The 136,433-nt window shown below is 63.1% G+C and overlaps 5 protein-coding genes across 10 annotated transcripts; 4 read left to right on the top strand and 1 right to left on the bottom strand.

The window, feature by feature from the left end:
* The first annotated feature begins 38,337 nt into the window (after nt 1-38,337).
* INF2 (inverted formin 2) lies at nt 38,338-65,161 on the top strand. 3 transcript variants are annotated; one of them, XM_088024426.1, is made up of 23 exons: nt 38,338-38,449; nt 49,878-50,277; nt 51,343-51,458; nt 51,525-51,684; nt 52,042-52,075; nt 52,624-52,765; nt 53,514-53,655; nt 53,867-54,589; nt 54,741-54,886; nt 54,989-55,050; nt 55,597-55,699; nt 55,911-55,996; nt 56,373-56,473; nt 57,210-57,280; nt 57,366-57,473; nt 57,562-57,632; nt 58,337-58,457; nt 58,791-58,955; nt 59,085-59,187; nt 59,838-59,999; nt 60,541-61,155; nt 61,616-61,675; nt 64,569-65,161. In XM_088024426.1, the coding sequence occupies exons 2-22, from the start codon at nt 49,887-49,889 to the stop codon at nt 61,672-61,674; spliced, it is 3,681 nt and encodes a 1,226-aa protein (XP_087880552.1). In that variant the 5' UTR covers nt 38,338-38,449; nt 49,878-49,886; the 3' UTR covers nt 61,675; nt 64,569-65,161. The 3 variants fall into 3 exon arrangements, with proteins under 3 accessions (XP_087880552.1, XP_087880551.1, XP_027956169.2); XM_088024425.1 differs by having other exon boundaries at nt 38,368-38,449; nt 61,619-61,675; XM_028100368.2 differs by lacking the exon at nt 61,616-61,675 and having other exon boundaries at nt 38,368-38,449.
* A 3,207-nt stretch (nt 65,162-68,368) lies between these two features.
* ADSS1 (adenylosuccinate synthase 1) lies at nt 68,369-85,203 on the top strand. Its single transcript, XM_028097899.2, has 13 exons — nt 68,369-68,560; nt 75,418-75,520; nt 77,702-77,764; nt 78,559-78,609; nt 78,946-79,012; nt 79,850-79,957; nt 80,049-80,130; nt 81,045-81,171; nt 81,759-81,913; nt 82,364-82,488; nt 83,309-83,406; nt 84,602-84,751; nt 84,836-85,203. Exons 1-13 carry the CDS (start codon nt 68,369-68,371, stop codon nt 84,886-84,888), a joined length of 1,374 nt encoding a protein of 457 aa, XP_027953700.1. The 3' UTR covers nt 84,889-85,203.
* A 4,255-nt stretch (nt 85,204-89,458) lies between these two features.
* Nucleotides 89,459-94,331, top strand: SIVA1 (SIVA1 apoptosis inducing factor). The gene is made up of 4 exons (XM_028102349.2): nt 89,459-89,620; nt 91,282-91,476; nt 92,260-92,416; nt 94,215-94,331. Exons 1-4 carry the CDS (start codon nt 89,503-89,505, stop codon nt 94,270-94,272), a joined length of 528 nt encoding a protein of 175 aa, XP_027958150.1. The 5' UTR covers nt 89,459-89,502; the 3' UTR covers nt 94,273-94,331.
* A 4,647-nt stretch (nt 94,332-98,978) lies between these two features.
* AKT1 (AKT serine/threonine kinase 1) lies at nt 98,979-120,241 on the bottom strand. 4 transcript variants are annotated; one of them, XM_088024423.1, is made up of 14 exons: nt 120,149-120,241; nt 117,368-117,506; nt 107,680-107,808; nt 105,098-105,239; nt 104,837-104,984; nt 104,556-104,687; nt 104,409-104,474; nt 103,154-103,222; nt 102,760-102,885; nt 102,555-102,683; nt 102,257-102,471; nt 101,733-101,820; nt 100,103-100,205; nt 98,979-99,865 (listed from the first exon to the last, which is right to left on the bottom strand). In XM_088024423.1, exons 2-14 carry the CDS (start codon nt 117,411-117,413, stop codon nt 99,786-99,788), a joined length of 1,473 nt encoding a protein of 490 aa, XP_087880549.1. In that variant the 5' UTR covers nt 117,414-117,506; nt 120,149-120,241; the 3' UTR covers nt 98,979-99,785. The 4 variants fall into 4 exon arrangements, with proteins under 4 accessions (XP_087880549.1, XP_087880550.1, XP_087880548.1 ...); XM_088024424.1 differs by lacking the exon at nt 120,149-120,241 and adding an exon at nt 119,837-119,855; XM_088024422.1 differs by lacking the exon at nt 120,149-120,241 and adding an exon at nt 118,717-118,922.
* A 5,267-nt stretch (nt 120,242-125,508) lies between these two features.
* Nucleotides 125,509-128,990, top strand: ZBTB42 (zinc finger and BTB domain containing 42). The gene has a single exon (XM_028097145.2). It carries the CDS (start codon nt 125,509-125,511, stop codon nt 126,775-126,777), a length of 1,269 nt encoding a protein of 422 aa, XP_027952946.1. The 3' UTR covers nt 126,778-128,990.
* Nucleotides 128,991-136,433: the final 7,443 nt, after the last annotated feature.

Genomic DNA, 136,433 nt, shown 5'->3' with positions numbered 1-136,433 from the left:
ACAAGGGCACAGACTCCACTAGGGGCCCCACCCTCCAGACCCATCTAACCCTGACCACCCCCACGGGCCCACCCCCAAAGCCATCGCATGGGGGGTAGGGCCTCCACATGTGAATCTGGGGGACACACACGTTCAGGCCACGACAGGCCTCGAACACCCTGCTGCTTCCCCACAGGAGCCAGGTCAAAACAGCAGAGACAGGTCCGAACCTCGCTTCAGAAAATCCCTCTCCAGAGAAGACAAGGGGGTGCAGCTCCGCGGCCACAGCCTAGTGCGGCTGACCCCACCCCGGGAGTCACCAGCCAGACCCCAAGGCCTGAGCTTTACTGCCCACGGAGCTCTGTCCTCCAGCCTTCGGGAAGCTCTTCTTCCCAGCCTATTTCTGAACTCAGGCAGAGGACCCGACGGGCATTCCTGATGGAAAGAGAAACCACCCCTCGGGCAGGGAGGTCTGCTGGGTGGAAGAGCTCCAACGGCCCAGACCGCCCAGACCAGTGTGAGCTCACCCCCCGACGCACGTCTGTGCAGATGCACCACAGAGCGACCCACAGAGCGACCCGCAGTTACCTCCTTTAATACCTCCGCCCAAGGAGGAACACAAGTCTCATTATGTAATGTGCAACCTAAGTCTAGGCGTGTTTCCCTAAAGCGCATGCGCGACTTTACGCCCACTTCCGCCTACGATGACAAGGGCCCCTTCCTGAGTATTCATCCTAACCCTAAATAAAAGGAATCCACCCACCCTTGCTCGGGAGTCACAGCTTTGGCAGTTAGTCCCCGTGATCACTGTACTTGCTGCAAATACAGTTTCTTTCGCGGGACCACTCACATGCTGGGGTCTCTGTCGGTGACTCACCAAGGAGCAAACTCACGTTGGTCCCCTTACACCTGCACCACCCACCCTGCCTCTGCTGGGGGCACAGGGTCTGGGGGCTCTCTGGGCGCCCCTCCGTGAGCCCCCAGGCCTGTGAGATGACCTGCCTGCAGGACAGTGCACACAAAGCCTGGGCTCCCCTTTCCCCGGGTGACTCCGGGTGCCCCCTCCCTCTGCCCCCTGACCCCTGACCCTCGCTGCTGCCCCAGTCCCACCCCCAGCGCCCGGCTCCCCGTGCAAATTGTCCACAGTCAAAGAATAGGAAAAGACACTGATTCTCCCTTTGGGCTTTGAACGGCACTGGTGTCCTGAATAAAGGGGGGGGGGTCACTGGAGCCCAACAGCATGCCTCCACCTCCCCCCACGTCCCAGCTACGCACGCGGCTCACGCTCTGACATCTCTGAAGCAGAAATCACAGAGTTCGTCTGCTGGTGGTCGGGTTCCTGGCAGAGCTTCTGAAGCCCCTGGGCTCCCAGGGGGCAAGGCTGTCTTTGCTATTCAGGAGGCCTCGGACCACACCTGAGCTCCTGGGAGGGGCTGACCACCAGAGAGACCACGTGGGGCAGGGGCGGCCCACAGAGGGGAGGGCTGGGGACAGTGATCCAATCCATCATGCCCACGTAATAGGACCCCGGGAAAAACTGGATGCCAGGGCTCGGGCTCGCTGCCCAAGTTGCCCAACAGGAACATTCTGGGCGAATGGTGTCCCAGAGTCAACAGGGATGGGCCACGAAGCTCAGGCCTCGAACACGTGTCTGCTCACTGGGCTGCTCCTGATCTGTGTCCTGTGAACACTTCCATCCCGAGTGCCCGGCCCTCCTGGGCTCTGTGAGTCTGTCTATTGAATTATTGCGCCAGGGGGATGGGGGGGGCCACAGAAACCCTGGGTTTGTAGCCAGCCAGAGTGCAGTGACTCAGCATCCCTAACACGTGTCTAAGGTTGGGGTAGTGCCGGTGGGGACCGTGCCCCTTCACCCGCAGGGTCAGGACAGAACTGAGCTCAGTACCCCAGGCAGGGTAGGACAGAACACAGGACGATCGGTGTCTCCCAGTGGACACAGCGCTTCCCATCCCAGGCCGTGGACAGCGGCGTTGGGGGGACCAGTTCACCTGCACACACAGCCCTGCTCGTTCCCTATGGCCAGGACAGCCTGGACGGTGAGCCAACAAGATGCCAAGAGGCCATTTGAGGAAGAAGTGTGTCCGGATGCCTCCCCCTGACGTGCTCTGGAACAAGGAGGAAAGCGCCAGCATCCACGCCCAGACGGGTGTCAGCAGCCGGGAAGGGAACCCGGAGCCACAGTGCCACGTCTCCAAAGCGCGCTCCCCACGCTCCTGATGGCACAGGGAACAAGTCTGCGCAGAAATCAAGGACAGGGATGAGTCACATCCAGGAGTGATGCAGGGGAGTCCTTCCTGACAGTGAGGGCACCTAGGGACCGCCTGACTCATCTATTTTGCTTTTATTTTGGGTTTTACGTATGCATTGAGGGCACTATGAAGAAACTCTATGATTAAAGAAGTCTAAAAAAAAGTCTCAAGAATCCCTGGATGAACGTGAAACAGAACTTCTGCACCATGAAGCTCTATGTCAGTTTTGTAGGCAGCATTTCGTCTCTTTTAGAGGTACATGAAATAATGGTGCACCTTAGGATTGACGGCATTCCACAAAACGTGGGTAAAAATGGGAATAACGCACAGTCCAGAGAAAGGCTCTCCCCGGATCTGTCCATTGCTGTGGCTCACGGGGTCCCCTGAAAGGACTAAAAGGGCAAAACACCCCCAGGAGAGTGTCTCCGCAGACACAGCAAGGCACTGGATGAAGTTCAACACCTACTTATAATTTCTGGAAACTCAGACAACATCCTTCACTTGATAAAGTCTATTTCAAAAACAAAAAACAAAAAAAACCTTGAAATACCAGACTTGAGAGAGAAATCCAAGACACGGTCTCTTCGAGAGCTGCAGGAAGTCAGGATGTCCCTGTCGCCCTGGTTAACATAATTCTGGAAGCGCCAGAAACGCACTGCGAAGTAAGGCGCGTGAGGATCGGAAGGCATCGCTTGTGGCTGATGTGACCGAATCAACCAACTACTGGAACTAATGAGACTTACATGATAAATTGATAGCATGACTGTGCAGGCAAAAATCACCCAGAAAATAAGATCGCGCTCACAGCAGCCCCTGGGGCCACGGAGCCACTGGAACTCAATCACCTGGAACTCAGGTGCCACCACCAGACGTGCGTGACGCAGCACGGACTGTTGTCCCCACCACGCAAATCGCGGTTCCAGCAGGCTTTTTAAAGAAACTTGGAAACCTGGTTGTAAAGTCACAGAGGAAGGATGGAGGCCCGGGAGCAGGCCGGGTTGCGGAACGAGCAAGAGACAAGGCTGGCTGCCCCAGTGTGAAGACAGACCGTGATGGCTTCACACGACATCAGCCATGGGCCGCGTGGTGCCGACCGCAGAGCAAGCTGGCCCTGAACAGGCCTGGGGAAAGCGGGGCCACGGGGCCGGCTCGTTGCACAGGAGGTGCATCTGCATTCCCACATTACACCCTATAAAAAGCCCGCTCCAGATGGACCGGAGGCAGAAATGTAAAGGAAAATGTGAGAGCAGCCGTGGGGGCTGGCCTGGCATGTGGGGAAGGGTTCCAGGAACCCACAGAACAAAGACCGGCGCGGGCAGCTCACCAGCCAGCCGCAGAAATGCCCTTGAACCGCACAGCTGCAGCTCCCGCCCCCCACCTGGCCCAACCGATGGGGTCCTCAAGGACACGGGCAGAGAGGACCGTGGCCCGTCACTGGAGGTCACCCGGCATCACCACGTGAGAGTGAGGACACGTGTGTCCCCTGGCCCAGGGGCCCCGGAAAGGCTCAGCCACCTAGAAGGGCAGAGCCAGGAGGGTCCTCACCCCCCAGACTTATAAATGGCAGGGCATCATGGGCCCCCACTACGGTTAGTGCCGTCCGGGGCCTGCCCGATGGAGCCCTACGCAGACGCGGCTGAAGGTGAACCCACGCAGAGTCCCTCCCCGCCTGTGGCCGGGGCCCAAGCTGGGGCTGGGGAGGACACAGAAAAGGACACGTTGCGTGGCCAGGCTGCTGGACCGTGGGCACTGAGGACCGCCAGTGACCACCCCACCGAAGCAACACCCAAAAGCCAGCAAGGACCGACAAGACAACCCAGATTGGAGGCCGGAGACCCCCGCCACCTGCCCATGGGAGGCCCCTGCAAATCCCTGAGGTCAGCCTACTTCACCTCTTCTGCCAGACCCTCCTCCATGGCCTCTGCCAAGTAAATCACGCTGGAGTGTACATGACTGCTAGATTCCTGGGGGGCAGCTCATGGTGTGGCGTTTGCCGCCCGGCACAAGAGCCCTGACGGTGGGGACTTTGCGACGTCCTGACCGGTCTGCAGGGACCACTCTGGGCGGCTGGGCCCCGCCGGCAAGGGCAGGCCAGGTGCTGGAGGGGGCCTCCGCTGCTTCCAGCCCCTAGGCCCTCCCTGGAAATCCCGCTCCCCACCCCACCACCCAGCCCCAGCTCCAAACAGGTTCCTGGAGGGGGAGGAGAAGCAACCTCCTTCATATAAATGTTTAATTGGGAATTAATATTTATGAGGCTCTTGAATGGCAGGGCCGAAGGCTTAATAAATATTAACAAAGGATGAGTCTCTCCCGCACCCCGCGTTAATACCTCTGTTTGTGCAGCATCCATTATTCACGAGACCCTCCTCCTGGGCTCCCGGGGGGCGGGACCACGGGAGGAAGCCACGGGAGGAGACCACAGACCCGCCAGCGCTCCGCCGGCAGGTTGAGCACAGACAGCGTGGCTGCCCATGGGCGCGCCCGTCGTCAGCACCGCGGAAGCCACGTCCCAGCCCCGCCCCCAGCTCCACGCGGGCTGCCGCGGAGATGCTGCCTCCCCCAGGAAGCCCTCCCGGCCTGCTCAGAGGAGCCTCGCCGGCCCTGCTCCCCAGGGCTGACTGTGCTCCTCCCCACAGGCCCTCATCCGTGGGCCGGGAGAGCCAGGCCCGCTCCCCCCGGCTGGGTGGCCCGTCCCAGCCGGTCGGGGCGCCCAGAGAGCCCCGGGTTTTCCAACTGGAAGCGGCCGGGGAAGGGCGGGGGCGGGGGGGGGCGGGGGGGTGGTCCCCAAGTCCGGGGCGGTGGGTGGAGCTCGGGCGCCCTCGCGTGGCCAGTTTGGGCACGACCTCGCGCGAGGAGGCGAGGGGAGACTAGGGCGTCGCGCCCCAGAGTTGAAGTAGACCCGCAGGGCCGCGGGGGCGCTGACCGCGTGGCCCGCCCAGGCTTCCCTCCCCGACCCTGCCCAGAGAGCCGCTCCTCCAGCTGCCCGCGGACGCCCCTGCCGGGACGGGATGGAGCCCAGAACCTTGCCTCCACGCCCACCCACGAAGCCCACCCCCGCAGCCCGGCAGCCCAGGCCCTACCTCCCTCCGTGCACATTTTTCTGTGGGTCACTGTGCCTGGGGGTTCATGTCCATCTTCCCTGGGGCGCCACGCCCTCTGGGGAGTCTCACCGAGGGCAGCATCCCCCAGGCCTGGTCCCTGGGCTTGTGGCCCCCTCACCCCAGAGCACGTGGGTCTGCGGACTCCCACGGGAGATGCAGGACAGAGCCCCACCCCTGGCCCCCGTGCCCACCCACCCCTCCATCCACCTCCGCTTCCCGTGGGCCACCAGGGCCTGAGAAGAGGAGGCAGGGAGACAAGCCCTCCAGAATGGGGGGCACACACAGACCTTGCAGTCTTCCTGGCTCAGGTGGGGGCTGGGGCCTGACAAAGGCGGCTCCCCCCAGGCAGACGAGCACCAGGCCTGCCCTCATCCCACTCATGTCGGGTGGCGTCCTGCGTCCTGCCTCCAGGGCCACCTCCCCGGTCCACCCCTGCATCCCCCTTGGTGCACACCTGCCCCCTCCTGCAACACAGACCGCCAGCGGGATCGTCCTGAACGCCAGCTTGACCCTGGCACCACCCTGCTTAAAACCCACCTCTGCCTTGCTGTTCTCTAGAGAGAGCTAAGCCCACCCTGCCCTGCCCCGCCTGTCCCCTACTGCCCCCTGCACCCCTCTGACAGCTCCTCAAAGCAAGCCCATCTCTGGCCTCAGAGCTTCCTGACGCGCTGTTCGCTGCCTGGAACCGGCTTCCCCCTCCCTTCGCCTGGGTTTCCCTTGCTTCAGTTTAGAGCTGAGTCACCTCCTCCCGCAGGGGAGGACCCAGGGGAGGCGGGGCCCTCTCTCCTCCCTGTCGTGGTCATTAGTGGAGTCCAGTGAGACGGGACGTTTGGGCCACGGGGCACAGGAGAAAGTGCTTTGGGCAGCCGGGCTCCCGGTGTAGGGCGGAGCCCAGGCAGGCAAGGTCACGCTTCCAGCCTAGGCCCTGTGCCGCACAGACGGTGACACACATGAGCGTCTGCCATCACCCAAGCCCTGTGTGCAGCCACGGGCCAGACCTTGATTCTGGGAGGGCAGGAAAGACCCCACGGGGCAGCCACGCTGGCGATGCATTGGCTGTGCTGTTAGCGATAAATCCTGACCAATCTAGTCCTTTACTTCCTAATATAAACATACAACTGAGAACCCGGCTCATCGGGGAAGGCAGCAGGACGGAAGCGAGGAAATGCACCAGGCAGGAAGCAGAAGGAAAGCTGGAAAGGCCGCTGCGGGCCATGCAGCAAACACGGCTGCCCTGGGAAAGGAACAACCTCGGAACCCGGGAGAGCTCCCAGGAACCAGAGACGCGGGCGGCGGTAAAGCTCCCCGGGAAGGACCTCGGGGCAGAACAGCCAGAGAAAGCTCTGTGAGCAGCCTGGACGACGCACTGACGTCCATCTCCGCCTGAGCCGTCAGGTCAGAGGCTGGCGCAGAGATGGGCGGCAGGCGCTGTGGCTTTCCCTCTGCCCGGCTCCCACTCCAGAGCCTAAGAACGTCAGCAGTTCATTCTCCCAGTCTCCCCAGAAGCAAGGGTTGCCCCATGAAGGCAGAACATCTGCTGAGGGGCTCCTGGGCAAGAACTTTGCTCTCCTGTGAAAGAGGAAAGGCTGGTGAGGAATTTCCTACACCTCACGGGCATCCCCTGCTTCCTGCCTTTAAACACAGTGTGCGTGAATCCGATGGCTGGAGCCCTGGCAGCCAACTTGTGGTCAAGAGACAACAAGTCCACACACTTAGGATGGCAGGGCAGGTGGAGGATTTGAAAGCCGTGGTCCCCATGATCAAGCCATTGAACCCACTCTGGGACCACCGTCCTTCGGCTTCTTGGTAAATAAGTGGCAAATATCCACAAAGTAATAAGGCAAATGTCCGTATGGTTTAGGCCACTTACGCTCCCGGCTTGTTACCTGTAGCTGAACAGACCGTTCCAGAAAGGGTCAGATATGATGTAGCAAGAGCAGGTCCAGCAGCGGTGCAACAGCTGCCCTAGGAGGACAAAATGGGGAAAGAAATGTTGTTAAAACCAGTTTTCCTTATCGGAAGATTCAATCTCAAGATCGCCCTACAGCTCGGTGACTACACTGAACAAGCCTGTACTGAGTACAGGGAATATTCCAGAAGAGGAGGTTTCAGGGGTCCTAGATGTAACTTCGTGAGGGGCCCGACCATAGTCATCACTTCCCGTGTAACACGCATCGCGTCATCATGTTGCACACCTTACCTGCATATAATTTTATTTTAAAATAAAATGCATTTTAACCTTCAAATAAAAACGTTTAACTAAAAAGAGAGAATATTTTTCTGATCTGAACAAAGACCTGAGGTCTTGTCGTAATGACCACCGACGGTCAGGCAGGAATGACAGTTGAAAGAAGCAAGAGGCCGCATACCCGACACGTGCGGTGACAATTCTGAGCTCCAGAGTTGAACGGGACGGATGTCAGGGCAGGTAGCTGTCTCCTTCACAGACAGTGGAGTGCCATCCGCCAAAGGAGAGTAGCTTTCAGAGGAGATCTTTGCAGCCTAGAGCTCTAGGCCCCAGCTGGCCGTCGTTCTGACATGAAGGGGAAACGGTGTTGTCCTCCGACCTCTCTGGGAAAGCGAAACCACTCAAGGGTGCACAGTAGCAAAAACAGAAGGTAAACTGAAGAAAGGGGGGAAAATGAAAATCAAGAAATGATGATGAACAAAGGAACCATAAAACATAAACTCTTCTTTTTTTTTTCCTACAGGTTATTTCTTTTCAAAGATTTTATTTATTGAGAGAGAGTGAGCACAAGCAGGGGGGGCGGCAGAGGGAGAAGCAGACTCCCCACTGAGCAGGGAGCCCGATGCGGGGCTTGATCCCAGGACCCTGGGATCGTGACCTGAGACAAAAGCAGATGCTTCACCAACTGAGCCACCCAGGCGCCCCCAACATAAACTATTCTTAATAATTACCAACCACACTATCATAAGGCCCTAATATGATTGCTGAGAAATGATTCCTCAAAAGGTAAAAAGCATTCACAGCAGCTAGAAACTAAAATTCCGGAAGAAGTCAACCAAACAGAAGAGATGAGAATGCAGAACACATGCTAAGTGCCCTCGCACTCAGGGTGAGGAAGGAGACACAGTTAATCTGCAATGCGGATCGGAAACAGGCTGTTTTTATTTTTAAAATATAGGGCTGACCATGAACAAAATACACATGGAACGTCAACCTTCCCAACAGGCCAGGTGCCCTCCCTGACTCTACCACTCACCCGCCCCGTGACCTTGGGGACTCACTTCATTTCTGCAAGCCTGGCAACGGGAATGTGCCCCAACAGGATGGGCACCGGAGGAGATGCACCCAGGGAGCACTCGCCAGAGTGTCGGGGGCAGATGGTGGGGCCCAGGGAGCCCCAGGCACAGATCAGATTAGCCACACTAAGACCAAGCACACAGCACAATAAACGTAAATGCAGTAAATTCCCCAGGAAAAGACAAAAGCTCTCGACTGTGGATTGTTTTGTGAGTTCAGCTGTGTTGTCCACAAGGGACACACCAAACACGAAATGACACAGGTTGAATATATTATGACGAACGGAGATATACCAGGTGAGTCTTTTTTTTCTCAAAGAAGATAGAACCAGTGGTAATATTATGATCAGACAAGGTAGATTTCAAAGCCAGAGCACTCAAAGAAACGAAGGGAGCCCTTTATTTGGATAAAGAAGGCCCTCTACCCCACTGGCAAGCCCTGGAGGAGGCCGGCCTCTAAGGAGACAGGAAGCCCTCTGTGACCCTTCGAACGGAGATCCCTGCACCCGCACACACACCATGGTGAACTCCTTCTCAGAAGGGAGGGGGTCTGCAAAGCCAGGCCAGGCATCTCAGATCGTAAAGACAAGCTGGGTGAGGCCACGGGCCTGACTGCAAGTAGCTCCTATACGTGGAGTGGAAGAGGTTCTCTGGAGAATCCTCCGATACGGGGGGCGGGGGGGGGGGGTGTGCGTGTGTGGAATGATTCATAACGGACTGGCCCATGCAGTTACAGAGGATGAGAGCCCCAAGATCGGCCGTCAGCCAGCTGGAGGTCCAGCAGAGCCGACAGTGAGGTTCCGGGCTGCGTCCAAGTACAAAAGCGGGAGAGGACCTATGTGCCAGATCAAAGACCGTCAGGCCGAGGGAGTAGTTCCTCTTACCCTTTCTGTTTTATTCGGTCCTTCAGCTGCTTGAGGGAGGCCCACAACGTGGGGAGGCCATCTGCGTTACTCAGTCTCCCGATCTCATCCAGAATCAGCTGCATACCCGCAATACCCCTGACCCCACAGCCCAGTCACACCAAACTAACCATCACATGTAGCCAGCCTGCCATCCATCCCAGAACACAGCTGGGGTCAGCTCGGCGGGTGCTGAGCTCCTGGCATCTCATCCTGGTGCCCATGATCCCTCTGAGTGACCAGGAGGCCAGGCTTCCCATCACAGCTGTGGCCGATGGGTCTCTCCTCACAAGGTCCGAGCCACCCGGAAGATACTGCCCGGTCCGAGAGGCTCCCGAGGCCCAGCCCACAGCAGCGCCTCCCAGGGACACCCCACAGCCACCTGTGCCGGCTCGGTGGAGACACATCCACCTGGTGTGGCCGCAGCGAGCTCTACAGTCATCAGATCAAGAGTCCCAGCTCCATGCAACTCGGGAGCCGAGCCCAAGAAGTCCCGGCTGATGACGTCCCAGGCCTGAGCCTTCCTTTCTCTGCCCGCCCAGCAGCTCCCAGGCAGGGCCAGGGGACAGCAGGTGTCGGAAGAAGGGGCCCCCACGTCGGCTCAGCCATCACTCTGTGCTTCACGCTTCCTGGTCTCCGAGTTTCCGTCGGCTGGTAGGAGTCTGGGGTGGTTGACTTTGTCTCCTAGGAGCCTTCGGGAGCCAGGCCCCACAGTCTTGCAGGAGATTAGATTTGGAAATTAGGTACCAGGGTTGGCAGAGAGCATAGCGGAGCCCCAGCAGAGCAGGACAGACGCGTCCACAGAACCTGCATCACAGTTATTACCCTTTTGCTCCCAAACATATGGAGAAAAGCTGCCAGCGACCCAGGGAGAATTCGCCTGCATGGCAGTCACGGCGGGTGATGAAGACCTTGCACGGCGACCACGGCGACTGCCAGATCGAAACAACGAGTGAAGGTAAAGAGAACATTAGCAGAACGATTACCCACTGTACATTAGTAGGTATACAGGCCTTGGCATTCGACAAAGAAAGGGAGTGCATTCCTCTGAAATACCAAACAAAAAAGGGCATGTTGGGAACGCCCAGACACCTGGGTGGGTTCCGCCGTCCCTGGCCTCGCACGGGAGAGCACAGGGCCAACAACAGATGGGGCTGTGGTAACGTTGTAACCTCCTGCCCGCTCGTGCGCCCGCGGCCCTGCCCCTGCTCCTGCCGCGGGGGTGGGGGCGGGGGGACCTTGCTGTCGCCTACACCTGTGACCCGGAGGTTAAAGGCCGTGAGGCATTCACAGACGGCACAGCTGCCGTGGCTCGTGCCACACGCGGCCCACGCGGTCTTCTGAGTTGAAGGGGAACCGTCCCATCCCAGGCCCTGGATGCATTTGGTGATGCGGGCACACGTGCCAGAGACCACGATGTAGCCAAAGCCACAACCGGTAGCCATAAGCAGTTCTGGCGGAGGTAAGAAAGCGAGAGTCTACGCTTTCCTTTACGAGGCTGGACGTAGACAGAACACAAGACCCACAACCAGGCCCCGGGCCCCCACCCCACATCCCCGCCCGCTGACATTCGAGTGGCATTCGAGCGACACCAGTTCCTGGGCTGTCTGGCTTTTCACAGGGAGCACGAGACTTCTAACCCGTGGAGGAGCAGAGACAGGCTTCCCGTGCTGCAGGAGACTGACACCCCAGTCTCCACAGCCTGCGGGTCGGGCCACCTCGCTGTCCCCCCGCACACGGGGCCGGGGCCCTGGGCAGCAGGTCCTCAAGGTCAGGGCCGTGCCCACAGCCCAGGGCTCCTTCCACAGGCCGCCCCCAGCACCGCCTCACACAGCACCATGCTCTGAGTGGACCACCCACGCGGGGCCCACACCGCTGCCCCTGTCCCTGTCAGCTCTCCGTCCCTCAGGAGCATCACTTCTGAACACATTTCAAAAGAAGCAGCTCACATCTGCCCACCCCTGAGAGCTCTCCAGCAGACAGACGGTTAACTACCTAGAGTTCCAGATTTGTTTACGCGTCTCCTTGTCCTTTTGAGGAAAGATGTGCAGATTACTCAGCCACAGAAGGGAAAGAAAGCAGCACTGATCCACGATCCACGATCCATGATCCACGTGGCAGGATGGCCCTTGAAAACAAGGTACTCAGTGACGGAAGCCGGTCACAAAGGATCACCTGCTATGTGACCCCGTTCATAGGAAATGTCCAGAATAGGGAAATCTGCAGAGACAGCAGCTCAAGAGTGTGGGGGGCTGGGGCATCAGGGGCCAGGGGTGATGCCTCCTCTACGGGGACCTCCTGCGTAAGCCACCCCAGCCACGATACAGAACAGCACCGTCCCCCCAGAACGTTTCTTCCCGCCACGCGGAGGAAACCCTCGCCCCCGCCCCCAGGGGCAACTGCTGATGCCATCTTTCGACACCTGCCCTAGAACTCGGCTTCAGAGCGCTCGCGCGGCATGTGAGTGCCTTTCCTCAGCGCATTTCTGAGATTCATGCCCATCGTCCCACGTACCAGAAGTTAACGTCCACATTTTTGAAAGTAAGTCTTGGATCAGTCTTCTAAATATACCTAACAAAATCCAAATATCCTGTTGGAATGCCCACCACCCCCAAATTAAGAAAGACAATTATTTAACGGGCATTAATTTTTTTTCTCCTTTACCTGTATTTTCAGCGCACTCCGCCCACGCGCGGACTGCTACCCCGTGTTGTGCCTAGGAACCTGCCGCGGGGTGCCGTCCCCCTTCCCCACAGCTGAAGCACGTGTGTGGCCTGCAACGGCGCGTCGTGCTTTGTCTTCTGTTCCTCAGAAGGCTCTTCATTATCTTCAGATTCAGTTATGGCTGCAATTACTAGCTCACAAAACCAGATTGAGAAACAACTTACACGTTTGGATAAAAAGTTTTTCGACAGCAAAAGTATATTTTAATTGGAAATGCATCTCTGGAGGGCATGGGTGGGGGTTTTTCCCTTGCAATCCCTGCGCCCACAAATGAATATTATTTATTGTGAAAAAAAGCAGTGTTCAGAGCCAAACTTCTCCCACTTTGGGGTTTCAAAGCTGCTAACTCTAAGCATCTTTGTTCACCTAAGTACATTGGGGACAAAAGGCGTTTTGTTTCCACGACTACAAATCGCACATTGATTTTGTTATCAGAGAGGATGGAGGCGGCCAGTTCATCTACAGGCCCACGGGCTGGCATTGGCGTCACCCTCCAGCACAGAGGCGGGCCCGGGAGAAGCTGCCCCTCCATCGCGGGCGCCTGGGCAAGTCGGGACGCTGGACCTCACTCTCCCAAAACTACGTGCCCCCGCTGGGTCCTCAGAGATCTTTGGGGACCTACCCCCATCCCCGCCAGCCCTGATTTGGGACCACCGGTCAGCGAAGACAAAGGAGGTAATGCCGCCTTTCGCCACCAGAGGGCGCACCTCACCCCCCCCCCAAAAGGGCCGGGGGCGGGGGCGTGCTGTGAGCGGCAGGTGGCTCCCTGCACCTGCCAGAGAGGGCTCCCTGCACCTGCAGGAGGCCCGGGATTCACTGGACCAGCAGGGATGGTGGGGGGGTCACTGGGAGCCCCCATCCTGGGCCCCAGCTCAGCCCCACCCCTCTGCCAGCTCCCCATCCCCTAGCTGAGGGGCTTGCCTGTAGGCACTGGCCAGCCCCTTCGCCTTTCACTGGCCCCCACCCTGGGGCAGAGGCGTTGGGTCAGGGAGGACCGGGGACATGATGGTGCCATGCAGTTCTGGCACAATGTGAAGGCTCCCCTAGCTGGGTGGGGGAGCTCCCCACAAGGGCAGGAGGGGGGTGCCTTCTGCAGCCCAGGCTTGGCCAAAAAGGTCCTGAGGGTGGCTGGGGGTCAGGGACGCCTGTTCTCTCTTCTGGTCCTCTGTAGAGCACCTGTGCCCAAGCTCCAGGGAAGGTGGTCCTGTGCCCCTTCAGGGAATGACCGGGCTGCCTGGAGCGGTGGAGGGAGGACCTGTGCCCGGGGGTCACCTAGAGCCAGGCCTGGCCCAGCCACCTGCAAGCCATGTGACCTGCCTGTGGTCACTGCCTGTGGGGGTGTGCTTGGCATGTCCTGAGTCCCCTTGGGCAGTGCCAGCCCTCCCACCTCAGGCTGACAGATGAAGCCTCAGCCTCGAAGCCCAGAAAAAACAGGGCAAGCGTGGGGGTCCTAGAGCCCCAGCCCGAGGCCCCAGCCACCCCGTGCAGCCCTGGGGCCATCAGGCGGTGTGGGCTGCTCAGGCCAGGGCAGGTGCCCCCTGTTCCCTACACGTGGCAGGCCTGGCCTCCCCGGCCCTCACCCCCTGGCCCTCTGCCTCAGGGCCCAGCTCGCGCCGGAGCTGCCTCAGCTCCTGGGCCTCAGCTCTCCCCTCTGCAGAGCAGGCGCATTGATGGCTCCTGGCTGGAAAAACGGTCTGTGTGCTCAAAGGGACCTCATGTGCCAGCACGGAGTAGGTGCTCAGGAGGGGATGTCTCCCCTGCCCTGCCCGCCCCTGCACAGGCCCAGGACACCGTCCGGCAGGGGCACCAGCACTGGCGCTGACGCTCAGAGACTGTTGGCGGTCTCCTGACCAGACTGGACCCCACACAGCATGGACTCCCCCATGGGGGCAAAGGCCTCACTTGGTGGTCTGCAGGGACCGCAGGACTCCCTCCGGCCCCTGAGTCTGTGCAAAACGGGCCCAGAGTCCCTTCCTTCCTGGCCGGGTGGGGGGACTGACAAAGCAGTGTCTCCAGCAGGACCGCGGGGACCCCTTAGGAAGGGCCTGGCCTGTAAATCAGACCTCTCTGGGAGCTGGGGGGGCTCTGGGTGGGAGGCGCCCAGGGACCGGCCGGGGACTGGGCGTGGTGACGGGGCAGAGCTCACCTGGGCGAGAGAGGGAGCGTCCGATGAGCCGCAGGGCCAGGAAGGAGCTCCCCGTCACGGGCATGTGAGCAGAGCTGGGCAGGCAGAGAAGCAGCAGAGGGACCCCGGTCCTGGATGGGGCCTACCCGAACCCCCAAATGCCCCTTCTGGCCCAGAGTAGAGGCTTCCTTGTCCCCGGGGGCCTCTCCCGTGACCTTGGCCGTCGGACGGGTACCAGCCCTGCCTCCAGTAGACACCAGCCTCGCCTCTCCCCGCCCTCCCGGGAGCACAGGTGCCTGTCATCAGTGCCCTGCCTGCTCCTCTGGGAGACCACTGTGTGGCATTATGCTGTGCTCTGTGGTACCGAGTGATGCCAAGTGGTGCTCACGGGGACCAGAGGCGGAATCCCTGCAGCTCCCCAGAGCTCCGCGGCGTCTCCTGGCCCATGGGCTCAGTGCCCTCCACCCACACACACCGTGGCTCCATCCACCTGGATGGCCGTTTTCCAGGATTTCCCGTAGATCTTTTAAGGCCTGAGAGTCCCAGGATCTAAGAATCTTACAAAACTACGTGTCAGTGCTAGCCATTCTGGGTCAGTTTCCCTGAGTGTGTGTTATGTCATTTCAATATATAGGTTTCAGATCTTTTTGTGCTGGATAAGTTGTCTTGGATTTTAGTTTTTAGTGTCTGCCCTATTCCAATGCTTTGGGGTTTTTCCCCAGGGAGTCCTATTATATGTATGTTGGCTCCTTTTCTTTCTTTTTTAGACACCTCGATTGAGATATAATTTACATATTATAAAATTCACCCATTTCAAATGAGCAATTCAATGGTTTTTAGTGTCTCTACAAAGTTGTGCAACAAAATCGTAACCATAATCTACTCTCAGGACACTTCATCTTCATTGCCCCAAAAAGAAACCTCACACCTATTAGCAGTCCCAGCCCTGGCACCACAAATCTATCATCCGTGTCTACAGATTTCCCTACTCTGGACATTTCGTATAAATGGAATGTACAATACGTGGCCTTGTTTGACAGGTTTCTCTTACCTAGCATAGTGGGATTTGTAACTTTTTTTTTTTTTAAGATTTTATTTATTTACTTGACAGAGAGAGACACAGCGAGAGAGGGAACACAAGCAGGGGGAGTGGCAGAGGGAGAAGCAGGCTTCCCGCGGAGCAGGGAGCCCGATGCGGGGCTCGATCCCAGGACCCTGGGACCATGACCTGAGCCGAAGGCAGACGCTTAACCGACTGAGCCACCCAGGCGCCCCTGTAACTCTTTTTTAAGATTTTATTTATTTAGTTAGTTGAGAGAGAAAGAGCACGTGGTGGGGGAGGAGCAGGGGCAGAAGGAGAGAGAATCTCAAGCAGACTCCCCACCGAGCCCAGAGTCCAACGTGGGGCTCAATCCCACGACCCTGAGAGCATGACTTGAGCTGAAATCAAAAGTTGGAGGCTTGGCCAAGGGCACGTTGTGTTTGTAGCCTCCACTCATGCTGGACCATACTTCATTCCTGTTTATAGTTGAACGATGTCCATTATACAAATATTCCATATTTTGTTATCAGGCGATACATATCTGGGTGGCTTCTCCTTTTTGGTTATTGTGAATAATGCTGCTATTAACGTGCCTGTACGAGCTTTTGTGTGGACATAGTTTTCAGTTCTCTCGGGTGTGTGCCAAAGGGTGCAAGTGCTGGGTGCTGGGAAGCTTCATGTTCCGTGGTTTGAGGGACCGCCAGACTGTTTTCCCGAGAGGCCGTGCCCTGTCCCGTCCCCAGCAGCAGGGCCCATGGATCCAGCCTCACGTCCTTGCCAACACTGCCGCTCACTCTCAGTGTCACCACCCTAGTGGGCTCCAAGTGACATCTCCCGGCAGTTCCCACCTGCCTTCCCAAGTGTTGAGCATGTGGATCTGTGCGAATTGGTCCCTCGCATAGCTTCTCTCGGAGAGACGTCCACCGGATATTCTTGACTTGTTCTGGATTTGCCATTTTCTCTTGAATACTTTTCATAGGTTTGTACACTTGCTTCTATCGCTCTCAAAATATTTACTTTTGTGTTTATCTGCCTTGTGTCCCCTCTGGTCTCATCTTAATTTCCAAAATAATTTCCAGTTAATCTCTAACTCTGATATGTCTCATTTCTTAGTGTCTTTAAGCTTTGTCATGAAGTGGTAGCCAACCTCCAGGGGGGCCTGTGTGTCCTTGGTGCCTGGTGTTCCTGCCCCTGTGTGTTCCCACCCACGTCACATCAGGCTCCCCGGGGCGCACAGCTGCATGTGGGGGATGTCGTGCCGTTGATTTCTGGGGCGAGGTCATAAACTGGATTACAGCCTCCCCCTAGATTTCTCGGACACTTGCACGGGGGGGGGGAGCCAGCCGCCATGTGGTGAGGATGCTCGAGGGGCACGCACACCACAGCTTGCTCTCTGTGTGAATGGTCGCCTTGGAGACAGACCTTGAGCCCCAGTCGCACCTTCAGATCACAGCAACCCCAGCAACATCTGAGCCCAGGTGGAAGCCGAGCCCAAGCTCGCAGGGAGCGTGTCAGATAGTAACTAGTTGTGGTTTTACACCACTAAGTGTTGGGGTGCTCTGTTGTGCAGAGCCTCCGGTAACCAATCGGCGTGGGTTTGCAGGCCTCCTTGCCCGAAGGGACACTATCTCTCTACTCCTGCTCTCTTTTTCTTCCAGCGACGTCTGCACAGGTTGCAGTGACGACTCATCTCTCCTCCTCGCTCCTGAGACATCCAGCTCCTGTGGGGTTTGCGCAGCTATTGCAGCCTGCGCCCGGGCCCCTGCCCCTCTGCTTGCCCCCTGCTGTGCCTGTGAAGAGTCACCCTGCACCTTCCAGGGGGGCTGTATTCCCCGACCCCCCCCAGAGCTCACAGCATCCTGACTGCCACCCTCACGATCTTCCCGCTGCGTGTGGTGCCCTCCCTCCCCGCCTCCCGCACAGCCAGGGCTCCCGGGCACTTCCCCTGGCCCCGGGGGGCTCCCCAGGGCATCTCCGCTTGGGCCCCCGTGTCCTTCTCAGCTTCCCTCTTCCATCTTCAGTCTCGTCTTGCTGTGGTTTCCTCTGCCCTTCCAGGGCTCCCGCTGCCCCTACCACTTGCCCCCGGCTCAGCCGTCCCCACCCCATTTGTCATCTACCATCATGCTTGCCAAACCTAATGCTTCCCCTAGGTTCCTTTTCTTGTGATTTTTTCTGGTTTGTTAATTTTTTGAAAGAGTTTTATTTATTTATTTGAGTGAGAGCTCGAGAGCGCACAAACGGGGAGGGGCAGAAGGAGGAAGCAGACTTCCTGCCGAGCAGGGAGCTCGACTTGGGCCCGATCCCAGGACCCTGGGATCACCACCTGAGCCGGAGGCAGACGCTCAACCGACTCAGCTCCCCAGGCGCCCCTTCTTGCTTCTTATTGATAACGTACTCCTTTATCTACTTAAATAGATCTCACCCATTTGCTGTATTTGATTTTATGTCCTCGTGCTTATTTACATTCTCGGTCCATCTGTTTCGGCGATGGGGCTTCACACACTGGGCCTTGGAAGTGGCTGTCTTTCGTCCTTGGGGCTGTGGTCCTGGAGCCTCGGCCTACCCTGAGAACGCGTGTCTGGCTCCGGCAAGCTGCCCAGCCTTGTCCTACATCCTCAGAGTCCGAGGAGGACGGGCGACGTGCCCCCACCTCCGTGATACAGCAACCCATAACAAGAAATACACGTTTGCTCCACATCCTGTTTCTGGCATACAGCTCCTCAAACCCTAGGGAGTTTCCAAGCGAGGAGGGTCATTAAGGGTGTCTTTCGCATGATAATGAGGTGGGGTTGAAAAGCCCCTAGGATGGGACTGGGTCGCCAGGGGCTGCGCCATGTGATCAGAGGGCTGGAACATTCAGTCCCACCCCCTGACCTCTGGGGAGGGGAGATGGGCTGGGGGTTCAATCAATCACCAATGGCCAATGACTTAATCAATCGTGGCTGTATAAGGAAGCTTCTGTAAAAAGCCAAACAGGATGGGGTTGGGATCAGAGAGCTTCCAGTTGTTGAACTCTTGGAGGCTGGGGAGAGTGCTGTGCTCAGGGGTGGGGGCATGACGAAGCTCTGCCCCTTAACTCGCGCTATGCACCTCTGCGGTCCACTGTCCCGGAGTTATAATAAACCGGTGATCTAGTAAGTAAAGTGTTTCCCTGAGTTCTGTGAGCAAGTTAATTGGACTCGCAGAGGGAGTCGCTGAAATCTCCGATCGGTGGGTCAGAAGCACAGGTGACCGCCCGCCACCAGCATCTTAAGTGGGGGGAGGGGCCGTCGGGTGGGACGTAGCGTTTACCTGCAGGGTCTTGATGTAATTTTGGAATGCGGGTGAGGTCGGGAGCCCACGGCCAAGAAAGAATTCCTGAGACATCTTTGGTGCAAAAAGGTGATTTTATTCAAGCACGGAGACAGGATCTGTGGGCAGAAAGAACTGCCACGCTGGCGCTATGAGGGGTGGCTGATATACTTGGGGTTTGGGGGAGGTAAGGACACAGGGAGGTGTCCAAAAGGACTTTGATCTGCTAAAGAGGACTCTTGGGTTACCGGAGGCCCGGCCATGGCCAAGCTAAGCTCGTTTTTCCCTCTAGTAAAACATCAACGTTGAGACGGTTGGGAGCTTCCTGGAGGGGAGCGGGCGGTTAGGGCCCCAGGAAATTGAGCTAGGCTATTGCCAAGCACGTTTTTTCCTTGTAAACCACTAAGACATTGGTAAACTGTGGGAGATTCCTGTCCTGCTGGACTGTGATCTCCACCCGTGAACCATTTGCAGCCGGGAGTGCCTGGGGCACGTCACCTAACCCACCTGTCCCTGGAGGGAGGGGCCCGGGGGTGGGAGGGTCCACTTGTGCTTTGTCCTCCACTCGCCGTCAGCTCCCTCGTCGGTCGGAGGCCGGCTCCAGGTGGAAGTGTCAGAACTGAGGGGAGTTGTAGGGCGCCCAGCGGGGGCACGGGACCTGGTGTCGGGAGCATGCTCCCCCTGTAAGTGCTCTTAGCGAGCCCCCTGGCCAGAGCTTCACTTTAAACCCCCACCCACCCACCAAGGGCTCCCGAACTACTAATCCCCTGGAGGCAGAGGGTGGAGGTGGGGGCCAGAGCTGCCGTCCTCCAGTTCTCAACAAGCCCTCACACCTGCAGGTGCACCCTCCCCTGCAGCCTAGCCCTGGGGGCCAGCCCCCCACCTCCGACTGTCCCCTCCCCACCTCCCTGCAGCCCCTCTCCTCCCACAACCCAGCCCCTTCAAGAACCTCAGTCCCCAGGGTTTCCCACCGGGGTCTTGTTTGGTTTTTCTGGTTCCCCAAACCCATCCTTGTCTGCTGTGGTGGCTTCCCCAGGCTGAGCGGGGAAGAGCCCGTATTCGCCATGAATCGGGACAGGACACAGAAGACAGGCCATGGAGGTGCCCTGGTGAGGAAGACGGCCCCCCAGAGCTCTGCTCCGCTCTCCTGCCGTCTGAAATGCATGGTGAGGTCCTAGCCCCCGCAGAGTGGGCCCCTGGGACACCTGCCCATACGTGGATGAGGTCATTCTCTCGTGTCTGGACAGGGCCTGGGGGGCGCGGGCTGGCGAGGCTGGGACCACCCCCCTCCCCGTGCGCTCATGCACGCGCACACGCGCGCACACACAATCCTCACCATCTTCTCACGTGTCGTTTTCTTTTTTTTTTTAAGATTTTTATTTTTGAGAGAGAGAGAGAACATGAGCATGAGAGTGGGGGAGGGGTAGAGGGCGAAGCAGACTCCCCGCTGAGCAGGGAGCCCGATGTGGGGGCTCGATCCCAGGACCCTGGGACCATGACCTGAGCCGAAGGCAGACGCTTCACCGACTGAGCCACCCAGGTGCCCCTCTCGTTGCATTTTCAAGCTGGGAAGGAAAAGGAATCCAGGGCAGGGAGGGAGACTCTCCCAGCTGAAGTTATTCACCAGCCTCAATCAATAAACAAGAGCCCACCGCAGTTATCCGAAAGTGTTTGAATTTCTCTTTGACCAGAGAAGTAATCGTCCTGCTGGACCCACATGTCCCACTTCCAAGTGGCATGGGCTGGCCCCACGGCCCTACGGCCCCAGGTCCAGGACTGGGCCCCTCCCCACAGAGGCCCCGCTGAGGCCCTGCCAGCACAGCTGTGGAAGAAAGAAGCCAGGGAATTCCTGGAGACTGAGCCAGAACCCGGGGAGGGGCGGACCTGGGGCCACTTGCCGGGGAGGTGACAGGGAGGGTGGCGATCCCCATAGGAGGCTGCCCCTCTTGGACCCAGAGCACCATGATCCTGTCTGCAGGCCCTGGTGTGGTGGCTGTCTGTTGGGGGCTGCATCAGGCCCCCCCAGACTCACCTGCTGAAGTCCTAATTCCAGTGCGGCTGGATTTGGGGACAGGCCAGGTAGTGATAAAGGTTAAGTGAGGTCATGAGGTCCTGATCCTCGGGGCTGGTGCCCTTATGAGAAGAGAAAGTCCAGAGCTCGATCACCATGGACACAGCAAGGAGGTGGCCTCCGCAAGCCAAGGAGGGCCTCCACCTCCCCAGAACCTGACTGTGCGGAACCTCGATCTTGAACCTCAGCCTCCAGAAATAGACATCTGCTGTCTAAGCCCCCCGCCTGTGGTGCTACGGGAGAGTAGCGAGCTGACCGAGGCCAACAGCCGGCCCAGGGCCCCAGGCACAGCCCTCAGCCCCATAGTGAGCTCCTCCTTCAGGGCCTGCAGCACTTAGCCCCACCCTCGCCTGCCCTGCCCATGACGCCGGTTAGACGCGTCACCCCACAGCCGCTGAGGCCCCAGCTGGGTCCTGAGAATGGCTGACACCGTGTGTCCCCACCCTGGAGTGCAGCCCCTTCTCCCTCCCACCCCATCGCAGGGCAGGTGACATCCCAGTACAAAGGCCTTCTGTGCCTTTGGCCGGGTGACCCTGAGGTGACCTCCCTGGCTCCCCACTGTGGCCTCTCTGGAGCACCTGGAGCAGGGCGAGGATTTGCCGCCCACCTGGCGCCTCGGCCCTGAGACTGAGCGATCTGGGCATGCCTCTCAGAACCTCACATCTGTCCTCTAGCTTGGAAACACGTTCCTCTGATGAATCTGTTATCCACAACACACTGGAGGCCAGAAAGAGGCACGGAGGAGCTTCGTGAGAGGCAGAAATTCTCCCCCTCTTGTTCCGGGTGTGGGTCGCACAGGTCTGTCTGTCAAACCTCATCAGGCTGCATGCTTTAGGCGTATGGACCTCACGTAAGTCGTACCTCAAAAACGCAGCCCAACAAAACAGTCATTCTCTTAGAAAGTCAGGAAATAGGGACGAGAACACTGTGAAGACCCAGAGCGTGATGTGTACGCAAACACCATCAACACCACCACTGTGGATTTTGCTAACTTCTGTCAACCACAGAATGTGATCCTGTTTCCACCAATTCTAACACAATATTCTTCATGACTGTGTGACTTAATACTGTATGCCTAAACGACGTGTTTTTTCAACAAATTCCTTACTGCTGGGAATTCACTGTTTCGAGGGTTTTCCTTTCAACGTTGTAAACTGCCGTCCACATCCTGGAGCTCGATCTTTGTGCACATTCTAAATCATCATCTTGAGATAAGTCCCAGGATTGGTATCACTGGGGCAAAAGGCACTCATGTTTTAAAAGTTTGGGTTTTGGGGTTTTTTTGTTTTTTTTTTAATGCCACGTGGAAAGCAGTGGTTTCAACAGACTTTTTGGTCCTGCCTTTCATTGGATCTTTATTCCCCGGGGAGGCTAGTGGTGCTGGGCCTGGAGGGCGGGAAGGGGCAGGTCCCCCCGTGGAAGGCGTCACTCCTGCTGGTGACCGAGAGGGGCCAAACACACTAGAGCCTCGCAGCTGAGTCTCAGAGAGCCCTGGGGCTGTGGAGACCTAGCCCCACTAGGGGAGAGCCCACCCAGCCAACGATCACAGCCATCCTGCTACCAGGAGCGTTTATAAGTTCCGGGCGCTGGACCAAGGACTGGGCTGGGCCCAGGTAGGGAGCCAGAATGACAGAAGGAGAACCCAGAGGAGCTTCCCACAGCCACAGGGGCACCCGTGACAAAACTGGAGGCTTTGGGGCCCTCGGACACACCGTTGGTCCCACCCACCCCAAAACACTTGTGAAATCTTGGTGCGGTATCCAGCAGGAGGCTGGGCCCCACCAGGCTCCTGGTTAAATCTCTGATGAGACCAGTCCCTGAACCAAGGCTAGCCAGAGCAAGACTGAGTCTCACCAAATGACTCTCCACCCTGCTCTGGTCCATCCTGATTGGGCTGTGGGACCCAGCCCTCCTCCATCCTAACTGCCCGAGGGTTGCTCCCAGCAATAGCCAAGTGGCTCCAATTGGACCAGCTCTGGTGCAGAAACATCCACAATCACTGGACATAAAGACAACTGTCCAACAGCATGGAGAACAGCCCTACCCAGACAGAGGCTGTAGGACATGGACACTCAGGACACAGGACTCGCTGGGTAAGTGTCCCAGGCTTGTGCCTCTACGTCTGAGAGCAGGCCAAACCCTGATGGAACCCACAGGCTTGCTGGCTTGAAGAATCAGAGGACGGAGCCGGGGGTGACCACAACAGCTGGAAAGCGAGGGACGACCCCAGAAAGGGAGCCCCAAATCCTCCCTGAGGAACTGTGCTCAGACTCCTGGCTGCTCTGTGAGCTACACTTGCATGGGACAGGTTCCCAGCAGCTCAGTTAACAGCACAGAGATTCTACACAGCGGGGACAGTGTTTACAGTTTGAGTCCAGTTCAGTTAACCCCTCAATAAAACAAACAAACAAAAAAGAAGACTCTGAAAGAGAACACAACAGAGCCCCAAGCCCCTACAACATACCGGTCATGATGTGCAGGACACAACCCGAAATCATTAGACACACAAAGCGGCAGGACTTGTGACCGACACCCAGGAGAAGCCAGAAGACAAAGGAATGGCTCCTCAGAGCACAGACAGTGGGGGAAAGGTCAGCCAAAAACACGGGCCCGAGGAGAAAGTGGAACAAACACAGAACCCATCTTCCCTGGCCCTGCGCTAAGAGGAATACCGGAGGAAAGGCTAAAGGAAAATGATTCCAGGTGTAGGTGTGAGACTGTAGGAAAACATGAAGACATGATGACATTTGTGGACAAATTCAAGCGAAGATACACAGTGCGCAACAGTGCTCGTAACCCTTTGTGGAGTTTGAAGCGTAAGTAAAACTGCGGACGTCACAGCCAGAGCAGAGGGCGGGTGGTGGGGCGCTTGCTATACAGTGCGCTGCACTGAGCAAGCAGACGCCGGGAGCTCGCACAGGAGCCTCCGCTTCCAGGAAGACCAAAGCCCGGGAGACAAATGGGGCCAACAGCCCTCCAGTATCCTTGGGCAGGGGTGCGGCGGGAGGAGAAATGAGGGGAGCAGAGGGGCAGGGCCTGGGGACGGTCACCTTCATCAGCACGTCGGTCACAGGGTGGTTCAGACGGTGGCGTCCGATGCACTTGTCTGTGAATATTCCGCCTCGGGGAACGTATCGGGGCAGAACCACCGGAGCTGCACATTCGGGAAGCAGAGCGAGGAGGACACGGGGGAGGGTGCCCTGCCCCGTGCCCACTCGGGCTCCGCGGGCCTCCACCACGGCGGCAGAGACGGGACCACCACCCCTGTGCCCTCCCACACCCCTGTCTTTCAGTCTAGGGAGATCCTTTCAGAACCAGTCTCCTTTGTAATGATAAAATATTTCCCTGAAATTCAGCAATTCCTTCTGTTTAAACCCAAATGAGATAAATTTGATGTTTGATGTTAGAGTAAAGCATGACAGGATTATCCCATCCTGCTTTTCAGTGATGTCCATCCTAAGTCATATTTGCTGAGCAGGATGTCTGGAATAAGGTTTAGCAGTTTAACAATGGTTATTTCCTAGTGGTCAAATTTAAAATGACTTCTACGGACTCTTTGTAAATATTTTACCTTATTTGATATTTTAATAATAAGCATTTAAAAAAAATTTTTCTCCTGTGCTTCTGGTTTAGCAATTACTAGCTGGGTAACGTTGAGAAACTCTCTTAACCTCTCTGAGCCTCCATATTTACAATTTTAAAATGGACATAATATCACCCAGTTCATAGATTTTGATAAGGATTAAGTTAGATCTTTCAGGAGGAACGTGGACGTGTCTATCACCCTATTGTTTCACCAGCTGAACAGGGCAGGGTTACAAATAACACAGAATGCCCAGTTAAATCTGAATTTCAGACAAACAACAAGTAACTTTCAGCCTAAGTATGTCCCATGCAATATCTGGGACTTACTTATACCAAATATTGCATAGGACATACTTATATACTTATACCAAAACAGTATTCATTGTTTATCTGAAATTCAAATTTTAACTGAATGTCCTGTATTTTTATTTACTAAATTGGACAACCCTACTTAAGGGCGTTGCTGTGCCTTTGCCTAACTGGTTTAACAAGTACCAACCTGCACCCAGCACAAGGCAGGCTTTCAATAAATAGCAGGTGGATGGATAGATGGGTAGATGGGTGAATGGTAGGCAGGTGGGTGTTTGGATGTGCAGCTGGGTGCATGGAAGGGTGGATGGTGGACGGGTAGGTGGATGGATGGATAGACGGATGAGTGGATGGATGGATGGGTGGATGGATGGATGGTGGGTAATGGGTAGGTGGATAGATGGGTAGATGGATGGATGGTGGGTGGGTAGATGGATGGATGGATGGTGGGTGGGTGGGTAGATGGATGGATGGGTGTGTAGGTGGATCGATGGATGAGTAGATGGATGGTAGGTGGGTGGGTAGGTGAATGAATGGATGGATGGATGGATGGATGGTTGGTGGGTGGGTAGGTGGATGGATGGATGGATGGATGGATGGGTGGATGGATGGATGGATGGATGGTGGGTGGGTGGGTAGGTGGATGGATGGGTGGATGGATGGTGGGTGGATGGATGGATGGGTGGATGGATGGATGGATGGATGGTGGGTGGGTGGGTAGGTGGATGGATGGGTGGATGGATGGTGGGTGGATGGATGGATGGGTGGATGGATGGATGGATGGATGGTGGGTGGGTGGGTAGGTGGATGGATGGATGGATGGATGGTGGGTGGATGGATGGATGGATGGATGGTGGGTGGGTGGGTAGGTGGATGGATGGGTGGATGGATAAGTGGATGGATTGGTAGATGGGTGGATGGTAGGTGGATGGATGGATGGATGGGTGGATGGGTGGATGGATGGATGGTGGGTGGGTGGGTAGGTGGATGGATGGATGGATGGATGGTGGGTGGGTGGGTAGGTGGATGGATGGATGGGTGGATGGATGGATGGTGGGTAATGGGTAGGTGGATAGATGGGTAGATGGATGGATGGTGGGTGGGTAGATGGATGGATGGATGGTGGGTGGGTGGGTAGATGGATGGATGGGTGTGTAGGTGGATCGATGGATGAGTAGATGGATGGTAGGTGGGTGGGTAGGTGAATGAATGGATGGATGGATGGATGGATGGTTGGTGGGTGGGTAGGTGGATGGATGGATGGATGGATGGATGGGTGGATGGATGGATGGATGGATGGTGGGTGGGTGGGTAGGTGGATGGATGGGTGGATGGATAAGTGGATGGATTGGTAGATGGGTGGATGGTAGGTGGATGGATGGATGGATGGGTGGATGGGTGGATGGATGGATGGTGGGTGGGTGGGTAGGTGGATGGATGGGTGGATGGATGGATGGATGGATGGTGGGTGGGTGGGTAGGTGGATGGATGGATGGATGGATGGTGGGTGGATGGATGGATGGGTGGATGGATGGATGGATGGATGGTGGGTGGGTGGGTAGGTGGATGGATGGATGGATGGATGGTGGGTGGATGGATGGATGGATGGATGGTGGGTGGGTGGGTAGGTGGGTGGATGGATGGGTGGATGGATGGATGGTGGGTGGGTGGGTAGGTGGGTGGATGGATGGGTGGATGGATGGATGGTGGGTGGGTGGGTAGGTGGGTGGATGGATGGGTGGATGGATGGATGGTGGGTGGGTGGGTAGGTGGGTGGGTGGATACTAGATACTATAATGGTTTTGACACCAAACAGCCTTAAGTATCCTATGACAGAGTCAGGGTGAAGCAAAGGAAGTGCCCGCTGATAGGAAGAACCCCAGCTCGAACACATCTTACCATGTCTGGGATTAATCTGCTCAGCTTCTGTACCTATCAAATGGAAATGCCCTGTTGTGCCCCACACAGGAGGAAGCCCAGTGTGCTGGGGCATGGGCCAGGTATCCTTGACATGGGAAGGAGGGAACCTGCCTGCAGGCTTCAAAGCCTTCCCAGCCCCTACCTGATTTCACATAAAAGGTGACATCTCAATTCCCCACCAAGGAGCTGCTCCCAGACAGGTGGCCACCCCCGTGGCCAAGGCCAAGCTTACCAGCTTCTCCCGGCTGCCGCTCAGAGGCTTCCTCAGTGCTGGTGTCCAGTCAGATACACCTCTCCCACCTGGAGGTCCTGAGCCCTGGGAGTCACATCTTTCGAGAGAGGCCCACCTCCATCTGTAGGGAAGGGGCTCCTACTGGTTGGTTGGGCCCACAGCACCTGTAGAGGTCTTGCTAACCAGCCCTCCTCTTTTGGAGAGCTGCCCTCTCGTGGAACCAAGGTCTTGTGGAAAGCAGCCCACATCCCTGGCCCCCAGTCACAGAGAATGCCTGAGGGTAGAGGGCATCTTCCCCGGGTGGGGCCGCATCATCACCCAACATGGCCCTACCTACAAGGGCCCTGGGCAAGGAGCAGTGAGGAGTAGGCAGACCAGGCGAGCAGGCGGGGGACACAAAGTGGACCAGGGACAGGGCTCCACTGAGATAGGAGCTATAGGAAGAGGCCCCCTCCCATCCCCATGGGACTTTTGTGGGATAATCCCTCTTTCTCTCCTTGCTTCCTTCAGGTTGGGTTTCTTGCAACGAAAAGGCTCCTGCCTCTTCCGAATCTCCGAACCAGACCGCACAGGGTCGCAGGGCTGGCCCTCACCAGGACTAGGCCTAGCCCTGTGGGCACCTCCACCAGCACTCAGGGGCCAGGGTGCCATGCCCCACCGTCTGGCGGCTTCCTGCTGGCTCTGACATGTCAGGGGCAGTGCACGATCACCCCGAACACCCCCTGCCCCGCCAGCCCCATCTTAGACAGGAAGCCCAAAACCCAGAGAGACAAAGAGCACACCTAGGAAGCCAGGGAGGGGTGGGGGGAGGGGGCCGGGGGAGGGGGTGGAGCCCTGTCTGGGCCCCTGCAGGATTCTTCCTGGGGGCGTGGCATCAGCTGCTCTCACCCACCCCAGCCCCTCCCACAGCTGCCCAGAGGGGCGATGCCAAGGTTCCCAGGGCCCCAGGGGACAGGGGAAATCTGCACCACTACAACACTTGGGGAGGGGGTTTGGTACTGCATCCCCCTGAGCTCTGCTAAGCTCAGGACAGTCCTGCAGATTCTGAGGTCCCTGAACTGGGGTAGGGGAGTCCCCAGGGGGAATCCCGGAGAAGCCCCCTGGCAGGAGCCCCCCCCCCCCCCCGCCGCCCGCCGCGTGGACTGGTTGGCTATGCAGAGCATGGGACACCCCTCCCCGTTGATCGGAGGGCCCTGTGGGGGCCGAGGTGAGAGCTGCTTTGCGAAAAAAAAAAACCCACGCCTACCCCAGCCGGGCCCAGGAAAGGCCCGAGGTGAGGCGGGCCTCCCCCCCCCCCCCAGCCCTCTACCCGCTCCTCCTCCTTCTCTTCCCAAGGAGACAGATGGTGATGAAAACGGCCTCCTTCATTTTCCGGAGCATGACTCAGACCGCAGCTGCTTCCTCAGCCCCACACAGCAGCCTGCAGCCTGCCCTCCCCCGTCCGGGAGCACCCCCCACCCACACCGCTCCCGGGACAATGCTGGGCGGAGGGGCTGCGGAGTCTCTGCCCTGACACCGCCCTCCTCAGGCCTGGGTGGGGCAGGGCTGCGGGTCCCACAGCCTGGCCCGACCCCAGGCCGTGCCAGCTGCACACCCCATCTGAGTAGACCCCTCGGAAGCCTCTCACTTCCCGCCCACCCGCTGACGTCAGCACCCCTGGGCAGCAGGAGGACCGTGTGTTCTGGGCTCCCCCAGTGTCCCAGGGTGGGAAGAGATGTGGGGAGTAGGGCAGGGGAGAGGCAGGGGCCGGGTGGCCCGGCGGAGCCCTGGTTCTCAGAGCCACTGGGTGAGGCCCAAGTGGAAGCGGGGGGAGGGCTAGGAGGGAGCCCCAAGGGAGAAGAACAAGAGAAGTTTCCAGAAGCAGGAGGTCCCGAGGTTAGTGTGGAATGCTGCAGGAACCAGACAGACCAGCCTCTTCCAAGGAGAATGTGAGCCAGAGCCCAGCAGGGCAGACCCACCGGGGGATTGCCCCTGGGGACACAAACCCGACCCCTCAACTCAGAACGGGGTCCTCACTCAGAGCTCAGGGACAGCTCTCCCCCCGGAATCCCCCCGGACCATTTGGCGGGACCCCTACCAGCCCCTTTCCCTCTCCCCTCCTGCCTGGCCGTGCCACAGACCCTCCCCACGGGACAAGGTCACACATGCATGCACACTGTCTAGCTCCGGGTATGGAAACCAGAAGGCCGAGTTAGAGTCCCTCTTCCCTGCCCTGTGGGAAAGAGCAGCAGTCACCCCACCCCCACCCCTCTCCTCCAGTGACTGCTGCAGAAACTGAGCTCGGGGAGGTTTGGTCCCTTTGCCCGGGGCCCTAGACCCCAGACCACAGTAGGCACTGCCCTCCGTGGGAACATCCACTCAGGTAGGGCCTGGGCGGGTGGCCTGGACTCGGACGGGGGGCCTCCACCTTCCAGCCGGGGGAGTCTGAGGAGGTCCCTGGGGCGCTGGGGCTCCCGCGGAGGGTCCCGGGACGGCTGAGCAGACTCCAGCACCCTCCTAGTGTTCCTCCCTGTGTTCCCCCCCAACTTTGAGCTTCAGGTTCCCTAAGTCAGGAATAACAAAAGCCCCCTCCCGTCCCGACCAGGTCAATGGGAGGAGGGTGGGGGGCCGTGGAGAGGAGGGGGCCCAGGTGCTGAACAGCTGGTTTTCTCCAGGATGGGACATGCCGACTGCAGGGTGGAGCCCTGTTCCAGCAGGGACACCCAGATGTGAGCTTCGAGCCAGGCCCTGGCACCTGTCCTCCATGTGGCCTTGAGCGAGCTCTTAGCCCCTTGGACCCTGGGTGCCCATCTGTTGACAGGTGGTGCCACCAGCTGGACAGAGCCGTGTGACGGTGGGCTGGGCTGAGCCCCCTCCGTGTGCACCTGCGGCTCTGACCGCCCCTCCAGGGCGGGGCCTGGGGCTCCTCCCCACACTCTGCCCCTCTGAGCTTCCCGCTGCACATTCTGGAGCCGTGGGCACTGACCCACATCCCCATGCTGAAGCAAACCACAAGGCCGGGCCCTGGCTGAGCCGCCCAGGCAGGGCCAGAGGCACAACCAAGCACCCGGGTCCCAGGCCTGGCAGGCCCTGCCAAGGGTTGTGGGGGAGCCAGCCGCCCCTGGAAAGACCCAACATGGGGTGTCTTGGGGTCATGGTTAAGCAGAACTGAGGCCTCAGAGGAAGCCAGCACGGTGGTCAAGAAGGGTTCCCGAGTGTCCCCAACCTTTGTAAATTGCCACGTGCCCCATAAGCCTAAACTTACCTCATCCCCAGCAAATGCCGGGGGGCCTGGCTGGCTTCACTGTTGGGCATCCCTATCTCCCATGGTCTTTCCGGACAGTCAGCCAGGTGGCGGCCCATTCTCCCTGCGGCAGAAACCAGAAGCTGACCTCCGACACACACTCAGGCACGTGCAGACTCACACACTCAGGTCTAACCCCTGCCAGCCCCCGCCAGGTTGGCCCTGCCTCCCTGCCTCCCTCCCCACACCCAGGGGATCTTTCCCCATAAGGCTGGTACCCCTCCCCATCCCTGCTCAAGCCCTTTCTGCCCCTTCCCCTGCCCTCCCTGCCCTGTTCCCTGGCTTGTCCAGAAGAGCCTTCCCTGACTCCCCCAGCCCCCACCCCTCAGCCCCCAGGCTGCAGTAGCCGGGGGTCCCCACCGGGCCACTGGAGGGCTGCTCATCTCCCACCTTGCCTCCACAGCACGCCTCTCCTTTTCACAGACAGTGGAGGCCACTGCTCAGAGGGTGTCACACCACTCACATCGTTCGACCCTCCAGCAGCCCTGGGTGGGACCCGCACCTCCACTGGTGCTCTAATGGGGCCCCCAGCTCCAAGCAGCCAGGGTGCTCATCCAGGACCTAGCAGCATATGAGCACAGAACCAGGATCTGGGCCCGGGGTCGACGGCTACAGTGCTCCCAGGCTGGACCACTGGGCCACACAGCCCACCGTCCTCAGGGCATAACCAGCCTCCAGGCAGGCCCTCGCCAGGCAGGTCAGGCCCACTTCTGGAATGCGGCTCATGGGCTTGCACTCCCTGTCTGCACAGGGCCACGTGGGTGGCGGTCAGACTGCACCGGTCCCCCTGCCCCCCCGGCCTCTGCACCCCCCACCTCCCACACACGCCCAGCCTGCCCATCCCCCTACTCGCCACCCCCCCCCCAAACCAGCAGCCACTCCAGGGAGGCGGGTGATGATTCAGGTCTGAGTCAGCAGCTTTGGGAGAGGGACTCGGCCACCTCTTTGCCAACACAAGGCGGGAGCAGGGAGAAGAGTCCAGGTTCTGTTAGCTGGGGTCAGCAGGGTCCCCTGGCCAGCACTGAATCAGCCACAGCCCTGCTGGGTACTGGAGCCCAGAAATGCTCTCCTGCAGAAGCTTACACACACAGGGCCCATCGGGCGGGAGGTGGGTCCGGAACACCAGGAGCCAGTGAGCTGAGGTCTCCTGGCTGGAGGATGGCCTTCTGGGCTCACTCGGACTGCACCCCCCCGAGCCCCCCCACCCAGTGGAAACGGAGCTACAGCCTGACTCACTCACTCAGCACACATCCCTTGGCGCCCTCGAGGCAGGTCCTGTGCTGGGAGAGCAAACATTGGGGGGGGGGCAGGGCGCCAAGCGCTGGGGCCATCCCCAGCCTGGAATGCGCAAAGAAATGGCTCTAGCTCTCAGCAAGGAGGGGTGTGAAGGGCTCCCACAAAGCTAAACAGGGAGGGAGCCCTTCACTGTCCCCCTTGCGCAGGCTTTGAATCTGGACCTCACGAAGTCGTCTGTGCTCCGTAAGTCAACAACAGGCATGATTTAAAATGGGAAAAAGACAAAGGACATCCTGGTGACGGCCATGGGCAGGTGCCACGTGTGTCCCTCGCCTCCGTGGACCCGATGCGGTGTTGGCTGCTCCTGGCTGGGCCGTCGTGGGCTGGGGACACGTCTGGAAGGACCAGCTATAGGAGGGCTCTGGCAGGAGCTCCCCCAACAGCCAGATGCCCCCGACTTGGCAAAGGGTGCAGTTGTGCACACGGTCGGGAGACCACTCGCCAGGGCTCTGCCCATCAAATTAGAACTAGATTTTCCAGTTATTTTAAAAAATATGGCCAAAGGAATAAGGAATCGGTGGATTGAAGGAAATGGGGGTGCCACCTGGGGAGGCCCCAAAGGGCTTCTCTGGAGAGGGACACACACTGGGTCGGGAGAGCCTGGGGGCGTCCTAGAGGGCACACATCACAGGGACGGCCCGGGGTTCATGCTGAGGCATCCCTGCAGAGCTAGGGCGGAGGAACTCACTCAGAACCCCCTACCCTGCACCTCCACCCCGCACCCCTTCGGCCACACCTGGTCTGGAAATCACAGGCTAATCATACACAAGCCTGTGCCAGAAAGAGAGGTCAAAGTTCAGCGGCAGAGAAGGGAGAACAGTGACTCTCCCAGGGACCTGACTAGTGGAGAGGCAGAGAGTCTCCCCGGAGGGAGACCCAGGAAGGGCCAGAGGGAGTCAGGGAGGGAGGGGGGCCAGGCAGTGCGGGGTGGGGGCCACCCCTGCAGAGCCAGCAGCCTAGGAACTGCTGTGGCCAGTGTCTGCAGAAGGACCACATTGGTGTTTGAGCTTTTTGGCTTTTTTTTTTTTAACTCTCAAACCTCCGGCTGCTGTACAGGATACATCCTGGGCCCTGCCGGGCGCTCAGGAAGGTACGGGGGAGCTGGGGAGAGCCGGGAGGGACTGGGGGCAGAGACCTGGGGGGCAGGGAGGCTTTGGGAGTGGAGCAGGCCAGCTGGGGCACAAGGAGCCCCTTCCCCACCTTGGACTGAATCTGTCAACTTTATCCATGGGACAGCTTAGGCAGGTGCAAGCAGGTTCTCTTCCACAAAGGTGAAGAAGCTCAGCGCCTAATTCAGGGGTGGCGGGGGCAACATGGAGGCCAGACCCGAACTCAGGTTATTCTGGGATGACAGGTGGCTGCAGTGTTGGGGGGGCCCGGCGCAGGGCTGAAGGCCAAGGGGTAGGTCAGAGTGAGGCAGGCACCAGCTGTGATTCCATTCATAAATACCTCTGTAACAGGCTCCCTCCCTAAAATAAAACCTTCAAGACCTACGAGGCCCAGGCTTGGCACCGTGTCTCTAAGAAACACAGTCCAGGAGCCAAAAACCACCAGCAAGGAATTCCAGACTTGGTCCCCATCTCTCTAAGAACACCAGGTTGAATCCAACCCAGCAGCCTAAATGCCCTTCTCTCCCTGCCCTCCGCGCCTCTCTGAGCCTCCTCCCCTTCTCCCCTGCCTCCAGCCCTGCCTCACTAGAGGCAAGAGAAGACCCACCCTTGAATCTGCAGCTTCAAGGCCAAGGGCAGGGTGAGGGGGAATAGTCCTGCTTGGTGCAGACCCTGGGCTTGGGGTGCAGAGGATCCCAGGGGCCTCTGCACCCTCAAAGCCCTAAGGATCCCCCCGGGGACTCCATCTGGTGTGCCCCCAATTACTCTCTCCCCTCAATTCCCAGGACCAGGGCTGCGCATCCCACTTGTCGGTCTAGACCTTCCGTGGGCAGCTGTGGCCACTGGGGGAGGCAGGGGAGGCCAGGGGCAGCGTGTCCCACTGGGGCTCTGCAGAAGCCCTAGGGCTGCTCCCTGCTTGGCAGGCTGCATCTCCAGCCATGACCCCGGGCACACCACCCCCTCAGGGCGTGCCACCAACTGCCTGGGGGACCGAGGGATCACTGGCCTAAGCCAGCTCAGAGAGGAGCCTGAGGGCAGCGGGCCACGGACGCAGGGACCACAGACCCAGAGACCGGCCAGCTCTGCCAGCACCCCAGGCTCCGTGCAGCTCAGCATCCTTGGCCTGCAGAGGAGCAGGTCCCCCGTGCCTGCCCTCAGCGGTAGGGCCCCAACAGTCTCGGCAGCCCTGGGGCTTGGCGGTGGTTGTCTATGGTCACCACTAACACCGGATTTGCTTCTAGGGGACCAGGGTCAGGGTCTGCCAGCCTCTGGCCAACATGTCACCGGCTAATCAACATGTGACCTGGTTCTGTGTGTGTTTCTGGTTAGAGACACCTAATTTAGTGTAGAATTGACCCCTGAAATCTGTGCTGACCGCCCCCCACACACAGTCGAAAATCCCCGTATAACTTTTAACTACCCCAAAACTTGACCGGTAACACAAACCCTCAGTTAACACACGTTGCGCTCTATGTATTACATGCTGTAGTATTATAACAGACAAAGTTGGAGGACAGAACACGTAGCCAAAAAAACCATAAGAATACATTTACAGCACTGGACCGCATTTATTGAGAAAGAATCCGTGTCTGAGTGGACCCACCAGTTCAAACCTGTGTTGCTCAAGGATCTGGACGCGGCGGGCTCGCTCCTTCCGAGCTCCGGCCAGCCGCTCTGTAACCGGCCCCTGAAGGAAGCCTCCTGACACAGGTGTTCTCAGGAGGCGTGCCCCAGCCATTTCAACGGCGAAATCTCCAACAAAAGGACAAAAATGCGGAAGACGCGTTGCTGGACAGGCGGAGAAGGGCCCTTGCTCACAGTGTGGAATGAGACCAGGAGGCAGGGCGTCGCCTCCTCCGGCCTCAGCTGGGGACCTGCTCGTTTGGGACTCAAAGTGTTTGCAGCCCTGGGCATGTTCCCAAACGGCTGTGGTTTTAGGGTTAGAAATACGTGTTAACCAGTAGGGAAGCTCACAAAACATGAGTGTCCTGTGAGTGTGTGTGGGTGCTCAAATGAAGGGGGGAGTGGCCACTCCCTGACCCAAGCTTCTACTGACCCGCCTGGCCACTGTCCCTCCTGAGAGCCGCTGTGTGGTCCCATCTCCTGGACCCCGATCCCCGACCAGGGGTAGGCCCAGACTGACCCCAGCCTCCTGCAAGCAGCCACCAACAGCCTGGCACTCAGGGGCTTCCTGCAGTTTGAACTGGGAACACAGAGGAACTTTGGGAAACTCTGAGAGGCTGCCGTGAGCAGGTACTGAGGCCAAGGGGTCACGGCGCTGAGGGAGAGACAGGGACCCTGGGAGGCCCTGCCTCCCACTACAGCTTCCCTGTCCAGAGGTGACCAGAGGTGTGGTGTCCTTATGGACAAGCACAGAGGGAGAATGGCTGCCCGAGGTGCCGCAGCTGCTCTGGGGCAAGGCTGGGTACCCAGATTCTTACTCACCAGGTAGAACTAGCCCTGAAGGAGATGAATGGATGGACCAGTGGGTGTGTGGGTGGGTGGGCAGGTGGGTGGGTGGGTAGATGGACAGATGGACAGGTGGGTGGACAGATGGATGGGTGAATGGGCGGGTGGGTGGACGGAAGGGTGGGTAGATGGACAGATGGACAGGTGGGTGGGTCAGTAGTTCGGCATGCTTTTGCTGACTCCATTCTGTAGCAGTGTCTGAAGGCCAGGCTGCTGCCCAGGGTCTCTGGGGGCCCCTGGGGGCCCCTCTGGGCTCATGGGTGACCCCCCCCACCACACTCAGGTTTGTCGTGGCTTTCACCTCCGCATCACACGTCAGGCAGGGAGACCGCTCTCTGAGAAATGCCCACGCCTGCCTTCCTGCTCCCAGCACAGCTCACACTGGCAGAACCAAAGCATGCTCATCCCAGTCTCCGAGTTCTGCTTCCTGACGAGAGGCGGTGGCCAGCTCTGTGCAGGTCCGGGGGGGGGGGGTGGGAGGGCACCCTTGCTTTGCCGGAGCGTGGAGGAGGGGTGCACGCTCCCCCAGTGCCACGCGGTCGCCAGCCAGTGTGTCAGAGGCGGTAGGCCACGTGTTGGAGCTCCAGTGTGTTCCTTGTCCTCAGGCATCTGGGTATCCAGAGCTGGAGGTAGCCACGGGTGCACCCCCAGCTCCGAAAAGAGACCCAGGACCCGGGAAGAGACCTGCCAGGGGGACATGGCTTCCAGAAAGAACGTCCATCATTAGACGGGCTGAGTGTGCTGTCCTGGCTGCAGGAAGTTTCCGAGGTGGGACAGGAAACCAGGTCAGAAGGAGGCCTGGATGGGGCGTGCCTGGGGGTGTAGAGTCACTAGAAGAAATGGGGGCCCAGGTTGGGGGGGTGTCTCAGTGGTTAAGGCAGGATGAGCCTTACAAAGCTGAGGCATGGTGGGTCAGAGCCCAAGGCCAGAGGGAAAGCCACTCTGAGAGCAGTGTCCGTACCCGCAACCTGCCAGGCCCCTGACCTCGGCCACCCACTGCACATGGACACAGCCCCACAGAGACACACACTCCCTGCTGTCTTTGTCCGGCTCCGGCGGTTACCCGTTGGCCTGCAGTGAACTGACTCTGCCCTCAGGGTGCAGCACAGATGTGCCTCTCCCTGGTGCCTGCCCATGAGGCCTTGGACTGGGGACTCCTGTCCCAGGGCCTGCCTGCAGCAGGCAGGTACGCAAGGGAGAAAGCCCTGGGCAGGAGCCCGCCCCGCTGGTGCCGGCCCCCTGCAGCCTCCCTCTCCTCCGCTGGGGCAGGGGGCCTCACCGCTGAGTGGGCCGCAGTAGGGCTGGCCAGTTGGCTGGGATGCAGACCCCGGCCAGGCCAGGCCTCCGCCCAGTGTCTGGGTGAGGCTCAGGATTCTGCCCACTCCCCGGGCCCCGGGGGTGAGAGTAGGGCTGCGGGGCACAGAGATCCTGCTCAACGCTGAGCTCCCGGCTCGGCCATCCTCCCAAGCCCAGGCCCAAGGCTGGAAGGTCACTCTTTCCTCCACCCTGCATTCTTCCCTCCACCAGGTCAACAAACACACCCACTGACCACAGCCAGTAGCAGCCAGGCGCCAGCTCAGGAGAGCAGTGAGTCAGCCGGCCCGTGTCTCCTGCCCCACCTCCAGGTCCTGCCAGCGCTGGGTGTCGGGCTCTGGGATCCAGGAGAGCATGGAGAGGCCTGAAACCCAGCTCCAGGGAGGGCAGGAAGGCTTCCAGGAGGAGGCCCTGAAGCTCCGAGGGTCAAGGAGAGGGGCAGGGAGTAAGATAGGGGAGGGCTGGCCAGCCTTCCAGGCAGAGGCACACTGGCCCGTGCAAGGACTCGGTGCATTCCAAGAATTGCTGAGTCCCCATCCAGGAGTGGCCATGACATCTCCGCCTCTCCAGGTTGGAGGGTGTCCAAGAGTCAGCAAGCACCTTTCTTGGCTGGCTCTCCTAGGCACTCAGGGGCCCTCATCCGGCACTGGCTTGTTGCCAGAAGCCACTCCTGCACTGGAGCTGACCCAAGAAGATGTCCTGGGCCGGGCAGAGGCAGGGAGTGGGCAGTTACAGGCCCTATTCCCACCTGACAGAGGCACACGGTGGGTCCTGGCGCAGAAGCTGGGGCAAGGCTGGGAAAGCGCCTGGCCCTAAGCATCTGCACCCTGCGCCCTGCCTCATGCCCTTCCGTTGTCAGTCAGTCCCACCCACCCGGCCGGCCTCCCCAGGGTCTGAATTCCACAGGTCTCTGGAAAGGTTCGTCAGACAAACCCAGGGACAGGGATGCTCTATCCGCATTTTCTCATCTTGCCCTAATCACAAGCTTTAGAAGTTCCCGTCATTCTCCTTGACAGGTGGGGAAGCTGAGGCTTGAAGTCGATGTCCAGGCCAGACCTACACACTGAGTGCTGGAGCCGGGCCCTCAGGGCAGGGGCTATGTCTCCGCCGTCAGACCAGGGTTGGACAGAGCCCCGCCTGCCTCCACCCGTCCCCTGATGCACCCATGGTCCCCTGGGCCCTCAGGCCTGGGGCAATCTGCTCCCTGTGAGCTCCAACTGAGGGTTAGATATCAAAAGGGACTTCCAGAGCTGGGGGCCGCCTTTCCCTAGCGGGTCAGCCAGGCTTCCTGAGCCTGCTATGGGCAGGCCCCCCCTGGGCAATGTGGGGATCATGGACCAGGTCCTGCAGTCCAGCAGGATTGATGAGGCAGGGCAAGAAGAGGCATGGCAGAGAACATGGCCACAGCACTCCTGGAGGCCGCGAGCAGGGCCAGCTTCCTCGGGCCTGTTGCCTGCAGGCCCAGCCAGTTCAGGCTGCCCCAGACCCCTCAGACCCCATCCTGGGGGGGCCCTGAGAGGGCTGCTGAGAGGCCCGCAGGGGAGGGACCCTCAGACGCAGGATCCGGCTGGCCAGAGCAGGGGTCCCAGGTAGGGGGCAGAGGCAGATGAACGACAGCCCGACTTTGACTTTGCCCGAGCCCTGTGGCTGAGCGGGTCAGACAGCTTGCTGCCAGTGGGGGCTGGACCCGGAGGAAGGGTCGGAGGCGAGAAGATGGGGCGCAGGGGAGACCAGGGAGGCGGCTCGCAGGGAGGTCTGAGGTGGGGGGACCGCTTCCAGTTGTTTCCCAGGCCCCCCGCTCCGTGTGCTCCGCCCCCACCGCCACCTCCGCCCGCCAGGAGCGAGGCCAGCAGGGTGGGGAAGGGGCGACCTCTGGGGGCGGCGGCCGCGGGGGTACCGCCCCGCGAGGGGAGAGCCCCCGGCTGGCGCACCCGCCGCCGCCGCCGACGCGCCGGGCAGGGCGGGGCCTCCCGGCGACCCCTCCCCGACTCCGCCCCGGGCCGCGCCCGCTCCCCACGTGGCCGCGGGCTGGCGGGGCGGGGCGGCACCTCCTCTTCCGTGCGCCCCGCACAGCGGGAGCCCAGCCCGAGCGGTGCAGAGCCCGCGGTGGGCCGGCAGCCGCGGCCCCTGGCCCAACCCGAGCGAGCACCGCCGCGCCCCAGCCCGGTAAGTCCGCGCCTCTGCGCACCCTCCCCCACGAGCCGCAGGGGAAACTGAGTCCGAGCGAGGGAGCTCTTGGGACCGGGGAGGGGGGTTGGGGCAGCGCGGGGTGCGCCCCAGGGCGGCGGGCTCCGGGCTCCCAGCTCCGGGGCGGCGCCCCAGGAGCCCCTCGCACCAGGGCGCAGCCCATCGCGGACTGCCGACCCCCGCGCGGAGACGTGGCCCGCACGCACTGACGGCGGTGGCGGGTCGAGGGTCAGCCCGGCCAACGCCCCGCCCGCTGCGGGCAGAATTTCCCCTCCCCGCGGCCGCCACATCCTGACCATGAATCAGCCACAGTTGGGAAAATAAACTTCAAGTTCGGGTCGGCAGCCCGGGTAGCCCCGCGAGGCGCGCGCCGGCCGGAGGTCCCGCCTGTGCTGTTGTGTCTGTAGCTACTTGGGCGCAGGTGGGCGCACAGGGGGCCCTGGCACCCCCACAGGCAGGCCTTGGGGGCATGAGTCCCCATCACTGCTCGGGGTTCCTCCTGGCTGGGGCTGGTAAGCCTGGGGGTGGGAGGCTGGTTCTGTGCTCCTCCAGCCCCACCCCTGAACCTCCTTCCTAAGGAGGGAACTGAGGAATGAGCATGACCTCAAGAAGGAACTGGGGTCACCACTTCCATCAGCCCCCAGCTGCTCCCGGGGAGCTCAGGCGGTGGATTCTGTGTGCCTGGCCTCCTGAGGTTCTGTAACCTAGGGCCCCAGGATGGTGGCCGGCCTCAGTTTGTGACCACAGCGTTAGTGCCCCATCCTGGCCGGCCACACCAGGAGTCCATGTAGGCGGAGATGGCCATGACCCTGGGAGAGCTGCAGTTGGGAACTTCCCTTCCCACCAGCCCCGCCTCCTGCCCCCTCAGGCAGTGGGACCTGGGCAGGACTTTTACCTGCTCTGGGCCTCAGTTTCCCCATCTGCACCCTGAAGGATGGGGACAGTGGTTCAGGCGTGGACCTTCTCCCTGTGGCTCTCAGTGGAGAGGAAGAGACCCAGAGCAAATGCCTCAGATGCCTCCACGGTGCTGTCCAGGGCAGAGAGCCTTTGGGGAGAGGGTGCTGCAGACCTAGGGTATCAAGTATCCGCATTCAGTGCCAGGTCTGGAGTCTGGGGCCTCGCAGTCAGTGCCACACTCCCTCACCAGGGCAGCACCAACTCCTGATTTAAAAAGCCAGGTTGGGCAGTAGCCCCCAGCTGACCCCTGCCCAGGCCCCACCTTCCGCCTCCCCCGAGGAGCTCGGGGCTGATGGACAGGTCATCCGAGGGGCCCTGCTGGGGAGGGGACCAGGGTGATCTGTCTGTCAAGGTTGCACTGCTTTCCAGCAGAGAGTTAACTCTCAGGTGAGGCCCCCCCCCCATTCTGTGGAGGTGCTGATGGCTGTCGGAGCTAATTGCACACACCCCACATGCCGGGACCTGGGAGCTCCTAACCTTACGTACACTCTGTTCGCCTTTCATCAAAGTGCAGTGATTTTCCAGGCTGGAAAAGTTAACAGGTGCCTGAGGGCTGGGGAGGGATGGAAGGCAGCCGGAAAATGTCGGGCACTGCCGGCAGGTGCAGGGCATGATGCGGTCGCCCTGGCTCTGAACCAGGGCAGGGAGTGTTCTCCAGGGCACCCAGAGGAGGAACCGGAGGCAAAGTTCCCCCACAGTCAGGGATGGGGTCTGACTGAGCTGCCTGGATCCTTCCTGCTCTGGTCTTGCACACAGCGGGTATCTAGTAGTTGCATGGTTCGAGGCCCAGTGGACACAGTGGATTGGGAACGGCATTTCCACCTCTATTTCAGGACAGTGGACAGAAGTGGGTCTAGAGGAGACAGCCCAGGATAGGTTGAGGCCGGGCAGGAGCCAGTCTCTTCGGGGCTGTCCCCAGACAGCACCACACCTGGGAGACCCTGGATGCCCAAGATGATGAGGCTGGTTTCAACCCATAAGGAAGGAGTGCATGTGAGGGGTTGAACTCCCCATCGCTGGAGGTGTGAGAGCAGGGTCTGACCCCGGCTGCCTACCAGCACCACCCTGGGAAGGAGGGTCTTGCCCGTTCCTCCTCTGAACACGGGGCAGACTGGTCCTGAGTGGGTGTGGGGTCTGTTCATACAGCTGCCCCATCTACGCAGCATGTAGAGAAAACTCCAAGATGAAGGGAAGCTCTTTGGCGGTGACCGCCAGCCTCCTCCCCAGCCAGGCAGGGAGAGAGGGGCAGGGTGGGCCTGCACCTTCCCCAGGTGTGACTAAGGAAGGGACGGACTGGGTGTGGGGCTTCTCCGGCCCCGCTCTGCCAGGTGCTCAGCAGAGCCTGGCCTGTGCACGGCAGCATTGCCCAGTGCCCTGAGCAGGGTCTGTGTGCAGAATGAGCGAATGAGCACAGGAACGAATGAGCCAGCCTGCCACGTTCCTGCCCCATGGCCTCCAACCCTCACACCGACCCAGTGAGGCGTGGGTACTGTGATTACCATCTGTTTCCCAGAAGAGGAAACTGAGGCACGAGGCTGTTGGGTTGTAGAATCAGCAGTGCCATTGTGGCAGGACACATTTATAAAGCCCCTACTGTGTGCATCAGCTTCTATGCTCACCTCACTGCTCCAGTGGGCTAGAGTGCGGGCGTACAGGAAGTGCTTCCCTGGGGTCAAGGTGAGAACTGGCTGGTCCCAGGGGGGCACCTGGAAGCCAAGGCTAGCCCCATGTCCCTCGTCACTGCCACAGAGACCTGTGGGGTCCCAGCACCACCACTCTGGGAATAAGAGAGCTTTGTCCTGGCCAAGCAGCACCCCTGGGACTCCCAACAGGGGAGGGGGCGGGCACCGGGGCACCTACCTGTGTGACTCCAGAGCAGCCCATGCAGACCTGGGGGATGGTCACAGATGCTGGCATGACTAGACCACACAGAGGCCCCTGCCCCGGGGCGACCTGAGGACAGAATGCCTTCTTCTGCCTGCCCCGCCCCCCCCCCCCGGCTCCCCTCCACCCAGACCCACCTCATCCCTGCAGTTTTCCCTGGTCAGGGCACCCTCCCGTGTGCTGCTGCCGCACCCTCCACCACCCCCCTCCCTGTGAGCTGGGTCCAGGCGGGGAAAGAGGGGCTGGAAGGAGGACAAGAGCCCCCTGCTCCCATGAGCTTGGCCTGGGCGACCCCACAGGGAAGGCAGAGCCCCACCGAGCCGGAGTGAGTGGCCAGGGCCACTGAGGGTCATCGGGTAGAGCCATCCATGGGTGGGAGACCAGTCAGGAAACACACCTGGGGGGGTGGGGGCAGACTGTGCTTCCCATTTAGTAGATGGTGCCTCTGAGGCCTAACCTCCAAGCCTGGCGTTGAGGCTAAGCCAGGGCACAGTGGGTCGGAGAGGAGGAGGCCAGTTCCGCACACACACGGAGCCCTGGGTGATGGCTTCCCTGCACTGTCCCCAGCGCCCATCATGCCCAGCCAGTGCCCGTCCCCACACACGCTCACACACACGTGCGTGCACCCACACACATGCACTCACACAAACACACACACGCACTCTCACACACACACACACATGCGTGCGCACTCACACACATGCACACTCTCACACACACACCCCGTGGGGCAGGGGGTTCTCTGTTCCTGAGCTCAACCTTGGCCTTGCCGAGTGCCGGTGGACATGAGTGTGGATGTCAGCATGGGCCCTGGCCAGCTGTGTCAGAGGGCCTCAGTCTCCCCGTCTGTGCCTGGTCCCAGGTCCTCCTGGGCCCCGGGTGTGGCCTCAGTGTGCAGCCTGCTACCCCCGCCGTCTGTGTCCCCATGCCCAGGTCCCCATTTCTGCTCAAGTATAGCTTGGCACACAAGAGCAGGGAGGCCAACGTCTGCTCTTCGGCCGGCCCTGGGGGGGAGGCGCTCCCTGTCCCCCTTCCCTGCCTGTCTCTACCTTCCCCGTGTGTAGACATGAGTGTCTGAGAACAGAAGCCCCACGTGCCCAGATGGGATCCTGCCCGTTTGGAGGCACCTACGACCCTGCCTGGTGCTTCCGGGCTGCATGGAGGCGGGGACAGAGGAGGTGGGGGGCCCAGCCCAGGAGGGACCGTGCAGGCCAGGCAGACCTAGTGGCCAGCAGGTGGAACTGGCTCAACCAACCCAGCATCCCTAGAGAACATCCCGGCCATTTTAGGATGAGAAAACCAAATCCTCAATGGGCCTGGCCCTAGGCAACTGGCAAGGAATGCCTCGGGGTGTCTCGTGCTGGACACTGAGTGTCTTGCTCACCCGCCGAGCCTGGGGGTCCAGGGACCGAGTGGGGGCTGCTCCCAGCTCGATGTTGGCCCCCGGCAGCCTGGCTGAGGAGGAGGAGGCAGCGGTGGACACAGTGGATGGGTGGGCACTTGGGAATTTCCAGGGCCCGGTTTACAGATGGCGTCCTGTGGATCTATCAGCAGGCTCAGGGGTGGGCATTGACATGCTCGTCCCCATTGAGGACTGCAGCCAGGGCCCTGGCAAGTCCTGTGCGTTGTCCAAGGGACACAGCCAGGCCATGGCAGAGCCTGACCTCACCCAGAAGCTGAGCCGTCCTCTGTCCCCAGGGCCCTAGCCGCAGCCCCTGGCAGTGCCAGGCGGCCCCTCCCCCCTCCATCCACTGCTTTGCTCTCCCTGCTCCCGGGCTGGAGGCTGGGACGTGGGCCAGGGCCAGGGGCTGGGACAGGCAGTGGGCGGTCCTCAGCTGCACCCCACCAGCCTGAGGCCTGAGACAGGCACCACATGCGGGCATCAAGGGTCCTCCCAGGCCGGGAGAGGCCTTTCCCGAGGGCAGCAGGGAGACAGGGAGGGACATGGGACCTCCTGGAGGAGGCATCTCTGAGCTGCATCTGATCTTGGGGGGCAGAACCCAGGAAGGAGGGATTTTGGTGCCAGCCTGAGGTCTTGGTGGGGCCCAGGGGAGGCTCTGAGGGTAGAAGGTGCGCCTGCAGTAGAACAGCCCCAGATTCAAACGCCGCCCTGCCCCCTGGGGGCCAGCCAGCTCCTCACGCTCCTCACACCCAGCCACAGGTCCGTACCGCTCACTCCCCTCAAGCAGTCACCGACGGAACTGGCCACCCCATGCCGGCCGCTCTCCTGTGCTGGGGCAAAGGCCGGCAGCCCCTTCCCGCCTCGGGCCGCCAGACTCTGGACCCGAACCCTGAGCATGTCATGTCGGAGGCGTCCAGGCCCTCCAGGGAGCACCCGCCCCCCAGCCTGGCCTTCCTCTTCCACGCAGCTGGGGAGATGGAGAACTGGGCGGCAGCGAGAGGGCAGACCCAGTCCTTGTGAGAGCCCTCAGTGCAGGTGGAAGCGAAAGTTCAGCTTCCTGGCGTAGGTGCCTCCGCCCTTCCTGCCCGCCCCTATGAGCAAGCCATCCACTGGGGGAGGCGGGATCCCAGACCAACCCCAGCCCTTTCCCAGAAATGCAGACACACAGTGTCGGGCCCAGGGCTGCACTGCAAGCACCCGCCTCCCAGTGAGCAAGGGGCTCCAGAGCTGCCCACCACCCTCTAGCAGGTGTTTCCTGTTTGACCAAGTCCATGCTCTACACCAGGGCAGCCCTCTCTGTGGCTTTTCTGTGGCTTCCACCCGCTTCTATCCTAACCCCTGGAGGAGGCAAACAGGCCACCCGCTTCTATCCTAACCCCTGGAGGAGGCAAACAGGCCACCCGCTTCTATCCTAACCCCTGGAGGAGGCAAACAGGCCACCCGCTTCTATCCTAACCCCTGGAGGAGGCAAACAGGCCACCCGCTTCTATCCTAACCCCTGGAGGAGGCAAACAGGCCACCCGCTTCTATCCTAACCCCTGGAGGAGGCAAACAGGCCACCCGCTTCTATCCTAACCCCTGGAGGAGGCAAACAGGCCACCCGCTTCTATCCTAACCCCTGGAGGAGGCAAACAGGCCACCCGCTTCTATCCTAACCCCTGGAGGAGGCAAACAGGCCACCCGCTTCTATCCTAACCCCTGGAGGAGGCAAACAGGCCAGGCTTGGGCACCGCATGTCTGGTATCAGTCCCACCTGCCCCCAAATCCCAGGCCTGGCTTCCCTGACCAGCGGTGTTGCCTGGCTCTCAGCACCAGCCTGCCCAGCCCAGCCCAGCCCCCTCGGTCCCCCTCCACCCTGCGTGCCACAAGGGAGACCAGCTGCCGGCTCTGCCCTGCGTCCCTGGCGACCTGCGCTGGGGGTGGGCCCCTCTGAGCCCAGTTCCCCTCAGAGACTGTGGGCCTTCTCTGTCACTGTGCTCTTTCTCTCTTTCTAATTATGAAAATGACCACATGCACCCCAGAAGCAACTTCTGTTAGCATTCAGGCATGTGTCTGGTGGGACACGCTGGATGGCTGAAATCCTACACAGTACGACTTGGTGTCCTACTTCCTGTCTCTGTTTTTAATTCAGCACCACTGTGGAGGTCTTGGTGCCCACCCGCCCCCAAGCAGCCCCTCCTGTCTTGTTGCTGGATGCACAGTGGCCCGGCAGGCCCCCTCACACACGGTGGGATTGGGGGTTGGCGTTCATGGGAGGGCTTGGGAGGCACAGGCCCCACACTCCATCCTGGGACTGCAGGCAGCAGGGGGCTGGAGCGCTCCTTGCACGGGAGACCGGCCAGGGGCCCATGAGGACACCACCCCTTGGTGAAGGCCGTCTGCACTCTGTGCCTGGGGATGGATGGGCAGTGGGTAGGCACCCAGTTGTTCCTCCTTCCCCAAGGCCCACTGTGCACGGCCTCCGGCCCGGGATGAGCCCCTGGTGGGTGACCCACGCTAGTCCTTTGAGGGCTTCTGGCCTGGTGGGGAAGGTGGTGCATGCACCGGAGGCTTGAAAGGAGCCCAGGTGATGGGAGGGAGGGACATGGGGCATCTGAGTAGGAATCAGCTCCAGGGGCATCCCCCAATCCTGCAGGGCCCCGACTGCCCCTGAGCTCCAGGGAATTGCTGCTGGAAACACGATACAAGGGTTGCCAGGCAGTGGAAAAATTTGGAGCTAAAAATACAGTGTGGCAGCCCCTGCCTCCCAGTTCCGGAACCCCGCTTCTGCCATTGTACCCGCCTTCCCCAAGGAAGACAAGCTCACTCTCTGCACCCCGCCCCCGCGCCCTCACTGGCTCCGGGCCCAGAAGCACCCCGGCCCCTGTGCTGACGCTGGCAGGGCCGCCCTGAGGCTGCCTCCCCACAGCAGCCAGCCCCTCCCCCGGGTGCCCCTGTTGCCAGCTGGTGCCTCCCCTCCCCCTCACTCCCACCCCGGGCCCCCCAGCGCCTCCCCCAGCTCTCGCAGTGATCTCGGAACAGAAGGCCAAACCCGCTCCTCCAGGGTGCTGAGCGCTGGCATTTCTCTGGGCTTCCCCACCCCCACCACACTGTTCAGACCCCAGGGGGCCCATGCGGGGGCGGTGGGGGGGACCTCCCAGCAGCCATGCCCATGACCCAGTTTGGTGCCCAGTGCCCACCTCAGGAGGCCCTCCCTCTCTGGGTCAGTTTCTCCATCTGCATGGCAGGGGCTGGACTCTGAGGTCGGGGGGGGGGCGGGGAGGGGGCAGCTTCGACCCTGCCCCCTGTCCCCCTCCAGGAACACACTCTGCTTGACAGACGCCTGCCAGGCAGGGGCGGTGCCTTCCCATGAGTCAGCACAGCTGCCTGCGCATGTAGGTGCCTGGATGGAGGTGCCAGTACTGCTGTGCGGGGCTGGCTGGGCGTGGGCAGAAAGGCAGATGGGCGACCACGTCTCCTCCTGGTCCTCATGGGCTGGGTGAGCTCGGGTGAGCAGCGCACCGGGTCAGTGGACTGACCCAGGTGAGGGGGAAGGCATGACCCTGCCCCAGCGGGAACCCCACTTTATTGGTACAACAAAATTGAGCGCTGAAGAAGCATTGGGGAACGTGCCACTCATGTCAGAGCCCCAGTATCTTCCTCTGCAAAAGGCCCCTGCCCACCAGAGTTCCCCCGGTGCAGGGGGAAGGACGGACTGCCTGCGGGGCACTTGGGGGTTGCTGAAGCGCCCCCACCTTTCAGCTGCCCGAGGGACTGGGTAGGGCCTGAACGGCCAGGTATTTGGACCCTGGAAGACAGTCGTGCTCTACAACGGGTGGTGCCTGCCGCAGAAAAAGGCTCTGCAGATGCAAATTCCTGCGCTGGCCCCGCCTCCGGCAGGCTCTGACCCCACCCCCATGTGGGGTGGGGGGGCCCAGAGATCACATTCCTGAGCGTGTGGCCCCGCCCCACCCTGACTAGGCGGAGTCTGGGAGGGTCCCTGCGACCCCGCCCTGTCTAGGCGCCAGGCTGGCTTGCCGCCAGACCCTCAGCCCACGGGTTGGGCAGGGCCGGGCAGGCCGGCGGGCGGGGCCGGGCAGCCCGTGGACGGTATGACAACAGCCAGGAGCGCTTGTGAGCGCTCACTCGGTGCCCGCCGGGTCCAGTTTATCCACTGGGAACCCCACAGCACCTGTCAATTGACAGACCGGGAGCAGAGGGGGGAGTCCCATCCCCAGGAGCACACAGCCAGTAAGCCCAGGGGTCTGGCTCCTGCCTTCCAGCGCGCCGCCACCCACGCAGGTCCCGGCTATCGCCGGGAAGGCTTGTTCCCCACCGTTCTCCTGACAGCAGCAAATGCCTCCTTCCCTCTGGGGCTCCCGGCAGAAACGTTCAACCACCATCCGCACAGGGACAGGCTGTGTCTTCGGAGCTGCTCCTGGCAGAGACTGGGTCACCACCCCCTGAATTTGGCTGAGACTCCAGGCCGGCAGGAGAGTGGGAGCGCCTTATAGTTTGATTATATGTATACGCGGTCATGGTTCCTATGGACGTATAGCGTTCTATCCGTGTATACAGTGTGTGCATGTGGAGCGCGTCTAGGCATCCTGTCTGTTGTCAGGTGTGCGATATCACATGCCTGTATGTGAGGCATTCGAATACATATGTACATGTGATATGCTGTGTGTGTACTGTTCTGTGCGCGTGTATGACGCATGCGTGGAGCGTGTAACTTCTGTGCGCGTGTATGACGCGTGCGTGGAGCATGTACTGTTCTGTGCGTGGGTATGACACGTGCGTGGAGCGTGAAACTGTTCTGTGCACATGTATGATGCGTGCGTGGAGCGTGTACTACTCTGTGCACACGTATAATGCACGCATGGAGGGGCATGACCAGCTTGTGAAACTCAGCTCCAGGGCACACAGCTTAGGATCCTTCGTGGGCAGGCAGGTAGACAGGGCTGATCACCTCCTGCAAGGGGGCCCCTGCAGGTGGGGTCTTTTGGGGTAGTGAGCTGGGGGTGCACAGGGAGGCCTAGGCATTGCTAGGTGGGGCGCTCTGGGCTATGCAGGCTGTCTGGGAGAGGTTGTTTTCTGCATCTAGGGACCCCTGTGGCTCTTGGCTAGAGAAGACCCTTAGGATGCTGGAGGCCTGGCCTGGGAGAGTTCATGCTCCAGCCACTCAGCCTGTGCCAAGGAAACAGGGACTTGGGCCAGTGGGGCGGGGGTGGGGCAGGGAAGGGAGGGTCAGTCCTGGCTGCGCCTTTAAGCGGCAGCACCCAAGGTGGGCGGCAGTGTGTGCAAAGACCGCTTGCTGTGCTTTTCATGGTGCCGGGAGCAGCCCCCTCCCCTGGCCCCAGGAGACTGCCCAGGAGGGACCAGAGCCACAGCTGGAGGCCGGGCAGCTCAGAGGGCAGCAGTGATGAGAAGCCAGGAGAGTGCGAGGGGCAGCCTGAGGCAGGGCCTGGAATGGGTGGGCAGAGGCAGCCAGAAGGTCTTGCGCATCTGGGTGAGTGGACGGTGGGGGAGGGGGGCGGGTGGTGAAACCGTGCCGTCACAGGGAGGGCTGACGGACACCCCGACCCCCCTGCAGGGACGCCCATACCCCCTGCCTCTCTGGATGCTCCCAGTGGGCAGATGCCGGAGGTTCGGGTGAGGACGGGGTGGCTCACACAGGACGAGTGGCCTGGTGGGCCCAGAGCCGGTTCGCACGCAGGCCGGAGCCTCTCTTCCCCTCAACCAGACCGCCTCCCTGGGGCACCCCCACGAGCCTGCCTGGCACTCAGCCAGGCAGGAGGATGAGGGGCTGGGTGGGGGGCTGGACTCCTGGCGTGGACCCACTGCAAACAGAGGAGGGGCTGCTGGAATGCCGGGCCATCCCATGCCTGGGGCTCTGGGGGAACTCGGGGAGCACAAAGGACACCCAAGACACTGACCAAGGCAGAGGGGGAGTGGGGCCTCCAGGAGTGCCAGCCATGAGCCAGGCCAGGGACAGGCACCCAGGCTCCTGTCCTCACTCCACCTCTATCTCCTGTAGGACCTCAGATGGCCCCTGGAGTCTCCCCTTAACGTACCGGGTCCAGCAGCCCTGAGAGGGAGGCTGGGCTGGATGGCCAGCCTCTCTCTGGCCACCCTCTGCCTGGGGTCTAGGCTCACTCGGTTCTGCCCTTTCCAATTCTGGGGACTGGGCATGTGACCTGGCTTCTCTAGGTACCACCCTCCTTTCCTCTCCTGTAACGTGGGGCGGCTGGGGACCTGGGGGGGGGGGGCAGTGGCGGGGCCAGGCCCTGGGCATGAGGCTCGGTGGTCCTGCCGTGCTCTGCTTCCCGGGCACCCTCTCAGCAGCTCCATGCTGTCCTTCTCACGCACTAAATACAAGACCCGAGCCATACATGGTCACAGGAGAGCCTGGGCTGCCCCTGACCTTTGAGGCCAGTCCCCAGCGGCTCTGGCTGAGGACAGCGTCACCGTCGAGGGCCCCGAGGAGGGGGGCTTAGTGGGTGTGGCAAAGACACAGTCACGGCCGGCCTGTCCTCTTGGGAGAAGGCAGGGTTGGGGGGCATTCTGGGTGGGGGGCTCACACCTGTCAAGCCTGCATCGAGTAGAGCTCCACATGCCAAGGGCCTCGGGGGACATCCGGTCCTCTGCCCACACAGATGGACGAACTGAGGGCCTCAGAGGCCAGGCTGCTTTCCCACGGGGCCCTGGCCTTGCTCGTGATGGGGTGGGGGGGCGCTGGGCATGACCCTCGAGTTGGCCCCTTCCCCAGCCTGATGGCGTGGGCAGCCCCTAAGTGCCCAGGGTCTGGAACGGCCCCTCCCGGTTGCCCCTATCTGACCCTGGCCCTGGGGCAGGGGAAGTGCTCCTAGGACAAGATAAGGGAGCCCCAGAGATGCCACTTCTGTTGCATCGTCACCACTGGGTCAGTGGTGTTCCTGCCAGTGTAGCCGCCTCGAGGTCCTCGGGTGGACAGGGAGGCGGTGCTGCTGCCCACTCGGCCGATGTGCAGCTCATCAGGGGTGTGCACGAGGAGAAGCCTGGGACGGGGGCGGCCCTGACGACGGGACGAGGGCACAGTGTCCCCCGGGCAGGCCCGTCTGGCAGGCGGTGGGAGACACCGAGGCAGAGGACACTGCCTCCCCCCGCAGGCTGGGGGCTCACACCCGTCTCCCCCTGGCCCCGCAGGTCGGCAAGATGTCGGTGAAGGAGGGTGCACAGCGCAAGTGGGCCACACTGAAGGAGAAGCTGGGGCCGCAGGACTCAGACCCCACGGAGGCCAACCTGGAGAGTGCGGAGCCCGAGCTGTGCATCCGGCTGCTGCAGATGCCCTCCGTGGTCAACTACTCGGGCCTGCGCAAGCGTCTGGAGAGCAGCGACGGCGGCTGGATGGTGCAGTTCCTGGAGCAGAGCGGCCTGGACCTGCTGCTCGAGGCCCTGGCGCGCCTGTCCGGCCGCGGGGTGGCCCGCATTGCCGACGCCCTGCTGCAGCTCACCTGCATCAGCTGCGTGCGCGCCGTCATGAACTCGCAGCAGGGCATTGAGTACATCCTGAGCAACCAGGCCTACGTGCACCAGCTCTCCCTGGGTGAGCCGCAGCCTGCTGCCGGGCACACACACACCCCTTCGCGACTCAGTACAGAGGCTCCCGGCCTCCAAGGGCAGTGGGAGGGGTGGGGTCGCAGGAGAGAACTCAGCAAGGCAGCAGGGAGGGCGTCCTGGAGGAAGAAACCAGGCTCCCGTTCGCCCCAAGTCCGAGCCCTCCAGGTCAGCTCAGAGCCATGGTCGTCCAGCTGCTGCGCCTAGTTGTCCCTCTGGTCCGTGACTCCGCCTGGCCTTTCCGTCCAGCCCTGTGCTTGTCCACACCCCGCCCCGTCCCCCCGGCTCCAGCCTACGGCGCCCCTCCCTCCCACCTGCCACCCTGGTTCGTGCCCTGGCAGCCAGACTCACCTGGGCCAAAAACGCAAGTCCACCCTAGTAGCCCTGTTTACCTTCCACCTGGCTCCAAGCCCCTGACCTCCGCGGGGCCACAGCCCTTCAGTTCTGGCCAGCACTTGAAGCTGGTGGCATCTTCTTCCACCTTTCCCCACACCCCTACCCCTGCCCATTCGGTGCCCTGCTCCCACCGCCTGCTCAGGCTACTCTGTGCCTTTGTGCACCTGCTGACTCCTTAAGTTCTCGCTCACGGTCACCTCCTCCAGGAAGTCTCCCCAGGCTGCACCCAGCATCAGTCTCCTACCTTTGGGAGTGACCTCAGGTGGCCCTTAGTGAACAGGGGTCACTGTGTGTCCCTCGCCTGTCAAGCTGTGCTGCTCTATGGCGGATGGTTGGAGCTCCGGGAGGGGGCAGGGACAGTGGGTCGGCCCGTGGGGGTGGGCGAGTGTCTGTGTGGGTGAGCAGGGACCGCTCTCAGAACTAAGGCCCAGCCCAAGCTGACCGTCCCTGCGGGGCCTGGCGCTCGGGTCCTGCAGGGGATCAGCGCCGGTGCAGAGCGCCCCCTGGTGTCCACCTGCAGGCCCTGCTTGTCCCGCTGGAGGGGGGGGTTCTGTCCGAGGGTCAGACGCGTGGGGAAGGGCCGCAGGGAGGAGGAGGAGGAGCCCAGGCCTGGGATCGATGGCGGGGGGACCCACTGAGCCTCCCCGGCCCTCGGCAGCTCTGGACACGTCCAACGTGATGGTCAAGAAGCAGGTGTTCGAGCTGCTGGCCGCCTTGTGCATCTACTCCCCCGAGGGCCACATGCTGACCCTGGATGCCCTGGACCACTACAAGGTGAGCCGCGGGGCGCCTGGGTCCACGCTGGGCCAGGGCGCGTGCTGACCCTCGCCCGCCCTGCAGACGGTGTGCAACCAGCAGTACCGCTTCAGTGTCATCATGACTGAGCTCTCCGATAGCGACAACGTGCCCTACGTCGTCACCCTGCTCAGTGTGATCAACGCCATCATCCTGGGCCCCGAGGACCTCCGCACCCGCACCCAGCTGCGTGGGGAGTTCACTGGTAAGTGCCCGCGGCCCGCCCCGGTGCCTCCTGCAGGAGATGCCCGCCCCCCCCACTCCCCTAGGGCCCCGGACATGAGTCCTGTATGGCTCTCAATGTGAGGCTGATCCCCCAGTTCGTCCTGCCAGGGGTGGCAGTGACCATTTAGCGGGGACGACCGTGTTGCCCTCCGGAGCGTTCTGGGTACCTGTAGCAATGGCAGGGTCCCCCTCCCGCCCATGGGCTGGGTGTTCTGGGTGGGTGGAATGAGCCCAAGGAGAGTGCAGAGGGGAAGGCATCGGAAGACGCAAGCAACCCGGGGTGGGGGGCTGACCAGAGCGGTCTCTGAGGCCCGCTGACCCCGCTGTCCCTCCCCAGGGTTGCAGCTGCTGGACACCCTGACACGGCTGCGGTGAGTGCCCACCGCTGTCTCCAAAGCCAGGCTCACCCTTCCCTCGGGTCCCACGCAGCACCACCTCCAGAGGGGCAGAGGCGGCTTCCAGGAGTGGCCCCAATGGGCCCACCCCGCTGGACCCAGGTCCCAGTGACAGTGCAGTCTGCCGTCGTTCACACTGCCTGACGGGCCACCCTGCAGAACCGCTCTGCCCAGGGGCTTGGGGGCTGCCAGATACGACACAGGACACCCCGTCAAGCAGGAGTGTAGACGGACACCAGAGCGTTCTAGCATAAGCATATCCCAGATTCGCATAGGACACACTCATGCTACATATCATTCGCTGTTTTCCTGAAATTCAAACTTATTTGGGTTCTGGGAACCCACGCAGCTGAGAATGCCCCTCCCAGGCCCCATCAGGACCACTCTCCTGGGTGGGGCCACCTGTCCCAGCTACAGGGCCACGTGCCCAGCACAGCCCCGTTCAGAGAGGTCTGTGCGTCTGTCCAGGCTCGGGGGAGATGGGGGGGCAGCAGCCTCAGCCCACCCAGCCCCTCTCGCCCCAGGGACCTGGAGGATGCCGACCTGCTGATCCAGCTGGAGGCCTTCGACGAGGCCAAGGCTGAGGATGAGGAGGAGCTCCTGCGCGTCTGCGGGGGCATCAACATGAACAGCCATCAAGAGGTCTTTGCTTCTGTGTTCCACAAGGTGAGCTGGGGCGGGGCAAGCTGGGCCTGTCTCCAGAGGTGGGGGTCCAGGGCTCAGACACGGCTGTCTTCCCTGACCTGGAGACCCCACCCCGACCAGAGCAGTGGGGCCAGATCTGGAGCCACATCAGGGAGCAGCGAGGGATCAGGGGGCTGGAGACAGGAGGAGCCCGGAGCTGGAGTGGGCAGCCTGGGGGCAGTCTTTGCTGTCACAGGCACCGAGCCAAGGCCACGGGACCCAGGAGGACAGCGTCCCAAAGACCTGGGCTGCCCAGAGGTAGCTGAGCTGTCCTGGGCCCCCACAGGCGGGCTGCCTCGAATGGCCTGAGGGGCTTCCGGACCAGCAGAAGGCCAGGAGGCCGTGTTCTGGTTCAGCTCAGGCCCTCCCTGGCCGGGACCTCCTGTCTTTCACTGAACCCACGGCTCTCAGCCAGGGGACGAGTGTCGCCAGGGGGCATCCAGAAACATCTGGACACATTTGGGGTGGTCTCAGTCGGGCAAGGGGTACTACCGGCTTCAGGCAGGTGGAGACCAGGGATGCTGTGAGACCTCCCACAATGCCCAGGGCAGCCCCCCGCGTGGAGAGGTGTCCAACCCCAAATATCACCAGTGCGGCAGTCAGGGAGCCCCGGCTCTGGTTCATCCAGAGCGGTGACGGGGTGGACGTTCCTGGCAGTCTGAAGCCTGCCGCTGTCAGCCTGCCCCAGGGAGGGCACGGCTGCCCATCCACCCTTTTCCTTGCCCCCCAGGTGAGCTGCTCCCCAGCCTCTGCCCAGCTGCTGTCCATGCTGCAGGGCCTCCTCTACCTGGAGCCCACCCTCCCCTCCAGCCAGCTGCTCTGGGAGGCTCTGGAGAACCTGGTGAACCGAGCCGTGCTCCTGGCCAGTGACGGTGAGCAGGTGGGGCAGATGGGGGCGTCCTGCCCACAGCGCCCTCCCTGACCCCAACCCAGCAGGCACAGTGGGGTCTTAGACCGTTGTGGGAGGGTCCCGTCCTTGGCCCCTCACCCACCCTCTGTCTGAGGGCAGTGGCCATGCCTTGCCTGCCGCCCACCACCCACCTCCTCTGGCGCCTGCCCTGACCCTGGACACCCCCTCCACAGTCCAGGAATGCACCCTAGAAGAGATGGTGGAGCGGCTCCTGTCCGTCAAGGGGCGGCCACGCCCAAGCTCCCTGAACAAGGCCCACAAGAGCGTCCAGGCCGACCTAGGCCAGAGTCAGAAGGGCAGCGTGCCCCAAAACAGTGGTGCCCTGAAGGCGGGTGTGGAGGGCCGCCAGCCTGAGGCCGACCTCACCAGCCTGCACACCGTCGACGTCCAGGGCTCGAGCAGCATGGTCGCCCCACAGCCGCGGGCGCCCACCCCAGCCCCACCTGCACCCCCACTCCCCGGCTCCCCTGCAGGGCCTCCTCCCCCGCCCCTACCTCCCCCACTGCCAAGCCTGGGGGCCCTGGCCCCCCCACCCCCTCCCCCACTGCCAGGCCTGGGGGCCCCCCCACCCCCTCCCCCACTGCCAGGCCTGGGGGCCCCCCCACCCCCTCCCCCACTGCCAGGCCTGGGGGCCCCCCCACCCCCTCCAGCACCCCTGCTGCCTGTCTCGGGTGGGGTCCTCCCTCCCCCACTCCCGGGCACGGGATGCCCCCCTCCACCCCCACCCCTGCCGGATCTGTCTGGCTCCTCTAGGGTGGGTGGTGAGGAGATCATTGTGGCCCACGTGAGCCACAGCCTGGACTCTGCCTGGGTCCCAAGCCACCGGCGAGTAAACCCTCCCACTCTGCGCATGAAGAAGCTCAACTGGCAGAAGCTGCCGTCCAAGGTGGCACAAGGTGAGGACCCCCCGGTCCGCGTGAGTGGCTGCCTTCCCGTGGCCGGGGGCTGGGCCCTGCTGGGCGAGTGGCCCGCCGTGCCTGCAGCATCCCTGCTCCTGTCTGGGCCTAGGCCCAGGCGTGAGCCTGACCGGAGACACCTCATGTGCAGAGCACAACTCCATGTGGGCCTCGCTGAACAGCCTGAGTGCCGAGGTCGTGGAGCCCGACTTCCCCAGCATCGAGCGGCTCTTCTGCTTCCCCCAGGCCAAGCCCAAGGAGCACGTGGCCGCCCCAGCCAGGAAGGAGCCCAAGGAGGTGGGGCCGGGCTGGGGCTTGGGCTGGGGCTTGGGCTGGGGCTTGGACGGGGGCCTCTGTGCTGCTCTCAGGGACCAACACCAGGGCCGGGGTGTTTTCCAGATCACTTTTCTGGACTCCAAGAAGAGCCTGAACCTCAACATCTTCCTGAAGCAGTTCAAATGGTGAGCAGCCCCTCCTGGCGAGTCCCCTCCCCTCCCCTCCCCGGCACCTCCCATCTTGGGCTGCGCAGTGCCCTCTGCAGGCCGCTCCTGGGAATTGCACACCCCCCTCCCCGGGGCCAGTCAGCTGCAGACCGCCCCAGCTGGGGGCCCGGGAGAGCACCCGTCCCCACTTCCTGAGGAAGCTGAGGCCCAGACAGCAGCGGGCAGTGCTCCCGGCCCCCAAGTCCTTGCCTGCAGCTGCTGGGCACTGGCTCCTGCCAGGGAGCTCCCTGGGCATGCATGAGCCGGCCTGCCTGGGTCCTGAGCAGCCCCCTGGAAGGAGGAGCAGAGGGTGCAGACCCGGAGGGCGGTATTCAGCCCCCAGCCTCGTTACTGTGTGACCCCAGCCAGGGGGTTTGCCTTCTCTGTGGCCCAGCAGCTCGGGCCCCCAGGCAGCAGAGAGATCGTGGGCTGAGGGCAGCCCCTGACTGGCAGGGTCCCCAGGAGCCCACAGGAGGCGGCCATGCTCCCTGGGCTCCCACCCCAAGCACGCCCTCTCTCCTGCAGCTCCAACGAGGACGTCACTGCTATGATCCGGGCTGGGGACACCACCAAATTCGACGTGGAGGTTCTCAAGCAGCTCCTCAAGCTCCTTCCTGAAAAGCACGAGGTGAGTGGGAAAGAGCCTGCGGGCCCTGCCCTGGGGGCCCCCAGCAAGGGACAGAGGAGAGGACACATGGACACACGGTCCGGAGCCGCACGGAACTGTGCTGGACATGAGTGGGCCCTGGCGGGGCAGGTACACGCAGGTGCCGGGCAGTGCAGGGGGCTTCCGGGGGGGGATGGGAGCTGGAATCCCATGTGTGGGCCCCTCCCTGCAGATCGAAAACCTGCGCTCCTTCACAGAGGATCGGGCCAAGCTGGCCAACGCCGACCAGTTCTACCTCCTGCTGCTGGGCATTCCCTGGTGAGTGGGCAGCCCTCGGACCCCAGGGCCCATTGGTGGGGAAGGGGCAGGGGGGAGCTGGGCCCAGACCTTGAGGAGGGAGTGGGGCTGTGCAGACTGTTCCCTCGGGACTCCGCGAGGGCTGCACATATCACTCACGCGCCCACCTGCTCTGATAGGGAGGGGCGCCCTGCAGGGAGGCACCTGCCCTCCTGGGCGCACCTGGTGCTTGTCTCACGTGCCCCTTCCCGGGCCCTACCCCAGGCCTGCTGAGTCCACCGCTGGGACCTCGCCCAGGAACGTGCACATTGAACAGGGCCAGGCCATCGGCCCCCGAGCTGGGGGCCCAGCACCAGTGAGGGGGGGCCCCGTGCCTGATCTCCTGCTCTGTCCCCAGCTACCAGCTGCGGGTAGAGTGCTTGCTACTGTGTGAGGGCACGGCCGTCGTGTTGGACATGGTGCAGCCCAAGGCCCGGCTGGTCCTCGCTGCCTGCAACAGTGAGTGGGGGGCAAAGCCTGGGGCTGCGGGGGACCTGGCACCTGGAGAGCAAGCGGTCCCAGGGGCGCTGACCTTCCCCACCTCACCACAGACACACAGACACACCCCTGCTCTGAGACCCACACCGTGCACGTGCACTCGTGTGCATCTGCCGACACGTGCACACGGACACAGGCAGGCACCCATACAGAGCTGCATGTGTGCACATAGTCACACGCGCACACACAGACGCAGGCCCCCGTGCACACAACGAGCGTGCACACACAGGTACATGCTCAGGGACACACATGTGCACACTCACCGCTTTCTCCAAATGAGGGACGAGCAAGACCATACCCAAGCCCCGGGGCAGGGACGCAGGCAGTGGACATCCACTCCCATCCTGGCCACAGAGCCAGGAAGGCCACCCTCCCCGAAGCCCCAAGGGATGACTGGGGGAGACCCCCCCGGGGAGGCCACAGCTACAACCTTCAGCCTTCTGGGAGCTTCCTCTCAGCAGCGTCACCCCCAGAAGGGGGCAGTGATGGTCTGCGCCCGGGGCGGGGAGGGTGCAGGGAGTGCTGACGGTAGCAGACCTGTACCCAGAGCCCCTGAGCCTGTTCACGGTGGGGGGGATTCCAGCCACCCTGCCCACCCCTGGACCGCGCCCGGGGGAGGCGAGTGAAGAACCCCACGCCACAGCCTCAGACCCCGTGCAGCAGTCTCCCCTCCCTCAGCCCTGGTGCCCTCCCACAGGCCTGCTCACCAGCCACCGGCTGCCCATCTTCTGCCAGCTGATCCTGAAAATTGGAAACTTCCTTAACTACGTAAGCGAGCCCCTCCTGCCCCCACCACCCCCGCCCCCCCCCGCCAGGCGGCAGGGGCCCTCACTCCTGACCCGGACCCTCGCAGGGCAGCCACACGGGGGATGCGGATGGCTTCAAGATCAGTACGCTGCTGAAGCTCACGGAAACCAAGTCCCAGCAGAGCCGCGTGACGCTGCTGCACCACGTGCTGGAGGTGGGGCCGTGGGCTGGCCCCCGAGGCTCGGGCATCCCCGGGGCCAGGGTGTTGCCACGGGGCTCTCACTGGACACGTCCTGTTGCAGGAGGTGGAGAAAAGCCACCCAGACCTCCTGCAGCTGCCCCGGGACCTGGAGCAGCCCTCCCAGGCAGCGGGGTAGGTGCCCCCTGCCCCCACACCGGCGCCCCCCCAGCCCCCTGACCTGCACTGGCACCCCCCCACCCACCCACCTCACCTGCGCTGGCGCCCTCCTCTGGTCCTGGCCAGTGAGGTGGCTGGGCCACGCTAGGCCCCCAGGAACCACTGCCCCATAGAAGGCTCACTTTCACCTCAGACTAGGACCTTGGGTCCATCATGGCCTGTCCCCACGTGATTTACAGGAGGAAACAGGCCTGGGGGAGGCAGGGAGTGACCTGGTCACGGTCACGCCAGGGGCCAGGCTGACGCCACCTCTTTACAAGGTTGAGCCTCACAACAGCCCGTGTGGAAGGCTGCGCCACTCCCATTGCACAGATAGGGAAACTGAGGCCCAGGCAAGTGGGGCTGCATTTATGGGGTCCCTCAGCCCAGAGGGGCAGCTCAGGGAGGGTGGCCTGGACCTTCCAACTTCAGGTACCTGCTACTACAGAGGGTTCTCAGGCCTGAGAGCCAAAGATGGGCTGAGCCACCGGGGTCACTGTCCCAGCATTTCACCCCCAGCACCGCTTGGCCCTTCCCAGAGCCCTGATGTGTTTCTAGCAAACTGCGGGTGTGTGGTCCAGCGTCCCCCGCTGTCCCTCTGCGGGCAAGGGGCTCCGCTGACCCCACAAGACTGGACATCAGCTGTCACCTGACCCTGCGGGGCTTGGGGTGTTTTTCAGGATCAACCTTGAGCTCATCCGTTCCGAGTCCAGCACCAACCTGAAGAAGCTTCTGGAGATAGAGCGGAAGGTGTCCTCCTCCATCCCTGAGGTGCAGGAGCAGTACACGCAGCGCATCCAGGCAAGCCAGGGCCGGGGTCTGGGCCAGGGGGGCGATGCTGGATCGTCTCCAGGGCGGGTGGGGGCCTTGCTGCGGGTGCGGCAGCCTAGGTCCGCGAACCAGGCAGGGGCCGGTGAGCATGGGGGAGGACAGAGCCAGGGCCAGGGGCCCTGCAGGAGGACAGCATGCTGTCCCTGGTCCCAAGGTGGCTCCTGCAAGTGAGGGGCTTCCCCGATCCCAGGGGCCGCAGTGCCCAGACCTCCTGGTCCCGCTGTCTGTGGGGGCCACTGCAGGTAGCCATCCGGCCCGGGCCCCACCCTGCCCCCAGGGCTGTGACGTGCCCCCTGCCCCCAGGCCAGCATCGAGGCCTGCCAGGCGCTGGATGAGGTGCTCCAGGCTGTCGAGCAGAAGAAGCTGGAGTTGGCTAGTTACCTGTGCGAGGAAGCTCAGCAGCTGTCCCTGGAGGACACGTTCAGCACCATGAAGACCTTCCGGGACCTCTTCATCCGCGCCCTGAAGGTGGGCCGGGCCGCACCCCCTCGCCGACCTCGGGCAGAGCAGCTGGAAGCACCCCTTAGTGCCAGGCTCGCGTCGTCCCTCGAGGGCTGGGGTCACAGGCTCCGTGTCCACCTGTGTCCACCCGCGCAGGAGAACAAGGACCGGAAGGAGCAGGCCGCGAAGGCTGAGAGGAGGAAGCAGCAGCTGGCGGAGGAAGAGGCGCGGAGGCCGCGGGCGGAGGACGGGAAGCCTGGTGAGGCCGGGCCCGGCGGGGGGGCGGGAGAGCTGGGGGCGGCCCGGCGGGGGGGCGGGAGAGCTGGGGGCGGCCCGGCTGGGGGGCCGGGGAGAGCTGGGGGGGCGGGAGAGCTGGGGGGGCGGGAGAGCTGGGGGGCGGGGAGGGGGGACAGCCCGGCGGGGGGCCGGGAGAGCCGGGGGGGGGGGTGGGGGGCGGGGAGGGGGGACAGCCCGGCGGGGGGCCGGGAGAGCCGGGGGGGGGGGTGGGGGGCGGGGAGGGGGGACAGCCCGGCGGGGGGCCGGGAGAGCGGGGGGGGGGGGGGGCGGGGAGAGCTGGGGGACGGCCCGGCGGGGGGCCGGGGAGAGCTGGGGGGGCGGGAGAGCTGGGGGGCAGGGAGAGCTGGGGGGCGGCCCGGCTGGGGGGCCGGGGAGAGCTGGGGGGGTGGCGGGGAGAGCTGGGGGACAGACCGGCTGGGGGGCCGGGGAGAGCTGGGGGGGCAGGCCTCCATGGGGCCAGGTCTGCAAGTCCTCCGTGCTGGTGCTCGACCCCCATCCTTGAAGTTCTTGGGGCACCGCCCACCCTCTCCAGGTCATCTCCTTTTCAGCGTCACCCGGGTGGGCTCCAGGGACCCACAGGCAGCCTCTCTGAGGGTCTCTGGGGCTTCTCAGTCAGGAGGGGAGTCGGGAAGCAGGAGGAAGTGTGTGTCATCGATGCCCTGCTGGCCGACATCAGGAAGGGCTTCCAGCTGCGGAAGACGGCCCGTGGCCGAGGGGACGCGGAGTGGGGCAGCAAGGCGGCTGCCACGGACCCGCCGAGGGACAAGGCGCCTGGTGAGACCCTCTCCCGCCTCTCATCACCATTTCCCTCCTGCCGTCCTTGCTGCCCGCCCCCCCTCCGGGAAGCCCTCTCTGACCTCACAGGAGAGTCCTCCGGGCTGCTCCCTTGTTGCCTGAGAAATGGCATGGCCACGAGGTGGGGCTAGAGGGGCAGCTCGGCCTCCTGGTGTCCAGTCCGCAGCGAGGGCCTTTGACAGGCGCCCCTGTCCCCCGGGCCCAGAGATGCTGAGGTGGTGGGAGAGGTGGGCACGGGGCCTGGGGGAGGGGCGCTCCACTCAGCGTGGCTGCTCGGTGGGGGGGCGCCCTAGGGAGGCTGAAGTCAGCCCAGTGCCCCCTGCTCGGCCACACCGTGGGCCTGCTCTCTGGGAACCCACACCTGGAGGCCACCAGGGAAGTCTCCTGGGGCTGTGGGCTCTGCAAGGCTGGTGGCATTTAGGTAGAAGCTGGGATGGATGGAGGCCTCCCTCTCAGGCACATCCTCAGGATGGTCTGGGAGTCGGGGCCCACCCTCAGCTGCCATGTCCTGTGTCCACAGCGGCCCCCAGAGTCCCCTCCGGAGGCACCGGCTGCCCCACCTCTGAGCCCCGGGGCTGGGACCTCTCAGATGCCACTGCCCCGGGCCCACAGCCTCCTGCAGACCCGTCAGAGGAGGGCGGGCCTGGGCCCCTGGAGAGGCGTTCTTCTTGGTACACGGACGCCAGCGATGTCCTGACCACCAAGGACCCCCAGAGCCCCCAGCCTTCTCAGGGCACCTGGCCCGTGGTGCTGGGAGATGCTCAGGCCCTAAAGCCTCTCAAGCTCTCTGGTAACAAGCCCCCCGGGGCCACAGGGTCGAGCCAAGATGCTGAAGACCCCACAGCCCCTCAGGGCGTCTGCCTGGCTGAGGCCGACAGCACCGTGGAGGGGCCGCCGGACGCAGCTGCCCGCGGCCGCAGTGCCCAGCTCCCCGCCACAGGCCCTGGTGTGGCTGGGGATGGGGACCAGGAGGGCACAGCCCCAGATTCTGCACTGGACACGTCCTTGGACAAGTCCTTCTCTGAGGACACAGTCACGGACTCTTCAGGGTCCGGCACTCTCCCCAGGGCCCGGGGACACTCCTCAAAGAAGACGGGCAAGCGAAGGAAGAAGCGCCCCTCAAGGAGCCAGGAAGGTAACTTGGGGCTCCCCTCCCGTCATTCCTCGTCCCCTGGCAGCAGGGGACCTGGGTGGGCAGGGCACATGGGGCTTGGGGGCATTGGCGTGTGACCCACAGCGGGACCTCGAGCTCTGAGCCACGGCCGGCCATTCCCTCCTCTCCCCCCAAGAGTGGGTGATGCCCAGGACACCCCACGTCCTGCAGGAGAGGAGATGGCCACCCTCCTGCTCATGAGAGGAGCAGCTTCGGGAGGGGGGAGCACTGCCCTTGTCCCCATGCCCCTCGCCCACCAACTCCCGTTTCACACCGTCCCCAGCAGGAGTGGTGGCCGGGGCGGGTGTGGCCAGGGGCTGCCTGAGGCCCAGCCGTGTTTGGCTCCGCATCCACGCAGCCCGAGTGCCGGGCGGCCTGGCCCCAGCTCCGAGTTCAGGGTAGGTCAGGAACAAGCTGTTGAGTGACTTCTCTTATTTGAAAGCAGAGGTTGTCCCTGACTCTGACGATAATAAAACAAAAAGACTCTGTGTGATTCAGTAAGGTACGTACCCGTGCTGGCGCCGCGCACTAATGGTGGTCGCAGAGGCCAGGCCTGCACCCAGCCCCTCCTGGACGCTAACCCGCTTCCTCCAGCCCACCTGGGCCTGTCAGCAAGCCTGCCCGCCTCTGCCGCTGGTGGTGGGACCCGCCTGGCTTCTGCCTTCCCCTCCCTCTCTGGAAGGGCAGGAGCCGTGCCTTGCTTAGCGGGTGTCTCCGCTGTGGCCAGGTGTGACCTTGGAGCTGTGCGCTGGCAAATAGGTCTCAGGGCGGGGGGGGGGGGGCTTTGATGGCGGAGGGGGGGCTCTGATGGCGGGGGTGGCTTGGCCTCCTAGGCCTGGCAGGACAGACGGAGGTTGCCCCTGTCCCAAGTGGTCTGGCTAACCCGGGGCTTTCTTGACTCCTATCCCCCAGAGTGGCACCTTTATTCTGAGACCTTCCATGAGGCACACCCCAGCCCTCTTCTGGCCCTTGTCGGACCACAAATGTCCCCAGGGAGGCAGTGAAGGACAGAGACAGTCCCAGGGGCCGGCTGCCAGGGAGAAGCAGGCCACAAGCCCTCTCCAAGGAATGGACGGACCTCCCCTCCCTGGCGGCCAGGTCCTGGGGACCACAAATGGGTCTGTAGGCACATCCCGGGTCCACTGCACCAGGCCTCCCAGGACCCCCGAGGATGGGCAGGACCGTCATTGTCTCTGACGTGGCCCGAGAGGCTCACAGATGCAGACAGACAGGCCCGGGGTCCCTACTGCATTCTGGACTGTGCTAGGGGCGGGCAGACCAGTTCATCACAAGCAGGGAGCCACCTGGTTCTGCACACACCTGCACCCAGCTCGGTGCCACGGTGCTGTGCTGACCTGCAGGATTCGGGGCACAGAGGAGAGGTCCAGCGGGGCCAGAGGAAGCAAAGGCAGGAGCCAGGTCAGATGTATCCCTCTTTACAGTTTATCCTCACTATTGGGCACAGCCTTTAGTCTCAGTTCCAGAGTTTGCTCCTGGGGTTACTTTCTGAGCTTGGCTCTCTGGTGGGAAACACCAGCGTTAGCAAGTGGGGCCGAGTGGTCTGCGGGTTTGGGGGGCTGGCAGCCACATGTGGCCACTGCCCAGGGAAAGATCAGGGTGCCCAGCACAGCTCTGTGCTCTCTGTGGACCGCCCCCGCCCTCCAGCATAGCGGCCCCGCTCCCCCACCCTGGGCCCCAGCATCCCAGTGGCTGGGGGCAGGAGAAAGGAATGCCACCCTCCTTGTCTCCTCAACCTTTTATTTGGAAAAACTTCAACCAGACAGGGAATTTGCAAGATCATAACGAGCACCACATACCCTTCACCCTGAAAGGTCAAGAACTTGCAAAAAATAGCGAAATTACCAGCATTTGCTGCATTGCTCTCAACTTTACGAAAGGGTTTGAGAGTTAGAGGCACCATGCCACTTGAACCCAGCCCCCAGGGTCTCCTGAGAATGAGGCTGCTCTCCCCACCCGCCACCCAGGACGTTTCGGGGTCTGTCGTGTGCAGCCCCAGGCCCCAGCAGGGCCCGGGCAGGGGTCCCACCTTGCCTGGTTGTTTTGGCTTGTTGGAAGTGAGACGCCCCCTCCCCCCCCGGGACCATACATCCAGCCTCTGTCTGTCTCAGGCGGCACCCGTGTGGAAGGCACCTTCACTTCAGGGGTGTCCCACGACCGCCCCCCCACTGCTTCTGGATTGTGTTTGGGGCAGGAATTCAACACACGTGATGTGGGTCCTCCCCAGAGCCCCTCAAGAGGGGCTTGGGGCCTTTTATCCCCTGGGTGGGGGCCTGGATGCCGATTACCTGGTTGAGGTGATGATTTGGAAGCCCCCTGCTATGTGGTGCCCCAGCCCCACCTTGCCCTGGGTCCTGGCACCCTGGGGGGGGCTGACAGAAACCCTGCTCTGAATGACTTTTGACTTTTATTCTCACTTCTGTGCCCTATCTCTTTCAAGCATGATCCTCAAACCCATCTGTTCAAGACCCACAGGGAGCCTGTGGTGGCCATGGGGGCGGGGCATTTGCAGGGAAGAGCTGAGCAAGGGCCCCTGGACCAGAGGGCTTTGGTGGGCAGGGGGCCTGCAGCTGGCAGGGACTGTGGAGGTGGGGCCCTGGTGCCCTGGGGACCAGAGCTGGAAAAAGACAAGTCAGGAGGCATCCAGTATAAGGGGTGGATAGGGAAGCAACTGAGGAAGCTCCAGGGAGAGGCAACAATGGGGACTGATGAGGGTAGACGGTGTGGCATGGGCCTGGGGGGAGGGCAGGGCCTGGGGGGAGGGCAGGGCCTTGGCTGGTGGTGAGGGGAGAGAGCAGGGCCTGGGGCGGGTGGGAGAAAGCAGGACCTCTGGTAGGGGGAGAGAGCAGGGCCTGGGGGAGAGAGAAGGGCCTGGGGGAGAGAGCAGGGCCTGGGGGGGTGGAGAGCAGGGTCTGGGGGGGTGGAGAGCAGGGTCTGGGGGGCGGTGGAGAGCAGGGCCTGGGCAGGGGTGGTGGGGGAGAGCAAGGCCTGGGGGGCGGTGGAGCGCAGGGCCTGGGGGGGTGGAGAGCAGGGTCTGGGGGGCGGTGGAGAGCAGGGCCTGGGCAGGGGTGGTGGGGGAGAGCAGGGCCTGGGGGGCGGTGGAGCGCAGGGTCTGGCGGGGGCAGGGGAGCAGGCCCAGAGATCCAGGTGGACAAGAGTCAGCTGGCTGGGGGTCATCCCAGCACCTTCCACCTGCAAGGGTCTTGCTGCTCAAGAGCAAGGGCCTGGGGTCAGCGTGGACCCGGGGAGACACAGCACACAGGCCGCCAGGCCATGGTGACGGGACCACAAGAGCCTGGGGACCTGGCGGCAGGCACCTTGGCACTGTCCCCAGCAAGTCTGCTCCTAACGATGCCATTTCCTCTCGCTCCCCACAGGCCTCAGCCTTAAGCCCAAAGCCAAGTGAGAGTGCCCGCGGCCGGCCCCCACACAGCAGTGGGCCCCTGGATGTACTGCTGAGTGGGGCTCCTCCAGGGCCAGGCTGGAACTGGGCCCCTGAGAAACCAAAACTCTGTGCCTTACCCTCCAGGGCGGTGGGCCTCCCAGAGCTGCTCGGGGGCATTCTGGCCGAGACCCCGGCAGGCACCAGGCCCGGCCCCCTGCCCCCTCCTGGACAGCCTGCACGCCCCCAGCCCTCTTGTGGTCTGCTTTCTGAATGCCGATGCCCACGCCTGCACCCGCATGCACCACAGCACCCCTACGGGCAGGTGGGCAGTGGCTATGTCCCCGGGGCGCCTCTCAGCTTGCGCCCTGCCCTCCAGCCACCTGGTGCCCAGATGCTTCTGGAGACAGGCCCTCACAGACCTCTCCCCACAAAGCCATGGGAGCCAGGCAGAGCTGGAGCTCCCACACCCCCACCCGCTGCCTCCTCACCCAGCCCCGGTCCCCTGCTCCCAGCTCTGCCTCTCAACCTGTGGCTGGGCTGGAGCTGAGTGGTTTTTAACTGAAATATGATTGTTTATGCATCTCTGCTCTTCTGTGGTAGCTGAGTTGGGCATAGGTGGCGGGAGGGAGGACCCTAGGGCCTGGGCTAGGGGCAGGCTGGCCGGCATCACCACAAACAGGCCGTGGTCCCCCCGCTCAGCAAATGGAGGCGGGAGGGATCCCATGCGCCTGGCCCCCGTCCCGGTACCCCCAGCCCTGGCTGCCACGGCCAGGGCCTGGCCGCCTTGTCGCCAGAATGACTGTCCCTACCGCTGCCTCCTCCAGAGGGACCGGGCTCTCCCCGCGCTGGGCTGAGAGGAGGCCGAGGACCCAGGCCTGGTGGCTGCCAGCTCCCCCTACCCCACCCCTGCCCCAGGTGTGTGCTCCCGAGGCTGGCGTCTGCAGAGGCTCAGACCAATAAAGAAGAAAAGAGCTGGCCCCGGGAGCAGCGACGTGGCATTCAGGAGCAGCGGGCAAACGTGCAGTGACCTTTCCCAGCGGCTGTGCTGACGTGGGTGGGCGGAGGCGGGCCTGCCTGCTTCCAAAACACCCCCGGGACGGGGGCAGAGCCGGTGCCAGACAGACCCCAGAGTGGGGGCGAGGGGAGCCCAGAACGTCCATGCAGAAATCTCACCCGCTGAGTCTTCGGCGGATTTACAAGGCCTTCGAGCACCGGGATCAGTTCTAGAACATATTCCGTCATCCCCCCAAAGTTCCCTTAGCAGCCACTCCCCATGCCGCCTCCCCCAGCCCCCAAATCTGCTTTTTCTCTCCATAGATTTGCTTTCTGTGGACGTTTCCTATAAATGGAGTCCCACTACATGGCCTTTCGTGGCCGGCTTCTCCCACGTAGCGTGTGCTCGGGATTCACCATGTTGTAGCATGTGGTGGGGTGGGATTCCGCCGTCTGGGTGGGCCTCGCCCTGCCTCACGGTGTGGACACCCCCGGGGGGGGTTTCCGTGGGAAGCTGCTGTGAATATCCACAGGCTGGTCTGCGTGTGGACGTGGGTTTTGGTTTCTCACAGGCCGGCTCAGTAACTGTTTAGGAAACTGCGAGGTGTCTTCCAAAGCGGTGGCCCCGTTTTGCACTCGAGGATGTGAGCACCTGTGCAGGCGTCTGAGGGGTCTGTCCAGGCCCACCGCGCGTGAGGCGGTCCGTGGGGCGCTGTGACCCAGGGTGGAAGCCCCAGGTGGCCGAGCCCACCCGCTCCCTCGGGCCCGCCCTGCTCCCACAGTGAGCCCCCCAGGCTCGGTGACCTGTACTGCCACTACCCCGGTGACAGGCCCACGGTGCACAGGCCGCCACAGGGACGTGTTCTAATTCAGGCAAGGCCGTGTGACAGGCCGGGCCCAGCTGCCCGGCCAGGACAGGGCTGTTTATAGAAAAGCCCGTCTCCCCCAAAGACCCGCCAGCTATTTATAGACTGGGCTTGGGGGAGTTGGTGCCCCTGCCGGCCAGCATCTGGCCCTGCAGATCCCATGTGAACCCCCATGGTGGCCCCCTGAGCCCCAGTCTCCCCCAGGAAGGGCCCCCGGCCAGCAGCCCCCTTCTGCAGAGGGAAGCACCCCGTCTGATGGGACTCCGGCACATCTCCCTCCCCTCCGCGGCTCCAGTGGGCGTTCCAAGCACTCAGCAGACAACCCTTCCTGCCTTCTCGCTCCCTTCTGCCACCAGCCCGCCTTTTCCTCGTCTACACGGCCAGCCTCTGTGCTCCAGCTCCACTCCGCCTCGCTCCCAGAAACACCCAGGCCCCTGCCGGCCACCCGAGGCCTGCTCGCCCTGGCCGGCCTTCAAAACATTCGGAGCCCAGAGTCTCAGGCCCTCCTGCCCCTGTTCAGTCACTTCCCACGGGCTGGCAGTGGGAGGTGGGGGGAGCCGGGGGTGCTGCTGTCCCCCAGGAAGGCCAAGGACAGGAAGCCTGCCCCTCACACCCCACTTACCCCTGCATCATGGTGTTTGCCCCATGGCAATGCCGGGAGAAAGGAACCGGTGGGGTCCCCATGTGAGAGAAGAGGGTCCGGGACCCAGAGGGGTCAGAGCCAGGGTCCCGGTGGGAGCCCAGGGGAATGGAGGGAGGGAACAGGAAGAGAGGACTAAGCAGGGCGGGCCGGCAGCGCCGTCCTCGGCTGGGACTCTCCATGAGTGACCTCTGTGTGACCACTCCTCCTCCTCCATGGGAACTTCTGTCCCCCCCGTGGGAGCCGAAGGAGCCCAGCGTCTCTCGGAGCCCTGGCCACAGGCTCATTGCTGGGCTCCAGGTCCCTCTGTACTGAGACACTCCCCCCACCAGAGAGGGAGCAGGGGCTCCTGGCCCTGGGGGGAGGGGCCCATAGCGCACGCCTGCCCCCAGGGGTCCATCCCCGGCCCCTCCTCCCCGTGGGGCTAGCCATGTCCAAACCCGAGTCCACGTGGGACGTCGGGGGACCCGGGTGGGCTAGACGGGAGCCCAGCAGACTGTAGCAAATCCTCTCTGGAAGCCCTGTCCCTCCAGAGGCAGGCCAGGAAAGGGGTCTGCTGTGGGGCCTCTTGGAGACCCTGGCCCGTGGGGCTCGTGAGCATCCCCGGCTGCTTCTCTGCTGGCCAGGCAGCCGGTGGTCGGGGGTCCTGTGCCCCTGGACTCCAGGATCCTGCAGACCAAAGGCTGTGCCACCTGGTGGAACCTGCAAGCTGCTCCAGGCAGGCACGTTGGTCCCGCCATTGCCTGTCCTGTGCTGGACACTGAGCCCCTGAGAGTATGGGTGGGGGCGCTGGGGGAGGGGGCACACCGTCCTCTCTCTCCTTGGCCACCAGAGCGTGCACATGGGCCCTGGACCGAGGTTCGCCTCAGGGCAGGTGCCCACCCCAAACCCCCAAGGATGCAGACCCTCCAGGTGCAGTGTGAAGACATGGCCCCCTCTCCCACCCTGAAGAGGGCCCCCCCAAGTTTCTAAAACCCTGAGGTGCTGGACCTGGAGCAGGGCAGTACAGGTGCCCCCATTAGCATTCCCGCGGGAAAAACCTGGCTGGCGGGGCTCACCGGCTGTCCCTGTGCCCCCACCCCCAGAGGTAGGTGCCCGTGGCCCAGCTTGGCTCCCCGGTGGGGGCTGGGCTGGCAGGGGCGGACCCAGCGGCCGGAGGTCACCCAGAGGCGCCACTGCACCCGCCGGGCCCGCCCCCGGCCCGCCCCCTGCCCCGGGCCGGCTTCTTTTAGTGGCGCGGCGGCGGCAGGGCTGTCCCGTGGCCCAGCACAGCAGAGGAGTGACCAGACCAACATGTCGGGGACCCGTGCCTCCAACGACCAGCCCCCCGGCCCGGGCGGCATCAAGCGGGGGCGGCTGCAGCAGGAGGCGGCGGCCACGGGCTCCCGAGTGACCGTGGTGCTGGGCGCACAGTGGGGGGACGAGGGCAAAGGCAAGGTGGTGGACCTGCTGGCCACGGACGCCGACATCATCAGCCGCTGCCAGGTGCCGGGGGGGGGGCCACCCACCCAGCAAGCCCCCTCCTCCCCTTGCACCCAGGGGCCCTGACCTCCCTGTTCTCCCGCACCCTGACCTGGACACACCTCTTGGATAGCTCCCCTTCCTGGACTCCCTCCCCGCTTCGGCCGCGACCCCTCTGCATGCGCACTCTCCCCTCCCCCGCTCCCTCCCCGGGGACCGCCTTCCCCACCCAGCCCCACCCCTCCAGGCAGGGGGCCAGGGAGGAGCTATAAATACCTTAGCTGAGTTGGGGACACCCGATCTTCAGGCGGGTGGGGTGGGTGCACCATGGGTGTGACACTGGGCCCTCCGGTGTGGGGGTGGGGTGGGCTGGGGCCCCCAACTCCTGGTTGTCAGGGTCTGGCACGGGGCTGGCCATGGGTGGCCCTGGGTGGCCAGCCAAGAGGACGCAGAGGCAAGGGCAGGACAGTGGGCCAGGACCCGAAGGAAGACGGGACCGGGACCAGGAGGGTCCCCACCCAGACTGGGGTGGGGGGAGAGGGAGGGGCCGCGGCTGGCTGGCCAGGGTGACCCAGCGGCTGGCGTGCCACCGGTGAGGCCAGACACAGGCTGTGTCCCCAAGGGCCCAGGGTGGCCACTGCCAGGTGTGGGCTGCCCTCAGTGCTGCTCCCGCGGAGCCGCGCCCCTGCGCCAGGGCTGAGAGCCAGGCCTGCTGCTGGGCCGACTTAGAGCTCCGGGCACAGAGGGGACAGCTTTAGGGTGCTTGTTTCGGCTGTGCTGGGGTTTGGAGCCCTGCCCGGGAACGCTGCCCCGGATGGGGAAGAGGCACCCCTGAGCTCCTCGTCTGGTCTGTGGCCTCATTTCCTAGCTCCGGGCCCAGAGGGCTAGGGCCAGGGGGACACCCCCAGGGAAGGAAATGGGCCCAACGGTTGGCTCAGGGAACACCCCAGCCGCTATCTGGGCCACGCCTGTCCTATGCAGACGGTGGATTCCTGGAAGGAGCTTCCTGGCATTTTGAGAGACCTCCACCCCCTCTGCCCTGAGCCAGGCGAGCAAGCCCACTCCTGGCCCTGGACAGCCTCCAGTGCCAGAGGCGGTCTCTGGGCACCCTGCTGCATGGGCTGGGGACCTTTGTCCCCCCGCAGCCGGGCACACGGTGCCAGCGCCCTCCATGTAACCTACTGGCTCCAGCGAGCCTCACAGGTCTGTCTGTGGCCTCTCTCCATTCTGAAGAGCCTGGGGGCGCTTCGCAGGCACTCCTGGCCACAGAATGGTTCTGGAGTGGGGCCTCCGTGCTCTGCCACCTGGGTCAGCAGGACACACCAGCCAAGCACAGAGCAGGCTGGAGCCCCGTCACCTGACCTGGGGGCCCACTGGGCCCCTTCGCCCCTAGGTGACTCCTCAGACTGAGATCAGACGCGTCTCCACCTGCAGGAGCCCTGGCTGACCTCACAGTGGGGCTAATCATGGGCCGTCCTGGGAGCCTAAGGCGCCTTTTCCCCTCCAGCCTCCCGAGAGTGGTCCAGCAGGGAAACTGAGGCCCAGAAAAGTTGAGGAATGAGAAGAAGCAGCATATGTGGGCCCTCACGTGTGCCACACATCCATCGAGCCAGCACGGGGTGTGAGGGTGCATAGTGAGGGCCCCACGCTGGCCCTAGGGAAGGCTTCCCCTTACCTAGAGTGTGTATGCATGAAGCTCAAAGTCACGGCCGCAGGTGCACAGAACCAAACCCAGCCCTGACCCCAGGAGCCGGGCAGCACATAGGAGCAAGGGGCCCCAGGAAGCGGGCAGCGGGGCACGTGCAGTGGGCAGGAGTCCCGTCTGGGTGGCTGCCTGGAAGGGCTGAAGCCGGCCAGCCCCAGTGACCAGAAGGGTCACCTGGCCTGTCACTGGGCCTGGGGCCGTCCTGAGTGGCAGCTGCATCTCCACTCTGCCTCTGCTGACCCCCACCACCCCTCCTCCCATTCGGCACCCCTCTGAAGCCCTTTGTGGCCCTCAGCGGTCTGGGGCCAGGCCCACCTGCACCCCCACAGCTGTCCTGGTTTCTTTCCCATCAATCATGTGGGGCCTGTGGTCAGCATCCCAGGACCCCCCCACCGCCTTCCCGACGGTCCAGGGTCTCGGGCTTGGGTCCCTCCTGCTGTTTTCTGTGCTGCTTGGGGGGAGGGGCAGCCTCCCCTTCCCACTGAACCGACCCCGCACGGCCCACCTCCCCTGCTGTTCCCATGGCACCCCCAGCCGCCCTTTGTCTACTCCCAGCGCTCTGGGTTTGTGGGGGCTGCTCTGGGGCACCTGGGGTTGAGGCATGGCTGGGAAGGCCTCCCTTTGCTCGTTGCGGTGCAGGCCTCCGGGGGCGCTGGCAACCCTGTTCTCTGCACTGACTTTGCACAGGCATTCGGTCGTGAGGTCTGCCCACCCCATCTTTGGAGTCCACACCTCCACTGGACTCTGTCTGTCTGCATCCGCCAGCACCCTTCCCTAATCGGCTCCAGGCCCATGTAGCCTGCTGCTCACGCCCACCCTTCCTCTGTTTCCGGAGTTACTTTGGTCAGAAGGCTCTGGGGCTGCCCAGGACCGCCAGGGTTGGGATTTAGAATTCCCTCCTCTGCAACTGCAGTGTGAATGGTACTGCGGCTCCATGTGTGACCGTGCTCAGTACGAGGGTGCTGTGTTTCTCTCGGTTTCTACCACGGTCTCCATGCAATCACCCCATCTGGGGGGGGGGGCGTGTCCAGCCGGGGCCATGTCCTCTGATGGCAGTGGTCACCCAGCAGTGGCTCGAGAGGAGGGGACCTCCCCAGCTTCCACAGCCCTTTGTGGTCGTGGGAGCATCTGCCCTGGGCAGCTGGCCCTGCATACCCTCCTGGAGCCCCTGAGCTCTCCCTCCTGCCCCAGTGCCCTCTGAGCAGCGGGCAGCTCTGGTTGGGGTTGAATGAGTGAATGCAGCAGACAGCAGACGAGGTAAAGCACCACGTAGGTGGGTGGACTGCAGGTCTCCCCACCGACAGGCGGGGGGTGGGTCACCAGTGTCTCACCCTGAGAGCAGGCCCCTTGCTGTGTGTTGCCCAGGACCCAGACTCAGCCGGACCCCACGGCCCACCCAGGGCTGGCCAGGAACCGCTCCACCACCTGAGAAGATGCCCCCCTCCCCCGCTCACCTCCCTGCTCCTTTTGTCTGCATGCCCGGCACTCAGACCAGGGCTGGGGATGGACGCGGGCAGATGAGCTGGGCCCGAGCAGGTCCCTCTCCCAGTGAGCCGGACGGGGGAGGTCAGCAGGCTCTGCGGCTGCAGGGGTCGGGGGTGAGGCTGTCAGAGAAACAAGATCAGGAATGTTGGGGAGAGTCTGGAGCTCACAGGCCTGGGGCCCCTCAAAGCTGATGGGGGGTGCTGCATCACAGGGTAGACAGCCAGCTGGTGCACCCCTGGGGACCGGGGCCAAGGGGGCACTGTGGCCGAAGGAGCCATCCAGAACAGCATGGAGACCCATGTCCTCGGGGTTCCAGAGAGAATGGGAGGGGTGGGGGCCCTGGCAGGTCAGAGGTCGACGGAGGACCAGGGCAGGGTGTGAGGACCAGGAGGGCGGAGCGGGACAGACGCTGGCCAGCGAGCACCCACGCGCGGGAGACAAGGCACGCAGGGCGTGCTCCACCAGGGGGCCTCGCGGAGCCACGTGCCTGTGGGGAGGGCCTGGCGGGGGATGGCCGCAGCTCTGGGGAGTGGGGGTGGGCGCCCCAGGGGCATCCCTGAGCCCCTTGCGCTGCCCCAGTGCACACTCAGGGCCCACTGCGCCCCACCCCGGGGGATCCAAGGAAGTGGAAGCCCCTGACCGGAGAATGGAGACCCTCTGAGCTGGCTGAGCCCACCCATCATCGTCCCGAGGCCTGCGCTGGTGGGTGCCCGGCCACACTTGGGGACCGAAGGCCTGGCCTTCACAGGGCCCAGCTGCCTGCCCTGGGCTGCTGCCGGAGCAGGTCCCTCAGCCTGGGAACGGCCCCCAGGAGATGCGCTGCGGGAGATTCAGGGGCTTCACAGAGAGCGGCACGGGGTAGCAGGAAGATGGCTCTCGCAGGCTCTCTGCCCCCCAGGTTTTGGGCCCCAGTGGGGACATCAGAGCTGGCTCTCGGGGCCGCACAGGCCTCGAGGTGCCAAGGAGGGTGGCTGAAGCCGCGCTCTCTAGGTGCCGGGTAGGGACCGGGGAGGGGGTCTGCACTGTGGCCCATGGCCACAGCTCATATTCCGGCAACAGGCCCTGTGTGTATCTCCCTGCTGGGCCTGGGCCCCGCTAGACTCCTGCAGGGACAGGAAGGATCAGAGCTGGCCAGGCTCCTGAGTGGGCCAGCCTTGGCCGTGGTCCCCTTCCTCTGTTCAGGAGTGAGAGAACCCCCTTTCTTAGATTCCCTACCTCCGGGGAGGCAGCTGGCTGGGGTGTCCATGAGGTTCGCGCAGGGGTGGTGGGAGTGGCTTCAGTGTCCGTGGTGGGTCCAGGGCTGGGCCTAACCCAAGGCTCCACTGCAGAGGGAGGACCTGGAGGCAGGCAGAGCCCCCGAGGGGCCACACCAAGCCCTGCCTCTGTGCCCAGCTCCCGCCTGACTTGGCCTGTCCTCAGGGGCACAAAGGTAGGAGGAGGCCAGCTCCAGAGAGCTGTGGGGCAGACAGCGAACCTGAGGTCTGGGAAATGCCCCAGGCCACCCTGAGGTCCAGGACAGTCCTCGCTCACTCTCCCAGGGCACAGAGCATAGAACCTCCAGAACCTGCCCTCCTAGGACAGGGGCAGGCTCGTGCCCCTGCGAGTGGACTGTGGTCTGAGGCCTGGGCCCTGCAGCTGGCCGGGGTCACCCGATGCCCACTGGCCCACGATGGCCTGTGCCTGTTCCTAGGTGCCCGTGTTTACCCCAAACAGAGGTGGGGGTGTGCTCAACAGTGCTTCTGGTCTGTGTGTGTGTCCTCGGGCCAGCGGACCTTGCCAATGGGCGCTGGGAGAGCAGGGCCGGGGGTGGGGGTCTGCCTCTGAGGCTGAGCCCACTGCTTCGCCCCCACCCTGTCCCCCCACCCCATCAGCGTCTGCTGTCTTTCCCTTCCCTCCAGCAGCCCCTCTGAGGTCCCTTCCCAAGCCTCCTCTCTGTGGCAGCCCAGCCAGCTCACCTCCCACTACCGTCTCTGTCCTGAGCCCCCGAGGCCTGGTGCTGCCTGTCCGCCCTTGCTCGTGGGGCGGCCCCCTAGGCTCCCAGGCCCCCAGCGCCCCCTTTGTCCTTCCCGTCTGCTCCCCACAGGGCAACCCATCCGTTTCCACCATCATTCCCTCAGAGGCTGCGGTCAGTTCCCACAGCCAACGACCTGGGAGTCCCAGGGCAGCTCAGCCCCCACTGGCCACGGGGAAGCCCAGGGACATGGCACGGTCGTGCAGCAGGGCCGTGGGGTGCACACCTGGACTGCGGTGGCCCCAGGAGTCTGTCAGAGACATCCTCCACGCCATGTCGGGGGTGGCAGGAGCGGCCCCACACGGACCTTCCACGTGCATTCCAGACACGCAGCGCTCGGCTGTCTGGGGCCCTCCGTGGACCTGGCTTCTGGCAGGGACATCCTGGGCAGCTGGTAGAGCTCGTAGGGCTGAGCCCGGGGTGAAGGGGTGTTGTGGAAGTCAGGGAGATGCGTCAGGGGGGAGCCCCACTACTTAATTTACCGACGCATGATGTGAGGTCCAGGAGGGAAAGCCCCTGGCCTGGCGTCTCTGGTGTCCGCCCCTCACTGTCCCCAGGCGCCCTGCCACCCCCTGCCTGGGCTGTTTGGGTGGAGGAGCCAGGAGACATAAATCTCATCCAGATGCTCTGTGAGGAACAGGTGCTCCCGGTGGGGAGGAGGCTGCTGTCATTCAGCCCTGCCCGGGGTGGGCAACACTGAGGCCGCTAAGAGCCAGCTGCCCAGCGCCCCCCTCTTCGAGGCAGGAGGACAGTGGGGTGGGGCAGGGAGTGGGCCTTGGCCATGGACAGGCCCTGTGGATAAGCCAGTGTTTCTGCGGGAGCTTAGGGCAGGAAGGTGGGGCTGGGCTGGTCAGAGGTCCGGTGCCGCACACCCTGGGGGCCCACAGTGCCCTCTGCTGGTGGGAACAGCAGAATGGGCATCCCTCCTGGGGCTGGATCTCCTTGGGCTCCCCCCAGCCCCACTCAGCCAGCCCCAGCCCACCCTCAGCAGCAGCTCCAAAAAGAAAGGACCCTGTCACCCGGGTATCCCCCAGGACAGGGCTAGACTCAGAACTGTGTTTTCCTTTTTATTCTTAGGGGAGGCACAGGCCCAAAGGGAGCGGTCCCTGCTCAGGGGGCGAGGGGCGCTGGTCCCACTGGCCAGTGACTACACCTGTCCCTGCCCCCGCCCCAGATGACAGTGCTGCCTAGCCCCCCTCTGCCACCACGGAGCTTGGGGTGTGGGGGCCTGGGTCTGTGCTTCTAGGGGAAGTTGGCCCCCTCATTCCTGCATCAGAGGACGGACCTCCAGAGGGGCTCGTAGGCAGGGCCTCTGCCAAGCCAGCCTCCGTGGGGCGTTGGCCTGTGCCACGAGAGATGGTCCAGGGCCGGGTGCAGCGGTGGGGAGGGTGGGACCAGCCAGGCCCAGGCCCCCTCCGAGCCAGTCCGCTGGTCCGGTCCCTGCACCTCATCCATGGCCTGGGTCACTAACCCGGAGCACCCCAGACACGCCTCAGAGCCAACCACGGCACCAGAGGCCCCAAGTGCAGGCGTGGACAGCGTCTCGTGCACCCTGGGGGACAGAACCACTGCCCTAAGCCACCTGTGTTTGGAGCTGGTCCAGAGTGAGGCTGGACAGGCCCTCCCAGGGCAGGTCCAAGCCCTGAGGCTCCTGCATACTCAGCGGGCTTCTGTTCCTAGGGGGGCAACAACGCCGGTCACACGGTGGTGGTGGATGGCAGGGAGTATGACTTCCACCTGTTGCCCAGCGGCATCATCAACACCAAGGCCGTGTCCTTCATCGGTGAGTGCCAGCAGCCGGGGGGTCCCGCGTGTGTCAGCAGGATGGGCCTGGGGTGTCATCCAGCCTGGGCCCCCCCTGCATGTGGGCTTGGACACGGCAGGAGAGCCGGGCTGGCCCACGGGCCTGGTCTGGAGCCTGTCCCGGGAGCCGCCCAGCCTGGGCCAGAGGGAGAGAGGGTGGGAAGCCCCGCGGAGCGGCGTGTGCAAGCCTGTTTGCACGTGAGGGAGTGAACGTGTGTGGGTGTGAGTATGTGCGCAAGTGTGCTGTGTGGATGGGTACGTGCAGGTGTGCAGGCGAGTGTGCGTGGGCCAGACTCCCGCTGCAGGGGTGGAAGCCCAGCCTGCCGGCTCCCCTGGCCTCCCCATTCCCACAGCACTCCCTGCCCTTCCAGGGACCTCCGGCCTCTAGGACTGTGGGGTCTCTTGCTCTCTCTGTCTCTCTCTCTCTCTGTGTCTGCCTCTCTCTCTCTCTCTCCCCCTCCCTCCCTCCTGGCCTCCAGGCCTGACCTCCTGTCCTGCCCCCGGCTCAGCCTGAGCCTCCCTTCCCCAGAGCCGCCCCGCCCGGCCCCAGCCAGGCCGCCTGACGCCCTCCCGCAGTGCCCAGGACTATTCATCAGGCTCCTTGCACGACTTAGCGAGACCACCCTCGTGACTTATCTGCCCCCGCCCCTCCCTGGTTGTGAAGCGTGGGCCGAGGCTGCGGGTGTGCCCAGTGAGGGCACAGGGCCGGGCAAAGGGAAGGAAGTGTCAGCTGAGGGGCCGGGTGCGGTCGGACTGTGCAGGAGGACAGACCGGGGCCACTGCAGTGGGCAAGGTTAGCACGGTGACCTCCCACGGTTCACCCGGTGTGGGGGCCCGGGGTGGGGCTCTGCTGCAGCCTTCTCCAGGCCCAGCCTCGTCCGCTGGGCCCTGGGCCCCACTTGGCGGGAAACAAGGCCAAGGAGGCCCGCTTGATGAGAGGTCTCCACCCAGCGTCTGAGGAGCTGGGGTGGGTCAGGGCCAGCAGCTGGAGCCCAGGCTGGGTGGTCCCCGGGGAGCATCGCGGGGTCAGCTCGGTCAGCCCAGCCAGCAGCGTGCTCAGCCGGGGACGAACGTGCCAGAACTCACACGGCTGCCCCTCAGCTTGCGACATTCCCGGGGCCCCTGCCACGTGGTCATTTCAGGACGCCCTGGCATTTAGGTGACCTTTTGTACTCAGCGTGGCTTGCACAGTCTGAGCCACTCCCATCTGGACCCATGTCCTGTCTCCCTTGGCCGAGCCTGTGCCACCGGCAGCCCTGGGGGGGACCGGGGCCAGGGAAGTCTCCTCCTGGGAAGACAGCAGGTGGCCTGGCCCAGCCGCCTTCAGTCTAAGAGAAAAGCGCTAGCATTTTGCTTCAGCCTGGACCCCACACTAACATGCTGTGTGACCTGGGGCGAGTTACCTTCCTTCTCTGGGCCTCAGTCTCGGCCCCCGTGAAACATCATGGATCGCACTTCAGCGTTATATGGATAGGGAAGGCACAGCTCCCCAGAGGCCCTGCTCGGGGCCCGGGAAGGGTCGGGGCTGCGTGTCTCCTGCTTTCCCATTTTCACGCCATTCACGTAGACTGTACCAGCTTCACTGAGGTATAATTTATGTGCCATGACGTTCAACACAGCTCAGCCCTAGAGCACTGTCGTCACTCCAAGAAGTCCCCTCTGCCGTTCGCCGGCAACCCTGCCACCTCCACAAGCTCTCCTCTGCTCTCGGGCTCTGCACGTGCTTCCCGTTGCTTTGGTTTGGTTTGGGCCATTTCTTCCACTGTCATGAATATACACAACAAAAATTTTCCATCTTTGCCATTTCTAGGCATACAGCCCAGTGGCGTGAAGCACATTCACACTGTTGCACACCCACCCCCACTGTCCGTCTCCAGAACTTTCCATCTCCCCAACCTGACACTCTGTCCCCATTGAACACCATCCCCGGCCCCCTCCCGAGCCCCTGGCGCCCCCCTCTACTTCCTGTCCCTGTGAATCTGACTCCTCCAGGGACCTCCTATGAGTGGACTCACACAGGGTGTTTGTCCTTTGGTGACCTGCCTGTGTCACTCGGCATAGTGTCCTCAAGGTCCGCCCATGTTGTAACAGGTGTCAGAATTCCCTTCAACGTAAGTCACCGTGTCCACTGCACGACTCAGTCCCCTGTGATGTGTTGCAGGCAATGGGGTGGTCGTCCACTTACCCGGCTTGTTCGAAGAAGCAGAAAAGAATGAGAAGAAAGGTAGGTCCGAGTTCCGGCACGTGCACCCTGGTCCCGGGCAAGCTCCTAGCAGCGTGGTGGCCAGGGCCTCCCGCGTGGGTTCTTGGGAGGGGTCAGTTTCCCCAGCCCAGCAGTCCCCCACCCGCCTCCTGCTGGCTCTGCTGTGAGAAAGCTGGGTCTGCACTCGGGATGCGGAGAGCAGGGCAGCCCAAGGCCCCAAAGTCTGGCTGTGGGCCTCAGTTTTATGGGGAGCTTTCATGACACTGGGGACAGGTGGCCTCTGGAGGGTCCCACTCAGGATGTCTGGAAGGGGCCCTGGGACCTAGAATTTGATGAAGCTCCCCAGGACACCTGGGTGTCCAGCCGAGACTGGGGACCACTGGGCCAACCACACCTACAGGGAAGGATGTGGTTCCTGGGGGCTCCTGGGGGCTCCTGGGAGCAGGCAGCAACAGAGGCCACTGGCCAGAGTGTCTGGGCCAGCTGCCCCCCTGGAAAGGTTGTCTGGAGGTGGCAGCCCCAAGACCCTGATGGGGTCCAAGAAGGAAGCGGGCCTCAGCCTCAGGGCTCGAGTTCAGGGCAGGAGTGAGAAGAGCCAACAGGAAACTGACCCTGGGCATGAAGCGCCAGGACAGAGGCCCTGCAGGGAGAGGTGGGGGGTGAGATTCCGGGGCCCTCAGCAGGGAGAGAGGCCATGAGGGGAGGGCACACCCCACGTGACCTTTGTGGACTCTTGCCCTGGGTGGGGGCTGGGCCAGCTGCCCAGCCTCGGCCACCTTGCCCGTGACGGCTGACGGCCTGCCCTGTGACCGCAGGTCTGAAGGACTGGGAGAAGAGGCTCGTCATCTCCGACCGAGCCCACCTCGGTAAGCACACCCCGGCTGGGGGCGGGGCCGGGGCCACCCACCCGCCATGGGAACCACCCCCCGCCAGTGGCCCTCCTCCCTGGCATGCTGAGCCCACATAGCTCCAGGAACTTCCAAGTGGGCAGCGGGTCGGAATCACAGTCCCCAATTGCAGATGGGAAAACGGAGGCCCGAAGGGACTCCCGGGCACGTGTGAGTCTGTGCTGGGCAGAGGCAGAGTCCAGGGTGTCCCCTTTCAAACTGGACCACCCGTCCCGGGCAGCCCGGGTGTGCACAGGGGAGCCCCATAACCCTCTGTCTGTCTCTCGCTTGGGGACCACTCACCTGGCCGCGCAGTGTTTGATTTTCACCAGGCGGTCGACGGGCTGCAGGAAGTGCAACGGCAGGCCCAGGAGGGCAAGAAGTGAGTGTATCCAGGGGCTTCTCTTGTCTCGCTGGCCTTCGAGTCTGGGAGCTCTGGGGTGTGCCAAGAGGGGAATGGGGTCCCCTTGAAGCCACCACGACCGTGGGCAGCCCAGCCCAGCCTGACCACATACATGGGCCACCCAAACCCTTGCCCCACTAGCACCCACGGCCATTCCTTTGTCCTCCAAAGATATTTATGAAAATGTGCCGGGCACTGGTCCGCCAAGCCAGGTCAGGGTGAAACTGTGGCCGTCCTGCCCCATCAAGTGACTAGCTCCCTTGCCACCCACATGTGTGCATGCACTCACACGTGTGTGCACACTCAGACTCTGCACACACACTCACACACAGGTATGCCAGGTGGCAATGCTGAGCAGGCCATTCACCGAGCCTGGGGCTAGGGCGGTGGCAGGCGGTGGGCACAGGGTGGGCATGGCTAGCGCGCCCAGCCCCCAAGAGGCAGCAGCCGGCAGACGTGGACAGGAGCATCCTCAGTGCCTGGCCAGAGGGAAGCTGGGGGCCCAGTGCAGACAGGATTTCTCAGAGCCAAGGCATGGAATGACGGGAGGGTTTGAGTGGCCCAGGACCGCCGGCGGGGGCCTCAGCCCCCAGATCCCTGACAGCCAGCCAGCGGAGGGGGCCGGTGGACTCTCACAGCTGTCCCAGACTGCAGGTGCTACTGCTGGGGAGGGCGCCTCCCAGCTCAACCCTTGTTTGTAATAGGGGTGCACGCAGGCGCCTGGGGGTGCTGGCCCGGAGCCCTGAGTGCCCCTCACAGGCCCCAAGCAGGCCGCCGGGCCTGGCGCCCCAGGCTCACGGCCGCCCTGTCTTTCAGTATCGGCACCACCAGGAAGGGGATCGGACCCGCCTACTCTTCCAAAGCTGCCCGCATGGGCCTCCGCGTCTGCGACCTCCTGTCGGACTTTGATGAATTTTCCGCCAGGTACCTGAGCCGCCCGAGGGGGGACTGGCTAGTGCTGAGGGCGCGGACACCCAGGCAGGGCGAGGGGTCGCAGTCACTGTCGCCCCCGCAGATTCAAGAACCTGGCCCGCCAGCACCAGTCCATGTTCCCCAGCCTGGAGGTGGACGTCGAAGGGCAACTCAAGAAGCTCAAGGTAGAGCAGGGGCGCTGGCAGACTGGGGACGGGAACGGGGGGGGGGGGGGGGGGAGGGGCAGTCGTGGAGGGGGTGGGACGGGGGCAGGCGGGGCATGGCGCGGGAGGGTGCGACCGGGTGCGGTGGGGTGGGGGGCGGGGCATGGCATGGTGGGGGGCGGGGCGTGGCGGGCAGGCGCCACCGGGGCACCGCAGCCTTGCCAGATGCCCACGCAGCACTCAGGGAGCGCACTGTCCCAGGCACTGCTATGGGGTGGCTGGCCCTCTTGGGGACCACAGGCCTCCTGTGCAAGCCCAGGCCAGGGAGGGCAGGGAGGTGCCCCCCCCCCACCGCCCAGGGCACACCCAGGCCCCTGGCTTTCCCACAGGGGACATTTCCCAGGACAGGCTGGGGAAAGCGGCTGTCCCTGTCCTACTTGGGGTAGCGGGTAAAGGTGGCCTTGCTGACTCATAGAGGGTAGTACCGTGTCAGGGTTGGGATGAGGAGACCACAGAGCCCTTCCGGAAGTTTCCAAGGCTGGGCTCCTGGCTCCTCCCAGCCCTCTTAAGGGAGCTGTGAATGAGGACAGGGCCAGACCAATGAAGATGTCAGTCACACTGGATTAGGGCCCACCATAGCCACCTCAATTTAATCCCCCTTTGAAGGCCTGTCTCCAAATACAGTCACATTCTGAGATGCTGGGGGTCAGGACTTAAACAGATGAGCCGGGGACTTTGGGTGGGGCACAATTCAGCCCATGGCCGCAGGAGACTAGTGCAAGCCTCACAGACAAGACCGAGACAGGACTGGGGGTCGCTCTGGGTCTCGGGACAGGTTTGCAGGCCAGGCCTCTTTCGGGAAAGGAATGCACTGGAAGTGTCTGGCTGTCAGGAGGGGCCTGGCCCCACCGCAGCCTCCTCTGCCTTCCCCACAGGGCTTTGCTGAGAAGATCCGACCCATGGTCCGAGACGGCGTCTACTTTATGTACGAGGCACTCCATGGCACCCCAAAAAAAATCCTCGTGGAAGGTGCCAATGCAGCCCTCCTTGATATTGACTTTGGTAGGTCCCCAGCCCGGCTGACCCCCATGATCCCCTTTCCTGCCTGCTGGGGACCAGGCTGGTCACTGACCCGATGTGGCAGGGCTGCCTTCCGCGGCCACACTGCCGCCCCGCCCATGACAGTGATCATGCTGCCCCTCATCTTCCTACTTCAGGTGGGAGGGACAAGAGAGAGCTGACCTAGACGGAAAGGGAGAGAGGCCAGAGCTGCGGCCAGGGCTCCCAGCAAGGCTGGGTAGAGCCAGTGCTTCCATCCGTGTGGGCCTTCTGTACGTCCTATCCCGACCCCACGGCCACACCAGTGCCAAGGCCACATGGTACAGGCAGGGGAGGCACCCACCATCCAAGTCAGGAGGAGCCTTCTCCCTCTATTCACCCCCAGACTCCTACACAGGCTACAGCAGCCTGACACACAGTGCCCATGTGGGTCACTCCCCCAGGATGGTCTCTGGGACCACCGGCCCTGGAGACCCCACAGAGGGGACATGCAGGAGGCCGAACCACCCACCGCCCTCTGCCGAGCTGGAGCCCGGGGCCGGGGTGGCCTGCGGGGGTGGCAGTGGGCTCTGACCAGCTTGGTCTTGCAGGGACCTACCCCTTTGTGACATCATCCAACTGTACTGTGGGCGGCGTGTGCACGGGCCTGGGCATCCCCCCGCAGAACATAGGCGAGGTCTACGGCGTGGTGAAGGCCTACACCACACGCGTGGGCATCGGCGCCTTTCCCACCGAGCAGATCAATGTGAGTCCCCAGCCCCAGCGGGACCCCAGCAGGGGCGCCCAGTGGTGGTGTGTGCAGAGACACACAAGGCAAGAGCAGAGACAGGCATCCACAGGTGCACGCAAGGTGGCACGCACCAACAGCCCTGCACCACACAAGCTCCCGTGGACCCGGTTTCCCCGGGAAGCACTGCAGATGGGCAGAGTGCCTCACAGCCCCTCGGAGCACCCCGTGTGGTGTGGCTCAGGGACCTCCTCAGGGTGTCGCTGGCCGCCTTTTCTCAACATGGCCTTGTGCCCTCTGCAGCGAGGGCCCAAGGCTCTGGTCCTGAGCAGGGGTGCGTGAGGCCAGCGTGGGGAGGGGGGTGGAAGGGAGGGGGGCGGAGGCAGCAGAGAGAAAGGCTGAGCCCCGAAGCAGCCAGGCGCAGGCTCCCCCTCCATGCCGCGGCGGGCCTGCTCTGCTGTCACCCAGGAAATCGGAGACCTGCTACAGAGCCGTGGCCACGAGTGGGGGGTGACCACAGGCAGGAAGAGGCGGTGCGGCTGGCTGGACCTGATGATTCTCAGATATGCTCACATGGTCAACGGCTTTACCGCGTAAGCAGCCCTTCCCACACGGTTGTTACGTGGGGGTGCAGGCCATGGATTCTCCCGTCCGGCACGGCGGGGCCATGGCAGTGGACGGCCTTAGAGCCGGACGGCCATCTGCGCCCAAGCACGTGCAGGGGAGGTGGCCGCAGGGGGGCCAGGGGGCGTCCTGGCCCCTGTAGGGGGTTAAAATCGTCCGTCTAGCGAGGGAGAGGAAGCCTAGCCCCGAGGGCCTCCACCGTGGTTCTCAGGGACACGACTCCTTCTTCGCGGGGCCTGGCCTGGCTTGGCTTGGCCAGACCTCACTGTCAAGATCTCCGTTAGGTCTGCTGGGGTGTGGGGCTGGGCAGTGGGAGGGAGACACTGTCCCCACCCTGGGACCAGGTGCCAAAGAGGCTGTGCTCTGAGCGCCAAGGTGCTGAGGCCGCAGCAAAGCAGAGGACAGGGTGGCCTGGCCACCGCGGGTGCAGGAAGCACGGAGAGACCCACCCGCGAGGACCCGCGAGGGAGGCAGGAAAGGGAACGCAGAAGGAACAGGGCCTGTGCCAGGGAGGACTGTGGCTCAACACAGTCCCCGGGTGTCCCTGCATGCGGCGCTGTCGGAGGGCCACTAGACCCAGGGCCGCGGGAACGGGGTCCCCTGGGGACACCCGAGGCGAGGAGACCTCGGCCGGGCTGCAGCCGCGCTCCCGAGCGCGCCCGCGTGCTTCTGGGGCCACCCCATCTGCGTTTCCCGGCGACTGTGAATAGCAGGGGAGAAGCAAGGATGCAGGCCCAGCATATGCTGGCAGCTTCTCCAATGTGGATATGTCTGCTGGTCTGGGGACAGGCTGGCCTTAACGAAGCTGGACATCCTGGATGCCCTGGACGAGGTGAAAGTTGGCGTCTCGTACAAGCTTAACGGGAAGCGGATCCCCTATTTCCCAGGTACGGGGATGCCGTGGCTTCTCCCGTCTGTTGTGTGGGAAGAGGAGAAGGAACGGGTCTGCAGCCTGGGGGACAGGTGGGAGCCAGCCCCCGCTAACCCCAGACCCTGCGGGACCCTTAGGCACTGCCGAGGCCCACCTCCTGGGGGCCCTGGAAGCTCCCTGGGCAGGCATGTACCGCTCTGTGCAAATGTAAAGATGACTGTTTTACCTAAGAAACCACGGTTTTCAGTTATTTAAGACCTAAGGGGTTTCTGCTACTGTGCGTCCCTTCTTTTAGAAAGTACAAAGGCGAATGTTTTCTTGGATCTCACAGTTCCAGTTCTGCCCGCACCGCCCCCAGTGGCTTCTTCCCTGCAGCCCCCACTCTCCTCTGAGCTCATGTGTAGACTCCCTGCTCCCCTTGGCCTGTGTCCCCTGGCCCCACTGACCCCTGACCTTTGAGAAGGCACAGCGGGGGTATGGTGTGACCCCAGGGATCCAGGGCCCAGGGGAGCGTGCAATGAGGACCCCTCAGTAGACAGCTTGTTCCAGCACCTTCCATCAATAAGGGCTGGTTGGCGTCTACTGTGAGCCATGTGCCAGGAGCCATGGAGTCCTGGCTGGAGCAGGGTCCTTGCCCTGGGAACAGGACACAGAGATCCTTCAGGATCCCTTCATACTTCAGGACTCTTAGAATTTCCTAGTTGGGAGAAGGGGGGACACCTGAGTGGCTCCGTCGGTTAAGCATCCAACTCTTGATTTCGGCTTGGGTCATGATCTTGGGATCGTAAGATCAAGCCCCACATTGGGCTCTGTGCTCAGGGCTGAGTCTGCTGGAGATTCTCTCTCTCTTCTGCCCCTCCCCTTGCACACTCACTCTCTAAGTAAATAAATGGATAAATACAATCTTAAAAAAAAAAAAAAAAAGAATTTCCAAGCAGGGTCCATGGAATTCCTCAGCTGAGTCACCTGCAGAGGTTCTAGCAGAGCCCTTAGCAAATCCATGTCTGGAGTGGACATGTCCCCTGGTCTGGCAGGGATACAGCCAATGGCAGAGAATGCTTACCGCCCCCCCCCCCGCTCCCCCGAGAAAACCAACCAGGGCCACGTGCCTTCTGCCTCGCTGAGCCCCGCGGCAAGCAGGTCCCCGAATGGGAGACCCGAGCACCAGCATCTTCGGGACATGGGCCACCCCCCACCCTTTGTCTCCCCAGCGAACCAGGAGATACTGCAGAAGGTTGAGGTCGAATACGAAACGCTGCCTGGGTGGAAGGCGGACACCACAGGCGCCAGGAAGTGGGAGGACCTCCCCCCGCAGGCACAGAACTACGTCCGGTTTGTGGAGAATCACGTCGGAGTGGCAGGTGGGTGCCTGTGCCCCCCCCACCATCCCGCCCTCCGCGCCCCACCCCCCACCCCCAGGGCTGAGCGACCCTTTTCCCTTCCAGTGAAATGGGTTGGGGTCGGCAAATCGAGAGATTCGATGATCCAGCTCTTTTAGACGGAGAGCGCTGAGCCTGCGGAGTGCAGCGGCCCCGTCCCGCATCGGCAGCTGCAGAGTCACCGCCCGAAACACGGAAGTAGGAAAACTAGTTTCTCTACTTTTATATTTCTCTCCAAGCCTTCAGCTCAGCCACCGATTTCTACAGTGATCCAAACATCTGACGGCCAGTGTCGTGTACGTTTGTTGTTTTTTTTTTTAAATCCTGCTACTGAAAATGAGCCAAAGTACTCAAAACAGAGAACTTTTATGGCACATTAATTGTCACATGGTTGTATGGCCGGCTGGAGCCGTTTAGTAATAAACATATGCAGTAGCCACTGAATGGTGGTGATCGGCCCGTGTCTGGTTCTGACTGTCCTTTCGTTTTGACTTTGGCGGTGACAATAGTCTGGGTGATGCACATTTCCGGTATCACAAAGCCTAACTGTTTGCTTGCTTAGACGGCGAACTGGAACGGGCCCAGGTAGGCGAGACCACAGGCATTCAGTGCTTCCCAAAAGAGAATTGTTACAGGAGCGCCCCCTTGAGCTCTAAGCCCCCCTGCACGGGGCAGAGGCAGCCCCCCAGCAGCCCCTCTTCACGTCAGCTGCATGCACCTGCCCTCATCCCTCTGGAGGTCACTGGATTGAATAAGTCACTTCTTAACAGGCCACAGCTGCTCGAGCTTACTGTGGTCTCCACTGGAAGCTGAGGAGCCTCCTTGAACAACTCTTCATAGAGTCTGAGGTAAATTTAGAAAAGTAACCCCCTTTTGGTATCATTTGGGAGAGGGAAGGAATTAGATGGGGAGACTCAGAGTCGGTCAGGGTTAAATCCCGGCCTTGTAACCCTGACGCTGGCATCTGGGCTCACAGAAATGGGTCGAGTGCTCACGGGGCTTGCTTCCCAGGGACCACACGGGGCTCCAGTTTGACTGGCCTACACCAGGGAGACGCTAACCACGTGACAGCATCTTTAGTGAGCAGGCTCCATTCTGAAACTCCTGGGACTTCACGCACGCTAGCATACTGCTCCAAACAGTGCCTGGATGAGTCTTGAGTGATTTGAAAGAAGCGAGGAAAACGGGCTACAACCAGCTTTCCTGGACCTTCCAGTCAGTGAGGAGTGCAGCTACTTGAAGGCAGGAGTGAGAAGCACCAGCAGAAACTGTTGAGTTTTCCAAGAATTATTTCCGTCCATGATGCGGCGAAGCAGGGGTCGGTTCTTCGGGAAAGAGGGGCTGCCCCCTCAACTACACTGGACCCCACACACAGTTCTCTGTATGAGACGACCGTCCGGCTGCATCTTGCCACAACAGAGATGCACGCCTTTGATAGTCAACCGAGCTGCCATTTTTCAAAAGAAAGAGAAATCACTTCATTCTGCATAAAAAGCTACAAGCCTGGCTTTAGCTTTGTAAGGTTAACCTGCAATTTAAATTAGTTGCAAAAACTGTTTTTCAAACTCTATTTTGTAGTGGCTGCTAAATCCTTCACTTGAAGACAAGTTGTTGATTTTCTTCTACCTCTAGACAAAATCTAGAGGAGGCAGCCTCAGGCAGCGTCCTTGGGCGTCTGTAGCGTTTTACAGGCTGAGAAGACCAACTTCCAGGGACAATGATTCTTCCCTGGTACCAACTTCCTCACTCTCATGGCCCAGGGACAGGATGCTGTCTCCTCTGAGGGATGGGTTAGTGCACACAGCCCCCCTTTTCCAGCATCAGGTGTTGGAGGGTTTGAGTAGTTATGAGGTGCCCTCTCTGCTTTGCACCCTAACACCTCCAGCGTGGAGGAGCTCATAGTGGTCTCAGCTCAACACACGAGGAAAAGACAAATCAGTAGTTAATGCTGATTGCTGTGCTCTTCCAAACACTTTGAAAAGCTGCCAGTTCCCTGAACGTTCCTTTACCTGCCACCCAACCATCCCGCTCCTAGGCGCTGACCACAGTAAATGAAGACCGATGTCCAGAAAAAGCCTTATAGAAGACTATTCAGAGAAGCTGCCTTTGTCACAGCCCAAACTGGGCGGTGGCCCAGGCATCCCGGGACAGGTGAACAAACTGCGGCCCATCCACACACGGAATACACTCAGCACCAAAAGGAACCACCACGGAGGGTCTCAACGTCGGCACGCTAAGGAGCCCAACACAAACGCAGTTTGTTCACCTGTGCAGATGCAGAATGAGTCTGCCCACGTGTGAGGTTCTGGGGCAGTAGCCCTACCCAGCAGGGACAGAAAGCAGAGTGGCGGTCTCTCGTGGTGCCACAGGCATATGCCTTTGCAGTCATGGATGCCACTGTGCCTCTCTCACCTGGGCATTCCACCGGGTAGAGACACATACAGCTTCGCTCTAAGTAAATTATGCTCCAGCTGAAGTTGCTGAGAGTCGTACAACCGCACTAGCTTTGGAACAGCTGAGATGGTAATTACTCAAGACCTTGGGGCCCCCGAGCAGCCCTGACTAGACATCTGAAAGAGTGTGTCTCCTCTGTCCGTCTGTCCGGAGGGGAAAGTGTGCTGCCTCCTCACGGGAAAACAGAAACTGTGTTCTTTCCTCGATCTGATCAATGTTCATTTCCAGAATGTCCAACTTTCTGAGGTTATGCTGTTAGGCACATGCTTCCCGTGAGCTCCGACCCTGGCTTTTGTTTCGCAGGGTGTCCTCTGACTTGGGCGGGGCAGGTGTCCTTCCCCTTTTGTGACATTTGTCCCACCAGGGGGAGGGACCCCACTGGCTGTACTCAGCACCACTCCAAGAGCCTAGTGCAGAGCTCGGCGTTTGTTACAGGCTGAATCCCCTCCGCCTTAGATTCCCATGTTGTCCCAATTCTCAGGCCCTCATAATGCGACTGTATTTGGAGCTAAGGTCTTCAGGGAGGTAACTAGCCTCTCTCCTAGCATTGAGATACAAGTGACATACAGCGTAGGCCTTAATTGTACACAGAACCCATTGTGTAAGTTTAAGGTGTACGGTGTGACGATCTGATACACAAGGTCAGTTAACACATTTTTCACCCCATTTTGTCGCGAGAACATTCTGAGGACAATTAAGATCTACTCTCTCAGCAACCTGCAAGTACGCGGTGTTGTTAAGCATGGTCGGCATGCGGCACAGATCCGTCTTTGACCCGCATCTCCCCGTTTCCCACACACCCCCATCGCCCGGCAACCACCATCGGCTGTTTCTGGGAGTTTGACGACTTGAAATCCCGCGTTATTGGTGAGATCGTCCAGTGTTTGTCCTCCTCTGTCTGACTTATTCCACTCAGCATAACGTCTTCCAGGTTCGTGCGCGTGCGTTACTGCAAATGCCCTTCCTTTCCGTGGCTGAACAACAGTGCGCTGGGCGCCCAGCACAGCCGCAGCCTCCTGCACCCATCCGGGCAGGACGCGGCGGGCGGCTCCGCGTCTTGGCCCCGGGACGAGGGCTGCGGGGAACGTGGGGGTGGCACGGCCTGTCCCCCACTAGGATCAAGCTTCCTCCCTGGACCCAGGAGGGGGGCTGCCCCTCGCGCAGCAGCTCCACTTTCGGGGCCTTGACGCACGGAGGCCGTCTTGGGGGCGCCCTTGCAAGATGAGCCGAGGGCGCAGCGAGGCCGCAGGGGCCGCCCGCCGGCCGGCGACAGCGCCTGACCCCCGCGAGCCCGGCCGGGGGCGCTCCCAGCAGGTGGACACGAGGCCCGCTGGGCCCCCGAGGCCCCCCTCGCCCCGCAAGCCGCACCCGGACACAAAGCCCCCGGAGAACGTCCCAACACCCGCACGACTAAGCCAAAGCCCCCGCAGGTGCCCGCGGCGCGGCCCCACACGGCCCCAGCAGCCCCCAACGCCTCCCTCCCTCCCGCCGGCCGGAAGTGACGTCGTGCCCCGGAAGCGTCCGGGACGGCCGGACGGCACAGCGCACTTCCGTGAGGACTAGGAGGTCCTCCCACTTAAAACTTAGGGAAACGCGAATCGTCCTCCAACTCCGGTGACTTAAACGAGGGAATATAACCAGTTTCAACAGTTGTGTGGGGACCACCCCCCTGCAAAAACCATACCCGCCGCGCCCGATCAAGCACGCCGAGCCCCGCCCCCGGCGTGGCCCCAGCCCCTTTCGCCACGCCGCGTCCCGATTCAGGTCGCCCTAGGCCTATCCCGCGGCGCGCCTCACACAAGGCCCGCCCCCGGCGCACCGGTTCCGCCTCCAACCTAAGCTCGGTCTATCCCACGCCGCGACGCCTTCGAGCCCCGCCCCCGCCCTTGTCCTCGACCTATCCCGCGCCGCGTCGCCTTCGAGCCCCGCCCCACGCCTTTGCCTTTGGCCCATCCCTTGCCGCGCTCGAACCCCGGCCCCGCCCCCTCCTTCGCCTTTTCCCGCGCAGCCGGGTCCTGCTCCGGCCCTCGCCCACAACCTGTCCCGCGCCGCACCGCCTTCGAGCCCCGCCCCCGCCCTCGCCTCCGACCTATCCGGAGCCGCGCTCGAGCCCTGCCCCCGTCCTCGCCCCCAGCCTATCCCGCGCCCCATCGCTTTCGAACCCCGCCCCCGCCCTAGCCCCAGTCCTATCCCGCGCCTCTCCGCGTTGGCGCGCGGCTGTGACGTCACGGGTCGCGGCGACGCGCGCGGCTGAGCTGCGCCGCTCCGGGCCCGCGGCCATGCCCAAGCGGGCCTGTCCGTTCGCAGACGCGGGCCCGCTGCAGCTGAAGGTCCGGGTCGGCCAGAGGGAGCTGAGCCGCGGCGTATGCGCCGAGCAGCACTCGCGAGAGATCTTCGGTGAGTGCGGGGTACCCCTCCCGCCCGCGGGAGCCCGTGTCAGCGGTGTCCGCAGGCCGCGCCCCCAGGAGCTGCGAGGCCGCGGCAGCCGGCCGTCCCGCCGGGCTCTGGGAGCCGTGAGGGCGGCGTGAGAGCGCCCAGGCCCCCCTGCGCTGGCCACAGCCCGCGAGAGGCCTGCCTGCCCCCCTCCCTGCCGGCGCACCGCGGGGCTCTGTCCCCCCGAGGACTCCCGAGTTCGGCCAGGAGCTAACCCTGGTCCGAGGACAGCCCGGCCTCGGGCCCCGCGGGAGGCCGGGGAGTGTCAGGCTCCGGGCGGTGAGCGGGCGTGAGCGCCCATCCTGCCCCTCGGGCTGCGCGGAGACCCTGCCTGCCCGGAGCTCCCTGGTTTAGTGGGGGACCTGCAGGGGAAGGGAATCCCAACGGGCACGGGTGTCGGGGGGCAGCAGAGTCTAAGCGCAATCCTGCAGGCTGAGCAGGAGTCGGGTAGGCGGGGAGCGGAGGGGAAAGGCATTCCAGGCCGAGCAGAGGGGCAGAGCGTGCAGAGGCCGGGAAGCAGGACAGGGCAGTTGGATTCAGTGTGGCCGGAAGGCCCAGTTCACGGTGAGATGTGAGGGCAGTGAGCTACGGCAGGTCTTCCCGTCTGGCTTTCTCGTGCAGATGTTTAGGTGCGTTCTTGGTCATCCGTTGGGGTGGTTGATACCCTGAGGCAGCTACAAAGTGGAGCTTACCTTACCTAGTGGTTAGGGGCACAGTGTTTGCACCTGCAGAGCAGGCAGTGTTTGTGATTGCGTGGAGCTGCCATTGTATTAGGGATGTGGGGAAGAGACCCCCTGGGAGACCCCGTTCTCCTCCTGCTGCGCCCCCACCCCACAGCAGCTGTTCCGCCCTTTCCTTCCTTGCACACTTGGGTTGCAAGTGATAAAAGTGAGCACAGCCGTGGGGACTCTGGCAGAACTGCAAGTGCGCACCCTGTAAGGACATTCAAAAACACTGTGCTGGCAGAAAAAGAGTTTAAAACAAATGGGGACTAGGTCAGTCTGGCTCTTTACCCTCCTCCCTGACTGCCCTGGGCATTCCAGCCCCATCTGTCACCTGACCTCTTTACCTTGCTTGCGTCCCAAGCCCTGGAAAACAAGCATTCACCACAGCACAGGACACCCCTCCCCCATTCCATCCCAGGATAAGGCGAGGGCGTGGGGGGGTGCTGGAGGAGGAGGAGTTGTCATCAGCCTCATTTGAGTTACCCGGCAACTGTCGTTCCCGTCACCATCACACAGAGCCAGCAGCTTCTAGGATCTCCGCCCTGGCTCTGTGGAGACAAGGCAGAAAACCACAAAGCATTTTGGGGGCTGGAGTTGGGCATTTGATCTTGTGAAAGTCCCCAGATGACTGACGCGTGGCCTGATGGAAAACCGGTGCTGAGCAACCCGTTCAGCTCTCGGCGTGGGGGTGCCCAGGGCCCACCGGGGTCTGGAAAGGTCTGGGATTCCTCTGTCAGGAGCCAGTTGCTGCCATGTCTTTTGCGAGCAGCTCTGCAGTAGGTGAGAGGGGTGCACACTGGCCAGGGTCGTACTGGCCACAGCCGGCTTGACGGACAAGGTGGCTGTGCAGGGATCTCATGCCACAGGCGTGTGAACACTAGGACTGATTTGTCTTCCCAGAGAAAACCAAGCAACTCCTTTTTCGAGGGGCCCAGGCCTACATGGACCACTTGTGGGAGGAGAGCTGTGCCATCGTTGACCTGCCAGAGTCCCCGAAGCCTGGCCCCACAGAGGCCCTGCGGGCCGCACGTGGGCAGATGCTGATTGGACCAGACGGCCGACTGACCAGGAGCCAAGCCCAGACCTCTGAAGCTGGTGAGTGAAGCCAATAGCAGGCGCTTTCCCAGCTGTGCGCTAAGGGTGGACGTGACAAGTGTGTCGCCCTTCATTCCTGATACTGTCTGCCTGGGGGCTTCTCCTTCCCCAGACAGGCAGGAGCTGGCCCCAGGGTCTGAGGAGCTGGTGAGCACCAGGAGGCTCTACACCCCCGCCGCCCGGCCGACATCCGAGTCTGAGGGTTATGAAGCAGATTCTAGCTGCGGGAATCAGGAAAGGAGGAGAAACCCCCTTGGTGTCCTGCCTGCTTTCTACCTGCAGCAAGACATGAAGTCCCAGCTGGGTGGGAATCACCGGTCGGGCCCCTGTGTAGCTCAGACCACCGCCTTTGTTGTTGGTTAAAAGCCATAGTCACTACCCCCCACCCCCACTCCCCAGGGCCTGGTCTGGGGCCCAGGAACTCTTTGTTAACCAGGGATGCAGAGGCCACACTTTGAGACACAGGTGCTGGACACACGAGAGAGTTCTGATACAAGCCACTGAGGGAGGAAGTACCGGCATCTAGATAGCAGGAATGGAAGGAGCGCTCGACTCGGAGTCGCGGAGACTGCCCCCTAACGTGCTCCTGGGCGCCTGGGGTCTTCCTAGTGAACAGGGTCTGTGGGCTGTGCTTTCTTGAAGACTGTCAGGAGGACCCAGTGGTGGATGGCATGCAGGGATTCAGGTCATCCCTCTGTCTGCGGGTCGGGGAGGCGGTGGCCCCACAGCCTCCAGCACTTGAGGTCCCCTGTGGGGCTGACAGGTGGCATTTCTTCCTCACAGACCTGTCCAGGGCAGTGACCAGAGCCTGTTCCTCGTGCGTGCGAGCGCTGGACGGGAAGGCGGTGTGCGGCCAGTGCGAGCGTGCCCTGTGCGGGCGGTGCGTGCACGTCTGCTGCGGTTGTGGGGCTGTGGCCTGCAGTCTGTGCGCGCTTGTGGAGTAAGTGCTCGACCAGGGGGTTGGGAGAGTGGCTCGCCCAGCATTGCCCCTGGGGAGGGGATGGTGCTGAGCACTGCTTCACCTAGTTTGAAGTTTTTCTGAAGACTGATCTTCCCTCAAGGAAATCCAGATCACGTAGGCTGCCAGTTCTGCCTTTGCCTGTGGCCATCTGTTGTAGCAACTTCACGAGCTGACCTTTCAAACTGGCGTTAGGACCGTCTCTCGGGGTTTTCCTGTTAGCCTGCTCGCCTTTGGAGGAAGTGGGTGGGAGCAGGTGTGTGTGTGTGTGTCTTTGCGTGTCTGTGTGTGTCTGCTTGCTGGCCGTCTTGAGCCAAAACGGAGTGTTGGCTTAGTCTGTTGCTTGAGTGTGTGTGTCTGCCTCTGCTGGCCGAATCCTGCACCTGCTTGGGAGGCGCCGGGTACCAGTCCCACCCCAGCAGCCACTGTTGGCTGCCAGGTGGGGGTGTAAGACAAGGCCCCCCCCCCCACAGACTTGGAGCTGGCTGTGTAGACCTCAAACTAGTTTAGTCCCAACACTCTGAAACCAACCGTGGCAAGCAGAAGCCCAGCTCAGGTGGGCCAGCCAGCAGAGCCTGGGGAAGCCAGGGGGCAACGTGCGCCGCACAAGGCAGGTGGGCACCAGGAGCTCCCCTGCAGTCCAGCGTGGGTTGTGTGTTGACCAGTTATGCACGTGGACTGCTCTTTCCTTTGCCTCTGCCGGCTTATTCTCCCCTTCCTGTTTTTGTGCAGACTGAAGAGGCCTGGGCCCCCAGTGTCCCAAGGCTGTTCACGTGGGGAGGGACCCAGCTCAGCAGGGCAGGTTAGGGGAGTAGGAGAGATGCCTGGAGCCCTCCTCCCACCTGCCCGTGTTTGGGCACCTTCCTCCCGTCCGGACAGCGTCCCCCGGGCCTTTACTTCCTGCTTTTGCCCCAGCTGCCTACACAGTTCACCCTGTGGTGGGGGCACAGGGAGAGGCGAGCGTCCACTTCTCAGGCACGACGGGGGGCTGGGGCGGGGCTCTCTGCTGCGTTTTACAAACAGATCGTGCTCCAGGTCACGAGGCTGAAGTGGCATCCCCAGGTGTGGAGGTCAGCCTTGGCCTGCCTCCCCCTCCCCTTCGGGGGTGGCCCCTCAGGTCCTGGTGCTGGGAGCCACAGAGCTGGGTGCTCTGTCAAGAGTCCGCCTTCACTGCAGCGCAGCCCAGCGGCCGTCCTCCGCAAGTCCTGCACTCTGGGCCACGGGCTCACCGTCTTCCCGGCCCGGGGGCAAGCAGCGGTGCCTTCTTGTTGGCGCGTCTTGGACTGCAGTGTCTGTCCGTGTGTGTTCTGTAGCATGCTGCCAATGTCTTGTCTTTGCGGGATCTCTCCTGATGGGTCCCCGCTGCGATTCACTCTGTGGCCCAGTAAATCCTGACTGGATACTGGGAGGTTTCAGTGCAGGGTGGGCTGCAGGTGGACCATCGGCCGTGTCCCTCTGCTGGGGCTGCTGTGGCGGACACCACACCCGGGTGGCGTAGCCAGCAGCTGTCATGCTCCAAGATCAGGGCGTCGGCGGGCTTGGCTCCTTCCCAGGCAGGCCCGGGGTTGTGGGCGCACCTCAGCCTTCTCCCGGTGGCCTCGCACGTGGGTAAGGGCCCACCCGTCTGCAGTGGGGCCTCATCTTAACTGGTCCTGTCTGCAGCTCACGGCTCTATCCCCAGATAAGGCCAAGGGACCAGGGGTCAGCACCACAGCATACCAATCTAGGGGGGCACGACTGAGCCCCTAAAAACACTTTTCTCTTGCCTGTGATGTTGCAGCTGCGGTGACGTTCATGAGACGGTGCTCTGTGCCGGCTGCGCCATGTTCGAGGCCTGAGGGCTGGAGCGGACGACAGCCTTCCCGGACAGGCCGCACGGGTGCCAATGCTGTGGGGCGGGGGGGCAGGGGCGGGGGGGGCTAGTTTATATTTTGTACTGAGGGCAGAGTGAATAAACCCCTTTATATTTGGACCAGAGGCCTGGCTCAGCACTTCTGGGGGTGCAGCCTCCTGGGGGTGCAGCCTCCTGGGGCGTGTGTCTCCCCCTGGTGGCGTGTGGGCCCTCCATGCCTGGCGCCCCCACGCGGTAGCTTGTGCAGTCCCTCAGAGCTTCGGGTGAGGTGTGTTCCCGCTCGTCCCCATTTTGTGGATGGGAAACAGGCGTCCAAAGTCAGGTCCTTGAGCCCCTCTGGCCAGTGCTGTTGAAGAGAGGATTTGGACCCAGGTCATCTGACTCCAGAGTGCAAGTCTGCGCCAGAGCAGCTCGGGACGTGGGGTGATGTCCCAGACTGTCCCTGAGATGGCTCCGCTACCTGCCCCCATCTGGGTGTCCACTTGGTTTTTCAGGTGCCTACATGGCCTGGGCTCCAGGTGACCTGATGATCCCTGCTCTCCAGGAGTGATGGCCAGCTAGGCAGTGTCCTTGCTGCATTTGGGGCAGTGCATTGTGTGGCCTGAAGTGGGGAGGGGTGTTGGCAGCCACAGCGCGGTGGCCAGGAGGACGGAAGAGGGCACACACGAGCAAGCTGTGGGTCTCCCGCACCTGGTGCGAGCGTCCCCTGCAGGGCGGACTCAGCATCCTGTTCACAGGCAGGGAAGTGTCCAGGGGACAGTGGGGTGTGATTCTTAGAGGACAGCAGGGGGGTGGGCTGGAGCTGGGCCCAGGCTGTGATGTGCTACCATGGGTGGAACATAGAAACCACTCAAGTTCAGGTGGGGAGGGCCACATACAGGCCAGGAGGCTGGCATGCAGTCAGGGCCACGAGCCCCGGAAACAGCTGTCCGTCAGCCATCCTTGTCATGGGATTGCCTCCTCTCATCTGGCTTCCTGCAGAGGCCCTGGAGCCTCCCTCTCGGTGTCTACTTGCAGGCTGTGACCCCAGTAATAAGCACAGCATCACACTGGTCGTTTGGGAAATTCAAATCAAAGCCACAAGGAGATAGCACCTCACACCGATGGCCATTACTAAGAAAAAACAAAATGTGGGCGAGGATGTGGAGAGAATGGAAGCCTCGTGCACTGTTGGTGGGAGCGGTGCGAAAAACAGTGTGGTGATTCCTCAAAAAATGAAAAAGAGAACTACCGTATGAGGCGGCCATCCCTCTAGATAGTGTGTTTACACAAAACTGAAAGGAGGAACATGAACAGACGTGTGCACCCCCGTGTTCACTGTGGCGTGAGTCACCGTGGCCAGGAGAGGGGGGCAGCCTGTGTCCGTCGACCGGCGAGGGGGTAAACAGACTGGCCCGTCCGTGCTGGGGGGGCATCCAGCCTCGGGGAGCCGCCAGGACATGCAGCTCCGTGACCTGAGCCGGCACACGAGGACCAGTCCAGTGTGATCCCGCTCACGACGTCCCTCGAGGAGTCTGGTCATAGACGTGCCCGGGGCGGGGGGGTCAGTGTGTTGTGGGGAGTTTCAGTTTGGAAACATGGGTGGCGGAGGTGAGAGCTGCACCGCAGCAGTGGGACGTGTGTGGTGCCGCTGAGCTGCACACTCGCTAAGGTTGGGGGCGTGGCTGGCTCAGGTCATCTCGGGGTCCTGGGGTGGAGCCTGTTCGTCGGGGAGCCCGCTTCTCCCTCGCCCTCCGCCCCTGCTCGTGCTCTGTCTCTCTCTCAAACAAAAGCTTTTAAAAAATAAAGTCTTTTATTTATTTGTCAAAGATTTTATTTATTTAATGGACAGAGAGACACAGAGAGGGAACACAAGCAGGGGGAGTGGGGGAGGGAGAAGCGGGCTTCCCGCTGAGCAGGGAGCCCGATGCGGGACTCGATCCCAGGACCCTGGGACCATGACCTGAGCCGAAGGCAGTCACCCAACCAACTGAGCCACCCAGGCGCCCCAAAAATAAGATCTTTTAAAAAATAAAAAATAAATTTAAAAAGGCATGTGGCTGGGGCGCCTGGGTGGTTCGGTCGGTTAAGCGTCTGCCTTTGGCTCAGGTCATGATCCCGGGGTCCTGGGATCAGCCTCACATCGGGCTCCCTGCTCCGCGGGGAGCCTGCTTCCCCTCTGCCCTTCACTCTAGTGGTGCGCTCTCACTCTCGCTCCCACACTCTCTCTCAAATAAATGAAGTCTTAAAAAAATATATAAAAATAAGGCATGTGGCATCATTCCACAGAGTCGCACACGCACCTATATTAAAAAAAAAAAATGCCAGTTGACTCTTGGAAAGCAGAAGTTAAAGCGCATTTAGGGGTTTTGATGTTTGTGGATGCAGAGCGTGGGAATGGAGTGTGCCCTGTCCTGGTCCTGCTTGTGAGGCCCCGACCGCACTTGAAGACAAGAATATGAGGTATGCCCTGTCCGTCCCAGAGCCGCTGGGCTGGGGCCCTACGTGCGGCTCGGCATCCTGGCTGGATCCTGCGGGGGAAAGGAGCGTCAGTGGGAAAACTGGTAAAACAAGCCAATCAAGGAGAGAAGATGATGTTTGAAAAAAGTCATTTAATCCAAAATCAGGCAAGGAAAGACGAAAGAAGGAACAAAGAACAAATGGGGCGCAGAACAGCGAGAGGGTCCATAAGCTCAGTCTCGCCCACAGCTGCCTGTGGTATGAGCAGACCCAGTGCCTCCGTCAAGGCGGGAAAGGCCAGAGCTGGTCGGGTTGTCCCAACAGACAGCAAAAGAGCAAGACCCTCCTCTGTCATCTACAGAAGTTCACCTTAGGTATAAAGACACAAAAGCCAAAGGACAATAAGCTCCATCTCTGAGCAGCTGTCCCTGGGCTGGCAGCTTCTGGAGAGCAGGCCCAGCCCCTAACACCCCCAGCTCTGCAGGGTATGCCCGTGGCGGCACACCCCCCATCACCAGGCAGGCCCGCAGCCCCAAGTTACCTCGTTCCCACACACCTGCTGCAGTTGGGGGGGGCAGTCCAGGTGCTGAGCACGGGTTTCCACCCCGTCCCTCCAGAGGCTGCCCTGTGCTGGCCAGAGCAGGGGTGGGGGGTGGGGGCCAGGATGGCCCCCCAGGAGTTTTCTGTCCAAGGTGCCCATCGCCTTTGCACCCCCCCCCACTGCCCCCACCCAGAAGTTCAAGGCGTTCACTCGTTTCCTCAGCTCCCCGGACTTGAGATGGGGTTGTGCTGTGTCCATGCCCTTGACCTTGACCCCTCTCCTGGGACAGAAAGCATCCCCCATCACCTGTGGGAAGGGGTGGGCCCCGCCTGACAACGGGCTCCAGGCTCCTCCCCGATTTCTACCCGCACCTGCCACTGCAGCCACCATCTGCTCGAAGTTTGAGGACAACAGAAGGGTATCACTGTATTTTCTCTGGTGGACTTTTTTCTTACTGTGTCAAAGTATATACATAAAATTTAACGGTCTTAACCATTTTAAGTGTACAGCTCGATGGCATTAAATACGTTCACCACCACCCACCGTCGTCTCTGGAACTCTTCATCTCATAAATCCAACTCTCCCCATTAAACTCACTCCCCAGCCCCTGGCACCGCTTTCTCTCCCGGTGCATCTCACTCCTCAGGGCCCTCGAGTAAATGGAATCCTAATGTCTGTCCTTTGGTGACTGGCCTGTTCCACTCAGCATAATGTCCTCAGGGTCCATGCATGTGGCAGTGGGAGCCAGAAGGGCCTTTTCTGAAGGCCGGGTCATCGTCCTGTGAAGGGACAGGCCTCAGTTTGCTTATCCATTCACCCACTGTGGACACTCGGGTGCCTTCCACGGTTTGGCCACCGTGAATCATGCTGCAGTGACCATGGGTGACGGGCTTTCTGCTTTCAGTCCTTGTGGGTACAGACCCAGAAGTGGACTTGCTGGGCTCTCTGGTCATTGGATGTCTGATTTCTCGAGGACCCGCCATACTGTTTGCGCTCAGTGGCTGCACCGTTTACCTTCACACCAACAGCGCACAGGGTTCTCCATCCGTGTGACATCTGGATGTCTCTTATCTCTTTTGTATGTAATGTTTGGTGTGTGTGTGTGTGTGTGGTTCCAAAAAGGCTGTGCCCTCTTGTCCTGGGGCCTACTGCAGATGTGCCCCCAACCTAGCACTCCTCACAGGTGCTCCCACAGGAGGGGACGGCCACCCCACCTGGAGTCACCTTGGGGTCTGGAGAGGCTGGGACCCCTACCCCCACCTCCAGGCGCATGCACCAGGACCTATAAATGTCCAGGCGCCCCGGCCACATCTGCACGGGAGAGATGAGGCCAAGGCTCCCAGGCTCCCAGGCTCCCAGGCTCCCTCAGCTGTTGCTTGCCGGGCAGGTGGCTCCTCTCTGCACTGAACAAGCGGCCACCGGGCATCCACCAGGTGGCGCCTGCCACACATCCCACCGGGCCGCTGGGTCCCCATCTGGGCCACTTGCGCACCTCTACCCAGCAGTCCCAGACTTGCTGCGTGACCTCCGCCAGGCCTCCTGGGCTGCGAGGGGGTGACCCGGCTGGGCGTGTGGACAGCCTGGCATCTCCCTGCTCCGTGAGCGCCACTAGGGAGGGCCGTCCTCTCCGGGGCAGGCTGATCCTGCTCCCCCTACAAATGCTGGCCAGCCCACACGCTTTCATCCGCCACCCACCAAAACAAGCCACAAAGTTGAAAAGCAGTGTTTATTGAAGAATTTGGAGGGAAAGTCTCATAATAGTAAAAATAGTAAAGTTGAATGTAAAAAGCGCCCCGGTGCAGCACGGCGTCCAGCCGCGAGGCGCGGAGGATGCGCTGAAGGCCCCTCCAAAGGGCGCTGGGCGCATGGCGGGCCAGTGAAGCTGCTCCAAAGGATGAGTGCTACCTGGGGACACCATCGAAGTGAGACGCCCCCGAAGGGACCAAAGGGTGGGAGGGAGGGGCTTTCTTGTCACTATGATTAAAAAACCCCAAAATGCATGTGAATAGCGTAATACACAGCAACGGATTGCAACCTCGTTCTTCTGCCTCTCGGGCGAGCCCGGCCTGGCCTGCCCCAGGGAGGGGACCAGGCCAGCGTGCCACAACCAGGTTGCTGCTGGTGCCCCCAGGCTGGGCCGAGACAGCTGGCGGGAGGGATGGAGGGGCCAAGGCAGGGCACACCCGGACCCCCAACTGCACGTGGCTGCATAAGGCCCTCGACCTTTTCCTATGTGAATCTAATCATTCTGAAGGCCAAGGCCATGTCTGGAGACCTAGATGAAATAAATTAAAAAAGCCCGCAGGACACCTTTGCTCCCGGCCCGGCTCGCAGGGAGGGTGCCCCCTTCAAGGCAAGCCACCCTGCCCACAGCATGAAACGTCTTTCCGTCCCTGCTCGGAGGAGTGACATGGCTCCCAAATGCATCCAGAAATAAACATGAAATACAAATCGTCCTGCGAGGCTTCCCCATGCCCTGAAGCCGCCGTCAGGAGCGCGGCGCGGCCGGCTGGCCCTCCTCAGGCCGTGCCGCTAGCCGAGTAGGAGAACTGCGGGAAGTGGGGCCTCCGCTCGCTGTCCTCGCCCTCCATGTTGTCACCTGCGGCCGGGCGGGCAGGAGGTGGGCTCAGACCCCAGCACCGGGAGCACAGCTCCCGCGCATCCAGAGAGACTGAGGCAGGCCCCAGGGCTCGCCCCCCAGACCCTCTCACTGCCAGGGCCGGGATGGTGCCCTCCTGCCCCCATCACTACCCTCCCGCAAGGGAACACTGCAGGTCTCAGGAGAGAAGGGAAGAAACAGGCTCGGGGGTTGGCGGGGAGGTGGCCCACCCCTCACCTTGGTCGGGCGGCGTGATGGTGATCATCTGAGCCGTGAACTCCTCATCAAAATACCTGGTGTCTGTCTCTGACGTGACCTGGGGCTTGAAGGGCGGACTGAGCTGCAGGGGACAAGGGCGGGGGGGAGGCAGGTGACAGGCTGCACTCTGTGCTGCCCCCAGGGCCTGAGCTCCCCCTCACCCCCCACCCCCTGCCGAGGGAAACGCCTCCTGTCTCCAGGCCACACTGAGGCCATGGAACGGGGCTCCAGCAGGGAGACACACACGGGAGGGTGGCGGCCTGGAGCCCTGCAGACATGCCTCTCCCCCAGGGGCAGGCCAGGCCATGCTCACAGTGGCCCCCACAGCTGACCAGCTCTGCAGGGCCCCAGGGCCCCAGGCAGAAGAAGACAAGTCCGTTCTCTTTTCTAGCCTTCTTCACTTTCTTTCTGGTTCTCTTATGAAGTAGGAAGGAGATGAAGAGGGATGCCATGGGACAGGGTGGACTCCCAGCCCCACCCTTAGGTGCCACTCATGGCCTGCCTTCCTGACCACAGCCACTCAGCCCAGCTGCCAGGGGCTTCCACTCTGGTGATTCATGATAAAGGGACAGTCCCATCCCCACCAGGGCCAGCGAGTAGTATTCCCAAGCAGTGGCTCTGGGGGCCCACGGCAGCCCTGGGAGGAGACCCCAGTAGCACCCAGATAGTGCTGGGGTATGAGGGGAACATGCCCCAAACCCACACAGGGCTCCCAGGGCCCTCCCTGCCCAACTCCCACCAGGGCAGGAGACCAGGCCTTCCTGTCTGCAGAACGGGGAAGGGACAAGTCCTGAGCGCAGGGCCTGGCTGGCCTCATTCGCGGCTCAAGGACAAGAGTGCAGCCAGCTGAGTCAGGCTGCAGAGGATGCAAGGGCAACTGTAGGGGATATGCCCGTGGGAGGAGGGCCCTGCAAGCAAGCACCGCCCCCCAGTACTCCAGGGCTGCCCCTCACAAGCTAGCAGGGTCTCGGGTCAAGGTTGGGCAGCTGGGCTGTTGGCGGGCAGGGAAGCAGATAGGAGCTGGGCAGGGCAAGGGCGCCTGTCACGCAGGCAGGACAGAGGCCCAGCCGGCAGCATGTGGCCAGCAATGGGCCTGCACAGGGAGGGCGGGAGGGAAACCAGGTACAAGTCTGTCTGGTGACAGGGTGCCCAGCACAGCCTGGTACAGCCTTCCTGAGCCTGCTGGGCCGGGACCTGGCGCTCCCAGGGCCCTCCAAGGGCAAAGGGCAGGGGGATGTGTGCACACAGCAGCTGCCTCGCTCCTGGGAGGCCTCCCTCCTGCGCCAGACAGGCAGGTACTGTGCCCCGACCCTGCATGCTCACGGAGAGCAGGCCTGGGCTCTCCCTGCAGGAGGTACGGAGGTCGGAGGGTGGGAGGGAGGGGCTAGCGGCCCCACTCCACCACCAGCCTTTAGCAGGCAGCGTCGGGCACAGGGCGCCCTCTTCGGGGAGTCCATGTCTACGTAGCTCCTCCCGGAGCTTGGAACGAGGGAAGACCCCCGCAGAGCTCAGGAGGAAATCCCGCAGTGCAGACCCTGTGAGCCGGGGGAAGGGGTACGGGCAGAGGGATGGGTGTGGATGGTTGAGTGCGCACCAGGTCCCCACACACCTTCTTCTCATACACGTCCTGCCACACGATGCTGGCGAAGAAGCGATGCTGCATGATCTCCTTGGCGTCCTCTGAGCCCCCTCCAAGCCTGCGGGGGGCACGTCAGCTGCTGCCACCTGCCTGGCTCGGCCACCGGCCCCTGACCGGCCCTCCTGCCTCCCGCTGGGGTCTCAGCGTGTGGGGGGATGGCACAGGGGGGACAGCGTGGTCCCAGGGGGTGGGGGGAGCACAGCGTGAAGGTGACTGCATACTCCTGGGGCGGTGGGGATGGTGCAGCTCCTCTGGGGGGCTGTGGACGGCACCGTGCCAAGGGCCATGCCCAGCACATGTGGGACACTGGGGGGAGAGGTGCTGCCAGCACGGTGGGGCCCTCCTGAGCACGTGTGAGAGGCTACAAGGTCAGGGTCAAGGTGCCCATCTGGCCCCAGCCAGCCCTGGCCGAGGACGTCACACATCAGCCATCACTGTGGCCTGGAAGCTGCCCTGCCGTCCCCAGGGGAAGCTGGGGGAATCACGTGGCTCACCTCTGCTTGGGGTCCTTCTTGAGCAGCCCCGAGAGCAGGGACTTGGCCTCGGGGCTGAGCGTGCGCGGGAAGCGGAGCTCCTCCATGAGGATGAGCTCGAAGAGCTTCTCATGGTCCTGGTTGTAGAAGGGCAGCCGGCCGCACAGCATCTCGTACATGACCACGCCCAGCCCCCACCAGTCCACCGCCCGGCCGTAGTCGTTGTCCTCCAGCACCTGGGGGCGCAGAGACACGGGCTCGTAGGCTGCCCGGGGGGCGTGGGGCCCCAGGCCGCCGAGGGGACGCAGCAGGGGCGCACCTCGGGGGCCAGGTACTCGGGCGTCCCGCAGAAGGTCTTCATGGTGGCCCCGTCCTTGATGCCCTCCTTGCACAAGCCGAAGTCGGTGATCTTGACGTGCCCGTCCTTGTCCAGCATGAGGTTCTCCAGCTGTGGGGGGCGGCCTCCAGCTCAGCACCAGCCCGTCCTGCCGCCCTGTGGCCCCTGGCCACTCCTGCCCACCCACCTTGAGGTCGCGGTAGACCACGTTCTTCTCCGAGTGCAGGTAGTCCAGGGCGGACACGATCTCGGCACCATAGAAGCGGGCCCGGTCCTCGGGGAACACACGCTCCCGGGACAGATGGAAGAAGAGCTGCAGGACAGCGGCATGAGGGGCGCACGGGCCACAGGGACCCTGGCTCCCTGGGGCGGGGCTCCCACAGGCCGGGCACCACACCGTCCCTGTGCTGGGGGGGGCGCCCGAGGGCTCCCTGTGCTGGGGGGGGACGCCCGAGGGCTCCCTGTGCTGGGGGGGACGCCCGAGGGCTCCCTGTGCGGGTGGGGGGACGCCCGAGGCTCCCTGTGCGGGTGGGGGGGGACGCCTGAGGGCCAGCCCCATGCAGGCCAGGCAGCCACCCTACCTCGCCCCCGTTGGCGTACTCCATGACGAAGCAGAGGCGGTCGTGGGTCTGGAAGGAGTATTTCAGGGCCTACGGGGGAAGCAGAGCGGCTACCGTGGGCCCTGGACCCACCCGGAGCCCTGATGCCCACACACCATTCTTGAGGAAGGCGCAGCGTGGGCTCTGTATCAGATCTCGGGCCCCCTGTACAGCAGGCAGGGCAGCAGCTGGGGGGACCCTCGGCAAGGGGAGGACGTGCCCAGGGCAGAGCTTACCAGCCGCCTTCCTACCTCACACTACAGGGGGCCTGGCTCTAAGAGGGAAGGCCCAGATGACCGAGTCGTCCCAAGTGACCGACCCCGGATCTAACCCAGCGGCCGGGACGAGCCCCATTCACAGAAAACATGGGACGAGAGGCCAGCTCCAGACCTCAGACAGCGGGGACCAGCTGCGCCACATGACCCCGTCCCCATGGAGAACCCGCAGGAGGGGGATGCCATCGCCAGGGCAGAGGGTCAGGGCCGGCGTGCATGGACCCCAGCATCTCTGCTGAACACGATAGCGGTGCTGGGCTCAAGGGGGAAGGAAGGGCACTAAGCCTGGACGTGAGGATGAGAGACAAGCTGACGCAAAGGAGATAAAACCACCGTAACGAACAAGTCTGGGCAAAAAAAAATGAGACCTTTTAAAAATGTTGGTCACGTCTCGTAAGAAACCGTTTTAAGGAACGCCTTAGACAAGTACAGACTTTCTCTGCTCTGCCCCTGCTTTGGGCCAGGCGGTGCCCCCGGATGAGGACACTGTGCTGAGAAGGCGACAGGGCCTGGGGGTTCCCAGGGAGAGCCCAGGTGGGGGGCGGTGGCCTGTCCACTCCACACTGACCAACCAGCTCGTCCACAGCTCCCGGGAGCCAGCCGAGCCCGGGACGCTCACTAAGGCTGATCGGCGGTTTTCCGTACACCCCTCCTGGGCTGAGTACCCCGCAGCACAGGGACCCTCCACACTCGAGCCTCCGAGGGGAAGCAACTGGAAGGTGGTGTGCAGAAGGGTAGGCATGGGGGCTTGGGGGCCTCCCAGGGCCTCAGGCAGAGCAGAGGGAAGACTCAGGGTGCCCACCCCATTTTGTGCACCAGGGGCAGCAAACAAGCCCCCAGCCCTTCCCAGCATCGGGTGCCTCCACCCCTGGCCCTCGGAAGTGCACCCACCCTCGGCCTGAACTCTGGAGCACACCAGCCCTGCTCTGTGGGGAGACGGGCACATGGCCTCCAGGACTCACCGTCAGGAACGGATGCCTCGAGTTCTGGAGAACGCGGTTCTCCGTCAGCGTGTGGGCGACCTCGTCCTGGAAGACGGGGTCAGGTGAGCCGCCCCCGCCCCCCCACCTCCCAGCCCGCCCCAGCCAGGCCCCGGCCCTGCACCCTACCTTGGCCACAATGACCTCCTTCTTCAGGATCTTCATGGCATAGTAGCGGCCCGTGGCCTTCTCCTTCACCAGGATCACCTTCCCGAACGTGCCCTTCCCCAGCAGCTTCAGGTACTCAAACTCGTTCATGGTCTGCAGGACAGCAGGCAGGCACCTGCGGTCGGGGCGGGGGGGGCCCAGGTCCCCCTGGAATCCCGCCTCCCTGCCTTACTTCCCACACAGGGCTCCCGGGGGGCCACGCTGGGACCGCCGGGCCCCTCTGAGGTGGGGGAGGGTCTCACCACACGGTGCTTGGGCTTAGCCAGGGACACCTCCATCTCTTCGGCCCCCGAGTTGTCGCTGGGCGAGCCCGACCGGAAGTCCATCATCTCTTCCTCCTGCCTCTTGAGCCCGTCGGCCACCGTCTGGATGGCAGTCGTCCACTCCTCCCTGCAGGGCCCACAGGTCAGGTCCCGTGACCCGGGCCTGGAGCCTGGGGACACCGAGGCCTAGTTTCCCACAGGGTGGTGTGCCCTCCCCACCAGAGAGCAGGGCCCCGGCACCTCGCCCGTCCCCATGGGTCCATCTTGTACCGCTCTTCGGGTGTCTCCACGTGGAAGGTGCGCTCGATCACCGTGGTCCACTGCAGGCAGCGGATGATGAAGGTGTTGGGCCTGGGCCGCTCCGTCTTCATCAGCTGACATTCTGGGGGCAGGGCTAGGTGAGTATGTGCACACACCCCCCCACCCCCAGGGCTTCACCAGGGGTCACAGGAGGCCCGCTCCCATCCCCACTCCAAGCCTTGGCTCCCCTCCTTGTAAAACGGGGCCGGGACGCCGATTCCAGCCCAGACACCGAGCGCCGTGCTCTGGAGCAATGAGGCACCCCTGCGGGGCCGGCTGAGGCTGGGTGACCTCAGCCCCCCGCCATCACCTCCCTCAGTCCTTCGGTCGCTGAGCCCACGCTGCCGGCCAGACGGAGAGGAGTATGGATGCCCCAGGGAGGGGCCCGCAGGAGGGAAAGCAGCTGGCCCCTGAGCAGGAACCTCCCGCCATGTTCATGGCTGTGACTGCCGGCCCCCGCCCCCTCCAGGCAGGGCCAATCCCAGAGCAGAGGCTGCTGGTGATGCAGGCTTCAGAGAGACCGCCTGTCCTGGCAGGAGGCTGGAGGACATGACCCACCTGGAGGCTGCGCGGGCTGTACCCACCCCACGCTGATGGCACCCCATCACCCCCCCCAAGGCTGGGGATTCCAGATGCATAGCAGGAACATGCACGCACACACCGGGAATGCATGCACACCGGGAGCACATTCTCACACCGGGAGCACGCACACCAGGAGCGCACTCACACCAGGAGCGCACTCACACCGAAAGCACACTCTCACACCAGGAGCACCCTCACCCCGGGAGCACTCTCACACCGGAAGTACGCATACACCAGGAGCACGCACACACCGGGAGCACGCACACACCGGGAGCACACTCACACCGGGAGCACACTCACATACACCTGGAATGTGTGCACACACCAGGAGCCCAGGGACCACGGGGCTGCACCAGGCCCTGAGAGGGGTGAGGCAGTCAGGGGGTGCTGCTGGGAAATTCTAGGCCAATGCTGGCCCAGTCTGTGCGAGAAGACAGGGGGCCCAGGGCCAGTACAGGGGCTTCTGACATTGCAGTGTCTGGGCCCTGGCAACTTTAAGGGGCCCTGGCCGGGCTCAGCAAAGGGTAAGGAAGTGGTCCACCAGGGCTGGGTGCCAGGAGGGGGCCTGGGGCCGGCCTTACAGGGAGGGGGCCTGTGTCAACATGGGGGTGGGGGACAGAAAACCTGTGGCCGGTCTTCTCCGTCCTGCACCCCCACCTCCCACTCGCTCGTCAGAGACCAGGTCTTCCCAGGACCGAGGCACCTGGCGCCCATCTCAGAGCCTGGTTTCTTGTCCCCCCAACCCTGGAATCCATCCCCAAGGAAAAGCCCCTCCCCCACTGCTCAGGCAGCTCTCTGGATGGTGTCTGCCTCAGCAGAGTCCCTGTCACCCCCCTGCACTCTGCCTGTACAGCACATTCCTGAGGGCCCCCACACCCCTGCCAGCAAGGTGGCACCCACCCCAGCCAAGCCTCCTTCCTGAACCTTGAAGGCCCCGCCCAGCCCCAGCCAAGGAGGCAGCGAGGGGGGCCCACATGGTCACCAGGCTGCAGGGGATGGCGGTACCTGCCTCCATGGTCTCTTTTCAGCCTGGGGCCCCCCCTCGAATAGCCGCCTTGTGGGAGCTTGAGGCTGGGGGAGGGAAGACTCAGGACTCACTGGACCCAGGTCACAGTAAAGCCTCCCTGGGAGACCCCCAGGCTGGAGCCTCCCTGACAGAAGCCCCCGGGGTGGGTACACTGGCCATGCCCCTTGCCCCTGCAGCACAGCACCAGGTACACTGGGAGGGTGGGCAGGACAGCCAAGGTCCAGGAGCACCCCTCCTCTATATTCCTGCAGGCATGGAAGCCATGTGCCCACCCCACCCCGTCAGCCCCGGCTACCTCCTCCTGAGACCCTGGACGTGAGCCTGCTCCAGGCCATGTGCGGAGCTGGAGGGGAGGGAGGGCAGAGCTAGCCAGAGAGTGGGGATGCATGAAGGAGCCTAGGGTGGAGCCCGAACCCCAGCGGGCACTGCACTCTGTCCCCGAAGGCGTCCCACGAGGGACCCAGGAGGCCTGTCCGTGGCTGAGCCCCTCCCTCATCCTCCCGCCGCCACCGGGCCTGTGTGCCAGGGCAGAGCCAGGTTTCAGGGAGGCTAGACCAGAAACCAGGGACCAGGCTGGACGGCCTGCCTGACTCAGCCTCCCCCACCCCCACCCCTTGGCAGCCCAGCTCCGTGCCCAGGGCTCTCTTGCCTCAGGGTTGCCAGCCTCGGGACTCAGCACGAAGAGCTCCCACCAACCAGAACCGACCACTCACCAGTTCCCACGGTGACTCAAGAGCCAGCCCTGCCCCACCCGGTCCCTGGCCGCTGCTGGCCCCAGACATGACACGAAGGCCCGGGGCTGGGGGGGCATCAGCGTGGGGGCTGCTGGGCACAGAAGACTCCTGGCCCCCTGCCCACCTGCCCACAGCCAGGGCAGTCCCCGCTGCAGCCCCGCATGGCCACAGGTACTTACGAGCCACAGAGAAGTTGTTGAGAGGGGACTCCCGCTGCTCAACGTCCTGGGGCCGCTCCTTGTAGCCGATAAAGGTGCCATCATTCTTGAGGAGGAAGTATCGGGGCCGCCAGGTTTTGATGTACTCCCCTGTGGACACGTGGGCAGTGAGGGGCCGCGGTCACCGGGCCCTGCTCCCACCTCCCCCCAGAAGCCCCGTCCCTGTGGCAGGCCGGAAGCTCACTGCACCCGAGCAGACAGGACACCCTAACCCCAGGCCCCTGCCCCCTGCCCCGCACTCCCAGCACGGCGGGCAGGGGCTGGCTGGGAAGGCCACGGGCCAGGGCGTCAGGGCTGAGCTCCCCCCCACGCAGCGGGGGCCAGCCAGCTGCTACAGTGGCCGTGGCCAGTGGACTGCCCACCGCACTGAGCCCTGGCCTGCAGGCCGGAGCCTGGCGTCCAGCACTGCGGGGACAGTGAGTGAGACTCAGGGCCCACCCCCTAGGCTGGGCACTGGGACAGCCCCTCACCACCCACGTGACAACACTATCTGTCCAGGGCCCCACGTGAAGCCAGACCCAGGGGGTGTGTGTGCAGTCCTCAGGCTGCGACCTCCCGCCCTTGACTCCCACGGCCCACGATGGGTTACCCAGGTACACGGGGAAGTTCTCCCCAAAGTTTCGCCACATCAGCCGTAAACAGGCCTTTGCACTTAAGAACCAGAGCAGATGTCCTCTGCGATATCCCAGCAACTGTCATTTTTCATACTGACACCCAGAAAAAAAATGTTTCATTTACATTTTGCCGAGCAAGGAGTTTGAACAACGACAGAGAACTTACTAATTAGACAACTGCTTTATCGCAGGGACCACTGGGCAGCAGGTGGGGAGGGGGTGGGGTCCCCAAGCTCCAGGCCCCGGGGCCTTCCCTCCCAGCCGAACCCCAGGGGAGGGAGACGAGCCAAGGCCCCATCCGGGACCAGGCACCTCCGCTGTGCTCCGGCCCCTCACTGCCCAGCCCCTCCCCACCAAGGGCCTCTGGGTGTGGCCTCTGAGAGCCAGCCAGCCCTCCCGCCGCTCCACCTGGCCAGTGGGGGGCTTGCCCGGCTGCAGGCAGTGGGGGTCACCTCCAGGCCCAACACCGCTGGCCCAGGGATGACCCGAGCGATGGCCAGTGACCTGTTCTGTACCCCAACAGCATTCAGCGGGATCTCTGCCCGGTTCCGCCAAGCCCCCCCAGCCCATGAAGACGGTGGGCTGGGAAGGCTGTGGTCAGGCCTCGTGTGGACACTGCTCCTGCCCCTGGTGGCCTGGGACACCCCTTCCCCGCTGGTGCAGCGGGTGAGCACAAGCGGAGTAGGCTCCGGGGGCCGTGCGTAGCCCACCACCCGGGCCGCTCGCTCCCACCCGCCTGTGTGCCAGTCTGGAGCTGTCGGCCCCTGATGGAGTGCCTCCCATCCCACCAGCTGCCGCTCCCCGGGATGCTAACTGAGCAGGGAGACTGATGAACGCCTCGCCCGCGCAGCCCCGAAAATCTATCTTGACTCGCCAACTGCCGCCAGCCCCCACCACGCCCGGCACGGCCCCCCAGCACTGTGCCCTGTGCATGCAGTCAGCACGTATGTGCCTGCTCAGCAGCACCCACCCGCCTGAGCGGGCCTCAGTTTCCCCACTGGGTCCAGGATCCCTGGAACGGGGGTGTCAGTGCTGCTAAAAGTACCTAGGACTCCCCCCGGCCACTTGGCCCTGCACCTGCAGTCTAGTAGCCTTCACCCTCCTACCCCACTCCAAGGCCAGCAAGGTTCTGGAACCCAGAACTGGGGAGCGGGGGGAGGAGCAAGGGAGCAACACTGGCGGGGAAGAGGTGGAGGAGGAGCAGGCACCCGCCCTGGCTGAGCCCCGGACAAGAGGGGTGACTCTGCTGGGCCCTCCACCAGCCCCCAGCCCCAGGACACTGAAGGGGGGACCACGGCAGGTCCCCAGCTGCCCCCTGCCTGGGCCCCACATGGCTGAGCCCAAGAGCCAGACAACACCCAGGTGGGACCGAGGGCAGGGAAGGCGGCCTCACTCAGCCCCCCAACCTGGGCAGCCGGGCACACAGACCCCCTGAGGAGGAGTGGGGACCCTAGGGGAGGCTGGGGCCAAGGCTCTGAGACACACAGACCCCTTCTGCCTGGCGGGGTGCAGCCTGGCGGGTCACCTGGGGGCCGAGGCGGTGCCAGATACATCCTGGGCCGTGGCCTGCCTCTGAACGAGTCCAGCCCAGAGAGATGGGAGCCCCAGAGCCCTGCTCACTCCCAGGCCTTGGGTGACACAGAAGGACCACGTGGGGGATGCAGCCACCCCTGTGCCTGACCACTGCTGTCCACAGGAGTGCGGCCATGGGCACTGGGCGGGGACAGACATGCATCAGCCCATCTGCTGGTGGGAACGCCCAGGCCTTCACTCCGGGCAGGTGACAAACAGGAGCCCAAGCCTGCCCTTCAGGACACGACTCCCTAAATGGGGGTCCCCACCACTCCCTCGGGGGCCAAATGCCTGCCCACAGCCAGGGTGATCTCCTGGCAGCCACCCAGGGGGCAGCAGGAAGCGGCCTGGACCCAGGCCCCGGGCCTGTCTTTGGTCCCTGCCACTCACAGCCAAAGCCCAGGATCCCCAGAGCGGCTCTCCACCCCCCCCGGTCCCACCCCATCCCACCCACGCAAACATTTCAGACCAAGGCCCACACAGGGTCTCAGCACAGGCCCAGGACCAGCTCAGCACACAGCTCAGCAGCCCAGCCAGGATCCCGTATCTATTGCCACGAGACGGGAGCCACGGCGAAACTGGGGGCAGGCACCCCTAGCCAGAGGGTCTGTCCCTGGGTGGGCAGGCAGGAGGGGCAGCATCTCCGGCCCCGCTCAGGGTTCTCTCAGAAACCCAGCCCCGGGCCGGGGTCAGGGAGGACCCATACTGTCCCTCGGCCCCGCAGCACCACACCCACTCCTTGGAGACCACGTCCTGCCCAGCCACCAGAGAAGGGGACTCATGCCCTCCTGAGCCGTTCACGCCCACACCAGGGCACCCACAGTAAGGGCTCCAGCTGCGGTGGAGGCAGGGGCAGGCAGGCCTAGCCAAGCTCCTCTTCTGCCCGGACCAGGGCTCCCCTACCTCCTCCCACCCTCCAAGGGCCCCTCAGCTCCCAGGACTGGCCCCCTCGGTGTCCCCATGTACCCTCCACAGGAGGGTCCTTCCAATACCCCTGCTCACCTTGGGAGGCAGCCCGTGTCCAGGAAGAGGCTGGAGGTCCCCAGAGGAAGGAGGGGTTCCTTGTAAACAACCCTGGCCTCCCACAGCCCAAATCACACTGACAGGGCCACAGGGCGAGGGCTTGGGGACAAGACGGGCAGAGGCTGAGGGCCTGCCCCCACCGTGGCTCCCAGGCACGTGTCCCGGGCCACACTATGGTCAGGGCACCGCAGGCAGCGGACCTGGGGGCTGGGGACCCACGCTGTGGGCAAGCTGGGGATCCCAACACAGTCCCTGGGCCCAACACTGCAGAGTCCTCCACACCGCCGGGGGTCCCGGCACGTGGCACGCCACACCTGGGCCCCGGCCCACTCGGCCACCACGCCCTGAGCCCCGTGAACATTCCCTCCAAGTCCCCAGCTCTCGGGCAAACTGCTGGATAAACACTTTGTCGCAGCAGTGGTGGCGGTGGCAGGCGGCTGGCAGGGTGCCAGGCGGTGCCGAGCTGTTTCTCCACAGCAAAGCGAGCCCCAGCAGGCCCGGAGAGCGGGCACCAGCTGACAGCGGCGACCGTGCGGTCCCCTGCCGTCGACACATCCATCGCAGGCCGACAGCTGCCGGGCGCCCATTTACCTTCCCCAGCACAGTGAGCAAACAGCCCTGCTGATGGCAGCCCATCCATCGCCGCCCACCAGGACGGGGGCAGGCAGCGGGAGGGCATCGGCATGGGTCATCTTGGGGGGCCCCGCCTGCCAGGCCTCTTGCCTATGCACAAGCCAGGGTCCCGGCTCCCCGTCCCACAGGCAGGATGCTGGGCCACAGCCTGACATCCAAAGCCCAGGAGCCCCAGGAACCAGTGCCGGGGGGGGGCGGGGTCACACCCCCACTCAGACGGAGCCCCAGGGCTGTTGGGGTGAAGCACACCAACCTGCTCGAGACAGAGCCCCTCCGAGGGCAGCATTCACGGGGTCCTCCCGGAGGCAGGGCTCGGACAGCCAGCGTGGCTGAGAGAGGAATCCACTCCGTGCCCAGCAGAGGGGCGCCACGTGGAGGACATACGCTCCCCTCGCATGGCCCTCGAGCCTGGCTGCGCCCTCCCCCGGCCCACCACCCTGCCCTGCCTTCCCAGAAGGCCCCCCTGGCGGGCAGGGAGAACAGGGCTCATTATGCCCACCAACTCCCTGGGGAAACTGAGGCCCAAGTAGGGGACTCTCAAGGTCACAGATGGTGAACAGAGCTGCCGGTCCTGCTGCCCAGGCCAGGCTCGCTCCTTAACAGCAGCTCAGCTCTTCACGGGTCTTTGGTTCTGCCGTCCAGCAGGCAGGCCCCCAGAGTCACGGCCCCATGCACACAGGTAGACTCAGGAACACAGGGAAGACACTGGGGCCGCCCCTCGCCTCCCTCCTGCCTCAGGACAGCACCTCCCACCAACCACCCCGTCCAAACCCACTGCCACCGACCAGCCGCGGCCAACCTCCTCCGCCTAGACGTCCCTCCCAGCCGCTGTCCTCCCTGCACGCCCCCCACCTCCTGCTCAGGCGCCGCGCATCATCTGCACGCACGCCAGACAAGGGGCCTGGGAGATGCCCACGTGGCTTGGTCCCCATGGCCTGTGCCCACACCCTCCGTCTCAGTGCTAGTCTCCTGCCCCCTCCAGAGCCCCCGCGGACAAGGCCACGGCCCCACTGCACTGGTGCCCTCTGCCGTGCCCTGCCCACTCTCCCTGCACCAGCCTGGGACTGTGTGCCCACTCCCCCACCCCCTGCCTATTCCAACAAGCCAGCCACTGGGTCATCTGCCTCCTGCCCTCCCAAATGATATGCACCTGGCCTCGCCACAGTGGGGTTCAGGGAGACTGGGTTTCAAAGACCTGGGTGTCGTGGGGGGCTCAGGGGCAGCCACAACCACACCTCTGCCTGAACGAGCACCCCAGGGGGCCGGGAGGTTGAGCGGGCGGCCCCCAGGCCCGTCAGTCCACCAGCTGCGCCCCCAATTGCTGGCCCCTCAGGTCACAGGCCTGGGGAGAGGGGGATGCAGCCTTGGGGCCCCCTGGGGGTCTGCAAACCCAAATCCAGAGCCCAGAGAGCCTAGCTCAGAGCACCCACAGTTCGCAGAAGCAGCTCGGTGGAACCCCTCCCCAACCAGGCCATCGAGTCTCACGTCCCCAAAATACGGGTCTACTCTTTCTTAAGGGTAAAGACACACACCTGAACGCAGGGAGGAGGAAAGTGAGGGCTGGCCTGCAGCTCGCCCTGTGGGGACCTCGGTCAGCCTGTGCAGAGCCAGATGCGGGCCAGGGGGCCTGCCCGTGGGGCTGCCAGGCAGGGGCTGGGCGTGCCAAGTGGACAGGAACGGCGGGCATCAGCCCACGGCAGAGGGGGGCCCCGGTGAGCAGGAGCAGAGCCTCAGCCACGGGCTTCAGTTATGGGAGGGCCCGCGGGGAGGGTGCTGGCCCCGAGCCCAGATGGGTGTGCCTGGGCAAGAGGGACACCGGTGGCGGCCGAGCCAGCCCCCACCCCGCGCCGTCCCGAGGCACTTCTAGGAACCAGGCCTGGTGCAACCCAGGCTGTCCTCTCCTGACGGCTGCTGGTAGGCGGGGGTCTGGGCACGGCGCTCCGGGCCTCAGTGTCCCTCCTGCACGAGTGCACTGTGCTGCCCGGGGCCCCCCACCCCCACCCCCCTGCATGGAGCCCGGCCCTCCGCAGGGCAGCCCTGCCCAGAGAGCACACCACAGCCACCGGCTGGGGCCACCGGCACGAGCCAAGGGATGCAGGGTTGGCGGGTGGTGACCCCTCACCCCCCGAGCGAGTCACCCCAGCTTCCTCTTCTGTTGTTTGTTCTGCACGGAGAGCCCAACAGGCTCACAAAACAGGAAACAGCCCCCAGCAGTGGCAGCCACGGCCACGGCCACACGCCAGGGCCAGCAGGCCCTGGGGCACACCTCCCAGCCCCGGGCCTGGCCGCCCTGCACCGAGCTGCCCTCAGGGCTAGGTCCGGGCCCTCACAGACACACGGCATGGTGCGAGCTGCCTCTCGGACCAAGGGGATTGCCGGCACCAAAGCCACAGCCACCTCAGCGTGACCTGGGCCCGCGCTGGGGCCACCCCTCCCCCGACAGCCAGGGCGACCGAGGCACACAGGAGGCCCAGAGCAGCCCTGCCGTCCAGCCTGGGGCACAGGGTCCGGGAAGCAGATGTGCACCCTCACTGGTCCTGCTGAGCCCCCCGCCCTGGCGAGGCAACCGGCGGCACCCCCCCGTGCAAACCCCAGGGCAGCCGGGGCTCAGAAGTGCATTCACAGGCCTGTCCCCCGGTGTCTGCTCAGCAGCGCTGCCGCCTCCTCCAAGTGGGAACCAGGCCGCCTCCACGTGGGGAACCGCAGGACCAGGGACGGAGTAGGGGGCTGTGTCCAAGGTGGAAGTGGAACGGCCTCCCCACCTCGGAGCCACAGGAGGGACACAGGCAATGCCACTGCCACGGCAGGGAACGGGACCTCGCCACAGCTGAGGGAGGGGCGGCGGGAGAAACCTCAGCCCCCGGAGCCTGGCCCCCGCCAGGACGCCGTGGACCAACGCAGCCTGGAACCGGAGGCGGACCCACGCCGGGAAAAGGCCCAGGTCTGCGGGGCTCGGCGAACTCAGGGCCGCGGCCGGCACCTCTCCTGGGGGAGCACCGACGCTGAGACGCGCGCACACTCACGCGCGCGCGCTCACGCGCGCACACTCTCACGCGCGCACACTCACGCGCGCACACTCACTCACACGCGCACACTCACTCACACGCGTGCACACTCGCGCGCGCACACTCACGCGCGCGCACACTCACACGCACCGCCCACGCGGCGCTTCCACGCTGGCCCCAGGAGCAGAGCAGCCCCACTCCCACGGGCCTGCTGCCCGAGGCCCGGCTGGGGGGGGACAGCTGAGTGCGCGCCTCTGCTGGTCCCTCCCGGCCGACAGCCGGCCTGCGCGAGCCCAGGGGTGCCGGCCTGAGGCTCCCCACCCAGGCCCAGGGCCCCTTCCTTCATCCTCCACCCAGCTCCTCCCTGCCTTCCTCCCCTCTCCTGGTCCACCCGGTCCAGCCGGCCTGTCCGCGGGTCAGGGACAGCCAGGAAAACCCCCACGAGCCTGGCTGGGCCGACGGTGCCCACACGGTCATGGGCTCCAAGAGTGGGGCCAGTGGGCAGGGACGCCCCAAACCAGCTGCACAGACTCAGGCCACGGCCTTAGCACAGACTAGTCTGAAGACAAAAGCGGACACACAAGCTCAGCCAGACCTACACCCTGGAGCACGCTTGTTTTTATTAAATTGTCAACCTTTGAGAATCAAGAGAAGGCACAGAAAGGACCAAATCCTTGAAAATGCAAATTTTTGAGCAATGCTGAGCCCACCAGCCCCCAGCACTGGCGGCTAGAGCTGGGCTCAGCTGCTCGTTGCTTGGGGTGTCTGCTTATCGTTTGGAATATGTGTGTGTCAAAACACCCAACTCTTGTTCAGGAAGCCCGCCCATCTCTGGGGAACCCCGTCTGCCCAGCTTACTCTCCTGGGGACCAGCTCCCCAATGGAAACACTGGGTCACTGAGGCCCAGAGGGCCTGCCTGGCCCCCAGAACACGTCAGTGCAGGGCTGGAGCTCACCGCCCAGGCTGGAGCTCACCATGCAGGCTGGACTCCCCTCTGCCCATGACGGCTGCTCTGGCCCAGGGCACAAAGCATCAAGACACCCAGGAAACAGCCCAAAGGTCACTCCCCACAGATGGACGCCCACCTCCCCAAGGGGAGTAGGGGACCCTCTCTCCTGGCCTGAGGCTAGGGCCAGGCAGCAGGGCCTGGAGGCTGCTGAGGCTGGCTGTACCCTGACTTAGGGCCCCCAATAAACCACACGCCGAATGTCACCAGGCCACTCCCCACCACCGTTCCCATCATACACACAGGGAAACCAGGGCCCAAAGAACTCAACAGATTTGCAGTGACAAAGCAGCTAAATCAAATTCAAACTCAGCTCTCTAGATGCCCCACTGGGCCCGATACCCTACCCCCTAGCCCCTTCAGAAGGCACAGGCCCTGAATGGCAACCTGGAACTCAAGCAGGCATCAGAAAGGCAGCCCTGCCCCAGCCTGGCTGGCCAGTGCATGTCCCAGTGATGGGGTTAGGGGCCCTGGGCAGCACTGAGGCCTTAATCTAACAGTCAGTCAACAAATGTTTGCCAAGAATTGAAGGCATACTGGTCCCAAGTAGGGGCTATGGATGTGTGCTGCCAGGTAAGGGGACCAGGTGAATGGGGAGGGGACATCAAAGGGGGCTGTAAGGTGAGGCAGACAGGGCTGGACCCGGCAAAGGGGCTTTAGGCAGGAAGCAGGACTTGGGGAAGCAAGGAGGTGGTAGGCAGTGGGGGAGGGGATCAAGAAGGCAGGCGGGTGCTTAGGGGAAGCTAAGCAGAAGGGCTCCCCACGGACCACAGGGCCCTGGAGCCTCCTCACCTCTGTCTCAAGGCCCGGTACACTGTCTTCCTCGCAGCTGCCAAAGCAAGCTCTAGAAACACACAGCTGACCACATCCTTGAACCTCTGCTTCGAGCCCTCTGAAGCCCCCGATCCCTCATCCCTGTCACCTCTCACCTCCCCCTGCAGCTCCTGCAGCTTCCCGGCCTGCTCTGCTGGAGAGCTCCTATGCATCCTACAAAACCCAGTCTCATGATACCCGCTTTTGCCACACCTCCCCGTCTGTTCCCTATGCAGCTGAGGTTCCCCTCCCACCAGCCTGTGGGGTCCTGAGCTGGGGATAGGGCACCCTCATGGCATCTGCTGGAGAGCATGCATGAGGAGTGGTGAACTAGCTAGCTGGGGTCACCGGAGCTTTGGGAAGGAACAGGTCTGGAGGAAGAGGAAGTTGGGGGGTGGGGGGGTGGGTAGCTAATCCCCGCCCTGAGGCAGGAGGGAGTCGCTCGCCAGGGGCACCTGGACGTGAGGCCTGTCCATCCCCCACTGCCCATCCCTGAGCAACAGAGGGCTGTGAGGCAGGGGGCTGTGGGCAAGGCTACAGAGCAAGGGGCCAAGGTTACGGCCCCAGCCCCCCTGGGTCCCGCCAAGCCCCTCCCTGGGCACAGGGTCCTGTGAGTGCGGACAGGGGAGGCTGGCCGGGCACCGGCTTCAGGCGGCAGCCCGCGGCTCTAGCACAAACACACCCCATGCGGGGCCCCTGGGTGGTACAGGGCCCCCCCACACCCCACAGCCCAGGCCCGAGGCAGGCACCCGGCCAGGCCAAGCAACTCTGCCCTGCCCTCAGGAGCCCTCGGGCAGCGCCCCGGGCCGCCAGCGAGCCAGGTCTTGGACGGGCCCCAGTGTCCTCACTGCCTTCCAGGAAAGCAGGGAAGGAGACGGCAGCCACTAGGCCAGCCAGCCCACACGGGCTCCAAAGCACCCGAGGGAAAGCCTGCAGGCCAGCTCCGGGACCCCGGCCCCGACCCGACCCCAAGCGCACTGACCTCTCTTGTGCAGCCAACCCTCCTTCACGATGGCCACGTCGTTCATGGTGCCCAGCTCCGGCACGCTGGGACAGCCCCAGCGCCACTCACAGGCCCCTCTCGGCAGGGTCTCCTCGAGCCCAGCCGGCGTACCCAGGCTCTGCAAGAATCAGAGGGAAGGGTGTGAGGTGGTGTCTGGCTTGGGGCCGCTCCTCCAACCCCACGGGGAGGCCGGGAAGCACCGTGCACCTAGGGGCCCATGCGGGGTCCCCCTCCCCACGTAGCCTGCCCCACTCTCAGCCTTCAGAGCCATTGCCACCCCCCACTAGCTTCCACCACAGCGCCTGATAGAAAGTTCACGTGACTCGACCTGTTCCCTGGGGCCAGGCCTCCCTCCACCTGGGGCTGCAATCTCCCTGCCACCCCTCTGACCTCCGGCCCTCAGTGTGTGATGCCCCCTGCGCCTATGCCTTTGTACAGATCACCCCCATCCCCAAAAGGCCCTCCTGGCATATTCTAGCCTCCCTAACCTGCCAACCCAGCAGAGGCCACCTCCTCCGGGCAGCCCCTCTGACTGCTTGGCCTTCCCAAGCCCCCGGTGACGGTGCCCCTGTTCTCCTGGCCCGTGCTGTTCCCCCCGCCCCATAGGCTGGGGTTCTCGGAGCAGGGCCCAGGGTTCCTCGCTCTTGCCCCAGACTAGGAAAGAAGAGAAATTCAAACATGAAGCAAGTAGGGCCAGGAGACCAGGCGGCTGGCTCAAATGAGAGCCCAGAGCCCTCCGGGGTGACATAAAAACCTCCCTCCAAGAAACCCCAAGCCCCTCCTAAACCACAGAACCCCTGCTGGTCTGAATCTGGTTCATTCATTGGGCCAACATGTAGCAGGCATCTCTGGTTTTGCCAGGCTCAGCCCTGGGGACAAAGAGAGGTTCAGATGGGTCCTGTCTGTAAGAAGCACCCAGTCCAGGGTGGTTATGGGCCCATAATCACAGCATTCAGCAGGCAACAAATGGGGGGTGCGCTGTGTGAATGCAGAGGCGCCCGCACCCGCAGTGGCCCACCAGCAGCCTTCTCCTGAACACACACTTTGGGCATTGAACCTGAGTGGCCCTCCCCACTGCTCCCTGCTGGATGAACTCCTAGGCATCCCTCAAAACCCAGTTCACACATCACCCATTCTGGGCATCCTGGGAAAGAGAACTTTTCCCATGCACTGTCCTCTGCTAGCCCTGCACACAAGCACTCCTGAGGGCAGGCTGGGAGCGACCCCCTACCCCCGGACTCCCAGGCCAGGAGGACCCCTGAGGGCCTCTGCAGTGGATCCCAGCATATGGGTCTTCCTACAGCTGCGGACCTTGTCGGGCAACGCACCTTACTGGGCTCCTGAGGCATGGGGTTGGGGCCCAGAGAAGGCTGCTCGGCACTGATGGTCTCAGGCTAAATTTAGAAGAGCAGGAGGACCCCACTGTCTGTGTCTACTGCCAGGCCGGGGAGACACACTCTGCCCCAGGAGGAAATGGCCCAACGTGCTCAGCAGGCCACCGGGCAGCGACAGGCAGCAAGACTGAGGGAAGAGACCTCCAAGGACAGGGCTCTGAGCCCCTGCAGCAGGCGGGGGGGGGGGGGGCCTCTGCCAACACAAGTGGGCGTGGCCTGGAGGCAGAGGGCTGGACCCAAAGACCTCTGGATGCCCCGCCCCCACCCTGGCCTAAGCAGGGCCTGCTGCTGACAGTCAGCTGTCGAGCCCCGTGTGTAAAAATATATCTGTGCACACGCACAGGGTGATGTGCGTCTGCACAGAAATGAACACACCAAGCCAGCGCCTGGGCCGCTGCTGCAGGCAGGGCCCAGGGAACTGAGGGTCCCCGTTTCCCACGGCTTCCGCACCGCCAGTGCCTTCACCATAAAAGTGTGTTAGTGCCGTGATTATTTACGGAACAACCTACCAAAAACTCGCCTGTGCTTACAGGGCCTCCTCCCTCTGTCTCCAAACACTGGTTTGTGAACCGTTTGTTCCGCTGGAGGAGAGCAGGGAACCCAGCCCCGCCAATGCACCCCCTGCCCTTCACTTGGCCCAGGGGCTCAGAGCAGCCAGGGGTAGCCTGGAGCAAGGCTGGGGGGACCCTCTGGCTACAGAGCATAGGGCCGTGCCCCCCACTCTGCCCACCATGGCAATACGCAGGAACCAGTCCTGCCCATGGACAAGTTCACCAACTGCCCCCCTATCCCCTAACCTGGGGCGGGGGGCAAGTCCCAGCCGTCTGCCAGGCCCCAGCCTCCAGAATGGGGTGGGCAGCACCTCCAAAGCCCACCCAAGTCACGAAGCGGTTTCGGGGCCCAGGAGGGTTGCTAGTCCTTTGTGGGCTGGCCCGGGCACCTCTCCATCACCTACAACTTTTTGTCTATGGGCAAAGAAAGTCTTCCCAAGGCCCACCCACAAACTTGAACGAGGGCTGGGGCAAGCCTTTCCGAGGGGCCCCTGAGCACCTACTGTGCGCCGCGGCCGGCCAGCCCGCCTCGTCCCTCGCCCCTGCCCGGCCCGACCAGCCACTTCCCCAAGGTCATGAGGGAGGCCGGGGCCGCGGCCCGTAGCCCCGCCGCCGCCGCCGCCGCCGCCGCCGCCGGCCCGCGCGCCCTCCCCGCCCAGGCCCGCGCTCGGCCACTTCCTGCTCCGCTCCTCCACCCCAGCTGCGCGCGGCCCGCGCCCCGGCCCCGCCGGCCGGGAACAAAGCGCCGGGCCGCGGGAGGAAATCCGGGCCCCGGCGGCGGGCGGGCGCGCGGCTGGCGGCGGGCGGGGACTCACCGGGCGCCGCGTCCGGGCCGAGCGCGGGCCTAGCCGGGCCGCGGCCTCCGGCGCCCGCCGCTCGGCATCCCCGCGCGCCCGCCGGGCGGGGCCGGGCTGGAGGCCGCGGCGGGCGGGCGCTGCTCGGGCGGGCCTCGCGCGCCGCCGGGCTCTGTGCTCGTGGCGGCCGCCGGCTCGCGTCCTCCGGCTGCGCTTCTGCGCTGGCTGCGCTGGCTGCGCTGGGCCGGCCGCCCGCCCGCCGCGCTCGGTCCCCCCGCCGCCGCCGCCGCCGCCGCCGCCGCCGCCGCCGCCGTCGCCGCCGCCGCCGCCGCCCGCCGCCGGCCCGCCCTCTCCCCGCCCCGCGCCGCCCCGCGCCGCCCCGCCCGGCCGCCCGCCCACATCCGCCTCCGCCGCCCGGGGCGCCCCCGGCGCGGCCGGGGCGAGGGCGCGGCGCCGGGAGCGCGCGGCGGGCGGGCCGCCCACGCTACCCGGGCCGCGTGCTCCCTGGCCTCAGTTTCCCGGCGCGTCCAGGGCGCCTGTGGGGGAAGGGCGGGCCGGGGACGATCCCCGGGCTTCTGCCTCCGTGGCGTGGGGGTGGGGTGGGTTAGTGTGCCTTTCCAAAGGTGTCCCAAGTGGGTAGGCCGTGCTGTGGGCCGGGGAGCAGCCAAGATGACCCCACAAGACCCAATCCCAGGACCCTGCCAAGCGAGTGGTCCTGGGGCGCATGCAGGAGGCTAGGTGGAGGTCAGGTGTGAGCGGGCCCGGCCGGAAGGCTGGCTGGAATGCACACAGGAGAGGGAAGCCTCTGGAGGAAGGGGTCACAGGCCCCTGTGCTGCAGGACCACCTGGCCCCGGGCAGGGCCCTCCAGGGCTCAGCTAGAGCCAAAAGTTTCTCCAACCGCGGCCCCTCCCCCCATCCCTGAGGCCTCCAAGTTGATAGTAATCCTTTTGTAAAAGGAAGACTCCTGAGAGTTACCCTCCTGGAGACAGGTGTGTATTTTGTGGGGAAGAGGGGCATTTTTGTTCATCCTGGGTCAGAGTTCAGCCTGGGAGGTATAGATACTTCATCTGGGGCAGAGGCAGCCCAGCTGAGCGGCGAACGAAGCATCTACACCCAAAAACCGGGGCTCCTGCCAGACTTCTTGGGGCTGAGGGGCAGAATTATACTCCTCAGGGAAGGACTCTCTTCTGCTCAGGGGGAAGTGACTGCCAGTTCCTCCCCTTGGCCCCCCTGCCTCTCTCCCCAACCCAGCCCAGCACTCTCAGCTCTGACTGAGTACCCCCAGGCAGGGCTTTGCCTCCAGGGGGCCCAGGGAGAGGCCTGGACCAGTCAGTCATCCACGCTTCTGGGACCCAACACCGGCCCTGAGGCTCAGCTGCCAGATGTCCCGGATCTGTCCATCCCTTACCCTGCGAACCTTCCGGGTGGGCCCCTGGGGCCCCTCAGGGACTGTCCCACCCACCCACTGCTCTCCCAGGAAGGGTGTCCATACCTGTCCCCATCCTGGCCCCCCGCAGGGCTATGGAGAAGGCCCAGGACAAGAAGAGAATGGGGGCGGGGGGGGGCGGGGTCTGGGAGGGCGCCCTCTCATGGAAGATGTGGCCTCGCTGGAGCCCCGTGGCCATTTGAGGAAAGGCATCTTGGCCAGGAGGCTGCATCGAGGTGGTCCAAAACCTCCCGGCTGATCGGCCGCTGGCCTGTGTCCAGGAGGCCTCCCTGTCTGCTCTGCATGGAGCTCTGGTGCCCGCCAAGTGCTGGAGACCTGCCGCGAGCCCCACGCCCCATCTCCGCAGCCCCGGGTCCCGTCTGCGCCTCTGTGTGGGCCTGCCCTGGGACTGGGGCAGCCCCGCAGGCAGGGCCAACCCTCTCCTCCTCTGGCCTCTCCTCTGCTTCCCTCAAGAATACCCCCTCTGCACCTCAGGTAGAATGGCAAGGTGGGGACCCAATCCTGTCAGCCTGCCCTAGCCAACGCTGGGGCCTCTGGGGAGCCCCTTGCCAGATGTTTCCAACAAAAACTGCTGTAGCAGTCTCCAGGAGGGTGGCTGCCTCCCCTCCACCCCCGGAGCTCAGGGGCCTCAGGCGCTGTCACCTTCTGCAGCTGCCAGCCATCGGGCGGACTCGCAGGCCAGCAGCCCCCGCCGGGTCTCAGCAGCAGCTGTAGGGCGGGGCCCGGGGGCAGCTCCCCGGCCAGATGGCCGCCCGGCCAGCTGCGTCCATGGAGGCTCTGCCTGCACCACTGCGGTGGCCTCCTGTCATCCCCGTGCCCGAGACCGCGACGGGCCAGAGAGGGGATCTGAGGGCGGGGGGGGGGGGGGCAGCTCCCAAGTGCCTTCCCAGGGCTGCCTGGGACAGCCCCTCCTGGGGAGTGGAGGGTGGGACAGGGGCACTTAACCCAGGCCTTCCCACTCCCAGCAGTGAAGTCCCTCCTCCTCTAGCTCATCCCTACCTGGGCGGGCCTCCCAGGCTTCCGCAGGCAGTGTCCTAACCTGCTTCGGCCCCTCTCCACGCCCCGCAGCCTTGGTCAGGGCCCCAAGGAGAGCTTTGTCCCACTAGCCAGGCAGGGCAGGCCAGGACACTCTGCCCGCCCCGGGGCCTCACTCTGGCCCGCCTGGGGAGCTGTCTGCCCAGAGCCCCAGGATGGCCGGCCTCCCTCCCTGCCTCTGTGGCCTCTGGGGCCTGACCCGGGGAAGCAACACTGGACAGGTAGGCGCCCCGGAGCAGTCAGGATTTGGTTGGACACCCCTCACAGAAGCCACTGCGTTCACTCGAGACATGTACCCAACCCCCGTTTTGTGCCCAGCCAACTTCTTAGCATCAAGGAGACAGCGGGAAAGCCTTGAGGTCGCACAGTCTCGGGAACTGGAGAATGCTCTAGAGAAGGCTCAGGGGGAGAAAGGAGAAGGTGGGCCTGGGGGGCTCTTGGCTGGGGTGGTCAGTGAAGACTGCTGTCGGGGGTGGGGCCCTGGGAACAAAGACAGAAATGGGGGAGGAGCCAGGGAGGGCTCTCTGGGGGAACACAGTGGGAACCCCAGGGCCCTGTAGTTAACCTCCCACTTTGCAGATGAGGATTTCAAGGTTCAAGGAGGTTGAGTGTTGTGTCTGAGCTTGGGAGGGGACAGTGGGCAGGCTGTAAGCCAGACAGGACCCCTGGGGGCAGTCCATCAGGGTTCACTCTGACCTGACCTGAATCCGGATCCTCCTGCTGGGGGCCTGGGGGAGGGGGCTGGCCCTCCTTGAGGCAGGGGCCGGGGGGGGGGTGGGGCGATGTTGTACAGAGTGGACGGACCTTAGGAACCAGGGCAGTCTCAGTGGCTGAGTGCAGTGTGAGTTCAGGGTTCCAAGGGTGCTGGCCAGATTTAGGAAAGAAAAATGCAGGATGTCCAATCAGATGTAAACTTCAAATGACTAAGGAATAATGTTTTAGTATAAAAATGTGGCTTTCCTTCCCACAGACTTGAGATACCAGTTGTGCTGGGCCCCTCCTCAGGTCTCCAACCCGAGGATTTGACTAGGACCCCTGGGGAGCTTACACCATCCCCCCGGGGCCCCCATCCCACAGGGGCTGCTCCCTCCTCCTGAGGAGCTGGGCTGGAGGCCTCCCCACTCCTCCTGCAGCCTGAGGTCCCACCCTCTGTAACCCCTAGTCCAGGCCTCCTTTCCACCTGCCCCCCACCCCCTCCCCAGCCCAGCCTCCATCTCTGGGGCCTCAGGCAGTGCAGTTGGGAATTCAGGAGACTGTAGAGATTCGAATCCCGGTTCAGGGACTTACTGCCTGCCCTATGGCCGCTGCGTGGCAGTGGGCCCTTCCCTCACTACCCCCACCCCAGAGCAAACGGGTGTAATGATGAAAGCATCTGGCTAGCTCCATTGCTGGGAAAGGATGCTGAGCAGTGCTCAGTGTCTCGACTCTGCCTCCATCAAGGGCAGCCCCTTTAGATCATTGCCCTGGGAAGAGACTGCCAGCCAAAGTCTCCCCCACCCCTGGGGCCCCAACTTCTCCAAAATCATCGCTTTCTATTTCACTCAGGTTATTTCCTTCTCCCGGCAGACCTAGGTGTACCCTGACACCTTCAGGGTGCTCTTGCACCTTGCCCCCAGGATGCCAACTCCGTCCCTCTGCAGGGTCTCCCCCTCCCTAAAGACTTCTCTGCCTGTGCTGGACTCCGGGGCGCTTGGGCCTCCATCCGACAGGCGTTTGTCGGCCTATCCGTCAGGTCTGCAGAAACGTGCCCTGTCCCTGGGGCTCTGGGACACAGAGCTCAGGGCGCCTGGCCCCCCGCAGAGGTTGCACTAAGCTCCGCTGACAGGGTGGGAGTCCCCTGTTGTGGACTCTGCCTTGGAGATCCCACTTAAGTGTTTGGAAGAAGGCACCAGCCAAATTGACTCCAGTTTAAGAAGAGGCTTTCAACGAAGAAGGGGCGTCATCTTTTCAAAATTTACGACCCCCTCCATGTGTCCCCTCCTTCCTCCCACGGCCAGCGCCCCGCGAGGTGCGCCTTCGGGTGACAGCCCCAGCGCGGGCCCGGAGAGGAGCGGGTCCTCGGAAGCGGTTCCTTAGCAGAGGGGCGCGGTTGGGACCCCGTGGGGTGGGGTAGACGCCCAGGGCCAGGCGGCAAATATCGCGAGAGAGCCCCCTCCCCCGCCGCGCCCCTCATCCCCTCCCACCCCGGTGCCCCAGCTGGCGGCTCGCCGGCCCCGGCTGGGCGAGGCGGGGCGGGCCGGGAAGGGGCGGCGAGGGTGACCTCAGCGGTTCCGCCGCTCCGGGAAGTCGCCTCGGCCCGCCCCCTCCAGCCCCCGCCCCGAGTTTCGCTCTCTCCGGGGCGGGGCGAGCGGCGGGCGCTGTCTGGCAGGCCAAGTTGGAGCGCGCCCCGCCCGGCGCCCTCCGGTCCCGCGCCCTCCCCGCCGGGGCACGCTGCCCGGAGCCCCGCTCACTGGGGCCATACCGGGGAGGGCGCGCGGCGCGGGCGGCGGCTGGAGACCGCGCGGGGCGGCGGAGGTGAGCGCGGAGGGCGGGCGCCGGCTCCGCCCGCCCCGCCCGCCGGCCCGCTCCCCGCGGCCGCGCTGCCATAAATGGGGGCGGCGGCGGCGGCGGCGGCGGCGGCGGCGGCGGCGGCGGCGGCGGGCCAGGCGGCGGCCGGGAGGCGGGCGGCGACGCGGGCGTCGGGGGACGCGGCGGGCGTCACCCCGGAGTGAAGTTCAAGGGGCGGCCCGGCGGGGACGCGCGCAGGTTCGCGCCCCGGGACCCGCCCCGCGGCCAGCGGCTTCTGTTTACTTTCGACCGAGTTTTTCCTGCTCCGGGGCAGGTGCCGGGGGCGGCCGCGGCGGGCGGGCTGGCGGGCGGGCGGGCGCCCCGTCTGCGCCCGCCGGGGCCCGCGGCGACATGGAGTTCCCGGAGCACGGCGCGCGGCTGCTGGGCCGCCTGCGGCAGCAGCGCCAGCAGGGCTTCCTGTGCGACTGCACCGTGCTGGTGGGCGCCGCGCGCTTCCCGGCCCACCGCGCAGTGCTGGCCGCGTGCAGCGTCTACTTCCATCTCTTCTACAGGGACCGGCCCGCGGGCAGCCGCGACGCGGTGCGGCTCAACGGCGACGTGGTCACGGCGCCCGCCTTCGGCCGCCTGCTGGACTTCATGTACGAGGGCCGCCTGGACCTGCGCAGCCTGCCGGTGGAGGACGTCCTGGCCGCCGCCAGCTACCTGCACATGTACGACGTCGTCAAGGTCTGCAAGGGCAGGCTCAGGGACAAGGGCCGCGCGCTGCACCGGGGGACCCCCGCCGCCCCGGCCGAGCCGCCAGGCCAGCCCCCGCGCCCCCAGCCCACCCGGTCCCCGGAGCTCTGCCGGGCCACGCAGAATGCTAGGCCGCCCCGGGCTGGGGTCGGCGCCCTCCCTCCGCGAGCACCCGGGCCCCCTCCCTGGCAGGCCGCCGGGGACTCAGACCGGGCCCTGGACCTGTCACTGAAGCCAAGCCCCAGGCGGGAGCCAGTCCGTCCACCCTGTGTCCTTCAGACACCCCCCTGCAGCCAGATGCAGCATTGCGTCCAGCGACTAGTGAAGGACTCGCGGGACTCGCTGTCGGAACCGGAGGACAGCAGCGGCCCTCGCAGCCCCCACAGCCCCCTGCAGCCCCGCTGTGTTCCTGCCGACAAGCGCCAGGCAGTGGGCGTGGAGCCGCTGCGGGGGGGCGGGGCGGGCGGCGGGGAGCTGGAGCTGGATGCAGAGCCGGGGGCCGGCGCGGACAAGCCGGGTCCTGGCGGGCACCTCTGCGTCTGCCCGCTGTGCAGCAAGCTGTTCCCCAGCGCCCACGTGCTGCAGCTGCACCTCAGCGCCCACTTCCGCGAGCGAGACGGCGCCCGGGCGCGGCTGTCGCCCGACGGCCCGGTGCCCACCTGCCCGCTCTGCGGGAAGACCTTCTCCTGCACGTATACGCTCAAGAGGCACGAGCGCACGCACTCGGGCGAGAAGCCCTACACGTGCGCACAGTGCGGTAAGAGCTTCCAGTACTCGCACAACCTGAGCCGCCACACCGTGGTGCACACGCGCGAGAAGCCCCACGCCTGCCGCTGGTGCGAGCGCCGCTTCACGCAGTCCGGGGACCTCTACCGCCACGTCCGAAAATTCCACTGTGGCCTGGTCAAGTCCCTGCTGGTGTGACCCATCCCCGTGCGGCGTGGGAGGGCGGGGAGGGACCTCCCAGGTGGGCCGCTGGGACGCAGCAGGAGGGATGGGAGCCGGTGGGGGGTGGGGGGCAGCCCCGGTGCTGCAGCTTCCAGCAGAAAGGCCACCGCTGCCCCTGGACCGCAGTCTCAGGCTCGGGGTGACTTGGCCTGGCTTGGGCTGCCCTCTTCCACGCTTTGCTCCCCCCCACAACTGACTCCTGCCCCCAGCTGTGCCCTGACCTTGAACTCTGTCTTCCTTTCCATCCCCCATGTGGGCTCCAGGGGGTGTCCCGAGGGCCCTGTCCCAAGGGCTCCAGCCCAGCCTCCTTGGCCTGAGGACGCACTGCGGTCCTCCCAGCGGGGGCTTTCCTGACCCTCACTGACTCACGCAGGCATACCCCTGTGAGCCTGGCCCCAGGCTTGGGAGAGAATGCACACACCACAGAAGTTGTCAGCGTGTCCCGAAAACGGCACTTGGATGGAACAGGCCCCTCCTGGTGGGTGGCCTCAGGAGCCTCCGCGGGAGGCCCTGGGCCCAGGACGTGCAGGCGGGGGACGTCGGGGCACAGCTGGTGTGGCTGGGCTGCAGAAGCAGAACCAGCCAGACGCTGAGGCACTCCTGAGTTCCAGGTGCTGGGGCGGGAGGTGGGTCCTCCAGAGCTTCTGATCCTGACCACACTGTAACTTGGTCGGAGAGAGGAAGTCACAATTTGGAAATGATCCTCTAGATGCAGACAGCCTCCCTGAGGTTGCTGGCTGTCTGCCCGCGGGCAAGGGCCGCGCTGCTTCCCTGCCTGGGCCTGGGGTCCGGGGTGCCTCTGAGCATCCCCTGGGTGGGGCCCGGAGGGGCCTTGAGTATAGCCGGCTGCTACCAGGCTGCTGTGGGCCTCACCCTGAGGTCACGGGTTTGCCTGCTCAGGGTCTCCCCGGAGTGCCGGTCGCGTAAGGAGCACTGAGCTGGGGGCCAGAAGCTGCTCTCTCTACTAGGGGCGATGTTTGCAGGCTCTCCCTTCCCTCCAGTGGGGCCTGGGTGGAAGCTGCCATCGAACAGGGAGGGCACAAGCACCTGCTAGGCTGGAGGCATGGCCCCCCACTGTCATCCACAGCTCCTGGACCCCGAAAGACTTCTGCATTTGCAGTTGGTGGGGGTCACCCAGCAAATCTTGCTGCCAGAATCTCTGTGATGATGGCAAAGGGCGAGGACAGGGGGCTTGCCCCTGCTTCTAGGGGTCTTGCGCGTGGCAGAACCCCCTGGACTCCTGGTGTCCACCGACTGGAGGCACTGAGGACAGAGTCCAGCCAAGCTTAAGTTATTTTCTCGTCTCCTGGCAACACTTGATACCGTATTTATTTGTCTGCCTGGTCTGGAGTGAAATGACCGGTGGTCTTCACAGCAGGCGGGCAGAAGGGGCCGTCTCCCTGCACGCCCTCGGCTCTCTGGGTGTGCGGGCAGCCCACCGTGCAGTGCAGGGCCTCTCCCAGTGCTTGGGGCTCCGAGGCCCTGGCCTGGATGCAGACCACAGAGCACGCCGGGGAAGGGGCCCCCTGCTTGTGATTGTCCTGGCTCTGGGCCCCGCACCTCTGGAAAGGGTTACCTCACGCTCCGTGTCACCTCCTCCACGATCAGGTTTCTGTGTGTGTGTGTGTGTGTGTGTGTGTGTGTGTGTGCGCGCGCACGCACGCTTGTGTCTAGTAAATGGCGAGGCCGAGCCATGCCCACAGCGCCAGCAGGCGGCAGGCAAAGGCGGCAGCAGCCCTGGTTTTCCCCAGGGCTTCCATGGGGGAAGGAACTTACTTTCCTGTCCTGACTTATCGACACTGGATTCATTGTCTTCTGCAGTTACTGTGAAGTTAATGTAAAGACAAGTGGTTAGTTTTTAATGTGATAACCAACACAGTTCAGACGAAATCTCTATATATTTAACACACAACTGTGTGGGAATGTGTAGTAGAGGTGCGTGTGGATGCCGTCCAAGGGGAGCCTACTGTGTGGGGTCCTCCTGGGCCCGCCCCGCCTCCTCCCCACGGTCTCATCTGCTCTGCCCCATGGGTGGGCAGTGCCCAGTGACCCAGAGCTTAGCTTGTGCTTGTGCTTAGCGTCTGGCGGGAGGTTTTGTTTGCCATGACAGTCGGAAACCAGAGCTGTCCTCCTGTGTGCCCATCGTCGTCTTCATGCTGACAGTGCTAATAAAGTCCGCCCCAGGTGGAGATGGCCGGGAGTATTCCTGGGGACGGGAGCGTGTGCATCTCCAAGTGTGTGCGGGAGGTGTGGGCCCCGCTGGTCCGGGCCGGTGGGGGTAGAAGAGGCCCCGGGGGCAGGGGAGGGTCCTAGGTGGGCAGTGGCCACTCTGGGGACCCTGTCTCATCACCTGCTATGCCCTGTGGGGGGGCGTGGGCTAGGGCAGGGCTATGGACAGGTGGCTCACCCTCTTTCCTCAGTCTGCCCTCCCTGCCCTGGGGTGTGGGGGGGCAGGATGCGGGCTGGGACCTGGTGAGGGGACTCTGGTTTCTTGTGCGGGGGCTATGGGGGGTCCTGCTGAGCAGCCACAGGCCCTCGAGCTTGGATTTGAGGCTTCCTGACCTTCTGGTCTTGGGTCCTCCTGTCCACCTGCCTTCCAGAGGCAACCGCAACTCCTGGGCCCCGCCCACCTGCCCCCCACATACCCTTTGCCTTTTCCCTTCCCACCACAACTCATGTACCCCACCTCCCTCAGGGCGGGACTGGGCCCTCAGAGGCCAGGATTTGGGCGAGAAGTGGGCAAGGCTTGGAGGGGATGTGTCCCTCCTGGCCCCACCCTCACCCTGTGGGGCCCTCCCTGACCTCTAGAGAGCCCCAGGGAGTGGGGGTGAAGCCGGGCAGTGGCTGGGCAGGCCTGGCCCCGTGGGGGTTCTAGAGCCCTGAACCAGATCAGGCTGGTGTCAGAGCGGACAGCTGGGCGTGGGTGGGCGTCCCAGCCCTGCTCAGCCTTTGCATGGGAACGTGAGCCCCTGCTCAGCCTTTGCATGGGGATGTGAGGCTGGGGCTCTCTGGGCATTCCCTTGAGCTGTGCCTTTTCACTGGGCCCAGGGCAGATGAGCAGACAGCCTCACGTGTGTGTCCCAAGCCTAGTCCTGGCCAAAGTGCGCTCCAAGAAGAGCCAAAGCAGACCCAAGGGCAGAGCAGGGGGAACCGTACTTGCCAAGGGGTCCCCAAGGGTGGTGCCGAGCTGAGCTGGCACTGAAAATTCTGCTGGGTTTGGGGCTATACTTTGAGGCCTTACCAGTCCTGACCCCAAATGCAGGTCATTGCTTCCCGGAGGTGGTGCCCGGCACCTCCCCTCCCCCACGCAGCCTGCCTCCCACTGAGCCTTCCTCCTGGACCAGCGCCACTGACCTGCGGGGAGACCCAGTCACGTTCCCAGTTGGGCCTTCTCAGAACCAGGCTGTTGCCAAGCCAACCAGGCGGGTGGGGAGGGCACGGAGAGGCCCCCTCCGGGGGAGGGGTTGACCTGGGAGGGGGCTGCTATGCAGTACCCACACTCAGCTCACTGCCGCATCCAGCCTGACCCCCTGGCAGGATGGTAAACTGAGGCACGTGGAAGGGCCTGGGGCCTCCTCCTCTCTCCTATCCGCCTTCTCCACCAGCACTATCTTCCCAGTAGAGCCCCACAGAAACCGACCCCTAAAATCTGGGCCAGCTTCTAAGTGGAGGACGGAGTGCTCGGCCGTCTGCACGAGGACTAGTGGTAGGGAAGGGGTGTTCCTCCCTTCCCTGCAACCCCCTGCTTCCCGGGTATTTCCCCGTTCCGCCACACCTCCTTTCGAAGGGAAAATGGGTCTGGGCCTCTCCCACCCACGCCCACGAGACGTCCCCAACACGAGCGTGGAAAGCAGCCCTCTGCTTGTCACAGAACCCCGCGGGGAGGGCCACCTGCTCCTTGTCCTGGTCCCCGGGGCACTTCTGTTCTGCCTCAGTCTTCTTACGCGTAAGATGGGAATCATGGCACGCCCCTACAGAGGGGCGAATGGGGTCATGCCCAGCGGGCACACGGGCAGCGGCCGGTACATGCTGGCCGCCCCTTCCGCTGCGGACGACAGCAAGCCTTACACAGCTGCCTCCCCTGGGGCCATCCCTGGCTCAGAAGGGCCTCCGGGGCCGAGGGCCTTGGCAACAGTGCCCCGCAGAGCAAGCGGATCCTGTCCTGGGAGTGTTGGCTGGGCTGGGTTGCGGGCGACAGCAGTTTGCACTTTGGGGACCGGCGCTGTTGGGCCCTGTGCCTCCCCACGGGGTCACCTGCCCCCGGCCCTCATCCTCCTTGGCCGGGCCCCCGGCAGGGGTCTCCACGGGCACAGGGGGCTGTGGGAGGGGTGCGGGGACAGCTGGCTGGGGGCCTAGGGCAGCAGGGCCTGGCTAGCGGCTGGCCCTGCAGAGATCTCAGCAGATCTGGCGTATCCCCGGAAATCTAGGGGCACAGGGACTCACCTCCCTGATTGGAGCCAAGTGGCATTGTTTTCAGCAATTTGAACGAAGTCTATACAGAGAAACCCACTCCCCGCACCGTGCCGCAGACACGGGACATGGCACCACGCCCCGGGCAGCTTGCACCACAGGCGTTTACACTCTCCAAATTCCCCGAGGCTGGAAGTCCGAGATCCGGGTGTCGGCAGGGCTGGTTGCTCCTGGGGCCTCTCTCCCGGGCGTGGCGACGCAGTCCTCTCCCGAGTCTGTGTCCTGATCGCCTCCTCTTATAAGGACACCCATCCTAGAACCTCATTTTAACTCGGTCACCTCTGTAAAGACCCTCTGTCCAAGTACAGTCATGGTGCGAGGTGCTGGGAGTTAGGGCTCCCACATAGGCATTCTGGAGAGACACACCTCAACCCCTAGCCGTCGGGGTTTCAAAAGCTTGCGGAGGCCCAGATCTGGGCCGGCCACTGCAGTTTTCTTGTCAGTAAGGTTTGCTGAGGATTCCGTTTTGCCCTCCAACGTGCTGGGCAGCCCACGGGCCACTGGGCACAGCCACCTGCCGCCGCCCCATGTCCAGACCACGGCACAGGGAGGACTGCCCTCGACGGGCCCAAACCCATTCTGCCCACACCCTGCACAGTGGCCTGCACCTGAGTCTCACCCCCTCGCTGCCGGCGTCCCAGGGCACAGACCCTCGGCCTCGCCGTCCTGCCAGGATGTCGCTCCCAGCTCTGCTTCCCCTGCAGAGTGCTCCTCCCATCTGCCCCCACCAAGCCGGCCAGGAAGGGACATCTCTGCCCCCCACTGCCTCTCACAGAATCTCATGTCTCTTGAGGCCACACCCCCCCAAGGGTAAACCACCCTCCCTTCCTCTCTGCGCTGGTCTCTGCGCCCTGAGGTCCCTCTGCTCGCAGAAGGCTCCCCCTCCGCACACGCTGAGCCATCTCCTCATCCAGTCTCTGAGGCCAAGGCTTTGGACATCCCACAGTTTGCGGGCAAATGCATCCAGCGTCCTTCCCTGGACTCCATGGCCTCTTCTCCTGCGCCTCCACACCCGGGTCACACAACAGCTGCACCCCCCCTTGGAACCTCAAGTCCAGCCCTGCCCCTCCCCCCCCCGCCCCTGCAGCACAAGCTCCGTTCCCCATTCACCTGACCAAGCAGCTTCTCTGTCACGAATCTGAAGCTGCCGGCGTGGCCACCTTCTTCTCACGATCTCTGGCCCCTACCCTCCACCCGGCTCCCCTGCCCAGGCCCTGAGTCTTTGGGGAACCCAAGCCTGGACAGATGTGGTCCCTCCCCTCCCTGCGTGGCCCACAGAAAAGGAAGGGCTTGGGCAGTCGGCTTGAGCTCATTCCAAGGACACCATAGAAGGAGAGCAGGACCAACCGCCCAGAGGCTGCTGACGCCGGCCCAGCTTGGCTGGACCAACCCCCCCCACCCCCGCCCCCGGCACAGAGAACCACCTACGTGAGGGCGCTGGAGAGCCAGGGGGGCGGACGGCAGGTGCACAGGACTCACAGGAAGCACAGTGCTGGGGGGTGCTCGCGGTGGCAGCCGGTTTGTCACAAGGCACTTAGGGGGCACGCGGGGCAGTGCTCAGCACCGCTAGCCACCAGGGGCCCCTCAGTGAGGCCGCGGGACATGCCCGTGCCCAAACGGGAAGCCCCACGGCACCCGCACAGGTGGGACCTGGCGCCGCGCTGGGGAAGGCACCCATGCCTTGGGAGGTAAAACATACCCTGGTCACGTGACCCAGCCATTTCCACTGGGAGGGATCATCCGGGGGAGGGGAGACGTGTGTCCCCAAAGGGACCTTCCTCACGTGTTCGTGGCAGCGAGAGCCACATTACCAAAGAGCCTGTGACAACCCCAACGTCCACCAGCTGGAGTGGACGTGCCATGTGCAGAATCCTCACCCCACTGGACAGCGTGTAGGGGGGAGTCCCTGTTCCAAGGGACAGACGGCAGCAAGCAGGAAGGGCGCCCGCTGTGCCATCTCACCTGCACGAAGCTCCAGAGCAGGCGGGCTAACGTCCAGGGGAAAAATCAGACATTTGCCCCTGCCGGGGGAAATGACAATCAGGGGGTCCAAGAGGACTTTTGGGGGGTGGTGGATAGTTCCTGGGTTTTACAGGGTGGCATGCTACGTAGCCGTCAAGATGTATCAAACTTTACTGTGCATTTTGATGTATGTACATTAAAAAAACCGATAAAACAGTGAAGGGCAGGAACAGACAGAGCTGTGGATGGGGCCAGAAGAGCGGGGAGCGAGCAGCTGCTGAAACCGCGACGGATGCAGGGAGCTGATTGTGCTCTGGAAACTCGCATGTTTGAAACTTTCCATAATAAAATGCTTGGAGACACCCTTCTGCATCAGACTGGCACAGCCTGGTCACATCCTCATGGGTGAGGCTGCAGGGCCTGTGCCCGGCCGGCGCGGAGCGGGCGCCCGTCCGTTTGGGCCCTAACAGTGCCTGTGGGCGGCGGGATCAGCTCCCTCAGCTCCCGCAAGCGCCGCTCACGAAGTACACGTGCGGGCGGCAGTGCGAACCCTCCCTCTGGGTGCCAGGGACATGATCAGCACAAGAACACGCATGTGCGTAGTTAGAAAATATTCTTGGAAGGATACTAAAGAAATAAAAGGTGGCATGTGGGTCATTCGTGGGGAGGGAACTTGGTTCCTGCCTGGGGGGGGGGTGGGGAGACCTGGTTTTACTTTGAATCATGTTATGGGTCATTGGTCACCAACATACATGAATTAGGTTAAACTCAAAACCCTGTCCTTTACCCCTCACCTTTCGGCAAGACTTCTCATACGACTGCTTACGTCTTTGTCTTTTTACTTCCCTTATTCCCTCAGTGTCGTGTTTTTACCTTGATTCTGTCATTAAAAGACACATACTGGAGCTGCTTCCCCTGGCGTGTGCCCCCAACGCACCCCATCCGCCCCTGCCTTTGGGCTCCCACGACTACTCGTTGCTCGGCTGTTCTCCAGTGTTTCTGTAAATACGGATATTAATTCTCCCGTGTCCCCCACGGAGGTGTCACACCACAGAAGCTGCTCTGAATGTTGCTGTTTTCCCTCTTAAAGACAGATGGCAGAGATCCTTCCACACCCGCGCATAAACGGCCCCGAGGCTGTAACCTCCAAACGGCCGCACCCGTGGCGGGGTGGGGTTGTGTCATCATCGCCTGGTCCCCTGGAGCAGACACTGGGCGGTTTCCAGAGTTCTGCTGGTACCCGCAACGCTTAGCAGATAACCTTGATCGTGGAACCGTTGGGCCTACCTTCTCGGGGGGCAGAAGTACTTGCGATGCTGAGAGCGCCCAAGCACCCCCACGGTGGAGGTCCGTGTCGTTTCCCCGGCACCTGCTCCTTACTTGCCAAGCACGGCATGTGACCGCGCTGTGGGATTCTTCAACATCCAGTAGGTGAGGAACCGTATCTCTGGATGACTCTCATGTGCCTTTCTCTTGTGACGGGTGACCCTGCGCTCATGGGTCTTTTGTATTTCGTCCGGCTTGACTGTTGGCTTGTGTCTTTTGTCCATTTTCCCATTGGGCATTTCCACTCTGATGTGAAGGGATTCACCAATATTTTTGGTACATTTTTATGGTTTAACTTTGTTTACATTCAGCTCTTTGATTCTTTTGAACTGGTATGTGGCCAAGGGGTGGCTCGAACTTTCCCATTATTCAGATGCGCAACGCCATCTGTGCACTCTGTCCAGCTTCGCTGACCAGCGTGACCACGCACCAACTCCCCCTTGTGCCGTGGCTTGTGACCTCTGCCCTCCGCTGCCCTCCCCTCGTTCTCCTGCGGCCATGACACATTGTGATCTCTGGTGGGGCTGGCCGCTCCCTTCTCTTCTTTTTCAGAGTCTTCTTGACTATTTTTGCTTGTTCATTTTCCACGTGGACTCCAGACTCAGCTCATCCAGCTCAGGGGGAAAGCTATTTACCCTGCAATCCACTCCAGTGCGACTCCCCCCAAACCGCTCATGACATCAGCAGCCTCCAGGCTGCTTTCACGCCGGGGGCCGAGGGCCTCCATCTCCCCACTCCCTGCTGCAAATACTCCTCTCCCAGCTTCCTATATCCCAGCTCTACACACAGGGCACCACTCAGCCTCCGCCGCGCTCCCTTCTCTGTCACTGCCGTTCCTTAGGGAGTCTCACCCTTTCCGTTGTGACAAATGCCCTCTCTCTCTTTTTTAAACATTTATTTTAGAGAGAGTGTGTGCAAGCAAACATGGGGAGGGGCAGAGGGAGAGAGAATCCTATAGCGGCCTCCTCACTGAGGGTGAAGCCCAACGTGGGGCTCGATCCCAGGACCCTGAGATCATGGCCTCAGCTGAAACCAAGTGTCAGCCGCTCCACGGACTGAGTCACCCAGGCGCCCCTACCCAGATGCCTTCTCTTGCCCATGACACCTGCACACTCTCCTGAGTGCCTTCCAGGAGCACAAAAGGAAATCTGGATCTGCCCCACAAACCAGTTCTCTCCCAGCTGCTCCCCTTCCAGCAACCAAGAGCCCCAGTGAGCTTGTCGTTGGAGCTGGGAGCCTGGGTGTTCCTTCTTTGACCTTACTCCCCAAGTTCCACAGAAAGGTCTGGGCCTTCTGTCCGCAGATCTGGGGCCTCTCCACCTCCACTGCCAACACCCTGGTCCAAGTCACAGTCACCGTCCACACAACTACTGCCGGTCTGCCAAGGCATCCATCAGACACTATCAGCTCCTCGCCCCGCTTGTAAGGACATCCAGTCCCATCTTCCCTGGTAGATGCTGCCCCTGCCTTCCCCGACCCCACCTCCCAGCACCTGTCCTGAGCCTTTCCTCTCTAAGGTTTGGAGTCACCAGCCTTGGCCCAGGTCTGAGAGCGTGCTGCTTGCTTTCTTGCCGGGCCTGGTCGACCTCCACTGGAAGGGGCTGGGGCCAAGGGCCTGTAGGACTGGGGGTCTGGGGACTGGGGGTTGGGGCGAGAACCCAGAGGACTGGGGGTGTGGGGTCTGGGGCCAGAGGACTGGGGGTCCGAGCATTGGGGGTGTGGGGGCAGGAGGACTGGGGTGAGGTCTGGGGGTTCGGGGTGTGGGGTCCGGGGCCGGAGGACTGGGGTGAGGTCCGGCAGTTCGGGGTGTGGGGTCCGGGGCCGGAGGACTGGGGTGAGGTCCGGCAGTTCGGGGTGTGGGGTCCGGGGCCGGA

Source organism: Eumetopias jubatus, unplaced genomic scaffold, assembly GCF_037043125.1.
Source record: "Eumetopias jubatus isolate StellerSeaLion01/CBP00866 unplaced genomic scaffold, mEumJub1_p1.0 scaffold_7, whole genome shotgun sequence".
Classification (NCBI taxonomy): domain Eukaryota; kingdom Metazoa; phylum Chordata; class Mammalia; order Carnivora; family Otariidae; genus Eumetopias; species Eumetopias jubatus.
The sequence above is the reverse complement of the archived record's forward strand: the minus strand, read 5'-3'. Positions and strand labels throughout refer to the sequence as shown.

What these genes read in the sequence shown, in the direction of transcription:
- INF2 (XM_088024426.1), top strand. Translation starts at nt 49,887, where the DNA reads ATGTCGGTGAAGGAGGGTGCACAGCGCAAGTGGGCCACACTGAAGGAG. An exon ending in CGTGCACCAGCTCTCCCTGG is followed by an intron (nt 50,278 to 51,342) that starts GTGAGCCGCAGC and finishes GGCCCTCGGCAG; the next exon opens with CTCTGGACACGTCCAACGTG. An exon ending in TCCTTCCTGAAAAGCACGAG is followed by an intron (nt 55,700 to 55,910) that starts GTGAGTGGGAAA and finishes CCCTCCCTGCAG; the next exon opens with ATCGAAAACCTGCGCTCCTT.
- ADSS1 (XM_028097899.2), top strand. Translation starts at nt 68,369, where the DNA reads ATGTCGGGGACCCGTGCCTCCAACGACCAGCCCCCCGGCCCGGGCGGC. An exon ending in AGAAAAGAATGAGAAGAAAG is followed by an intron (nt 77,765 to 78,558) that starts GTAGGTCCGAGT and finishes CTGTGACCGCAG; the next exon opens with GTCTGAAGGACTGGGAGAAG. An exon ending in GCGGATCCCCTATTTCCCAG is followed by an intron (nt 83,407 to 84,601) that starts GTACGGGGATGC and finishes TTGTCTCCCCAG; the next exon opens with CGAACCAGGAGATACTGCAG.
- SIVA1 (XM_028102349.2), top strand. Translation starts at nt 89,503, where the DNA reads ATGCCCAAGCGGGCCTGTCCGTTCGCAGACGCGGGCCCGCTGCAGCTG. An exon ending in GCACTCGCGAGAGATCTTCG is followed by an intron (nt 89,621 to 91,281) that starts GTGAGTGCGGGG and finishes TTGTCTTCCCAG; the next exon opens with AGAAAACCAAGCAACTCCTT. An exon ending in AGTCTGTGCGCGCTTGTGGA is followed by an intron (nt 92,417 to 94,214) that starts GTAAGTGCTCGA and finishes GTGATGTTGCAG; the next exon opens with CTGCGGTGACGTTCATGAGA.
- AKT1 (XM_088024422.1), bottom strand. Translation starts at nt 118,737, where the DNA reads ATGCCTCAGGAGCCCAGTAAG. An exon ending in TGCCTCAGGAGCCCAGTAAG is followed by an intron (nt 117,507 to 118,716) that starts GTGCGTTGCCCG and finishes TGATTCTTGCAG; the next exon opens with AGCCTGGGTACGCCGGCTGG. An exon ending in CTAAGCCCAAGCACCGTGTG is followed by an intron (nt 104,688 to 104,836) that starts GTGAGACCCTCC and finishes GCTGTCCTGCAG; the next exon opens with ACCATGAACGAGTTTGAGTA.
- ZBTB42 (XM_028097145.2), top strand. Translation starts at nt 125,509, where the DNA reads ATGGAGTTCCCGGAGCACGGCGCGCGGCTGCTGGGCCGCCTGCGGCAG.